This window comes from Dermacentor andersoni, chromosome 10, assembly GCF_023375885.2.
Source record: "Dermacentor andersoni chromosome 10, qqDerAnde1_hic_scaffold, whole genome shotgun sequence".
Taxonomy (NCBI): domain Eukaryota; kingdom Metazoa; phylum Arthropoda; class Arachnida; order Ixodida; family Ixodidae; genus Dermacentor; species Dermacentor andersoni.
Window position 1 is genome coordinate 90,918,993 of NC_092823.1, and position 144,179 is coordinate 91,063,171.

Here is a 144,179-nt window from a genome sequence, read left to right on the forward strand (position 1 = left end):
CCAATCTAGTAGTCAAACCGGTGTGCAAGCCAAGTGGAGATGCTAAGTTGTCAAAGCTACATTAGGGGTTCTGAATATATATGCAAGTGGGAGGGGGGGGGGGTCCTTTTTCGTGTTAAGCACTGATACCACCTCCGCCGAAGACTACTACTATTGTTACGATGTTCATCGTTCGAAATCAAGCAGCATCAAATATATTCGAAAAAGGGCAGAGAGGTCGGCCAGAGCTAACGCATTCTAGCCTGCTATTCTACACAGGGGGAGGAGGAACGGGACCATGAAGGTGTGATGATGGATGACGATGACCTAGAAATGCAACAGTGCTTGTGTGCCTAAATTACGGTGCAAATTAAAGAGCCCAAGCTTATCGAAATTATCTCGGAACCTTCGACTTCTGTCTCTCGTATAATTAAAATGTTTCTTTCGTACGTTAAATTCAACGAATTAATTTATAAAACGGCGCCAACTACACATTTAACGACTTGTGCTAACAAATGCGGCTATAGAGCGACATAAATTACAAGAAATGTCTTTTGCGAAGAACCCAGGTATCATCCGTATGAGCGTCGTTGACTGCTGTTGCAAGCACAAATCACGAAGATTTCGTGCTTGCATTTACCGTAGTTGCGTTTTTCAGTAGCGACTGCATGATTACGGTCGAAGTGCCTTTATATATAGGATAATACGCATGCTTCTGCTTTACAAGGCTATAAAGTTTTCCATAAAATCATCACTCCCTCATTTTCTTGTTTTTTATAGATCAAGATTGCAGTTGAAATGCGTTAAGGTGGTTTTAAGAATGCTAACAAAGGTGCATGGACGTACAATCACAATCGGTCGCTGTCACCGCATACCGTCACCACACAGCACAGTAGCACTTGCAGGACTGTAAACATCTGTTCAGGCTACAGCCACTTGCCCAATTTTGTTGCCCTTAAGAACTTTAACAGTGACCTTGTCGCCCTCCACTGCGATGGCTTGTGATGTGGGCATGCTAACATAATTTCCTCTGTTAGAAGTCTTTGGTCAAAGCGCGCTACCTAGATTGCGAGCGAATGTCTGTAAAATGTTACAGGAACCAAGTTTCCATTGTATTATTAGGTTAAATAACTCAAAATTATGCACAGTAGGCTGCAACAAATATATCTTAGGAATTATGCACCTACAAAACTACTTCATGATGCCTGATGATTGGCATCAGGCGTTATATGATTGCGCAGAAGTCTTGTAAAGCACTTGACAAGGAAGGAGCAAATATTTTTTTTTATTCAGAACATCTGCAGTTTGTGGATACCAAGCTCGACATCCCAAATCCAAGGCATTCGTAATTTTTCTTACTTGCATTTTCCTTTAATGCATTTCTGCAATAAAAAAAGATAAGATGTACAGTAGTACCACGCATGCCTCAAATGTCACAAGGGAAACAAATTCTCTAGCTCGCTCTAAAATTATTGTTGTAATATTCTATAAATTCAGTCGCTGACTTCTGCTAAAATGGTAAACCTAAAATTTTGCTTAAAGGATCTAATTACGGATGCTTCCGCATCCGTAATTAGATCCTTTATTTTTACAGAACCAAGATGCGCACGATATCCTTTGCTTGATTCGTAGGCAGTTTCTTGTTTTTGTTTTAAGGAAAGCTGTATGGCTCCATCTGGCTCCATCTGGCTCCATCTGTATGGGCCGGTAGCACTTCAAAAATATGGTATGTTAATCTCATGGGGATCATCGAGTCGGTGTGTGTGAAATGGCGCTGGTAGGATGAACAAGCATCAAAGAGCTGGGGTTGCGGTAGTACATTTTGTGGAAAAGGCAATTGTGTGACTGCATTCTACGGCTGGCTAGCAAAGGAAGACCAGGAGTAGCTTTCATTTCCGTGACGCTGGCACTGGGAACATAGCTGAAATAAAGCGAGTGCTGAGATGTTGCACTGCCTCAATGCCTTGTATCAAAGTATATTGAAAGTAAGTTCTATAGAGTAACAGTTTGAGTCACAGCGGGGCAATACAAAAGTTTCTTTTCAGGTAACCTAAAGTTTCGTTCGCTTTTGCTATTAGACAATCAACATGATGTTACCATGATAGGTCGCTGCATATTATTGCACCAATATCGGGATAGGAAGCTGTGGTTCACAGGGAGTGGTTGTTAAGAAGGTACTATAGGGAGATAATGTCACACCTAGTTACGTGCATGCGTTCCCATTTAGCAACGTTTAATTCCACGTGACACGTGTGTCACCACTCTGTTGCGATATTAAGATCATGCTGAATTTATGTTTCGCCGGAATCGTTGGCTATTTTCCGGTAAAGGACACAGTCGTCGGCGAATAAACAAGCTTAGGAAGAAACCTTAGAAGTTAAATTGTTGATTTAAATGAGAAATAAAAGGGGCCAAGTACTGACCCTTAAGGTACGCCGGAAGCGACTGGAGCCATGAAGAAACGTTGCCGTTAGCTGTAACATACTGGACATGGCAGGAAATAAGTTTGCGAATGCAATTTAATAGTTGCGGGTCAATATTTAACGTTTTAGTTTTTGTAACAATATGCAGTGATTAACTTTATCATAAGGCTTGGCGAAATCTGCAATAGTACAGTCTACAATAAAGCCAGAGTCAATATACGCATCTAAGATATTTTTGAAGGTGATAAGTTGGGTCTCACAAGAGATGAACTTGCGGAAACCATGGTGCGAAGTCGAGAAAAACTATTTTCCTCGACATAGTTGACAAGACGTGGCCAAATGATATGTTCACAAATTTTGCATGGAATTGACGTCACTCAAATCGGTCGAAAGGTTAACGGAATATTCCGTTTACATGATTGAAAAATTGGCCCAATTTTACCTATTAGCCAGTTTTCTGGTAAGGTACAGAGTCATACAACTGCGAAAAAAGGCACTCGAGAATGTTTGAACAACTTTCTTTCGTGTTTTTCAAGAATTTCGTGTTAATCCAATCTGTTCCACACGTGTAACTTTGTTCTACCTTGTTGGTTATTTTGGCAATTTGAACAGGATCAAAAACTATCGGATCCATGGGGAGGTAATTGAATCGTGAGAGGTTAGGCGCCATAAGCAATTTCGGAGATAATAATTGAATGAAGGCAACATTCTATAGAGAGGGCAGTCAGAGATAGCGCCACGGGATCACCACATGGGCTGGATAATGCTAACTTGCGGTCATTGTAGTTCTTTAACGTACTTCTAAAGCATTCCTGGTTAGTTTTCGGCATGTTTGGAAGAGCATTGTTGAAAAATGAAAGTTTGCTACATATCAAAGCAGGAAGGTACGTTGAATGGACTGTGTTGTAAGACAGCCGATGAGAAGTCTTTTGACAAATTTTTGCTCTTCGAAAGAAACGCTTCTTTTTGTTAGAAGTCGGGTTAAGTATCTGTTGTACCAACGTACGCTATTACTGGGGATTGTACGTCGAATGGGTGCGCATTTCTTAAGTAGATATGAAACTAACTCAGTAGCATTCAAGACTACGTTGCTCTCAATGGGCGCTACATATATTGCGAAAATATTGGATGCTTTAATGGATCTATTTTTATATTCTCAACACACCAAGGCCCTACGATGATTTGCGGGTGTAGTTGGTAACTGTTCCTTTGAATCGCGTGTAGCCTCTCACGTGACAACGATGAAGGAGGAAGGTGGCTGCATTCGTTAGCTGTTTGTGCGATTACGTAAGTAATAATCTAATATACTAATATTAATGTAATAATGTATTAATAATTAAGTAATAATGGGGAGTGGTAGGTGATCTGCCTCATAAAAGCATTTTTCGCTATTTTGTCATCAACCATTTGATATCAGTTTTTTCTTGTGAACTATATAATTTTGATTTATTTTGCCACCAAACTCAGTTGAACGGATGCATCGAATCCAGACTTTTTTCAATAAGAAGTGACCTCCCGTTACAATGAACCTATCGAACTAGCATACTTTCGTCGCGCAGCCAGCTTACAGGGTTAGCTAGAAAAACGCTTCTTGAATTTGGCGAAAGCTAGCCTAACTAGCCTGACCATGTCCTCGTGTTGACTTTTGCACACGGTATTTTTGAGGCACCTGTTTTATATAACGCAAGAAGGCAGCTGCAAGATCGCAAGGATGTCAAAAAAGCCAGCCCAGCGCGAGTCCACGTAGTGCAGAGGAGCGCACGCCGAAGAATCAAAATACATTGCCAGGCAATTTGGACGACAAAACTAGAATGTGGGTATATCGGGTGTACCATTCGACTAAAGAAAACTTTCAAAATACAGTATGTCACACCAAGATGAATATCCTCACGTGCTCTAGGCAGTCATCTTATTCTGGTATATTTTTGTAACGGTGTCTGATGAGAAAGTCAAAATCAAGTATGCTCTCTGGAGACAAACACATAGGAGCAAGTGTGATTGAAAAGCTAGAAATGTGTTTAAGATAGCTGATTAGTTTTCTGATAAGTGACTGCAATTTGTCTTGCCTCTCAACAGATATATCCATGTGATAAAAAATAGTGGTACAATCCGATTGCATATTTGCTTTGTGACATGATACATACTTGCAATGAGCATGGTGCCTGTGTTCACTATAAAAACAACAGCTCATGTGTAGTGAGGTGCTTACATACATTTAACAGCTTTTATAGCTTACAGTTAACAGTACGTGAATGCAAGGGTGCAAATACAAACCACTGTTATTATGTATTTTAAATGCTTTCATGAAGCAGACAGATTTTCATACCTTCCCTTTTATTTATTTTTACGCTTATTTTAGGATTATGGCTTCCTTTTCGGTCCCAGAAAGGCAAAGCATTGGGGGAAGATATTTCTATGTTTAAGAAGCCATTATCATTTACATGCATGCTCTTGAAACCACTTCATTAGAACTGCTTGTGCCTCCCGAAGTGAAATCAAGGAGCAATTAGGGCTTTAACTGTACACCGTGGTGCACACCTTACGTCTTAGAAGCTGGAGAGTCACTCTGAATTGAAAATTATTTTAAAAAAGTAAAATTGTGGTTTCCCCTTCTGTGAAATAGCGAGAGAATAGCTTCTGGCAGGTATTTGATATTTTGATTAGAGTGACTCCATCTACTTGCCAACAAAGTATGCTAGTGGAGGTAGAGATGTGTTCAATGAAAAGAACTGAGAGCATCTGAGTAGAACATTTCTTCATCAATTGGTGGATGTGAACATATCATCATCATCATCATCATCATCATCATCATCATCATCATCATCATCATCATCATCATCATCATCATCATCATCATCAGCCTAGTTACGCCCACTGCAGGGCAAAGGCCTCTCCCATACATCTCCAACTGCCCTGGTCATGTACTAATTGTGGCCATGTTGTCCCTGCAAACGTCTTAATGGCATCCACCCACATAACTTTCTGCCACCCCCTGCTACGCTTCCCTTCCCTAGGAATCCAGTCCGTAACCCTTAATGACCATCGGTTATCTTCCCTCCTCATTACATGTCCCACCCATGCCCATTTCTTTTTCTTGATTTCAACTAAGATATCCTTTACCCGCGTTTGTTCCCTCACTTAATCTGCTCTTTTCTTATCCCTTAACGTTACACCCATCATTCTTCTTTCCATAGCTCGTTGCGTCGTCCTCAATTTCAACAGAACCCTTTTCGTAAGCCTCTAGCTTTCTGCCCCATACGTGAGTACTGGTAACACACAGCTGTTATACACTTTCCTCTTGAGGGATAGTGGCAACCTGCTGTTAATGATTATAGAATGCCTGCCAAACGCACCGCAGCCCATTCTTATTCTTCTGGTTATTTCAGTCTCATGATCCGGATCCGTGGTCACTACCTGCCCTAAGTAGATTCCCTTACCACTTCCAGTGCCTCGCTACGTATTGTAAACTGCTGTTCTCTTCCGAGACTGTTAAACATTACTTTAGTTTTCTGCAGATTAATTTTCAGACCTACCCTTCTGCTTTGCCTCTCCAGGTCAGTGAGCGTGCATTGCAATTCGTCTCCTGAGTTACTAAGCAAGGGATTATCATCAGCGAATTGCAAGTTGCTAAGGTATTCTCCATCAACTTTTATCCCCAATTGTTCCCACTCCAGGTCTCTGAATACCTCCTGTAAACATGCCGTGAATAGCATTGGAGAGATCGTATCTCCCTGTCTGACGCCTTTCTTTATTGGGAATTTGTTGCTTTCTTTGTGGAGGACTACGGTGGTTGTGGACCCGTTATAGATATCTTCCAGTATTTTTACATATGGCTGCACCTACACCCTGATTCCGTAATGCCTTCATGACTGTTGAGGTTTCGATTGAATCAAATGCTCTTTCGTAATCAATGAAGGCTATATATAAGGGTTGGTTATATTCCGCACATTTCTCTATCACCTGATTGATAGTGTGAATATGGTCTATTGTTGAGTAGCCTTTACGGAATCCTGCCTGGTCCTTTGGTTGACAGAAGTCTAAGGTATTCCTGATTCCATTTGCGATTACCTTAGTAAATACTCTGTAGGCAACGGACAGTAAGCTGATCGGTCTATAATTTTTCAAGTCTTTGGCGTCCCCTTTCTTATGGATTAGGATTATGTTAGCGTTCTTCCAAGATTCCGGTACGTTCGAGGTCATGAGGCATTGTGTATATAGGGTGGCCAGTCTTTCTAGGACAGTGTTCCCACCATCCTTCAACAAATCTGTTTCCTGATCCTCCCCAGCTGCCTTTCCCCTTTGCATAGCTCCCAAGGCGTTCTTTACCTCTTCCGGCGTTACTTGTGGGATTTCAAGTTCCTCTAGACTATTCTCTCCCACCTTATCCTCGTGGGTGTTACTGGTGCTGTATAAATCTCTATAGAACTCCTCAGCCACTTGAACTATCTCATCCATATTAGTAACGATATTGCCGGCTTTGTCTCTTAACGCATACATCCGATTCTTGCCTATTCCTAGTTTCTTCTTCACTGCTTTTAGGCTTCCTCCGTTCCTGAGAGCCTGTTTAATTCTATCCATAATATAGTTCCTTATGTCAGCTGTCTTACGCTTGTTGATTAACTTAGAAAGTTGTGCCAGTTCTATTCTAGCTGTAGGGTTAGAGACTTTCATACACTGGCGTTTCTTGATCAGATTTTTCGTCTCCTGCGTCAGCTTACTGGTCTCCTGTCTACCGGCGTTACCACCGACTTCTATTGCGCACTCCTTAATGATGCCCATAAGATTGCCGTTCATTTCTTCAACACTAAGGTCCTCTTCCTGAGTTAAACCCGAATACCTGTTCTGTAGCTTGATCCGGAATTCCTCTAGTTTCCCTCTTGCCGCTAACTCATTGATTGGCTTCGTATGTACCAGTTTCTTCCGTTCGCTCCTCAAGTCAAGGCTAATTCGAGATCTTACCATCCTATGGTCACTGCAGCGTACCTTGCCGAGCACGTCTGCATCTTGTATGATGCCAGGGTTCGCGCAGAGTATGAAGTCGATTTCATTTCTAGTCTCACCATTCGGGCTCCTCCACGTCCACTTTCGGCTAACCCGCTTGCGGAAAAAGGTATTCATTATCCGCGTATTATTCTGTTCTGCAAACTCTACTAATAACTCTCCTCGGCTATTCCTAGTGCGTATGCCATATTCCCCCACTGACTTGTCTCCAGCCTGCTTCTTGCCTACCCTGGCATTAACGTCGCCCATTAGTATAGTGTATTTTGTTTTGACTTTACCCATCGCCGATTCCACGTCTTCATTAAAGTTTTCGACTTCCTGGTCATCATCACTGGGTGTAGGGGCGTAGACTTGTACTACCTTCAATTTGTACGTCTTATTAAGCTTCACAACAAGACCGGCCACCCTCTCGTTTATGCTATAGAATTCCTGTTTGTTACCAGCTATATCCTTATTAATCAGGAATCCGACTACTAGTTCTCGTCTCTCCGCAAAGCCCCGGTAGCACAGTACCTGCCCGCTTTTTAGCACTGTATATGATTCTTTTGTCCTCCTAACCTCACTGAGCCCTATTATATCCCATTTACTACCCTCTAATTCCTTCAATAACACTGCTAGACTCGCCTCACTAGATAACGTTCTATCGTTAAACGTTGCCAGGTTCAGATTCCACCGGCGGCCTGTCCGGAGCCAGGTATTCTTAGCACCCTCTGCTGCGTCACAGATCTGACCACCGCCGTGGTCAGTTGCTACGCGGCTGCTGGAGACTGAGGGCCGCGGTTTGATTGTTGTATTCATATAGGAGGTTGTGGCCAAGTACTCCACCAGGGTGGCCAATGTTGCTCTGGTGAGAGACTGCGTTACCAGTTCTGGTCACCGGGATCAGGCCGCACTCCAGGCCTCTTTGTTCAATTTTCTCAACACATGGTTTTTTTTGGTATTTTCAGGTGGAGAATTGCACGGTACCGGGATTTGAACCACGGTCCTCTTGCACGGGAGGCGGACACTCTACCGCCACCGCAGGAGTTAAATTAAAAATCAAATTATGGGGTTTTACGTGCCAAAACCACTTTCTTATTATGAGGCACGCCGTAGCGGAGGACTCCGGAAATTTCGACTACCTGGGGTTCTTTAACGTGCACCTAAATTTAAGTACACGGGTGTTTTCGCATTTCACCCTCATCGAAATACGGCCGCCATTGCCGGGGTTCGATCCCGCGACCTCCTGCTCAGCAGTGTAACACCATAGCCACTGAGCAACCACGGCGGGTCCCGCAGAAGTTGTACGCCTCATTTAACCTACAGTGGTGCCTTATTTGATCAGTCAAGGTGGACCAATCTGAGCTCGGTTATTCCGCACGGATGGCACTCGTTTAGAGAACCTGGTATTTATGACCTGCACATGTGTGGCCATACATAATGGAGGATATATATATATATATATATATATATATATATAAGTAAGGACATTAAAAAGGGGGAAGAGAAAAGAAAGAAAGGTAAGGGAAAAAAAAGGAAGAGAAAAGGCGAATGGAACTCGTGACCCTTGGATGTTGGCCGGAAAGATAGCTCAGTCGGTTGGTTCAACAGACCCCAAGTTACTTTGAAGCGCCATAGCTCCTGCTCCGAGCCTCATACTTACGTGAAAAGGGACTGTTGTTGTCCGCGATGGTCTATTTTCCAACAACAAATACTGTATCGAATAGCGAATAAAAGTTCACTGGCATCGAAATGGGGTGCTTATAAGGAGGCATACAATACTTACACGGAAGCTATAATACTTGCCAAGAAGGTGTTCCAAGTACTAACTTTGCCTACAATGCTTGCGAATGACCCTAACAAGTTTAGGCGCGTTATTAACCCTTCCAAAGATGGTTCGGTCACGCTAATCGATTCTAGTTGTTTCCCGGTACCCGTTCATGTTTGTCCCCATGTCCGGGCAGGTGGACCCACCTTACAAGTCCGGTAGCGAAAATTGGCCCCTCAACTACCACCCCATTTTCGTCACCAGCATTCCTTGCAAGGTTCTTGAACATATTTTTCACTCACATTTAGCAAAGTACTTAGCCAATAATTCATTTTTCCCAAAATCGTAACATGTTTTCCGAAAAAGCTTCTTTTACTGAAATCAAATTCTTCCATTTACTCACAGCCTTCATCGCGTTCTCGACAAAGGCTCTTTCGTAGACTGTCTTTTCTTTGACTTCGACAAGGCCTCCGACAAAGTCTGTCATAAATAGCTTCTATTTAAACTTTGTAAATTTTACCTTGATCCAAACCTCCTTGCAACAATTGAACATTTTATCCTTAATCTCTCAAAGTATGTTGTACCAAATAATCATATGTCTTCATTCAATCCTGTACACTCTGGTGTGCCCCAAAGATTAGTTATTGGCCCTCGTCTTTTCTTAACTTTGATTAACGATTTACCCAATGATGTTTTTTCTAATCTTTACGTTTCCGCAGATGACTGCCCAATACTCCGGGAAATCTCAGACAAATGTGATAACAAATTCTTACAAGACAATGTAAACGCTGCCTCTAACTGGTGTGATGTGTGGTTAATGCAACTTCATGTTCCAAAATGTAAATGTATGCTTGTGACTCACACCAATATCCTTCCGCCTAACTATTACTTCATTGATAGTCCCCTATAAGTCTTTACCTCCTATATATACCTAGGCGTCCACATAACCTCGTCCTTTTCCTGGTCCTTGCACATGGATAAGGTAATTAACAATACTAACCGCAAGCTAGGTTATCTTCGCAGAAATTTTTCTTTTGCTCGCAGATCATAAAATGAATGTTATACAAAACGCGTACTAGGAGTAAAATGGATACGCCTCATCCATCTGGGACCCGCATCTCGAAACCTTTATTCAATCATTGAACTACTCCAAAGCAACGCTGCGCGTTTCATTATAGCAATTATAGCCGCACATGAAGCGTAACTGCCATGAAAAGCTCTTTGCTACTTGCTCCTCTCTTTCCCGACGTAAGTGCTTTCGCCTTGCTTTATTTCATCAACTATATTTCCACAATTCCTACTGGTTCGCGATAGACTTATATCATCTCCTACTTGCATTTCTTATCACATTGATCATAACCATCAGGTTCGAATAATTAAATGCAAACCTGAACCTGTTACGAATCATTTATTCCTAGTACCTTTTAGGAATAGAGCCACCTTCCGGGGGCCCAGTTGTCGCAATCAAGGACAACTCCAAGTTTCGTTCGAGCTCATCAAAAATCATCACTTCCGGATACATTCTGCTGTATTAGCTTTTGCTACTTCCTTATTTACTTATGTATATGTTTGTTACCCACTCCCCTTTGTAGAACTTCGGTCTTGAAGGCACAATACAATAAAAACAAATAAAATAAATAACAGATACTTCCTGTCATAACGAATATCTACTCTTAATAGCCTGCCAAAACAAGGAATATAAATGTTTCAAAAGTGCAAGTTTCATCCCGCCTATAAAATTTGGTTTGGCTTCACAGGAATTTTACGCATTTGCTTCTTCAGCGCGCTGGACACTTGTAAAAAGCTCTTTTTGCTTTTGAGATTGAAGATGTGGCTTAATAAATTACTTTAGTTCATCAGAATTTTGAATATTCGCCGAAAAATGGCATCGCTGACGTTTACGTCGGCTCCATTGTTTGCAAGGCAGCAATTGCGTTTATCGTAATCGACATACTCAAGATTTTCCCAAACTAAAAAAGTGCGCGTATTCATACAGAATAATAGAAAAGCAGGAATGTTGCGTTTTTCTTCAAGCAAGCAAAAAGGGCACATTTTGGGAAAATTGATAAGCTATCTCGTGTCCATATTGGGAAGCCTTGCTCGTGACAAGGGCCCCATGATGGCCCTCAGTGCCTCGCTCAAATGCTAAAAGCAAGCCAAACAGCAAAACCAGAGTACCGACATGGAAGGAGTATTCGAGGGAAGCCGGGATACATTATGCTGAAAATGATGTCCTGGAGCGTTTTTGGCTTGATGCTTCAGAAATGAACATCTAAAGGACATTTCTTGAATGGACTGCTTATTGCTTTAAAAAATAACATTGTCTTCTACGTGGAAATACTTTGCCGTGAAACATTTTCAGCAATTTTATTGCGCGGAATGCATCTACTGAACTAAAACAGTAATGTTACCTGATTTAGGCTCTCTTAAATAAACATATCTCTTAGCATATTGCCCTAATTATGGGATGTCAATGTTGAAAAGGCTATGCCAAAGCACGCTGCATGTTTTATATATTTACCGCTTGTTACTTTTTAAAATGAGACTTGGTATGGTTGTCAAGATATGTCATTGCTAATTAGCGCAAGTTTTTAAAACGTTCGTTTCGCAAGAAGAAAAAAAAATTGACATATTGTTTACGTTCTACAAGTGCCCATCATGCTACTCAAATATCTGGAATTAACCTTCAAAGCAACATGTGACAAGGCATAAGCACGTTCAGCGAACACGAGACCCATCGCTTTGAGTATTTCAGCAAGCGTATGCTCTCTTGAATGAAGTCTACAACAAACTGCAACGTAAACGCGCGCAAATAATTTGTGCTGCCGATGAGTCATTGCTCCATTGCCTCTCTTTGGCGACTTCTTGCCCTTGCACCTATAAACCCGAATCATCATCAATCGCTACGCTTCCGTGTTATTTTATCGTTCAAATGTGGAACTTACTTTTAAGGGACTCGCATTGTTACATGGCGTATAGTCTTCATCACGCATGTGAAATTCACCTTTAACTGATTTTATGTCCTTGTAATAAACGCTGCATATAAATTTGCAAGGTGTCTTGCTCTGAATGACGAAAAAGAAAAGGCAAAATTATACAAATGTAGAATAAGGGGTAGTGCGGCACTATTCACCTATGCGTATAGACAGCGACCAAATGTTTTTAAGAAAACTACTTTAATATTGTGTGCCCATTCGGCACCACAGCAAAATAAATTATGGTTATGGACTATTGGTAACTTTCAACGGTAATTCATTAAAATTGAACCAATAAAACGATACACTGTATTGCCACCTTCGAAACGAGGTATGAATAAGGCGTGTACTGCAGCTGGACAAGTCTTTCGCGCTAACCTAAAGTCACAAATTCTAGAATTAAGGCACACGCCGAAAGTAAAGCACTGAAAAAATATAAGACATCCAACGCTCCATGTACTCTTCTCATGAGAGGGGTGACATCATAGAATGCTGTGCGCAGTACGGCATTCTGCGCAGTTTCTTATTGAAACTCCACGTTGTTCCTGCAGGTATGTGTGCTCTATAAATGTGGGCCGATCCCTAAGATAGTGAAGTCCAAAAACTTAAGCTGTCTGATGCTTCTCCTACTCTCCTAACGTGAGGGTTAACTCGATTGACTGCTGCTTGCAATCCTGCTGCCCCATTTTCACCCCAAACTATAGCCGAGAACGACATTGACCTTTCGTTGACGCCAATATGAGCTGGAATTATCACAGGACATTTTATTTTAATTTTCAGAATCTCAGAAATTTAACACACTGCACGACTAACAGAATCAGGGCCAAGGCCACACCATTCAAGCGTCTCGCTGCAGTTCGAGTAGACGAGTTTCGTTAGTTCATATGCACAGCCTATTTGGAGTACTATATTAAAACTTCTACATAATGATTCAACGTACCTCAATGCTCCCGAGTACCTGCCCTTCACTCGTGCGTTTTTCACATGCTTTACTCCTTTGATACCTAAGTTGTGGATTGTTCTCAAGTCTTGTGCTCAATTCAGGAAAGTTGATGTCTACGTCTCCAAACAAGCAGATAGCTTGGGGTGTCCTGCGCAAGTAGGAAATGCGAGAGGTGCACAAATAAGCAGTTGCAAAATTAGGAGATCTGTACATAGACTATAAGGAGATTGAAGGGAAATTTCGGCGAAAAACTAAAAAAGAACTTTTATAAAAGTAAAAGTACGCCTTATACGGGACGACATGAAGCACATATGAATTTCATTTCACATAGATGCTAGTGTCTACAAGTCAACGATGATTACGAAGCCTATAAACTGTTGCTTTACCAAATCCACAATATCGGGCAAGCGCTTGTACTGTCCTTGCGTGGGTAGCAGAGATCACAAATGTAACCTTTCCCAACCGTTCGTGTTATACAACCCTAATAATAAAGGAACCAGTAAGAAGCGCGATGAGAAAAACAAACTTACATCAAAAATTTATTGATGGCTCTTAGGCTGCAGCGTGAGTACGTTCTAGTGTTGTCTAGATTATAGGGGTACATTAGGTGAACATCACTCTCTGGACACCCTTTGGATGTTTCTGCTCCATCGTGAGGAGATCCGAGCCTGAAAGTACATAGTTGTTAATGTGCATGCAGTGTGCATGATGTTATATATAATCAGATTATCGGCCACTGTAGACCACAGCTATGATCCACCTTCATATGCGGACAGACGTTTTGAGACTCGCACTAAGAGAAATTAGCATAAACTGCCGCTTCAAGACAAAAACACGCAAAATTCTACTCAACCCAGCTCACACGAACACAATCAGGAGAGTCGTTCCCAAATAGGTGCACTTACACTACGCTTTTCCTACGCGAGTGCTGCTCGTTATTTGATCGCATAAAATGTTAGAAGACCTTGAACCTCCATGCGAGACTTATATCAAGCAAGTGCAGGGTGTTACTACGCCGGTTCCTCAAACTTCACGGTTGGCGTCAGACGTTAGCATGATGACTGGCCATGGGCGTACGAACTTGATACAGCAAGCATGGAAATGAATAAAACCGCCAAGCTGTTTAAGAAGGAAGAACACAGTGCTAAACAGGGCCAAATCAGCACCATTTAGTTCGCTTTAGGCACTTTGGCCTTTTCTTGCGTTGTCTCGCCGCTCTGTATCACGCCCGTAATGCATTACCAATTAGCCCAATTTTCAGCACAAGTGGCCATGGGTGTCAGTACACAAGGCGGCAAGCCAAGGACATAAGGTACCTTCTGCTAGACCTAAGGTTTATTTCCACGTTCAGCAAGTTAACTATGAAAGAGAAGACAGCTCAAAAGATAGGCCTATAGGGGCCTTGACGATTACAATACGCGACCGGACGCGCTCTTTCCGCCGGTGCAAGCAAAGTCTTTCCTCTGGGCGACGACGTTAGTCCACCTTGTATTGACTGACTATTCTTGTCAGACACTTAACATGCGCCACAAACGTGCGGCACTTGCCGACTGCAGGCAGCATGTTACACCACTTCCGACCACTGGCCTCTCAGAGATTACCCTCCTGTCGGTAGCCGCAAGTCTCTTTTGTAGGAGAAGCCGAAGGCAATGGAAACGCGCCTAAACGTTTCGCAATGGACGCCAGTGTGTTGGCATCATGCACAGCGGACACAACGAACGTGAGGTTACGCACACTACCTTGCTTTCATAGAAGTAGAACCAAATTAGCGAAATAAAGCTTCTTCCTCTTCTTCAACGTAGCAGGTCGTACAGCATCCCAAGCTGGAAAGTGAGAGCAGGAGGTGAGGTGGCCAGCAGCTACTGTGCAGAGAGATCGGCAATTCACCTCAGATGTTCAGCCTCTTGTAGGCGGACGCTTGGTCCACGTTAAGTTGATACCAAAGGGTGCAAAGGTGTAGCCAACAAGCCAAGATGTATTGGTGTTCTCTCGGCTGCATCTCTCCTTTGTAAATACTCGTTGACCGTGCCCTTGCTGGCCGCATTGGCAACTTATTTTTACTCGTCTGCTGCAAGCACTTTGTCATGAAGGACGCGGAAACCACAAGCACGAAGCGCAGGACCACAAGGCCACTTCCTGTTGAGTTATATGAATGACAAGATAGGTTGCTACTGTCATCCTGCCTTTTTATAACGTGGCTATGAGACACCCGTTTCTGCGGCGAGTGCCGGCGCCCCTCGTAACCAAGTGAACGAGCACAACGAAGGACAAAAGAACAAACACAAAGCGTAGCGGGGCAGCGAAGAGAGCGCGAGGAAGAAAACGGAGGAGGATGCTGCAGCGGAACCAGTTCGCCGCGGTGGGCGAAATCACAGCTGCTGGTCCCATGCCGCCGGTTCCCCAAGCGGTGGAATACCATTTGAATAACCTGGAGGAGGGGAGCGCAGTGTGATTCTCAGCAAAGCGGACAACAAAGATCCCCTTTATGAGAAACTTTTATTATGGGCATCTTCCGAAGCTAAATTAAAAGTTGGGGCAGCCTTTAAGGCAAAGTTTTCGTGCAGTCAAATCACCTGTGTATAAATAACATGAAAATGTTTGGATGAGTCTTTATAGAATCGGTTATACGCTGTGCACACTGCACGCACAACGAAAAGGCCACTTTAAAGCAGTTGCTTTTTTCAAGACACCCACGTGTTTCTGGAACAAAGTTCTAATAAAGCTACGTGATTGTCTTCCAGACACGGTCTCCAAGAAGCGTGAAATGTCTATAATTGCGTTTTAAATTTAAATATATATTCCCGACCCATAGAGCGGAAGCAACCTGGCGCACCAAAGTTTTGTTTGTAACTACGAAGAAAAGGGCAGTTTGTCGAAATCAAATACACGTTTTCGTGCAACAGGTTGAGAGGTATCTGCTTGAGGCTTAGTGCAAATGAACGCAACGCACCGAGTACGACACTTGTACAGTTTCGTAGTTCGTCCAACAAGGCTGCTTACTCATTCATTAAACTAAGCAAGCTATCTTGTGACTGCTTGAAGGAGGGCGCGTTAAACGGCAAATACAAAAAAGGAAGAGAAAGTAAGAGCCAGTAAAGTTTCGCTTTAATACAAACTATTTCTTTTGTCGCTCGAGGAACTTACGACAGGGTCGGTGAGAGTAGCTGGCATGCAATGGAGAGCGATTGGGGTGTCTAACGCAGTAAAAGGCGGATTGGTATTGTTCCGCTACGCCTATAGAAATGTATACTACAGAAGTATATAGTGTAGTATAGAAAAGACCTATACAAAGTGAAATTCTTGCTGATGAAATATGATTGGTACACTCTCACAGCTATATAGCGGAAAACTACATATGCAGGCACGTTGACACCTTCAGGGCTTGCGCCACTACAAGCCTATATGACGTCGAAGACGTAATGAAAATAATGTGATTATGACTATGCGACGGCAATTGCATGACGACGGCTGCAATACGAGAGTGAGGTGACGATGTTAGAACGACATCCCGACGACTGTCTGACTACGTAGGCAAGACGATGAAATGAGGACAGTCCTATAATGTGGACTGCGTGAGGATGATGCATGATTACGACGGCATGTCGAGAGTCGGGTGAGGATGACGGCATGACAACAATATAAAGATAAGAGGATTACATCGAGTGTATGACGGCAATGGCGAGACGAAGACAGTGTCAAGAATGTTGCATCTCATGACGTTCGCAGGACGAGAGCCGGATGACGAAAACGCAGTGACGGTGACGGCATGAGGAGAGTTGGATTACGAAGCTGAAGTCAGGGCAATGGAACGAGTACGACGGTGGCGTGACAGCAAATGTAGTACGGCTGCATAATCGAGGTGACCTGGAGACGATGGCATGAGGAAAATTGGATCGCAAAGCTGGATGTGCCTTGATGCAACGACCGTTATGGCATCACGACCATGAGCACGCATCTAGTTGAGCAAGCTATTAAAAAACTTGGGCCAATGGATCAACTAAAAGGCGTGACGACGACGACATAACGAGAGCAAAATCACGAAGTTGGAATTCCAATGATTGAACTAATGCGACGGCATCCCGACCACGAAGACATGCCTCGGTCCAAGCAGGTAGACAACTTGGGCCCTTTGATCAGAGGAAGATAGCCAGCTAGACAGAAAGACGGACGGAGTGAGAGAGACGGAGAGACAGAGAGACAGATAGATATATAGATGACAGACAGACAGACAGACAGACAGACAGACAGACAGACAGACAGACAGACAGACAGACAGACAGACAGACAGACAGACAGACAGACAGACAGACAGATAGACAGACAGACAGACAGACACGGTTTGAAGGATGTGGGTGGATCACTTCTTGTAGTAGAGCCATGAACTGCTGACTCTCCAGACTGATATTCCTGAGATATTCGGGCACGTCTCTCTTGATGCATCGCATTGGACCAGGCACTCCTTCAAAAACATCGTTGATATTCAATCACTGGCGAGACGATGGTCGTACCGACTTGCATTGCAGAGAAAGCAGTTGCTTAACAGTTTTCTAGCCCCCTGGTGGGGGCGGATATTAGAGAAGGGCTGTAGAATTTGGGCCAGCGTGGTTTATACTTTCTCATGTGGTACACGACAGTGCGCTTCCATAATCACTTGTTTTGTGAATATATGATTCTGAAATAAATCGCTGGATAATTTGCTATATCTCAATGTAACCATTGCTTTGGACGTCTACCCGATTTGCCACTTGTCATATGTACATAATAAATGACCCGCAGGGGCACCTGCGTCAGCAGGCGTTTGGTGTGTTGCGACACCACGTACACGAGCACACGAGGGTTGGACCCTCCCGCGTGTAGCCGTGCGCTGCCTAGCCGTGTCGAGGGAAAGTGGCATCCTGGGAGTTGAGCCGATCCAGGGCGTTCGGATCTTCAAGGCCCCGTGGTGGAGGCAACGCACCTTTTTGGTCTGTGCTTTATGTAGACGGCACTTCGGAAATGACCCACCTGGGGGACATCGGCAGTCGCCTTTTCCTGCTTCACCCTCCTCAAATCTTCGTCCTTCCCTCTCACTTTCTGGCCTTTCCTGTCTTCTTCCCTCTTCCATTTACTTCCTTTCTCCTTGGCGGCAAGGGTTAACCATGTGTGGCTATCGTAGCTTGTGTAAACCATATCTGGTTATAGCGACAGCGTATGGCTGGCGTCGTGCAGACCTGTAACAAGATCTGCCGCTTGCCGGCGTTGGGCTCCATGATGGGAGGTTGGCGCCGTTGCCGAACAAACACATTTTATTATGGCAGTGGAAATTGCTGTTGTCTATGCGGCACCTGAAAAGATGCCGCACCGAAGCACCGTTCCAGTTGTCCTTTCGGAGCAACGCCCCATCATTTCCCAAATACTATGTCGTCAACATTGAACATAACATACCAGTAAGAAAGGTCTCTCCATTTCTGGTGGCCAAGTGTCTGAAAGACAAAATCGGACCGACATATAAAGGTTCAAAAATGTCTAGCGGGGACCTCCTCCTAGAACTAAATGACAAAGATCAAGCGCAAAAGCTCTTGGAACTTGCTAGTATTGGCGACGCGACAGGGACAATTTCACCACATAGAACCCTAAATACAAGCCGGGGTTGTGATATCAGACGAAGACTTTATTGGCCTGAGCGGTGAGGAACTCCTTGAGGGTTTCCAGGAGCAAAAGGTGACAAAAGTACAAAAAATTGTCATCCACAGAAATGACCTAGAAATCCCAACAAAACATGTCATACGTACATTTGGAACAAGCGTAATGCCTTCCTCTCTGGATGCAGGGTACGTAAAAGTAAATGCCAGACCGTGTATCCCGAACCCAAGACGGTATTTCAAGTGCGAAAGGTTCGCCCATGCTTCACATGCATGCCGAGGCCAAACAACTTGTGCTAAATGCAGCTCCAATAATCATCCTTGTGGCAACTGCACTTCTTCCGGACATTGTATTAACTGAAAAGGAGACCATCCAGCTTACTCGCGGTCTAGCCCATGCTGGGAAAAGGAAAAGGAAGTAATTGCACTAAGTGTCAAAGAAAAAAATTCTTTGAAGCGAGAAAGCGACTATCGTACGTTCCGCAGAGAAGTTATGCCTATGGGACGCAGGTGGGGGCAGTGTTACAGAGGCCTTAGGATTTCTCCTAGTCCACGGGCAGTGGTGCCACAGTGACCCCTCCCGCCGCCGCGGTGGAAGCAGCCAATGCTGCTCCATCCTTTCGAAGGGCCTGCAGACACCAGCTCCAAAGGGTCCTAAAGTCAGACGAACCCCAAGGCCCAAGACAGGTGTCTCGGTGCCCAGCTCTCGGTCCTGCAGTGTTTCAGAGAGAGCAATGGAGGTCGACCCAAAAACCCCGGTGTCAGCGACGCCGAAAGACAAGCGCTCTCTCGAGCGCGGAAAGAGGGACAAAGTCCCAATACCAAACTTAAATAAGAAATCGATAACCTAAAGGTTATCGCTTCTTTCTGTTAGCCTTCTTTAGATCTCTCTCACGTAACATCTTTCTAATCTCCCATTCACTCGTTAATGACACTTTTTACCTTTCAGTTTCATAATGCCGTTTATTATGAACTCGAATTGTAGAGGTCTCTTACACAATGTGGGCGACATCAAAGACATGTTAATTAACTTCTCTCCTGTGGCCCTGTGCTTAAGAAAATAAACTTAGGCGAAAGAGACAAAAATATTTCAAAAGGTTTCACTGTTGCACGGCGCGACCTTACCCAGGTGAATCAGCATTGGGGTGGTGTAGCCAATGTTCTGCAGGGTGGTATTGCATCTAGAGAAGTTCCCATATACATTCATATAGAAGCCGTTGCTGACACCGTTTTAGCTCACAAAACCATCACTATTTGGTCAATATACATCCCAGCGTATTCACACTTGCTGTAAGAGATGTAGACTTAATTTCAAACCAGCTACCTGAATTTTTGTATAGGGAGTGATTTTAACACACATAACACGTTATGCGGCAGTAAAACAACTGACACCAGGCGTCACACACTTGAATAGTTTAACCTCTTAAACGACATGTTGATCTTAAAGACCGGTGCGGCAATCTACTGCCCCCAAGCACAGGAGCTACGAGTTGCCTAGATTCGGCACTGTGTTCTCCACCTCTCTTTGGCGATTTTCAATGGAGTATTATTGACAACCCCTATGGTAGTGACCGTACGCCTGCTATCATTAAAAAACATCTCCTTTTCCTACCATACTATTAAGATCACCCCGTTGGAAATTCCATCTAGCAGACTGGCCTGCCTTCACTGAGAAGGCCACTCTGAATAACATATCAGATGAGTTAACCATAGACGAAATGAATGATAACATTACCACCCGTATACTTGCTGTAGCAGAACAGACAATCACACAACTCTGATTTCCTAAGAAAAAACCTAAATCCCTGGCGGGCGAAGGAATGTAGACAAACAAAAAACTACACTACAGAGCGTGGTGTGTCTTTCGACGATACCTAACACAATGTGATATACTCTCTTTCAAAAAAGAGAAAGCGAAAGCCAGGTACACACGCAGGCAAGCCGAAAGACAGTCCTGGAAAATTATCTCTCGTCCATAAATAGCTCGAGAACACCCAACAGAATGTGGGGTCAGCTTCCTAAGTGTAGAGGCGACTACGGTTCTTACACTATCCCCGTACTCTCACCTCCAGGCAAGCAAACAAATTTAGAAAATGAAGCAGACGTATTAGGGCGGCATTTGCATGATATATCAAGCTCAGTAAATTATTCTGCTACATTTGTAAAACATGAGCAATCAGCAGAAATACTAAAGCTTCAGACCACAGAAACTTCAGAGAGATGGTACAACGCCCTCTTGACATTCCGTGAAATCAAAAGAGTACTCACCACTTAAAAAAATTACAGCACGCAGTGCGGACAAGGGTACATTATGGAATGCTAGCTCACCTATTTCCTAAAACAGTTGAGGTCTTGCTTCCTTCCTTCAACATAATCTGGGAAATGGGAAAATGCCAAATGAGTTGAAGAAAGCCATCGTAATCCCTTTCTTGAAAGGTGGGAATCTTCCCACGGCAGCAACCAGCTATAAAACTATAGCACTCACAAGTTGTCTTGCAAAGCCTTATGAAGCCATCATAAACAGAAAATTGAGATGCGTCCGTGAAACCGAGAAACTGCTAGATAACCATCAGTGTCGGTACAAGAAAGGTTGCTCAACAACGGATCACCTAGTCCGGCTAGAACACGAGATACGTGTGTCCTTTCTGCGCAAGCAATACTGTCTCATGGTTTTCTTTGACCTAGAAAAGGCGTACGACAAAACATGGAGGTTTGGTATTTAAGGGACTGAGCGGATTTAGGGATCCACGGCAGAGTGCTCAAATGTCTTGCCGATTTCATATCCGACCGAACATTTCAAGTTCGTTTAGGAATGATGCTGTCACGCGTATTCATCCAAGAAAATGGTGTACCACATGGATGTGTATTAAGCACGACACTGTTTGTGGTGAAAATGAACTCAGTCAGCGATGTAATTCTCTCCCCTGTAATGCACTCATTATATTTTGATGAAGTACAAATCGCGTGTCGTGCATCGAACTTGGCAAACTGCGAACGGCAAATTCAAATTACGGTAAACAAACTCAGTCGGCATCTGAAAACGGTTTTCGCTTCTCAACTGAAAAAAACTACTAGCGTTGTCTTTTCACAAAAAAGAGGCTTACAACCAGATCCCATCCTTACGGTGCAGGAAGCCACACTACCGCTAAAACAAGAACGCATGTTTCTGGGTGTTCTCTTTTATACAAACTTGAACTTTCTCGCACACGTAAATAGCCTTAAAATTAAAGCGAACAATGCACTTATTCATCTCAAAGTCCTGCCCCGTAATTGCTGCGACTCTTACCGTAAATGCCTGCTACGCATCTACCTATCTTTGGTGCTTAGCATATTAGAATATGGTAGCATCATATATTGTTCAGCCAGACAATCTTACGTCCGATGACTTTAACCAGTTATTTACCTAGGACTACGACTGGCATGTGGTGCTTACAGAACATGACCTTTGCAGAGCATACACGTTGAATGTAATGAGCCTCCTTTACAGCATCGCAGAGCGCTGCTAACGTTTTCCTACATACTCAGAATTCAGTCGTCACCACCACACATAGGCTACAATATCGTCACAGAATGCAACTCACGATTGCACTAATTAAATAAACCGAACTGGATTAGACCTCTTCTTCTACGATATGAGCAACACTGTCGTGATTACGACATTCCTGATGAGCTCCTTCAGGTTACTAAATGGCCCCAACGACTACCCCCGTGGGGCGAATTTAAACAGTTGTGCGATTTTTCATTGGTACCTCTAAAGAAAAATGACACCCTGCATGAACTCACCAGACGAAAATTCCGCGCTCTTCTAGACAAATATCAAAAATACACGGAATATTACACTGATGGCTCTAAAACCAAATAATTCTTGTGTGTAGGGACCGTGACAAAAAACTGGAAAACAAGTATTCGTTTGCCCCAACAAGGCCCAGTCTACACAGCTGAAGTGTACGCAAAATGGACTGTGGTTAAAAGCAGCATCGCTGATAAACACGAAAACACAATCATATACATTGAGTCAATAATCACACTGAATGCACTTCATTTGCGATATTTTGAACATGGTGACATCAAACAAATCGGAAGATCAATGAGGTTTTGCTGGGTATCAAGCCATGTGGTACACCGGGTGGCGAAGCAGCGGATAGAGGCGCATCAATGGCAGTGCACAAACACCTAAAAACCACTACACTGCCATATAAGGATAGTACCTCTGCGATTACGAAGGCCCTGATGTCAAAATGGCAACAACAGTGAGACCATTGTATAAGCAACAAGCATTATCTTACTAAACTCGTAATTGGCGAGTCGAAGTCGTGCACTCACCAACAACGGTTACATGAGGTGATCCTGTGTCGACTTCGGATTGGACACACACATTTACCGCACAATTTTTTCCTCCAGCAATAATCGTCGCCGACTTAAGAAACATGCAATGAACCTCTTACAGTAATAGTTATCCTTATTACATGTCAACACTTTCAAACACAGAAACGGAAGGTTTTACACAACATATGTAATTTAAATATACCTTTACACCTTGCCATATTCTTGACACAAAGCTGTTTACAAAGCTGTTTGACTTTTTAGAGAATACTGGTTATTTACATGAACTATAATGCAAGGCAGGCTTACCTATTTTAATTAAACCCATTAAACCCCAATTAAGCAACCAACCATAATAGATGACGGAATCCTTAGTAAACATGGAAACCTCAGTTTGCAGAAATATTGTAAATATATAAACGATGATGAAATCGACGAATTGAAACTTAACCATGCATGACCAAACAATGGCACAGAATAACAAAATTCAGAATGCTGCTCATGAACTTTGGGTTTATTACCAGCTCACGGAGTTATTGAAGCTTATTATCAATATACTTGCGTAAGTATTTTCTTGTACGGGGGAATGTCACAGAGAAAGCTACTGAATAATTGTACATGGTACAACGAGCAGCTGCTAAGAAACTAGTCTTGAACTAGGAATATTATGCTGAAGTTTTATGCAGAGATAAAGTTCGATTTCAGTTGGCTTGCATCATTACGAAGCGAGAGTGCTAAGGCAAGAATGTCAAAGCATTACATCTGATGCTGCAAGAGCGCCCAGGTACATGCCATATAACAAGGATTGCATCGAGGATGCCACAAATGTGCAAAATGAATAATCGACTAAAACTCAGAAACAACATTATTAGGCTGTAGTACAAAAGAAAGAACTGCACAGTGAAGTGAATTGATATAGGAGGATAATGTAGCTACTGCATGGAAAATATTTCTCGGAGGAGGAGTTCTGAAATACTAGGTATGCTTCATTTTTTATATCCAAATATTTAGGAAAACTTGTTTTCTTAGTAAAGTTCTTCGATGGTTACGATACTCCCTAATGCGAAATTTGAGTGCAGCTCAATATGTGTTTCATTTCGCAATATATTGAGGCAAATGATTTGAGTTCAAGATCACCGCACCAACTGGTACAGGGCCCATGCCATCAGCCCCTTCGTAGATGGAGGGGCAGAGGGGAACGCTTGCATGAGGAGTAGCACCGGAGGCAGCTGTGGAAGAAGATGACGGCGTTGGCGCGAGAAGTGGCACGAGCGCGAGGGGCAGTATGGCAACGCTAGCATGACGTGAATCCTCCAAGCGAGCTGTGGAATAAGACGCCGACAAACGCGCGAGCAGTGCACGAATGCGATCGCCCAGTTACTTCCAGGTACACCCACGCTCAACCCAGGAACAGGCGGTTAAGTGCTGCGCTTATATACCATCTGCATGACGTAGACGTGTTCAGTTAGAGAAAACTGCACGCGCCAAGTGCTGGTCACGTGCGTGCTCAACCCAAGAACGGGCAGTTAAGAGCTGTGCTCTGAAAAACACAAGGCACACGTAGAACGCTTAACGTAGAATCTGTCATCCATGTGCAGTTAAAGAAAACTGCACGCGCCACAACTTGTACTGATCACGGGTGCATAGCAACCGCATTGTTATTTCATGCATTCTCCTTTCTTACTATTACCCGCAACGATCACTAGCCGCATTTCCCTGAATGCAACAAGTGGCGCATCACATCCCTGTAAATGGGGCTAATGCGCCGGGCCAGTGCGTCACATTAATGCGGCGGACAGTGGTTGGTTGACTCGACTTTCGCAGTGCATGCAGACGTGCTCGCATCACATTAGGGATTCCTGGAAATTGAGTTCGCTGCGGATCTCCTGCGCACTCGGAGCTACGGCGTGGCGTGGCCCCTGGAGGTCCTGGAAACACTGCTTAGCCTTCGTTATGCGAAACCGTGTGTCACTGCCACCATCGCACAAGGGATGATACGCTACGCGTGAACGCTAGCGCATTGCATTACATGTGATGCGCAAGAAAATGTGATGCCCGCGCTACTGCCGCATTCTGTCGCATTCCTGTAGGCCTGGCTAAAGGCGTCTACACATGGATGCGACAGTAGTGCATCAGATGACTTTATGCATTCCTCTTTTGCATCCTAATTCACACAAACGTTTATTACGAAAGACAGGTGACGAATGTAAAGTGCGTCAAGTAGCGTCGTATCAGCCAATATATTTAACTGATGTGCATTACAACAATATTATGTTACTATTGTAGAAATATTAGGCGGTAGATTACGGACACCAAATAAGAAAATAGTAGCCCCCCGCCAAACATGTAGGAATAAACGTAGAAGCACTATGTCACAGATTCGCAAAAAATCTAAGTGTGTCAGAATTATTTAATGTAATGCACGGTCACGTCGATATGTTACATAAAAGGCATTTTGTAAGGTTGCTCACGATGTGTTGATGTCGGTTTTAGAACAAGTCAACGCTGGATCAAATATATTCTAAGGATTATGCATAGCGTACAGGCAGTGCACTACAAGAATATTTATTTGTAAATGGGTCGGATAACCCATTCAAATCAAGTGGTCCGTCCGCCAGGGATGTGCCTTATAGCCACTGGTGTTTGCACTCTAAATATATGGAATGCTTTTGCTTCAGTATACTAAAAAGCAAGATCATAACAGGTTTTGTACTCAACTCACATGAAGTACGTGTCCTAGCGTATGTGGACGATATTATTGTCCTTTGTAGTAATCAAGAATATATATTCGAAGAAGGAAAGGGTTCCGTATTTTTCATATTGAGAACTGAACTGGATGTCTGCTCCTACGGAGCTTAAGTGGCTGAGTATTTTGGTGAATTGCGGCGCATTTGCAACGCAGAAACAATCTTGTTAAGTCTTCAAAGTCTATAGAACCCGTCATTCGGCTCCCTTGTGAACGCGAGAAAGAAGGATAGCTTCCATTCCTCGATATAAAGATTAACCGGACAGGAGACTCTGTACGTTTCTCAGTGTGCCGGAAACCGACAAATACAGGCTACTATCCAAAGCGTAATTCTCATAATCCTGCCAGGCGGCGGCAGTGGCAGCACCCTCCACGCGAGGGAAAGAAAAAAAGACCCCGCAAGCTCGTCTTCGCGCATAGCGTTCGCCACAAGAGTTTGACGGCAATGATTACGAATACGCTGCAGTTCACTGGAAGCAGTAACTGCAGCATACGAAGCCGGGATCATTGGTCTATCGGATCAGATGATATCACAGCTTCGCTTGCCAACCACCTTCACAGCTAGAATTGGAGCCCGTATTATTGCCCTTGACGTCCATGTACTACACAGTACACTTGTCCTGGCACTTCTCTACGCAAGAAGCAGGGTACAAATGCACACAACACCAGCAAATATACTTGAAAAGAACGTCGCGACAGGCCATGGCTGCGCCTTTTGAATTATAGGTAACTGGATGCAGGGTGTACAGGAAGGTTCTCTGACGGCCCACCGCTGCAATGGGAAGAGGACGTTGAATAAACGTTCACCGATAAATGTTCGGATATTTCGCAGCTGCATGCATAAAATAGGCTCACTTAAAAGAGTTATTTATTCCACTTTTATTTTCACTTAACAGGTAATTTATTTATATTGCATCTTGTTTCTAGCAGCTTTTACAGAGAAAAAAGGATGTGTCGCTCCCTGGCTCTCAGCCCACTGTCGTCAACATGCATGAATCAGTCCTATTTCTTCCCACTCGTGGCATTTCCTGCAATGTAAAGCGTCAATAAACTGTAATGCTTAATTTTATGGGCGAGGTCTATTACGGTCATAACGGCGACATAACATCTAGCAAAGGTAGCTATGTGGAGATTATCTTCAACGCCTTTAGAATAAATATGAGCCATCGCTAGCCTAGACCATTTGCTCTGGCGTTGCCCCTCGTTACGAGGCACAGAACAAATCAATGAGGACAAGTGGCTCTCCGCTATCAAGAGCCCCGATGCCGGGGCGCAACTATGGGCTGTCCAGAGGGCCCACGATGCGGCGGTCGGGCATGGCCTCACTGTCCCAACGTGGGAGCGGCCCGCAGCGCGCTGAGTCGCGTACCTCAGGACCTTCATTAAAGTTTTGCATCCATCCATCCATTACAAGTTTACCTACTAAAATGCAGTCAAACATGCATTGCTCATTGTAGTCAAGCATGCAGTGTTGATTACATATAAGTTGGATGTATTGACTATAATGGTCATACAGGCATCTTTCTTCGTCTTTACGGCGGTAGGTGCTCTTAAGCAGAAATATTACAGGTGGGACATTTTCACGAAGAGTCGCCGAGCCTGCTTTTTAAAGTCTGTTTTGCGGAAAGTATACGAATGATTCACAATTATGTGATTTGAAGTCGCTCGACCTCTGTTTATTACCACGCTGAGCGGTCTTACGCCTCATGTGGATAAATTCATGGTACTTGGGCTCCACTCTCATAGCATGTCTATTTTGCAGTCAGAATATTATCTTGAGGATATTGTCACACTAGAACAGCTGAGTGAGCAATTGGTGTACTAGCAGAAGCCGTTCTACTTGTGACACAGAAACCTTTGCAAAGGGGAAAGCGAATATGGAGTTTAGCTTTTCAAATAAACTTGTGTTTCACGTACCAATGATTTTGTACACATGAGAATTATTTTTCTATTCAATGGTACCTCGCCATTGCAACCCTCACTCTTGACACATGTAATTATCACGATCGGCATATAAAAAACTAAATGCAGGTTTAATTTGGTGCAAATACTATTTATTCAATAAATATGAAAGGCGCGTTTCTCCACAACAACTTTCGCTTAGTTTGTGCATGCCTGCATGTATGACTACCATAAGATCGTCATACCAGCCTGTCTAGTAAATGAGGACATTAGCGAATTCTCACAGAGCCCTATCGAGGACTGTGCGTTCTGTTCGTCAAACGCTTAAGCTAACTGCTTGTATTTTAACATTTTGTAAGGGAAGAACATGTTTGTACTCCGAAATTTTGTATAGACTTGCATAGAAGGTGGTTTTGATATAAAGGTTAGGGACACATTTGGTACTTATCTTGAGTTGTTTATTCAGAATGAATTGATTCAAGCAAACACAAACCACATGTACAGAATAATACTCCTACTCTAGTTCTAAAAAGAAACAATGGTCGCTGTATTGCCAATTCGTATTTTTTTCAGCGCACTCTTGATTTTTCAATGCTGACAGACAAACTGCCATTTAGACAAGTACCTATATTCGTGAACGTTGGACGATTTTATCTGCAGCCATAAATATTGTTATCAATAGCAAAGTAAAGCGACATTCATTCCGTATACGTCTCTTCACAGCGGTCTCGTGAATCAGTGCCCTACATTAGTGGCATGTCTGAGACATCCACCTGGACTCGGGAAAGCTATTGAAGACGAAAAGGTTGCGAGCAATGTTGACGCATTTGCATGCCTGTAACAGTGTGCTTTACTTTGAAGATTTAGTCGCTTACAAAATTTGCAACAGTAACGTTACATATTTCAGCAATTAAAATTAAGTACAGGATAAGGTGTCCCAAGGTTAAAACTGTCCGGGGTACATGCTATTAAAATTGAAACAATCCAAAAGTTTAACATGTAGCATCTAGTCACCTGCTTATAGACATTATCCTTAATTTAAACAGAACATATTGAAGAAGGAATTATAGAAATATGCAGAAAAACATTTGGAAAATTCAAAGGTAATAAATAAACAAATACTAAAAAATGGAAGTACACTAAGGTAACATTAGAATAGGAGGACAATAAGAGGCGCGCTCACAATCACCCAGTTATATTTTCAAACAATAGGTATTTTCAAGGAAAAAAATGAGTGCAACGAGGAACGCAAACTTATTTCACGTGAAGTACTATTCAAATTTGCTATCGTGCCAAAAGAGGCGGTGTGCCTCCCCCGGTTAGTTCTAGCTTTTGGGAATAGTAGGTGTTGCCGCTCTGCAAATGTGCTCTTGTTACGGTTGATGAGAGATTAAACCGTGAAACTTTCAACAATTACCTTCATGTGTCAAAGGAGAAAAATGAAGATTTACAGCTGGTGAGAAAACACCTGATAGACATAAAATATATTGGAATTTTCATAAACGGGAGCAAAATTACACATAAGCGCACTGAATGGCACGGCTCTTAGAAAACTATTTTTTTAAGTGTTCAGAGGAGATGAGCTGGGTGTTATATGTGTTTCTCCAGGATGATACTCGATAGGAAATATTAGTGTGAACAGAAGCACAGAATAGTGGTAAATAGTGCGGAGCTAGACTTAGAACACGTAAGAATATTTACATGAGTTCCGAAAGAGACTTTACGAAGAAGAAACTTCAAGAACTTTAATTGTAACTTCAAGATCACGTTCTCTCAGAAATGGGTTATAAGGTTTCCCAAGACAGACCGTCGAGGGGTGAATTTCTTGTTTAGACTTTTTGTATTATTTCTTCCTGACACAGTCGAACCCGAACTCATTGAACCCACATATAATACAATATTGCATACACCGAATAGCTGTAAAATATTCTTGATAACGCTTGTATAAATTTTTTACTTTGATATATCGAATTACATATATGGAAGTTCTCTTGCGATCCCCTTCGCATTCGATATATCGGGGTTCGACGAAAGCTTCGACTGCATTTAAAGCTATAAAATATTCACCAACATAGATGTTTCTGACACGCGGTCGATTAGCGGGTCTGTTTCGACGCTGCTCATCACTTACTCGATCTGGAAAATTTCACAAATATATTGTTACGCGAGAAGGAGACCGTTTATAACCCTTACGGATGAAGGGGACCATTTACTTTAGGTCGCGAAGGTGAGCGCAAGAGCGGCCAGCTGGTTAATCAACTGAGCGTCGTCCTCTTCTTCCTTCCTCCACTCGGGACCGCAAGCACGTTCACTGGTCTTCGTTTTCTTCATGCGTAACATTCCTCTCGTCGCAGACGAAGCCCGCCGGGCGAGTCAATGTATGTGTCTTGACGTGAACAATTTCAAGCGGGCGACATGGACCACTTGTGTCTTGGCAGCTCTTCTACCACTCGCCGTGAGGCGAGCTATGGTATAGGTGACTTCCGTGAGTCTGGTAATAATAACAAACGGTCCATCGTAGGTGGCCAAAAGCTTTTGGCATAACCTGCGTTTCCGTACTGGAGTCCACAGCCAGACTAAATCACCAGGGCGATAGGTTACCCGGACGGTGGCGAATGTCGTAGCGTGCTTTTGATCTGTCCTGCGATGCGAAAGTGCGCAAACGAGCAATACGACGAGCTTCTTCGGCGAGGCAGAGAGTCTCAGCGACAGTGGCATTTTCGTGACTGCAGAAGGGAAAAATAGTGTCGATTGTGTACCCGAGTGGCCGTGCGTACAGCAGGAAGAAAGGGCTACATCCGGTGGTCTCGTGCTTGGCGGTGTTGAACGCGTACGTGATAACAGGCAGTACGTCATCCCAGTTCTTGTGGTCGGATGAAACATACATAGATAGCATGTTTACAATTGTTCGGTTGGTGCGCTCCGTAAGCCCATTCGTTTGTGGATGGTATGGTGTCGAGTGACGCAAGTTGGATTCACACAAACGAAGCAACTCCTCTACAACGACCGCTGTGAATTGTCGCCCACGGTCGCTGATGATCACGCCAGGCGGACCATGTCGCAAGATCACATATTGCAGCAGGAATGTTGAAACGTCAGTGGCAGTTGCGGAGGGCACTGCCGCCGTCTCACAGTAGCGTGTGAGGTAGTCGACGCAAACAACTATCCAACGGTTTCCCTTGGCTGATTTTGGAAATGGGCCTATGAAGTCAATGCCCACTTGTTATGAAGGCGTGCTTGGAGGCGAGATCGGCTGCAGGAGACCAGCTGAAGTAGTAGATGGCCGTTTGTGGCGCTGACACTGCATGCAGTTGGCCACATACGTCTCAACAGAGTGTCGCATTCCAGGCCAAAAAAAGCGTTCCTGAATCCAGTAGAGCGTCCTCGCCGAACCTAAATGGCCAGACGTAGGCTCGTCGTGCATAGCACTCAGAATCGCTGTGCGAAGGCTCTCCGGTACCACTAGGAGAAAACGTGCGCCAGTGCCGGAAAACTTCTTATACAGGAGTCCATCACGTATACAGAAATGGTTTGCTGTCGTCGAAGCGAAGAGCGGTGTTAATTTATCGTCTTTTCGCTGTTCGGCTTTGAAGCAGTCGAAGTCTGGAAAACGCGGCGACACAAAAGCCACGAGGTGATCGAAGTCGTCGGCGTCAAAGTCCGTAGTGCTAAGTGGCATGCGCGAGAGGCAGTCCGCATCAGCGTGTCGTCGACTGCTCTTATAAGAGACGGTGAAGCTGTATTCTTGCAGTCGGAGCGCCCAACGCGCAAGGCGGCCACAAGGGTCAAGAAGGTTCACAAGCCAACACAATGAGTGGTGGTCGGTGACCACGGTAAAGGGGCGTCCATACAGGTAAGAACGAAACCGCTGAACCGCAAATATTAACGCGAGGCATTCTTGTTCCGTGACAGTGTAATTCTGCTCGGGCCTACTTAATGAGTGGCTTGCATATGCGATCACGTGTTCGCGGTCACCGTAGCGTTGAACTAGGACGGCACCAATACCTATGCCACTGGCATTCGTATGGAGTTCCGTCGGAGCTGAAGGACTGAAGTGCTGAAGAACCGGTCGTGACGTCAGCAGGAACTTCAACTGACGAAAAGATGAGTGGCACTCCGGAGTCCACTCAAAGGCGGCGTCCTTTCGTAGCAGGCATGTCAGCGGATACGCGACGTCGGCGAATTTAGGAATAAATCGGCGGAAATAGGAACAAAGCCCCAGAAAACTGCGGAGCTCCTTAACAGAGCGCGGTGCACTGAACGCTTCAACGGCTGCTGTTTTCTGGGGATCAGGGCGGATGCCATCCTTGTCGACGAGGTGCCCAAGCACAAGGGTTTGGCGTTCACCGAAGTGGCATTTCTTAGAGTTTAAAACTAGACCAGCGTTTCTGATGCAGTTCAGGACAATATCCAGACGCGAGTTGTGTTCGCTGAAGGTGCGGCCAAAGATGACGACGTCGTCGAGGTAGCACATGCAGATGTTCCACTTCAAGCCGCGCAGAAGTGTCCATAAATCTCTCGAAAGTTGCCGGAGGGTTGCACAATCCAAATGGCAACACATTAAATTCAAAGAGCTCGTCAGGGGTTACAAAGGCAGTCTTCTCGTTGTCGTCAGGATGCATCGGAATTTGCCAATAGCCGGATCGTAAATCTACTGAGGAAAAGTAAGAGGCGGAATGAAGGCAGTCTATTGCGTCATCAATACGTGGGAGTGGGTACACGTCCTTTTTTGTTACAGCATTCAAACGGCGATAGTCGACGCGAAGTCTCCAAAATCCATCTTTTTTTAAAGAAGAATCACTGGAGCTGCCCACGGACTCGCTCACTCTTGTACGACTCCCTTTTTCATCATTTCGTGCACCTGTTCGTTGATAATCTGGCGCTCTGATGGCGAAACACGATATGACTTTTGTCTAATTGGATTTGCCGAACCCGTGTTGATGGTATGGCGCGTTCGAGACGCAGGGATTGAAGGTATTTTGTCCTGCGCAAAGTCGAAAACCGAAATGTCCTTCGAAAGCACACCCACTAACGTTCCGCGCTCACTCGTGCTGAGCGATTTGTTTACCATCGACAAAAGGGCCGTTTCCGAACTGTGGACATCAGGTTCTTCCGGCACATCTGTAAGTTCAGCCACTGATAAGGATGCGTGTTCCCAGGCGAAGGCTAATTTCATGCCGTCTGGTAGTATAACAGGCTCCTTAGAACAGTTTACGGTCCATAAGCCAGTGCGTCCGCCTTTGATCGACACCACACAATGTGACACCAACCCACACGGTTAAAGTGTATTGGTTCTACGGTAGCTTCGAAGCTGTCGGAATCGGCGCCGCAACAGACAACGGGAACGCAAACGGTAGATGATGAAGGCATGACCGTATCACCACAAACACACAGTGTAGCTTCGCGATCTACAGGGTTCTCCAGGAGTCCTGATGGAATCCTACCACTTATAAATACCTTCCCTGTGCGGCAGTCGACAGTAGCACCACACCCCCGCAAGATGTCCATGCGAAGAATAACATCATGGGTCGACCGAGGAATAATTACAAACTCTGTCGTAATAATATGGCCTCCCAAAAACACGTCAGCACTACACACACCGATAGGTCGCAACGGCTCGCCACTCACTCCACAGAACTTTGAATCTTCGTCCCATTTAAACAAAATCTTTTGCCCTAACACGTGTTTAAAAGAGACACGCATGACCGAAATTTTTGCGCCTGTGTCCACCAGAGCCATCACAGGGACATTATCTACAAGAACGCGCACTTTGTTTTTCAGCATCAACACAGGAGGTATTTCTGTCAGTAGCACGTCTCCAGCGACCTCACCTCCATCGTCCGCGCTAGCTAGTTTTCCGGTGACGAAGGGGACGTGGTGCGACGCAGCGGTGAGGGAGAACGGGGAGCACGACGCTGCGGTGGGGGTGTCAAACTCCTGTCAGATGCCGGGAAGCGATTCCGGGAGCTTCTCGGCCAATACTCGTCGCCAGACGATACGTGTGCTGGCCACGGGGCACCGTGTGGCTGTTCGGAGGGCCGATAAAACTCTGAGGGCTGGCCATATCACGTGGTCATACGCTGGTTACAAAACCGCGATATCTGACCCGGGACGCCGCAGAAATAACACACCGGGAGAGGTCGAAACCTTGGCTGTTCGTCGATGAAGTGGATATTATCATTTTCTCGCGTGTAGTGGGTTGGTTCGTGGCGTCGGTCACGACGATACATCGGGCGTCGAGAAGGCGTGCGCTGAGCGTGTTGGTCATAGCGCGGAGTCGGAGGGCGTGTTGTCATCCTCGACTGTGGGGCTGCGCTGTACTCTACGGCCGCTGCGGTAACCATCGGTTGCCAAGGGGCCGAATGTGGCGCCGTCATAGCCTCACGTGAGGTGTACACATCATGGTGGTCAGCAGTTGAATGCAACAACTCTTCGCGGCGGGAAAGTTCCTCGCAGACAATCTGTCGGATCGTCCAAGGAAGGTCGAGGCAAGGACTCGTGTCCACACTGGAAACCGTCGTAACGTTTGCCAACTGACCAAGCTTTGGCGCAATCCGACGCATCTTGAGCGTTTCAAAAGTTCTGCAGTGCCGGATGACGTCGGACACAGAAATGAGGCTCTCCTTTCCAATTAGAACGTTGTACACATTCTCAGCCACTCCTTTCAGCAAATGTCCAACTTTATCTTCTTCCGATGAGCGAGCACTGACCACCTTGCACAGCTTTAACACTTCTTCGATGTATGTTGTGCATGTCTCACCTGGTAGCTTCGCCCGTTGCGACAGTGTCTGCTCCGCACGCTTCTTTTTGGCGACTGAGTCCCCAAAACACGCCTTTGCCTCGTCAACAAAATGTTCCCACGTCGTAAGCGCGTCCTCGTGGTTCTCGTACCACACGAGGGCTGTATCGGTCAGGGAGAATACCACATTGGTGAGCTGAGTGGTTGCATCCCACCCGTTGGACTTGCTCACTCGTTTGTAGTGGACGAGCCACTCGTCGGCATCTTCCCCCGCTTTGCCTCCGAAGGTGGGTGGAACTCGGTAGTATGGCAGTGGACTGCTAGGCGCTGCCCTCGGAGCGGCCACTTCTTCTGGCATCTCGAAGATGGTCACGGCTGATGGCGGGAGGCCGGCAAGTCGACGGCTTCGACGAAGCTGCGGCAGTGACTGTTCCGTTGTTGTGAGCGCTACCCCGCACCTCCACCCCTTTGTTACGCGAGAAGGAGACCGTTTATAACCCTTACGGCTGAAGGCGACCGTTTACTTTAGGTCGCGAAGGTGATTGCAAGAGCGGCCAGCTGGTTAATCAACTGGGCGTCGTCCTCTTCTTCCTTCCTCCACTCGGGACCGCAAGCACATTCACTGGTCTTCGTTTTCTTCATGCGTAACAATATGTCCTCAACATCGGATTACATTCAGTCGAATCTTGACAAGCAGTGTGCACAGGCATTGTCTATCAAATGTCTACGGCAATGAGAATCAGAATTCTTCCATTTTCCGAACTATATCTACTGAGCAGACCAGTCTATGAGTGCACGCTGCAGTTTCTTTGAGTAGACGCTGCATATATTCCTTGAACAAAGCGAATAGCAGTACACACAATGCACGTCTGGGTAACGGACGCTCGCTAGGTTGCCTTACTCATTGTGTGTGTTTTTACTATTGGCACGTTGGCATCGTGCAACACTAAAATTACATTATTACAGGCTCTACTTCGATAGTGCACTTGCTGATAACTCCCCTGACAGTGTGTACGGCTCGTCAAAGGACGCAGGTGAATAATACCATTGCTGCGAGTGGATGCAGTGGCCTATCGCGATTTAGTGTATTTTGTAAATGTTCTACCCAGGATGCAGCTGTTGGTTTGACACAGAGTAACGCTGTGACAGTTCTCCATTTTAGTTCCCTTAGCGTGAGAGCGAGTCAGGTTGTTCACCAGGAAGCCACTTTCCTCCTCAAGTCGCCCGCTGGCTAGTGCAAGTACCTTGCCTAGATATGTGTGCCATCGGCCGGCACTGGTAGGCTCCGCCACGCTCATCCTTTACCGAAAAGATGACGGCTATGTACGGTCGTCGCATCTGTACAAACTACGGAGCTGGTTGACCCGCGACTCATCCGCGCCGTCAGTCAGGCGAGGCAAGTTCACAAAAAGATGTTTCGTGAGTACGTGCTGCTTGCTCAGGAACATTATGTAAGCAACGAGAAGGTAAAATGGCGAGGAAGCCCAGGGCACTGGCAATCTTTTGCTCTGTTCTATCTTTAAGGTTGTAGCATAACACTGCGTTCTTTGTTATTATCTTCTTTAACAAGGAAGTGGCGTGTTCCAATCTCTAGATATTGTCGTGTAGGCAGTTGCTTTCAACGTTGCGGTATTTTTGATGTGCGGTCTTGCTTGCTACAATCCTACAGACATCACTTTATTTACATGGTACGACACCACGTACCCGAGCACACAAGGGTCGGACCCTCCCGCGTGTAGCCGTGCGCGGCTTAGCCGTGTCTGGGGAAAGGGGGATCCTGGGGGTTGAGCTGATGCTGGGTGTTTGGACCTTTAAGGCCCCCCGGCGGAGGAAACACACCCCTTTGGCCTCTGCTTCACATAGACGGCACCCCCGGACTGACCCACCCGGGCGAAATCGGCAGTCGCCTTTTCCTGTCCTCCTCTCCAATCTTCGTCTTTCTCTCCCACATTTACATCTTTCCTGTCCTCTTTTCACTTCTTTTACTTCCGTATTTCCTGGCGGCAAGGGTTAACCTGGAGTAATTATCCAACCTTGGGTATTTTATAGTAGGTTATAGTGGCGATGCATGGTTGGCGTCTTCAGGCTTCGAATCCTGTAGCGTCCCCTTGTTGGGCTCCGTGGTGGGTGGCCACCATCGCCGCCGAATTTTCCAATTTTTTATGGAAGAAGCTTTTCCCCCATTACCTGATCGCTCCCTGAAGAGGGGGCGCACCGATGAACAGTTCAACTTTTTCATGCAACCGAAAGTGTCCTTTCCTAAATTCCACGTTGTCCACAGTCAGCACGAAACAAAGACAGTCAGAATGATATCACCATTTCTTGTAGCCAAATCTATCACTGACGCAATAAGCCCAGGTTATAAAGTGACGAAGATGGGAAGTGGCGATCTTCTACTCGAAGTTCGCGACAAGCCACAATACGACAAACTCTCGAAACTTGTTGCATTTGGAGACATTCCCGTTTCTGTCGGCCCGCACAGGTCGATGAACACAGTGCGCGGTGTCATCTCGGAAGAAGACCTTATCGAACTTACCGAAGAATAATTGCTAGAAGGATGGCAAGAACAGAACGTCGTCAAGGTACAAAGAATAAAAATAAGGCGCGATAACAAAGAAATACCAACCAGGCATATATTCATCACTTTTGGAACTAGCAACTTACCAGACTCAATAGAAACAGGATACTGCAAACTCCGTGTAAGGCCATACATTCCTAACCCACGCCGATGCTTCAAGTGTCAGCGGTTCGGGCACGGTTCTCAAAGTTGCCGAGGGCGCACTACTTGTGCAAAATGTGCATCAAATGAGCACTCGTCCGACACTTGCAATTCCACCATCCGTTGCGCTAACTGTGAAGGGGATCACCCCGCATACTCTCGTTCTTGTCCATCCTGGAAAAAAGAAAAACAAATCATCGAAATTAAAGTAAAAATGAACCTTTCCTTCCAAGAGGCACGCAAGCGCTTCTCGATGAACCAATTTAGTCCGTCCTACACCGATGTGGCGCGCCGGGGGGCAGCGCTACATCCTTCGGCGGCCGCCCAAGTCACACGGAGTGTGACGGCAGTCACGCCATCAGCCCCCCCGGCTGGAACAGCCAGCGCTGTACCGGCCCCCACAAAGGAGAACCAGCAGACCCTCGGGCCTGTTGGACCCAAGGCCACTGCGCGCGCAGATAGGCCCACCACCCCTGCGAACGTGCCCGCTGCGCAGGCACTATCCACCGCCTCAGATGAGGTGATGGATACAAATACAAATATGGCGTCTCAGACGCCGAAGGAACGGCGCAGCTCCCTCGAGCGCGCCCGGAAGATAGAGAGATCTCGTTTCACGGGGCCTGGAAAGGTCTCGTGAGATAATCTAATCCATATTTCTTAGACACACAGCACAAAACACATACATCATGGATACACAAATAATACAGTGGAACGTCAGGGGTTTACTCCACAACCTAGACGACATAAAGGAACTCTTACATAAGTACAGTCCAAAAGTGCTGTGTGTCCAAGAAGCACATCTTAATCCTTCACGCACGAACTTTCTCCGGCAGTATACCGTTTATCGAAAAGACCGCAACGACGCCCTCACCTCGTCTGGCGGCGTGGCAATAATAGTAGATAAAGGTGTTGCTTGCCGGCAACTACAGCTTAAAACAACTCTAGAGGCAGTTGCAGTCCGTGCGGTACTGTTTGATAAGCTGATCACAATTACCTCTGTATACATCCCCCCGAACTACCAACTTTCAATAACAGAATTTCACACCTTTATCTATGAACTGCCCGAACCCTACATTGTCGTTGGTAATTTTAATGCACACAAAACCCTTTGGGGAAGCCGTCGTTGTGATGCCAGAGGACGCTTAGTTGAAAACTTCCTCCTCACTACAGATGCTTGCTTGCTTAATGGGAAAGAACCTACATTTTACAGTGTCGCAAACAAAACATTCTCATCTATCGATTTAAGCATCGCATCGAGTTTACTCTTGCCGCATCTGGAGTGGAACGTAATTAAGAATCCTTACGGGAGCGATCATTTCCCCATTGTCATAAAACTAACAAAAGGTGACGAGTGCTCTCCACATGTCTCCCGGTGGAAAGTCGATTGTGCCGATTGGACACGATACAGGGAGCTGACACATTTGACTTGGAACGACATCTGTAATCTATCTATCGAAGATGCAGTGACATATTTCACGGCGTTCATAGTTGATACAGCGTCAGTATGTATCCCCGTAACAATTGGATCGTCCTGTAAGCGACGTGTTCCATGGTGGAACGATGACTGCAAGAAAGCGCGTAGAAATCAAAATAAAGCTTGGAACAACCTTCGAGACACTCCAACTACGGAGAATTTGATCATATTCAAGAAAATAAAGTCTGAGGGTAGAAGAACGCGGCGCCGTGCCAAAAGGGAGAGCTGGCAAAGATATATTTCTAGCATCAACTCTTATACTGACGAACGAAAAGCCTGGAATAGGGTGAATAAAATCAAAGGTCGGCAAACTCATCCTCTACCATTAGTAAACACGCAAGGAAATACCCTTCAGGACTAAGCTGACACTCTTGGGGCACTTTTTGAAAACATTTCTAGCCCATTCCATTACTCCGATGCATTCCTTAGATACCAGAAACAAGCTGAGAGACGGCCTCTGGACGTAAAAGGAAAGAGCAATGAATCGTACAACCGTCCTTTCAATATGGCTGAATTTCAGGCTGCACTACATAGTTTTAATAAATCAGCTCCGGGCACCGATCGAATAATTTACGAGATGATTCAACACCTGCATCCCGAAGCACACAAAACGCTCCTCTCCCTTTTTAACGCCATATTCTCTGCCAGCTACATCCCGTCAGCCTGGAAGCAAGCACTCATAATCCCGATTCTGAAAGAGGGCAAGGACCCGTCTTTGACCAGCAGCTATAGGCCTATAGCCCTAACAAGCTGCCTGTGTAAGTTTTTTGAGAAAATTACTAACCGTCGCTTGGTGCATTTTCTTGAAAGTAACAAGATACTAGATCCCTGGCAGTGCGGCTTCAGGGAACATAGATCCACAACAGATCAACTTGTCCGTATCGAGACAAATATCCGGGATGCCTTTGTGCACAAACAGTTTTTCCTATCGGTATTTTTAGACATGGAGAAAGCATACGATACAACTTGGCGTTTCGGAATTCTTCGTGATCTAGCTGGAATGGGCGTCCGAGGCAACTTTCTGAAGGTGATTCAAAGTTATCTGTGCAACCGCACATTTCATGTTCGTGTTGGTAATGTCCTGTCTCGTCTATTTACTCAGGAAACAGGTGTGCCACAAGGTGGAGTGCTGAGCTGTACTTTATTCCTTGTAAAAATGAATTCGCTCCATACTATCATACCACGTACAATGTTTTATTCCGTATACGTGGATGATATCCAAATAGGTTACAAGTCATGTAATCTTAGTATCTGCGAGCGACAAGTGCAGCTTGGCCTGAATAAGTTGTCTAAGTGGGCAGACGAGAACGGCTTTAAACTAAACCCTGAAAAAAGTACATGCATTCTTTTCGCCAATAAGAGAGGGGTAATACCGGAGCCCGCTATTGATCTTAATGGAGAACGGCTATCTGTTAGTCATGAACATAAATTTCTAGGTCTCATTTTAGACTCCAAACTAACTTTTATCCCACACTTAAAATATCTGAAAATGAAATGCTTCAGGACAATGAATCTACTGAAGCTCTTGTCCCGCACATCTTGGGGAAGTGACAGAAGATGCCTCTTGAGCTTGTACAAAAGCCTAATACGGTCACGCCTTGACTACGGAGCCATTGTGTATAACTCTGCGACGCCTAGTGCTTTGAAGATGCTCGATTCCGTTCACCGCTTGGGTATCCGTCTCGCTACTGGTGCGTTCAGGACTAGCCCCGTAGAAAGCCTGTATGCAGAGTCTAACGAATGATCCCTACATCTTCAAAGAACATATTTAAGTCTCTCATACGCCCTCAAAGCGAAATCAGATTTCCATCATCCATGCCATTCAGTTATTTACGACCTGTCTACGGCTAGGCTTTTCCTTAACCGCCCAGGCACTAGACCTCCTCTGTCCCTTCGGTTGGAAACATTGTCCGAAGAAACAGGCGCGCCGATTTTAGAGAATGTCATAATGGCAACTACGCGGCTTCCACCGCCTTGGGAGTGGAAGACTATCGAGTGTGACGTGTCGTTTGCAGAAATATCAAAAGGAGCACCTGAGGCACACATACGGTCACATTTTCTTGAGCTTCAGGAGAAATATTCTTGTGCTGAATTCTACACAGATGCCTCTAAGTCTTCTTCTGGGGTTGCTTACACAGCACTAGGACCAGCATTCTTAATATCCGGTACATTGAACCCACATACATGTATCTTTACAGCGAAAGCATATGCAATACTCTCTGCAGTGAAGCACATCAGGGAAACGAATCTTACTAGGGCTATAGTATTCACAGACTCACTGAGTGTAGTGCGAGCCCTTATGAACGTATGTAAACATAAAAACACTGTCTTTAACGAACTGTATACATTGCTATGCTCAGCTTATAGTGCTAAACAAACGATCATCCTATGCTGGGTACCTGGCCATTGTGGCATAAAGGGCAACGAAGCTGCTGACGAGAAAGCTACTTCAGTAGCTTTTAGTGACACGGATATAAACATTTCCATCCCAGCCACAGATCTTAAAGCATACCTGCGTCACAAGCTCAAATTCCATTGGCAGCAACAGTGGAATGCTGAGATATCAAATAAACTGCACTTGATAAAACCCAAATTAGGATATTGGGTATCGGAGAGAACATCACGATATAACGAAGTGCTCCTTTGCCGATTAAGAATAGGGCACACCTACGGCACTCACTCTTACCTCTTGACTGGGGGGCATCCGCCCTCTTGTAGTAAGTGCGGCCGAAGTCTCACAGTCGTGCACGTTCTTATTGAATGCCCTGCAATAGAAGCACAGAGGAAAAAGTATTTCATTTCCGCATATCGCGAAAATATTCCTCTTCACCCGAAATTTTTTCTCAGCAATGAACCGCTTTTTAATCCGAAACTAGTTTTAGAGTTTTTAGCTGAAACAGACTCTCTCGAAATAATTTGGCCAGGGAATTTTTAGCGCACTATAACAGCCCCTGTACTCAAAGAAATTCTTGAAGCTAAAGTGTCAACGTTATGTTTTATCGCATCATGCCTCTAACGTATCAACGTTTTATCGCATCGTGCCTTTAACGTATCAACATTTTATCGCATCGTGCCTTTAACGTATCAACGTTTTATCGCATCATGCCTTTAACGTATCAACGTTTTATCGCATCATGCCTTTAATCATTGCCATAGCCCACAGCACTACTACGTGTAATTATTTTAGCAACAATACATTTTACGCCATTCACAGCAACAGATTTTAGGCCTCTTTACAGCCATCTTAGATATATCATGAGGAATTCATTGTCTACACCATTCACAATGCACTTTAAACATTACATTTGTCATGGCGCTCTTTGGCCATAACTGGCCCTTGCGCCATAAAACGCCACACATCATCATTATTTACATGGTAGTTAACTCAGGCAAACACGTTCATATTTGCTTCTAACAGGTCGACCGGCACGTTTGCCAAGCATGTTAACTTGTACCTGGCGCTGCGCCTCCTGCAGTTGCCTGTACGATAATCTTTGTCATGCGGCAGACGCCGGGGACGGTCGAAGTACGACGAGTGTTTGTAATGGACAGCGGCCGGTGAAGTCATTTTGGAGAGAATGTGAAGGCTATCTTTTCCTTCTTCCGTAGTCATCTTGCCGAGCCGACCACAGCTACACTCTATATTTTGTGAATACATCGATGTCATCTGAATAGTGTTAGGATGTAAGAGCATCACTCATCCCAATCTAATGCCAAGATTTTACAGTTATAGAAAAATACGAGGTTCCTTGGATCCACAATTGTAGCTATAATGTCTTTCATTCCCTTTGTTTGACCGCAGAGATCAATAGCGGATACTGATGGATACTTAATATTTAACGCTTTCGGCAGATAGGATACTATCACTCGCGCTTTTAGTCAGTCCAAAAGCACACATACATGTTCGAGGACAATGACAATGCTGTGTAGAAACATTTTTTGATACGCAGAGATACATATTGTTAGAAATAGGCAAGTTATCATACACTTGCCTTGAATTTTATATGCGAGACAAAAGGTTTTAATTTTCGCCTTATGCATATGAATAAAAGCTGTGTTAATTTCCTACGGATCTGGCGTGCTGCCAATACCAGTTATATTTAGGAGCTAAAGATAGAGTTATTGGCTAAAGGAAATCTAGAAAGCAATCACTAGCTTTTACCCTTTTCACCAGCAGCTAAAAAGCAAAGGAAAGAAATAATTGTGGGCTAAAATATTACCATAAGTTGAAGTATTCACAAATACGAAGATGCAGAAAGCCATTAGGTGGAGGCGGTACATCAGAGGCACGTATAAGAAGCCTCCAGCTTGTGGCCCTGTGTATCTAGATATAACCTTTTGCTTGAGTTCACATATGCTTTAAAAGCGTTCGCTGGCAATAAAGTGTTCGAATGTCAGCGAAGATTTTCCAACTTGAGGCATTCAACCATACTCAGCTGTCAGGCAAACTCAAAAAATAAGTAGGAAAGGCGCTCCTGATATGACAGCTAAGTTAAATCAGAGATTTAGGACAGCTTTAAATGTCTATAAAGTACTCATGGCCACCTGACCACAATAAGATTTGTTTTCAAAAAACTGTCTGAAATAATTTTTAACGTCCACATGCGTCCATTTTGCTTAAAGTAAGAAAAAAAAGTTCATCATCACAAGACTTGTTTCAGAAAATTTGAGATAGAAACACACTTTCTGCCATGTCAGCCGACGTGATAGTTAAAATCTAAAAAAAGTCTCAAGGCGCTGCATGTCTTACTAGCATGCTGCTGCTTTAGTGCCAAGAAATAAGCAATTACCTTGCTTCTTTTTTCGCATTACTTCAAGGGAAATGATGTCGCAGGCAATAACGTATGCAGATGGCATCTGACAAATAAACTAGCTTTACTTTCTGGCAATTGTACTTGTATGAGGCGGAAGTGTTCACGGCGTTGCCCTTGGTGAAAATTACTGCAAAAAAGGAGATTTGTTTAGCCCTCAGCTGAAATACATTTATGAGCGATTCCACTTTCTGCATCTCGATGACTACGAATATATGGCGCAGCAAAGAGGGTTAGACAAGGATACAAGTATTTATTTGCATCGTTTGTTAATTGTAGGGACGATAGCTTTGTGATTACTCTGATATAGACTGATTGGTACGCTTACATGCTTGGACAAGTCCTCGGCCAAAGTACCTATACACGGGCGTAGCTGATTATTTGTAGGACTTGGATTCATGTGCAACTTGAAGCAGAACTCGTTTAGCATAAACTGAGTGAACCATTTCTTGTGTGGTTTTCAAATGTCCACATTGAAATCCGGATTGATAACTAGGTGTCTTTACGGCTATACCATGCAAAGTGCGGGGCTATAAAATTCTCGATATCAATCTTTTGTGTGCCTGTAGATATTTATACAATGGTTAACACAATTCCGCCTTTCGTTTGTACGGCACAGCAATTCCCGCTGTTGGCAGCATTGTTCTCTTGCGAGCCAGGATGTACCGTTGCGCACACATTTTGTCCTTAGCTTATGTGGCGAAGCCTCCTCCTCGTGGATTCATGTGCTGTTCATTGACGATGTCAGTATACCCATCGACTTGAAACAATGCATTTTGATTTATTTATTTCTTATATTCATGTTTACTATTTTTATTGTTATTAGAGGGGTACAGCTTGAAGTTTTTTCAGCATCCACTGAGGATCCGCCTGGGCCAATGTTTTCACTGTTGACGCACAAACACAGACCAGACATGGAACCCTAGCCATACACAGCCTCTCTGTAAATCATGCACGTTGCCGAAAATCAGACTATGAAAGTTGTGATTTTTCATGTCAATAAATATTATCACGAGCCTGGCCCCAAAATGGTAATATCGGTACGCGATCTAGCACGAGGTGCAATCGAGCTCACTTTGAACCCGGTTCATTTTCGTGGTTCGGCATTTCATCATTCTGCTTCTGAGCGCAAAAGAGAAGCTAGATCCTTATTCAATCTAGTCGACCATTACATCTCGCGCCCTGTTTTAAGCGGCTTGCAAGTCGGTGTGGCATCCCCAAGACTTGGGGTTAGGAGGCCACGATGTGGCCGTGGTTTAGTGGGTTGACTAACGTAGGGTCCGTGTTAAGGAGCTTCTGTTCTTCCAGGTGCCGGAGAGACATGTTCTTGTGCACCTTGATGGCGTCAACGTCCTTCAATTGATTATGAAAGGAGATTATTTACTTTTATCGTCATCTTTGGACTGATAAAATCGTTAAATGAAACGAAATTAGTAGTCTTGTGCACCGGGCATAAGTACCAAGACTAGCAACGTTTCCCAGATATCCTTACCACAATAGTCTTCAAAGTTTGAAGGGCCCTAACCCTCGCAGAGATAGAAATTTACTTGCCGTGTTGCAGTTGTGTACAAGTTTGTAACGAACACGTAGCCGCGAAAATTTTTCGGAATGGTGCCGTAATAGCGATGTAACACGCGTTTGATGATCGAAACGCGGTCCCCGCTGGTTACGTTGTTTTCTGCTTTCCGTTCGTCGACTGGTGTCCTCCTCGCCGAGTATTCATCTAAATGTCACGTAATCTAATTCCTCGCCAACGCGCTTTTCTAATCGCTGTCCGCTTCCGGTTAACAGGACTCAGCGTTTCTCGGCTACCCGCTGCTGCTGCCGTGTCGGCCCGTGCTCATGCGAAGCGTGCCACTAGGAACCCTGTATGGCCTGCACGTCTAGAAAGGCTCGCTATTATAAGGGTCCCTATGGTGACACGGAATGCCGAAGCATCTCCGCTGGAGATGAACAGCTGCCTCCACCGTCGCCTTCCCCCGATCGTGGGAACAATTCTGGGTGTATTTCCTAATGCAGGAAAGACACCCAGAAAGTGTCATATATATTTAAAAAAGTTGTTGAAATAAAAAAAAACAATATTCAGATTCGACTGAATCGATTCCTTATCTATTGCTTTATTTACTGTTTGCGCAATATTTTGTAAACATTGATGTTTCTGCTTTCCTATAGCAAATATGTGCCTCTCCACAGTATCAGTTTCCTGCTGCAGTAGGTTCCGTGTCTTCCTTTTTCAAGCACATCCTGCAACACAGAAGTGTTACGTCTCAAGTCAGTGTGGTGAAAAGTGCTAGCAGCTTTTATCCATTTTAAATAATATTTATCACAACTTTTGTCTACGTTGAAATATTCCATTTCAATAAACGTTTTGAGTTTATCTCTATGATAACAAGGTTAATGAGAAAATGGGCCTATTCTGGAGGAGTAAACTAACATTTCACATGTGGCGTACTGCAAGTTGGTGCTCGTAAAATGCTACAATGCAATATCTAACAGTTGAATAAATTGTTTCATTACGTCTGCACTGATATAAAATTCCTTTTAAAGTGAAACTTTCGTTGCTCCTTCTCCCAAATTTACGGGCTCCGCGCCTGTGGTGAGATTCCCGCACGTGCCGCTGGATTTCTTGCAACACCATCAGGTGGCGCTATCCTCCTGGTCTTCCTAAAATCTAAATTAGCAAGGGGCTTTAGGTCTTTCTTGCACACGCACTGCTGCGTTTCATGCAGCACTCCCAGTTGTCGCTCACATCTACGCATCCCGGCAGGCACAACCACGCCAGCGTGTAACAGTTTTTGCTTTGCTTTCCTAGGTGACAAAAAGGCTGGCGCTGGACTCTGATAGTGTGAGCATTACAATCGTCCATAGCCTGAATGGAGCGCTTGGAGCTGCCGTCGCAACTGTATGCTGTCTACGTATGCAGAAGGCGCACGTAAACGCGCGCCAGTGAAATGGCTCAGCGTTGAGGACAACCATGGCCAAAACTAGCGACGGCAGGTACAGTAGCGTCTCCGCTATGCAACAAAACGTGGTGCAGACCGCGTATGCATGCATACAATGTACACATCCACGTACAATAATTGAATTACGTGCAGCCGCATAATTCAAAGGTTAACACTCCTGCCACGATTTGTTGTGCCATGTGAGGCAATAATAATCCTCAGCCTTTTTAGTTATTATGCACAGTGACGCCCCAAGCCTCAAGAAAACATGCCTTCTTGTGTTTTCTTTGGAATATGGAGAGAAATAGCAGTGGTGCTAGCAAAGTAACGTCTATCATCAGCTACCCTCTCTCGTATTGGACTAAACGCTGAAGGAACTGCACCGTCACCGCCAACATTGCCACTAATTATCGTCAGTCAAAACACTCAGCAATCAAAGCTTCACTAACATCGGTTCACACAGTGTGTGGGATCCGCCGATATTGCTTTCCACACAAATTATTGCCATTTATATCCGTAGATGTTGAAATGTGTAATAAACTCAGTGAACATCTATTGTTTCCTCTTTCTCAGGTACTTGCCAATTTGCTCTACAAGGTTTATCACGGAGAACCATTGACATCCTCCAGCTTGGTGAATTTTTTCGTCAATTTGTTGCATTTGGAAAGGAAACAAATCTGTCGCTTGAAAAGCCGCTAATCTGTGCACAAGGTTAAAATCCGTTTTCTTTCGGTACTACGATAACGACTGACGCAAACGGAGAGGGCGAAGGTTTGATGATAGGAGAATCCAACATTCATTGTAGCTCCTGCTTGAGCCCCAGTTTATTTCATTGCTGAACTCGTAATCTTCCCTCCTAACAACATACTTTTTTCTAAGGTTAAAAGGCTTTCCGATTCCAATCTTTGCAGAGGAATAAGTGCCGACACGCAACATTCCGCAAATTTCAACGAAACTTTGGTTTCGGAACTTGCGATTACAGTATATTGGGGTTGGAGGAGGTTGGAATTCTCGGTGGTGATAATGATATTCCAAGGAATCTTCATCTTGAACAGCTTCATGTGAGGAGGGGATATGAGAAAATCGAACAGCACCCTTACATGACAAGGTTTCTCACGGTGTGCTCTAGATCTCGGAATTTCACTTTTGCGTCCATCCATTTTGTTAGCTCTCAATAGTTCCCCTCGCAACCTCGCAACCTTGAATTTTGAGAGCTCTTCACGCAAGCATTTCAGCTTTGTTAACTCTTTTCTCAATAATCAGACTAACAGGGGCACCTGTATCGATGACCGCGGGCATCTCAATATCATATATAGTGATCGCGACAAACACGCTGATTTATTTCACAAGGAATATTGGCAGCTGCTTCTCAGATGTCCTGACGTTGCCATTTGTCAACATGTTCTCAACAGATTTTCCTTGACTAGGGATTTGACAACAAATGTTGGCCGCTTAATCTGCTTTTTTTTTTTCACTGTACATTCCCTTTTCGATTTGTGTTGATCCTCTCGTATTGGCGGATGTTGAGGCTGGTAATCCAACGACACATGTCATAAGCTGTAGGGAGGATCCTTGGAAGGGGACCGTGCTTTAACCTTTACTTGTCCCTGGTAACGTTTTATCACACCGTGTATCACTAGCAGCACGACAAAGGAATCTGGAAGCGCGGGATCCGCCACTCGCAGTAGGTGTACCTTCTCAAAGTATTATTCCAGCAAATTGCTGTCTCTCTGCTTGTAAAGAACTGCTTTGTCTTAAAGGCGGACTGGGTTGTATTGAAATGCGTGAATAAAAAATTTTAGGACGCAGCCCTAAAGCGGCGACGTTGGAGGCGGCGGTGGCGTAATTGAGCGAACCGGCACAATGAACGATGAAATCGATCGCTGCGCGCAGCGGGGGCCAAAGATGCGAGGAGCAAAGCAGAAAGCAGGGTGCAGCGGTGTATCGACTTGAGCGCCACAATGATTTGTGATTTCGTTCCGCATACATTCAAGTTCTGCCACTTTAATGTTGACTTTCACTGTAGCACTTTCCATGACATTGCTGACTGGTGCCTTGGATTTGTTGGTGATGGTCTCGCGTTGGCCAGGTGTAGGCAGTTCTTCAGGCGCCGCAACGAATTCTCACCTTTCAATGCACACCCGGTTAGGAAGGGGTGGCCGACCGCTCTTGTTAGGCGGAATGTCACCCACTTTGCTTGCTGTCATCGGCTGTGCCAATTATCAAGTTCTAACACCTTGTAAATGCCTTCAAGACATTAATCATACTAATCAGCTGCCATTAGGGTCCTCCATGTTTACATTCTCTTCTCCACCTTTGTCGTTTTCGTTATCTGTTCAACCATGAGGAGTCCAAGGGCGACAAAGACGTCATCGTGCCATATGTGTGCTAATGAAAGCATGTGAGGGTGAGCCGATGGTGGAGCCTTTATCGGATACGGGGTGGGGTGTGTTCTACTCCAGTGGCTACTGCGATGGCACGGCATCGTGCGCACTGGTATGAAAGCGATCCGCGATAAGCACAGTGTCTAGGTGCACCGTGAGCTCAAAGCTTGGTGGGCGCAATGTGCCGGCAGCTTAGTTAACACTGTAGCGAGCGGCAGCACAAATGACGATTCGCTTGCTATTGCTGCCGCACCTTCTCAGTCCAGCTTTTCGACAGTTAGTTGCCGTGGACATCGAGAGGGATTCGTTCATGTTTGCTTGTGCGCACGTGCATGATCGTTAATTTAGTTGCTAAGTGAATGTTTACAAATATATACAGCCGATAAAACTACTATCGTTACTTTGTATAGCTGTCCACAAATTTGCTTTCGCTATCGATTCTTACTGCTACTTCGACAATTTTTCATAATTTGCACTTTCGAGATGGTTTCTCATAAATTAGCGTTCGGTCCAGGAAAGATCTCATAAAAGCTTTGCAAGAAATATGTTTGTATTTTTACGTTTATAAAGTACCTGTCAACCTAGTCTGCCACAAAATATTTAAATAATACTATTAATATGGCGAGACTGCTTCTTTAGGTAAATCTCATCCCTTCGTCGGATGTAGACATTTACCATAAGAAATTTCTGACAATATAAAATACATGCAAGTTCTTGTTCCTATATTTGCGTCAACCTAACGCGCCACTGAATAAATCACTTTATGGTACTTTCTGCAAAGTCAAAAACGTTTAGCTAAAAATATCCGGCACGTGGTCGAGTAGCGTTAGCGAGGTGCGTGAAATTTGGCAGGTGAGGTAGCTGAAGTCGATATTTAGCTCTTTCTTTTAGGTATGATGTCATTTACCCTTGCATGGTAGTTGAATACCACCGTCTTCCTAAATTACTTTTGCCTTTCATTGCGGTTGCTTGTTTGTTCTCAATATCCTATATTGTAATCGAAGTTTAGCCGCACAAGTTTGTATGTTGCAACGTGCTGATTGTTGATTATTTTTATAATATTTTTAATGGTTAATTTGGCGTGAGCCAAAATGTTCGACTGCCGATGCTGTGTACTATACGCGAACTTCCGTTTTTGCTTTGAATGCGTCTAATAAATAGTTGAGCATAATTTTCCCAAGAGAAAAATTTATTCACATGATAAGGGCACACTTTCACTATATAGCCTCAATGATTCAGGAAGCTGAGTAAAGAGGAACAGACAAAACACTACCAACAGCTCAGCGCCTCACTCAGTTACTCAGATAAATGGGAGAACGCTTAGATATAATCCTAAATACCAACATATCTAACCGATAAAGTTCGTGAAACTTCCGACGAGCTCTAACGATTTAAAACCGATAAACATTGAATGTTACGTACTGGAAGGTCTCATTCAGTTTTTTGTAATCGTCATCCGTCGGATTTGGCGTGTGAGTAGAACCGAGCCTGCGTTAAAAACATCAAAGAAGAACAATTAGTAAAAAAAGAAATGTTTGCACAATTTATCTAAGTGCGGTTTATGACTTAATTTCTTGTTTCTGTATCACGTGAGGAAAATTTGTTTAGTGTTCCTCCTAATCTTGTTAGTTTACACATGGTTTTTACACTATGTCAAAAAAAGTTACTAAAACACGCTCTTTCTTAAACTGTGGCGTCTGCCACCATAATGTGTGTCATCACAGCTAAGAGATAAATGAGAATAGGACGACGAATGCGTTACCTGTGAGTGGACGATACTGGCGAAAATTATAGGCCCAATGGCCAAAATTTTTCCAGCAGTAGGTATTTCCTAAAAAAAGCTGTTTACATTATAATAACGTACATAAAAAGTTTTTCTTCCTATATTTATCTCAACCTTACGTGCCACTTAACGAATGGCTTGGTACTTCCTGCAAGTTAAAAGAAATCTTTAACTAAGAATGTCCGGCGAGTCGCTGAGTAGCGTTAGCAAAATGCATGAAATTTGGCAGGAATGGCCAGCATAGCATTCGCACGAGGACAAAAGAAAAGATACGAACGTGAACATTGCAAATTTTTGGCTTTTCTTTGTTGTAGGCTGTGAGTGCTCCCAGGTACTCAGCACAGCAAAATTTCAACATAATTTTTGTAATCAAGTTCTGTATATTTCAGAACATAGACCATTCCCAGCCATGCTCTTCTATTCCTTCGTTTTAAGTAGATTTGAATACGTGCCTGCACTCTTTCTAATGTCTCCATACCCTCTACTCATGTGCCACTGTCGGCAGCCTCTCAATCTCTTGACAATCAACAATGTACCTGAAGTACAGGCACTTTGGCTTTTGTATATGGGTATCCGAAGTCTATATTTAGAACAATGTAGCCTTGGGGCTACACTGTTCCCAACTCTGATATTCAACGTGCAGCCCTGGTGGCTTGTGAGCATGGACCATGGCTGCGCGGGAGGCCATATCTCCCGTTTCCAAGCAAGAAGCAACTTCTGCTCGACGCACAGGAGGATCTCCGCAGCAGTGCGTGCTGCACTTTTGACTGGTGACGACAATGAGCACTTCTCTTCTGCCTGCTTTTCTTCAGTCACTGTGATTGGGCCACACGAAGCATGACTCGCACATGCGCCTTCTACCTACCATGTGCCCGGAACTGCCAATGGACCAGGCCAGACAGGCTACCAATGTGATTGAGGACCCCAATTTCCCGAGCATCTGCGTCCCACTGAGGTGTAGTATGTAGGCTCCCACGCGAATGAGTTGAGGTATCGTGAATATCTTTGTGAGTAGTGTGAAGTGTTCAGACCATGTCGAGTTCTCGCAGCGGAAAATACAGTTTTAGTGGCATCGTTGGCAGAGGCGTGGAGATATAACTTTTAACGTGGCTGTTGTCTCACGCCGTACGCTGACCGTATCACTACAAGGAACCGCAGCATTCGAGAGCCATGCGAGCTTTGGGAGGCTCGACTCCGCAAATGTCGTCTGCTGATTGGCCTTTTGTTAACTCCACACCTGAGATGGCTGGTCGCTCTCTTTGGAATGACATAGAAGCGAGTACCTTCCGACTGCCTGCTATGTGCACTTATCCAACTAAAGCTGGGAATTAGATCATTTGTGTATCCCGGAAACCAGGCACGTTCAGGAACTTCGGCTTTCAGTAGGACACTGGGATCGCGAAGGCGGCAAGAATTAGTTTTTGGAATATACGCTTTGTGTAGACCTTAAAGTTAGCCAGAGACTGGACCTTCGTACTCCTGAGAGGCCTCAGTGACTATAATGATGTCTGTTCCGCCTTATCTATTTTCGGTACATCAATATGGATTATTCCCTCGCTGTTCGGGTGGGGTAGCAACGCTCCAGATCACCGTGGGCCGGTGCAAACGCTTTCGCGGAAGGGGGGCCAGTGTTTAACCTGCCACGTGATCACCGACGTCGCAGCTCGTGGTGAAGGGAGAGGAGGAAGAGGATAGTACGAGCCGTGGCTGGGCGCAGCTGGCTCGGACTTGGGAATTTTGGCTAGGACTCCGTAGCCACAACGCCCAGAATGCGCGGTCACACAGCTGCCGAATGGGCAGCCTCGAATAGTGTCAGGACGATTCTTCGCATCCCTTGGTGCAATACGGTTGCGCATCCACAGGGTTCATGACAATAAACACTAGAGTGTAATGGGTTGGGCGGAGCTTGAGGTACCTAGATACATTTAATGGGCACGAAACGGCGCGAACCATCTGCTACACTGACCATGGATCATTTGATGAATCCGGTTTAATGGTTCACAAAAGCATGGTTATTGTCATTGGGCTTTTCCTGGTTAAAATGAAGTTTTAGCAGGTGGCCTACTCCGATGTCGCCTATTCAAAAACGTGTAAAACGCAAAAACGCTTTTTGATAGAACCCAGCGTAGTCGATTTTATTGAAGTTTGTTGCATTTGATACAAACGTTTCAATTCTATTGACGGTTGTAACTGAAAATATGATTCCAGGATTTAATTAAAAATATTCAGAAATTGCTAAGATTGAAAATATTCGGAGCAAGAAGTTTACAAACTTGAAGCTCTCCACCACAGGCAGCTATTGCATTTCTGGAAAGTGCATCCCTTAGAACATTGAAGGCGGACAAATTGAATATGTATATTGATGTGGCAGTCAAATTTCTTACGTGTTTTACAAAAGCTTTACAAAAGTCTTTCTCCCATATCAGTGGTGTATATGAGTGCTATGTAGAACACAGGATTTTTTATGCGCTTTAGATGCACCATTAGCTCTAGCTTAAAAAATTGGGATATCTTTCTCAATTTCTAAGTTGCAAATTTGTAAACATCATATTTTTGTTTTTCTGTGCGTAATAAACAAGTTTATTTGAAATTGGACGACCTAATAAAGTTTTCCTACCGAAAGTCACTAGTTTTTTACTTCTACGTTTTAATGCAACCAACCGCATCAAATTTGCTGCAGCGGTTACCGAGAAAAGAGATTTCTCGTTTCCTAGGTATTTAGACAGAAGCCCCCGAGCTGAAGCTTCCTCTGAAGGAGCAGACACAGCGATGACTGAGTGGTCATCGTCCACTTCACCTAGAGGTAACTTCTAGATCAAGTTTGTGCACTGAGCACGACGAGCCGCGCAGGAGGTCTTTTAAGTTAACCTGTTCGTTTTCCGGTAAAGGAGCGACATGGTGAAAGAGGAGAGACGACCTTGTGGTCGGCGGTCCTCTGTCACCAGCTCCTTGTTGTGGTACTAGGTCGTAATGTCTTTCCGATCCTCGAGGAGTGTGCGGTGGGAGCCAGACAGGCTAAGGGCCCCGGTGGCTTTGTAAGACCTCTACCTCCTGTGGACTGCTAGTGACGCAGCTTTGTCTGACTGCACCAGTGAGAGAGGACCTCCAAGCTCGTCATGTCTGGGCTAATCGTTCCCTGAAGCCAGCAGCGTCTACACGGAGAGCGTGGCAGCGAAGGGACATGTACTCATTCCGTACGCTCACAGATCAAGAGCTGCGACATTCTGATGCAAGGAGAGAACCGCCGAAGTAAAAGAGCAATCTATTTTTGGCTTTGAACTTGGTATGTGGTCCTCGAACCTAGGAAGTAGTCATATTTTAGAAGAAATTGTACTCACTCATGCCAAGGCTTCCAAAAAGTAGTTAACAATACACATTACATAAAATTAATGAAGGCGGGTGAGTGAATATCATGGTGACATGTTTATCATTACAGTTGAGTAGATATTGATGAAATGATAAAAGAAAGTTAACGCTGCGCTTTCAAGATTTCATGAAGCACTGCTTGAAAATATTGGTCACACTAGACAAGTAATATTTAAACACGGTAAAAATATGAAAAACCATGTAGCATCGCGCTTCAATGGTGACTTCTCGATCCCTTCTTCGTACGATTTCGTTACTTTATTGTCTGGTGGCAGAAAACAATTTTTTTTTCGTGAGAGCACACATACTCACACTTCCAGTCAATATTCTCCCGCTCCCGTATCTCGGTTTTCGAAACCAATGTTTAGGTGCGAGGAGAATGCAGCCGAATACGCGACGTACTACGCGTCGTAGTCGAAGACGCGAAGTAGCCAAATACGTGACGTAGCCGAATGCGCGACCATACTTTTCGGCTGTCCTTTGAAAGCTTCCTTTACATTTATGTGTCGCGTAACTTGGCAGGTACGTGAAGCATCGGTGTATGGGAAGCATCCAAAGGCCAGCCGGAGTATGGTGCCTTATTGCATGCTGTCTTGGAACGCGTCCAAGCGTGGAGTGCCCTTGATCGAGCTTTCGCTGCTCCACCTTCTGGGAAAAACGAATAGAATATCTCTCATCTTATAGCGTGTTCTTGGTGACTCAGAAGCCGCCTTCTCAGCGCACCGTATCTTGATGATTAGCTGGGAGTGCCATGGTTAATGATGAGCCAAATTGCTGATGGCTTCATGCGCTGTGGGTTCCTGCGGGCGTACTTTTATACGTAGGGTAATATCTGTTCTGGAGAGGCGGAAGTGTGGAGCACACAGTGCGATTCTTGTGACAGCCAGTGTTCACGTTCATCTTGAGATTTCTGGCTACTGTGTATGCTTGTCGCCTTCTTTTAGTTAGTAAGGGAATAACTACTGAAGATAACACCAGCTCACACAGTGATTGCTTTGATTCGCTCATTTGTCTGATACATTGCAACACCCAACAATGTTTCGCCTTTCTGGTGGAATTCGTAATTTCTTTTCATTCAGTGATTTTCTGCATGGTCATTTAACATTCCGTGGCGCAAATCCGTAGAAATAGGAAGCAAATTGTGCGCCCAATGTAAGATTTTGAAAACGTAATAATACCTAAGTGAATTTAGAGCTTTTGGAACTCATAACATGATATTTTCACTCAGCCTTTTTCACAAATCTCTTGTATGACGAGAGAAGCTATTTAAAAATTAACAAGGCTCTTTTTGTAGGCAAGGTATCATCTTCTATCACCTAAAGCATGGCAATAACAGGCAGCTTTACTCACATGAATAAGGTCATTTTGTAAGCAGTCAGATGAAAGCCTGGTTGTGGTAATGTCATGAACACCGCCGCAGTAGGATCCGTGGTACAAAATGTATTGTTGGTATGGAGATCTGGAAGAGAATAATCCTTCGAGCTAGAGTGTAAGCTTTCAATGTTATTCGAAAGAATATGTTTCAAGAGATAAAATTGCCATTAGAAATATTTAGATGAGATGGTGATAGTGGCTTATGCTGGCCTTAACATCCTGTATTTGAGTACAATAGAACACACCCTTAAAGCTATCTTGTTAATGTTAAAACTATTTGAAACGTGTTCAAGTTGTTTACATGAGGAGTAAGAACAAGAAAAAACCGTACGCTCTGAATTTTCACTTTTGAGAAAAGACCCATCGACCAAATTCAGTAGGACATGTCATTAAATATAGTCGTTCACCCTAAAGAATCCCAAAAAATTATATTCGTTCATGCATAATATGCATTCCAATATCCTTTGTGCTACACAATTTGCAAAGTATGGTGCATTTTCAAAGCTCTTGGTGTTATGAAGCACATTATGCCCACTTATCTTTTCGAACAGTAAGCCAAAGACGCGCGATCAGCGTGGGCCACGTAGATCGAGCATATGATTTTGTCTAGTAGTTTTCCCGTTGAGATGGGTCACTGTGTAGACCATGGTCAAATTGTCACAGCATCAGGCAGCTGTGCTTAGGTAACAGAACTCGAAATCAATTGTAGTACCAACTTCAGTCACTGAGCATGGGGTAATGCGTATACATGTGGTGCTCAGCAATATACCTTTGATGCCAATTTGGGCCACTGGGCATGTGCCAGTAGGTATGTGCTGCTCATCAATGAACGTTTTCGGCACCAGCTTGTGCAGCTAGATAAGTGCCGCTGAGAATGTGCCACTCTACAGTGACGTAATAGTGCATTTATATTTGCTCTCATGCTCAGCACAATTGAACCTACGTCCCAACTGTTCTTGAAGGTCAGAAACTCGATGCATTAGCAGGTTTCACCACAAATACACTAGGCCTGTCAGAAGGTTTTCAGTGGACCCCTCTCCAACTTGTGTCCCTGAACATGTGCCGCCGAGTTTGCGGCAAAGGACGGAAGCATTCTCAGTGTTCACAGGCACTGGCACACCATTCTTCTCGACTGAGACACCATGCGCAGACTTCACGGCAGTACCACTAGACGGCCCACCGTGTCCAGAAAGAATCACAATAGGGCAGCCTCGATGCGTCAGGAACGCGCTTCACTTCACTTCACTTTATTTCCTTAAAAACCCTACGAGGGGGTATTACATAAGCGGTGGGCTGTACAGAGATGTTACAAATGCCACAGGTTGCTAACAAGAGAGGAACATGGATACATTTTGAATAAAACGTGATGGACCCGCCGTGGTTGCTCAGTGGCTATGGTGTTGGGCTGCTGAGCCTGCGGTCGCGGGATTGAATCCCGGCCATGGCGGCCACATTTCGAGGGGGGCGAAATGCGCAAACACCCGTGTGCTTAGATTCAGGTGCACGTTAAAGAACTCCAGGTGGTCAAAATATCCGGAGTCCTCCACTACGACGTGCTTCATAATCAGAAAGTGGTTTTGGCACGTAAAACCCCATAACTTGAATTAAAACGTGATGGACAGTTGATTGAAACAATGTTGTGGGGAAGGCCATTCCATTCTGAAGCTGTGCGGGAAAAAATGATGCAGAAAAAGTTGTGGTGCCAGAACGGGGTCGGGTGACTTCAAGTGGATAGCCCGTGCGGGGGGAACTGCGCGCGGCGGGAGCGATGTAAAGTGGATGGCTGAAAGAACTTTAGCGCATTTTAACCACTTCAGTAGGAAAAAAGCTTTGGTTTCAGGTAGTCGGTTCATTGTGCAAGTATATGCATAGTCGCATGCAAAATCCACATGCATAGAAGGGACATGTGAAATAGGATGGTGCCACTCTCAATTCATGTTCTGCTCTCTTGTTTGTCTGTTTCATGCGCATCCCTGGCTGTACTTATGCTTATGTACCCTTTGGTACATCATATTCCTCACATCTGATTTTTGGTTCCCATCTTAAGCCATGCCATACTTTAGTTAGATTTCATGATCGAGTCACAACAATTCATCATGTAATTAAGCAAGCTGCTCCTCAGAAGTATAGCATTCTTACCGTAGTGGGAATGAAAAGCTATGACATATGACAAGAAATGTGATGCACAAGATTTTAATGCCAATGGTCCTTGGAGTTTTATACTCATTTGCTAAGCACTAGATAATATTGTAAATTTTATTAATTTGTGAGAAAGTGTAACAGATGAATCCAACAGCACCAGGAAACTACTTTTCTGAGGAGACCAAGCGAATAGGAAGTATAATAAGCCTCTGCACCTGTTTGGGAGACCGGCCTAGGATATTGCTGCAGAACCACTACAAGACACAGTTAGAAACAATGGGGTGCAGCCCATACATGAATGACTTTATGTGAAATATAAGCAACGCAAGTTAGACCTGCGGCATTACTTGAGAATATACAACACATTTCTAAGTGAACTGTACTCTCATTCAGGAACGTCCATACGCTCGACAAGACGTTATCAAACGAACTGCAATCTTAGAATATGGCACACAAAAAAGTTTCTTGCACAATTTATCTACATTACCAGCTCAGTGCTTAGCAGCTCATTTGGTAACCTCTGCCATATAAGTGCACGTGTTTTGTGCCAGAAGTGCGTTTGCTGGCCAGTAATGTGTCGCATATTTCTCAACGATCATAGTGTGAATACTTTGTAAGTTGGTACACTTTTTTTCTATGTTTAACTTTCCATTGTATTTTTTGAAAAGAAGGAGCCAATTGAAATTAAAGGATCTTTCTACACTGTAACACTGATGAAACTTTAGAGAATATGCTTATATTTTATTATCAAGAAGTGTCCTAAAGTTCATGGGCATCATTCTAGTCTGATTTTATGTGTTTGTCAGTATGTTTCTGAAATTACTATTCAGTTTGTCTTGTGACTGATCAATAAAGATTGTGAGCTCTTAAGTGAGAAAATTCTTAATTTGAGTAACTCGGCGGCGACAGATTACATCCCATTCATGAAGCATAGGTGCAGAAGCTGCTTATGAAGGAATCAAATATTCTCCAGTTGTAAGTATTGCGAATCCCTTCAAACGTGACCATGGATCTAGTTCGTACTTTCACACTATTGGGAAGAGTCCTAGCACTCTGTTCTGAAGGAGTACAAGCACTCTGGGGAGTAGAAACGCTCGGCTTGGAGCAGTAGGAGTACTCGGTTCGGAGGGGTAGAAACACTATGTCTGGGGGAGTACTATTACCCGTGCGGTTAGAGGACTAGCACTCCCTGTGGGGAGAGTATTAGCACTCTGCGGAAGGGTACTAACACTCCCTTGCGGTGGAGCAGCAAAACTCTGTTAGGAGGAGTTGACCTACTCTGTCCCAAAGAGGGTCGATCTACTCTCTAAAAGAGAGTGAAATATGGGACAAGCAGGTACTCCCTCAAAAGGAGTGCCTGTGTGCTTCCAAGCCTCCAAATATGCGCAGCTCACATCACTAACGCTCATCAGTGAAACACTCATTTTCCTATGAGTGCCATTCCTGGAAATTTCCGAAGTTCGCATTGTATAATTACCACAACTCTTTCATATACCCCGCAGCAAAACTAGAACAGGTCAGCGGTGTTCAATTGGACAATAATGGTTTCGAATTCAGAACTCATAAGTGCTTAGCCGTCCTCAGTTTTTTTCTTAATTCAAACTCCGCTCTGCCTCACTACTCTTTATATAAACCACAATTTATGGCTACCCTGAGTTAGCCTTTCAATTTCCTGCTTTGCCTACTAAACATTCTTATCCATTTGAGTCCAATTCATGGGTGCGTAATTTTTTTGCTGCACTTCCTAACCCCACAGAACTAGAAATCAACCCAAGTATACATACAGGTAAGCAGTTTACTGTCTCGACAAATCTATTGTGGCAATACATCTCACGCCCTTGCAATTTTAATTACATAAATCCCGGACTAATGTTCTCTACATCCAAAACTGTGTCTGCTCCCATTGTTGCGCCGATGACCATGCTGCCATTTCATGCCGTGAGGAGATCACAACATACTTCTGTTAAATTGGTTGAATCACATAAAAAAAATTAGGGATCACAAGATACCTGGCGAGCATCAGTTGAGCGTTTAGGTCTTGAAAAAATCGCACCGAAATGAAATAGTGTTCTAACAAGTAAATGACATTTTCCTGAATATCGGATAGCAGCTTCTGAATTATATCTCGCACGCTGTTTCTCGGAAAACCACTGCGTGCATACAATGTAGATATTTTTAATAGTTTGCATTATGAACTTTTAAAAACTTCTTTATGTATATATTACTCGTCCCTCAATGAATGACGATTGCAGTGGAGCTGGGATGGGCTTTCAAATCTGTAGTCTTACATTTAATTGCGCATAGTGTGCGTGAATAAAATTATTTAAAAATAATATTTTAGTGTTCATTCTATGCACAAGATCTCTAGGGGCTGTAAAATGTCGTTTCTGTAATTAGTGCTAATATACATAGGGTTCTAATTTAAAGAGCGCACACTACGGACTAATACCGAATAATATCACCATGCACCGGACTCTAAGAGCCAAATTGTCACAGCGAATTGTTTGGAAAAGGCTCTCCTATTAATCGACATATGTCCGTGTTGTTGGAAAAATCTCTGCAGTGCCAACACTATAAAGAAAGAAGCACGCAAGCTACATTTCTCATGAAAGCTTAGCGTGGCTGTGACTTTTGTGACTTGTCAAAACATTATTAAAAATGGTACACGTTTTCGCAATGCTGAAATAAATATTTGATGAACGCATTAAAAGAACACTTTAAAATAGGAATTTCTACATAAGATGAGATATCATACCGTCAGAATGATATGTAGCGTTTTCGAAGATTTGGTACCTGCAAAAATATGAAGAAGAAACAGATTTTTAAATTTCTGTCAATTATAATATTTTGGATATGTTCGAGCACACCCACTTAATTAGGTCTTTGAAAAGAATTAGATATTGGCCTGCTTGTACTTCCTGAACCTACTATACACACTACCACGCAAGTTACACGACAAAAGAAAGGCTTTTATTCGTTTCCTTGTATTTGTGCTCTTCCGGGTGCTCGGGCTTTAATAAGTCCAAAAAGTATGTCACGCAATGATGTAATAGATAGTAAAAATACCCTGTTCCCCAGCCTAATCAATGTAGAAACTGGGCATTTTATAAACTTCCCCAAATGAGTCATGCCGAATAGGTATTTTAAGGTACACTCCATAGGAAGGAAATTACTAAGAGCGCTAGCGCAGCAACTGCGCTTTCAGTTTTATTCCTTAAAGGCCCCCTTTTTGCGGGGGAGAGGGCATTACAAAAGGGGAAGGATTTCATATAAATTTGCTACTGTTTTGGACAACCAGCATCGACACCATATATGAAGGATAATTTAAATAAATTCTCGTTTACCCATCTCCACCTCTCCAGAAATATTTATAATTCTGTTATGGCTACAAATATGCTGTTTAAATACACCTTCATAAACGAACCAGCATCAATTTGTTTGCTGCTCTCTGCTTAGAATCTCAGTCATCCACGAAAACACCACGATTACTTTAGTGATTGCGCTGCTCTAAAACCATGAACCATAATTAATGAGAGCCTTATAGGAAAGAGTTTGAGAATATCTCATTATCTCTTACGATTGCTTGACGTTCCAGGCACATTGTTTATTTTATTAAATAGCGTGCGAATTCACCACATTTTCTCGGATAACGATGGGTTGACGACGCCATGACGACGCTAAGTGATGAAGATCGCGCAGTTAGAAAGGCGTGACGGTGACTCTGTGAGATAGGATGCATGGTGTCGACTGTGTGACGACGACAAAATTACGACGGTGACCTGACTTCGGCCGCATATTCATGAATAAATGACGACACCGTAAATGCAATTTATGGCGACAAATAGTTGACTTCGACGGGATAACTAGAGAGGTATGACGGCGATAGGAGGATAATGAGGTGACGTTACTGAAGGGATAACTATGGCAAAACGACAGCGAAGCGGCAATTCTATGCGAACAACAACATGAAAACGAATGTGTGGCGATGCCATGGCGAAGTTAGAATGAGGATGCTGAACTAGCCGCGAGGAAGTTCAGACTACATTATCGCAACGTACGAATAACAAGTACTGTACAAGCACGACAAAATGACGACGAATGGCGTGACCATGGTTTGTTGGCTCTGTAATAACGACGACTGTATGACGGCATTATTGTGACAACGTCTGCGTAACGAAATATGTATGGCAACGATGGTGAGGTGATGACGGCATAACTACATTGGATGGCAAAGCGGAAATCACGAAGATCCAATCACAACGACGACATCAAGACTATGAACGCAAACCCTTGGGTCCAAGATATTAGACAACTAGAGCTACTGGTCGCGCGTATAAGGCACGATGACTACTGCATTACGAGAGTGAGATCAGGAAGCTGCAACAATGATGATGGAAGAACTTCGAGGGCATCACGAAGATATACTACCATAAAACACACCTGGGGACCAAAGCTGTCTTAGAGCTTGGCCAAATGGGATAATGTAAGCGTTTAGACGGAAATGTGGATTTATTAAAATGATTAAAACGGCTGAAGTAGGCAAATAATGCTAATCGCATTGTTAGTATGTACATACTACTATTCACTTGAAGAAGTTTTACTCTGACATATGCTAACAGGCCCTAGAACCGTCTGTGATGAACACTAAAGGAAGGCGCTTCATCAAAATAAAAATAAATAAACGCGAGATGAGCTGTACTTCCTTTACAACCTAGAACTCACCCCTCTACACGATTATATTGTTTCATATGAAGACGCAGACGAAAAGCTATATACAAGTATTATATTTACAAGGAAATACGCCGCACGTGGCCAAGAAGCAAGAGCCCACGCTGGCTTCCAATCGTCGTCGTCGTCTTCATACTGCTCACCTCTTCGTCATCGCAAATACTGTTCTGTAGCATACGCACTTATACAGTGGTATCCATCGAATGGCACAGAATGAAATTCGCCAGTTGAGTTTTGCTATGTTTGTTTGCGCACTTCCAGGAGGTACGGCTATTAAAGAAGACGCACTCCTGAGGTCAAGACCGTTCGCGGAGAGTTATTGCCGTACGAGGCGCCATAAGGGTGCTCAAGTGGATGACATCACGGGTGAACTTTGTGTCGTGGTTTGTTGAAGAAAGGTTGCCGATTTGAAGCTTGGAACGTCACCCACCTGCGATAAAAACCTTCCACGAAACCCGCAGACTTCGCAATGAGCGCCCTGTTATCTTTGCTCGCAAAATGCGTCTCTCCAGCAGCTCAAATATGGGGCTGGCAGTGCAGAAGCGATTTCGTATGGAGATCTTATTAAGAATGTCTCTTCAGGCATTTTTTTATTAGAGCCCCTTGTGTGTACACTGCCCGTTACTGTGTCTGATTGGATAATTATGGGGCAAACGTAATGCCTTCGAAGCTTCAGGCACATGGCCAGGCCTTGGATAAGAATGTCTGGATAAAAACCTGCAGTGGTACAGCAGACGTCGAGGGCGCGAAAACGGCTTAGCTCCACGCAGTATAAGTCAGACAGCCTGACAAAAATACAGCAGCGCAGAATACGCGGACTTCAATGTGGTTTAATAATTGAGTCAGCTAGCTTGAAAGAATGAACTATGGTAAAGCATTAGATGACGATGGTTACACAGTGGGTTATCGCTTCAAAGATGAAGACAGCAAACATGACAGAATAGCTGCATAAACGCGGAAGACGTCAAGGGATGCAGGGTAACGTAGTGCCACAGATTTTTTTAGCGAGTCTGACAAAATGAACGAAGTAGCGCAAATTACGTCGGGGGTGCACGTTGGCGTAGCACTTCAGCATTATAGTAAGTGATCTTTCCAAAAATTGCATTAGTGCAGAAAACGCCAATACAGTCTCATAGAATGAGCCGAGTGGCGTAGACACCTCTGGATTAAAAGGAGGGATCTTGAGTTAATAAAGTACCTTAGCCTAGAAGATGTTAGTGGATACGTACTGCCAGTGCGCAAAATATTTTTAGCGAGCAAGCCTAAAAGACTGGCCGTGGTAGACCTCAAGACATCGAAGGTTGCACAGTGGCGTAGATCCTCAGGGTTGCCATCAGCGATCTGGGTGGAATGAACTGCATTGTCTCAGAAAATGCCGTGGTATGCGAATAGTAACAGCGTCGAAAATTTTTACTTAGCGAGCCTGAAAGAATGAGCACAATAGCGCAGAAGACGTCGATGCCCACACGTTGGCATAGCGACTGAGGGTAAGGATCAGTGATCTACGATTATGAATACACAGTGGCACGGCGTCTTAGGGTGAGGGGTCAGCGAGCATGACAGAATGGACCTGTAACGCGTTGCGAGATGCACAGTACGATGTCGCAGCAGATTTTGAGTCAGCAAACTTGACAGAATGAACCGAATAGCACAGATGCCAATATCTACACAGTGACATGGTGCCTCAAGTTCAGACTATGCAAGCCTGATAGATTGAAATGCACAAGAGTACAAGACAGCGATGAATGTGCAGCGCCCGAATATTGTTTACTTTGTAACACGGAGCCTGACGCAATAAATTAGGTAACGCAGAATGCGAAGAGAGTTTCAGAGTGGCGTATTGCCTCAGATTGGGAGATGTCAAAAGTCTGAACAAATTTACCTTCATTAGCACATCAGACCTAAAGGGATGCAAAACGCCATAGTGCTATAGATTTCGAGTCAGCGAGCCTGCAAGATTAAGGCACAGTGGCGCAGAAGCATTCGAAGACTGAAGAGAGGCATAACGCCACAGAGATTCAGTTTGCTAGCGTGACAAAATGAAGTGCATTAGTGCAGAAGGCGTTCAAGGCTCCGCAATGGCAGGGTGTGTAAGGTTTGGAGTGCGCGAGCCAACCAGAACTTACTGCAGTAACGCAAAATACACCGATGGATCCTCATCGGCATAGAACCGCAGGTTTCGCATCAGCAAGCCTGCAAGAATGAACCAAGCTGCGCTGAAGGCATAGTGTTCTGCACAATGCGATAACGCGTAAAGGTGTGAATAAGTAATGTAGAGATATTTTAAAGCAACAGGACAGAAGACGTCAAAAGAAGCGCACCGTCATAGTGCTACAGATTTTAGGGTTCGGGAGCATGCCACAATTACGCGAGTAGCGCGGAATACAGCAAAGGCTGCCTTGTAGTTCAGCGTCGGAGTGTCCGATTTCGATCGTAGAAACTGCAGTAGCACAAAACCGGCTAATTGCTTGGGCATGTGTACACTTACCTAGGGCACTGGCCATTGCACACATCACTTGTCCCGGGCACACCGTCATGTAGAATAATGTGCGACTCTGGCGATTCACGCTAACTTTGCCTTGAGAAACCATCGGCACGAATAGGGCATAGCATTTTTTCAATAGAATTGTTTCTCCTGCTGACAAAAGCTTATTGTCGAAAGCTTGGCCTCATACCAGACGAAAATGAGGCTTCAGGGCGAGCCTGGCATGGCATTTGGGATCATCATTCCAATGAATGGATCACAAAGGAAATTCCCTCGTTGACACTGTTTGCAAACTTTCTTCCTTGCGTAAATGAGCAATGCGACTTAATGGAACGACCTGTGGGATACTACAACTTCTCCTTTATCTGCATTGTGTTCATTGCCGTTGTATATTTATTCGGGTAAATTTAGCGCACAATACAATTCTTCTGAACGCGCAAAATTGATTTGAATCTATGAAAACCTTGCTGCCAGTTGATTTGGATGATTGCTCTAATTCAATCGGCGCACAGTATTACTTAGATTTGGTATGCGTAGCCAAAAGTAATGTCGCTATTATTTTTTCGAATGGTTATTTGTGGATTATTATAGCTACGACATGCTTTATAATAACTATTAACAATATAAAGGACGGCGTTTAGGTGATGTAAGCTAAAGAATGGTAAATGAAAGAATGTTAAAGTTGATTAGTATCCATAAAAATATCACACGCCTGCGCGTAAGGAACATGAAGCACAAATTATTCAAGGCAACGTACTTAAAAGCTAAGCAAAGCTCAAGGCACTGTTGAGGTTACAGTTCTGCAAACGACAGAAGATTGCTTTGTCAGCTAGAATTGTAATGTAGTGCTGTAAACTCAGCATATAATTAAAAATATCTGCAAATTAAGTTGAGCGCGGCGAAATAGAGAGTTTGGTGCAGAAAATCGAACAGTACTACGATAGGCCCAGCCCCAGACTTTTACAAAACAAGAATTTGGTAGTGCCCGTGAAGGTGAAGTAAATATAGCACGGAATTAGACTTGTTTTATTGATAATTGCAGGAGTGACCATCTCATGAGCGTATGTACGTACGGCACATGGAGGTTCTAGATCTACAGAAACTGTTAACCCCGTTGATTCGTTAAAGACCAGGGCTTCTTGACAAAAGATTCGAAAGTAGCACAAAATTAGTTGTGATGCTTGTTGAAACGAGGAACTATGAAGAAAGCAACCCATTGGCCCTTTATTTTTCGGCAAAACAATAGGACGCCAACAAATAATGAAGACTAAGAAATCAAACGTCAAATATTTGTCGTTTTAATTGTAGATTTAAAAATTTGAAGGGAAATTATTGTGAATGAAAAAAAAACACCAGCTACAACTATCAGTTAACTCATAACCCCCGCGTAACGCGTGCGTTGCTCCACCCAATAAGCAATGACGGCGAATGTTCCCACGCGCACACATTCGTGTTTTTTATGCATATGCAAAATATGGAACTGGAGCAATGCTACCCAGCTTCACTCATGACGGTGGCGGCGGATTTGAAACACCGTTTTTTTGCCGATTGTGTAACGCACAATTTGAACGATTAGGAAAGGCCTAATTCTAATAAACTGTTGTGTGCTACCAAAAGGCGTCAAACTTGGCGGAGTCGAGACCCTCGGTATGCAATAAAGAAATAAACGGGGAATCGTGAGATCCAATGTTGTCATCGTTACGACTATATGTACCCAAAAGATAGTAAGGTCAATTAAATATTACGGAGAAGTATTCGTAGTTCATACAAGTAGAGAATTGATAACCTGAAGTGAAACAAAAGTGCCCAAAAGGCTACATGCCACGGGTGGATACAAAATAAATGAAGTCCGCATGCCTTGCTTTAACAATTAAGATGTGGTGGCAACTGTTCCCACGTGTGGATTTTTGGTACTTTGCATATGTAAAAGATTCGATCCAAGGAGATTTAGCGATGACAACTGATGGCCATAATGCTGGATGTGAAACATCTTTTTCTATCGATGAGGTCACGTAGGCTGTGGATATCCAGCAAGGGGCAGCAGGCGTATAAAATCTCGCATGCAAAATGAGAGTATAAAAACCTGCCGCAGTTCACACCCTTTGCTATGAATCGAACGAGAAGAAAGGCAACGGAGGGACCCTAACTTGATTAGTAACAACCATGTAAAACCAACAGTTATTGAAGACAAAGGAAGTGTAAGGGAAAACGATTGGTTGTTTTTTTTGAGGTGTAGAACTGATCGGCTACATGGATATGGAAGTGTACGGAGAAGACTGTGCCGCTTGTGAGACGTGAACTCACGTGATCTGTGTAACGCGTGCGTTTCTCGATCAATTGAATCTCAGTGACGGCTGTCATCACATGCACCATGTTTGGTATTATTGCATGTGTAGAAGAGGTAGCCTAGCTTGTGTTAACCGAAAGCACTCGTGCCCACGGAGAAAGATGTGGAACACACTTTTTGACCATTAATGCCCAGCTTACTGCTTGTAAATGCTCTTTTGCTACGTTGGATAAGCTGGATGAGAAAAGAAGCTCCACAATCGTCGTCATGGCCATGACGGATATGCCTAACGCTCCCCAAATTAGATTTTGTTCTAAAGCATTATTATCCTAGAAAGTGGACGTGGGAGCTGCCGTCGCCACAGGTTAACTGAGAGAGCAATAGACGCGTAATGCGATAGCTTTGGGTTTGGCCCCCATCAGCAGCAAACCTTCTCTTTGTGCACGTTGATTGACCTTTAGCTTATCATTTTTACAACTGAATTGATAAAGAAATAACGGTCCCTGAGCTCTCGCTGGCTTCACCTTTTGGAGATCTAGTCTGAAACTGGAGATCTAGTCTGAAATTTACGAAACAAACAGAGACCTAAATGACGCACCTATAAGTTGTCATTCTGCGGGACTGTTAGTCAACTGAATGTGGCGGTCATCGCTCTTCGCCCGAGTTGACCGCTCAAATTGACCTACACACGAAATCAGCAAACGTCTGACTTTGCTCCCATTAGGCCTTGCTGGTTCAAAGAAGTGCACTGGAGCCCCTTTCCTAAGCACTGAGCACTTTATTCTCCGCTTTCAATGTAAACTCCAGTGTTCATTGTTTTATGCTCTTTGTATGCGCTCATTTGAACGCGAAAATGGCGCTATGAAACATTTTGCAGTTGGCAAGGATGAACAAAAGCAAGGTTGAGTTTAGCGACCAAATAAATTGAACCTTGCATGCACGGTGTGTGTGATAAGCATGTCACGGTGGTTAAAGATAATATGTGCGATGGCCTTCCAGGTAGCATGTGGGCTGGAGTAAGTTTCACGTGGTTACCAATTCGCCTGCCAGGTTCGCTGGTTCTCTGCAGTTTAGGCCACTGCCTCACCGGTAGGCCATTCGTCCATTGGCATAGACGAATATACGTGATACAGGTTGGCGATTCAGCCTCCGTGTACGAGTTTGACGTGCTTTCGTGTTCACGGTCGACAATTCCCATGGGCCAAATATTTAAACAAGTTATAGACACATTGACTGCTAAGGTCACCAGATTTTGGTGTCTGTCTGTAAGCATTTGTGGTTTCGACTGAGAGCTGTACACTTTCTACTATACCTGGTAGAGCGCTGCTTTCTCCTGTGCTATGCGTCTTGTCACTGTTGGCTTCATATAGATATATATATATATATATATATATATAGGGATAGTATTGCCAATGACGAAGAGCCGAGCATTAAGAAGACGACGATTAGAGGCTAGAGCGGGCTGTTGCCTCTTGGCCAAGCGGAGTGTATTTTCGTGTAAATAAACTTGTACATAGCTTTTCGTCTGCGTCTTCCTCCGTAACATATCTGGTGGAGGTGGACGTTCCCTGTACCTTGTCACGGAGCTTCGCAGGTGCTTGTACGTCGAGCCTTCCTTCATGGCTCCCGGCCACGACAGCCCGACTCCGCCGGCTCCGACACTTTCTGCCACCTCGACGACCTACATCACTCTCCCCGCTCCCCGTGATCCTGGCGTATTCTCGGGCAAAGATGGGGAAGACGTCGATGACTGGATCAGCCTGTATGAACACGTCAGCCGCAATAACCGGTGGGACCCTACTATTATGCTCGCCAACGTAGTTTTTTACCTCGGTGGCACACCTAGAGTTTGGTATGGCACGCACGAAGATGACCTCACCAGTTGGGATTCACTTAAGACACAGCTTCGAGACTTGATCGGCAACCCCTACGGTCACCAACTTTCCGCGCAGAAGGCGCTTTCCGGCCGTGTGCAGACTTCAACAGAGCCCTATGTCACGTAGATTCAGAACGTCTTGGCTCTGTGCCGCAAAGTTGACACCCACATGACCGAGTCCGACAAGGTTGCCCACATCCTCAAAGGCATTGCCGATGACGCCTTCAACTTGCTCGTTTGCAACAACGTAGCGGTGTTGGATGCTGTTATAGAAGAGTGCCGCCGCCTGGAACTCGCTAAAAGCCGATGTATTGACCAGCAGTTTGCCCGTCTGCCCAACACCCCAGCGACATCTTCCTGTGCCGACACTCCTCGTCCCAAAAACACTGCTGATGTTACCAGGATCATCCGGCGTGAGATCGAGGCCGCCTATCCGGCTGCCTTCGACTCCAGTCCCACCATCACATCTGCAGTCACGGTCTCACTGATCCAAGCAGTTTTCCGCCAAGAGTTCGAAAACACGGGTATTCACACCATCTGATCGGCCCATCGTCCTGATACCCACCGGGCTTCTTCGATTCCGCCCCGTCCCGCATCTTCTTACCCACCACGTTTCCGCAACCCATCTGAATGGCGCACTGCTGACGACAAGCCCATTTGTTTCCACTGCCATCTAATCGGGCACATTTCTCGACACTGTCGCAGTCGCTAGAGTTCCCCGACCCGGCCTACTTATACTGCCCACTCTCGCCCCCCAGGTGGCCCTTCTCGTCCCTAAACCGCATGCTCCGATAACGCCGCCGCTGATTCTCCTGCACCGAACCCCTCCTATTCTAGTTCGCCTTCGCCCCAACGACAACAATCTCGCTCTCCCCAGCCCCATTGCTCTTATTCGCCGACTCCCTTCGGACGCGGCTCCCAGCCGGAAAACTAGACGATGCAGCGGCTCGAGGTGACGCTGCATTGCTCCCTACGCCACCAAAACCTCTACTGACGTTGCCCACTCATATGAACCTTCTTGACGTGCAAGTCGACGGTGTTTCTGTGTCTGCTCTTATAGATACTGGGGCGCATTTCTCGATAATGAGCGCTGACCTTCGTAACCGGCTCAAGAAAATAATTACACCCACCACGACGCCTGTTGTCTGTGTCGCCGATAGCGGAACAGCCCCCGTAATTGGTATGTGTACCGCCCGCGTCTCCTTCGCCGATCGCTCCACTGTCGTGCTACTCACAGTCATTCCCCACTGTCCCCACGACATCATCCTCGCCTTAGACTTCCTCTCCGCACATTCTGCTCTCATCGATTGCTCCGCCAGTACTCTCCGCCTCGACCTGCCTGTTCTGGATCGCGCTGAACAACACCCTACTCGCCTCAGTTCCGTCGACTTCGTTCGCTTGCCACCTTCGGCACTGACTTACGTTGACTTCGTCTCATCCCCACCAGTCCCCGATGGTCAGTACATCGCGGCTCCTATGCAAGACGTCCTCCTTACACACGGGATCACAGTACCTCATACAGTTTTATCTATTACGGCGAATTGCGTCTGCCTTCCAGTGGTAAATTTTGGCTTGCCGCACATGTGCTGCCATGCGGGATGTCTCTGGCCCAACTTTGCTCATTCGAGGATCACTCTGTAGCATCGATTTCAAAAGACGACCATTCAACTGATCCTCTTCTACCGTCGCAATCAGCAAGTTGTACCATCTCCAACGTACAGAAAATGATTGCACCCGACATTCCTTCCGAGCACGCTCGTGCGCTCTACCGCGTTCTGATTTCCTAGCAAGATATTTTTTTTACTTTAACGACCGTCCTTTGGCCCAAACAACAGCTGTCAAACATCACATTAATACCGGCGATGCCCTTCCTATTCATCGCCGCCCGTATTGAGTATTACCGGCAGAGCGTCAAGTTATTCACACCGAAGTTCGCAAAATGCTTGCCAAGAACATTATTGAACCGTCATGTAGTCTATGGGCGTCACCTGTTATGCTGGTAAACAAGAAGGATGGCTCATGGCGCTTTTGCGGGGATTATCGGCACCTTAACAGGGTTACCAAAAAGGAAGTGTATCCCCTACCTCGGATTGATGACGCTCTTGACTGCCTCCACGGTGCTCGCTATTTCTCCTCTATAGACCTTCGCTCCGGCTATTGGCAGATTGCCGTGGACGATCTCCACCGCGAGAAGACTGCCTTTGTAACACCCGACGGTCTTTATCAATACAACGTGATGCCGTTCGGTCTATGTAAGGCTCCTGCCACTTTTGAACGCATGATGGACTCCCTTCTTCACGGTTTCAAATAGTCCCCGTGGCTGTGCTACTTGGACGACGTTTTAGTATTCTCCCCAACATTCGCTACGCACCTCGAGCGCCTCTCAGCAGTCCTGGACATTTTTCGGCAACCCGGTCTGCAACTCAACGCATCGAAGTGCCAATTCGGCTGTCGCCAGATTACCGTCCTATTGCATCTCGTTGACGCGAACAGAGTGCAACCGGATCCAGGCACGATCCATGCTGTTACGCACTTCCCTGTGCCAAAGTGTGTCAAGGATGTGCGCAGCTTCATCGGCCTTTGCTCGTACTTCCGCCGTTTCGTGAAAAATTTCACGGCCATAGCACGACCACTAACCGAGCTTTTGAAAAAAGACGCTCCTTTCCAGTGGGGCGACAACGAGGCCTCTGCATTCTCGCTTCTAATCGACCTTCTCACAACGCCTCCCGTTCTGGCCCATTTCGATCCTTCTGCACCAACCGAAGTCCGTACTGATGCCAGCGGTCACGGAATTGGCGCAGTACTGGCACAACTCCAGCGTGGCCACGACCGTGTTGTCGCTTACGCCAGCAGGTTCCTCTCGCCCGCGGAGCGCAACTATTCTATCACAAAGCGTGAGTGTCTGGCCCTAGTTTCGTGTAAATATATTTGTACATAGCTTTTCGTCTTCGTCTTCCTCCGTAACAATATATCATATATATACATAAACGCGAGAAGAGGGAAGCCGAGGGGCTCGAAATTTGTTAATGATCCTGTACAGCCAACAGCCACTGAATGCATCGTATACGTATCTGTGGACCTTATTTGGGAATTATTTATATCATCATCAGCCTGGTTACGCCCACTGCAGGGCAAATACATGTCCCATACTTCTCCAACTACCCGGTCATGTGCTAATTTTGGCCAAGTTGTCCCTGCAAACTTCTTAATCTCATCCGCCCACCTAACTTTCTGCCGCCCTCTGCTACACTTCTCTTCCCTTGGAATCCATTCCGTAACTCTTAATGACCATCGGTTATCTTCCCTCCTCATTACGTGTCCTGCCCACGCCCATTTCTTTTTCTTGATTTCAACTAAGATATCATTAACTCGCGTTTGTTCCCTCACCCAATCTGCTCTTTTCTGATCCCTTAACGTTACACCTATCATTCTTCTTTCCATAGCTCGTTGCGCCGTCCTCAATTTAAGTAGAACTCCTTTCGTAAGCCTCCAGGCTTCTGCACCGCAGGTGACTACTGGTAAGACACAGCTATTATAAACTTTTCTCTTGAGGGATAATGGCAACCTGCTGTTCATGAGCTGAGAATGCCTGCCAAACGCACCCCAGCCCATTCTTATTCTTCTGATTATTTCCGTCTCATGATCCGGATCCGCCGTCACTACCTGCCCTAAGTAGATGTATTCCCTTACCACTTCCAGTGCCTCGCTACCTATTGTAAACTGCTGTTCCCTTCCGAGAGTGTTAAACATTACTTTAGTTTTCTGCAGATTAATTTTAGACCCACCCTTCGGCTTTGCCTCTCCAGGTCAGTGAGCATGCATTGCAGTTGGTCCCCTGAGTTACTCAGCAAGGCAATATCATCAGCGAATCGCAAGTTACTAAGGTATTCTCCATTAACTCTTATCCCCAATTCTTCCCTATCCAGGTCTCTGAATACCTCCTGTAAACACGCTGTGAATAGCATCGGAGAGATCGTATCTCCCTGCCTGACGCCTTTCTTTATGGGGATTTTGTTGCTTTCTTTATGGAGGACTACGGTGGCTGTGGAGCCGCTATAGATATCTTTCAGTATTTTTACATACGGCTCGTCTACACCCTCATGACGCAATGCCTCCATGACTGCTGAGGTTTCGACTGAATCAAACGCTTTCTCGTAATCAATAAAAGCTATATATAAAGGTTGGTTATATTTTGCACATTTTTCTATCACCTGATTGATAGTGTGAATATGGTCTATTGCTGAGTAGCCTTTACGGAAACCTGCCTGGTCCTTTGGTTGACAGAAGTCTAAGGTATTCCTGATTCTATTTGCTATTACCTTAGTAAATACTTTGTAGGCAACGGACAGTAAGCTGATCGGTCAATAATTTTTCAAGTCGGTGGAGTCCCCTTTCTTATGGATTAGGATTATGTTAGCGTTCTTCCAAGATTCCGGTACGTTCGAGGTCATGAGGCATTGTGTATATAGGGCGGCCAATCTTTCTAAGACAGTGTTCCCACCATCCTTCAACAAATCTGCTGTTACCTGATCCTCCCCAGCTGCCTTCCCCCTTCGCATAGCTCCCAAGGCGTTATTTACCTCTTCCGGTGTTACTTGTGGGATTTGAAGTTCCTCTAGACTATTCTCTCTCACCTTATCGTCGTGGGTGCCACTGGTACTGTATAAATCTCTATAGAACTCCTCAGCCACTTGAACTATCTCATCCATATTAGTAATGATATTGCCGGCTTTGTCTCTTAACGCATACATCTGATTCTTGCCAATTCCTAGTTTCTTCTTCACTGCTTTTAGACTTCCTCCGTTCCTGAGAGCATATTCAATTCTATCGATATTATACTTCCTTATGTCAGCTGTCTTACGCTTGTTGATTAACTTCAAAAGTTCTGCCAGTTATATTCTACCTGTAGGGTTAGAGGCTTTCATACATTGGTGTTTCTTGAGCAGATCTTTCGTCTCCTGCGATAGTTTGCTGGTATCCTGCCTAACGGAGTTACCACCGACTTCCGTTGCACACTCCTTAAGGATGCCCACAAAATTGTCGTTCATTGCTTCAACACTAAGTTCCTCTTCCTGAGTTAAAGCCGAATACCTGTTCTGCAGCTTACTCTGGATTTTCTCTATTTTCCCTCTTACCGCTAACTCATTGGTCGGCTTCTTATGTACCAGTTTCTTTCATTCCCTCCTCAGGTCTAGGCCGATTCGAGTTCTTACCATCCTATGGTCACTGCAGCGCACCTTGCTGAGCACGTCCACATCTTGTATGATGCCAGGGTTCGCGCAGAGTATAAAGTCGATTTCATTTCTAGTCTTACCATTCGGGCTCCTCCACGTCCACTTTCGGCTAACCCGCTTGCGGAAAAAGGTATTCATTATCCGCATATTATTCTGTTCTGCAAACTCTACTAATAACTCTCCTCTGCTATTCCTAGAGCCTATGCCATATTCCCCCACTGACTTGTCTCCGGCCTGCTTCTTGCCTACCCTGGCATTGAAATCGCCCATCAGTATACTGTATTTTGTTTTGACTTTACCCATCGCCGAATCCACGTCTTCGTAGAAGCTTTCGACTTCCTGGTCATCATGACTAGATGTAGGGGCGTAGACCTGTACAACCTTCATTTTGTACCTCTTATTAAGTTTCACAACAAGACATGCCACCCTCTCGTTAATGCTATAGAATTCCTGTATGTTACCAGCTATGTTCTTATTAATCAGGAATCCGACTCTTAGTTCTCGTCTCTCTGCTAAACCCCGGTATCACAGGAGGTGCCCGCTTTTTAGCACTGTATATGCTTCTTTTGGCCTTCTAACTTCACTGAGCCCTATTATATCCCATTTACTGCCCTCTAATTCCTCCAATAGCACTGCTAGACTCGCCTCACTAGATAACGTTCTAGCGTTAAACGTTGCCAGGTTCATATTCCAATGGCGGCCTGTCCGGAGCCAGGGATTCTTAGCACCCTCGGCAGCGTCGCAGGCCTGACCGCCGCCGTGGTCAGTTGCTTCGCAGCTGCTGGGGACTGAGGGCCGGGGTTTGATTGTTGTGTTCATATAGGAGGTTGTGGCCAAGTACTGCACCAGGGTGGCCAATCCTGCTCTGGTGAGAGAGTGCGTTACCGGTTCTGGTCACCGGGATCAGGCCGCACTCCAGGCCTGTTTGTGCAATTTTCTCAACACACGGTTGTTTTTTTTTCTGGTATTTTCCGGTGGAGAATTGTGCGGCCCGGGATTTGAATCACGGTCCTCTTGCACGGGAGGCGGATACTCTACCGTCCCTGCAGGAGTTAACTTTAAAAATTAAATTGTGGGATTTTACGTGACAAAACCACTTTCTGATTATGAGGCACGCCGTAGTGGAGGACTCCGGAAATTTCGACCACCTGGGGTTCTTTAACGTGCACCTAAATCTAAGTACACGGGTGTTTTCGCATTTCGCCCCCATCGAAATGCGGCTGCCGTGGCCGGGATCCGATCCCGCGACTTCGTGCTCAGCAGTCTGACACCATAGCTACTGAGTAACCACGGCGGGTCCCGCAGGAGTTATACGCCTCATTTAATATACAGTGGTGCCCTATTTGATCAGTCAAGGTGGACCAATCTGAGCTCGGTTATACCGCACGGATGGCACTCGGCTAGAGAGCCTGGTGTTTATGACCTGCGCATGTGAGGCCATACATAATTGAAGATATATATCTTTCTTTCTTTTATTAGGAGGGTTCCCGTACAGTGATAAAATAAAGGAAAAGACATTAAAAAGAAAGAAAAAAGAAAGAAAAAGGGGGAAGAAAAGGAACATAACAGGTGATTTCAACTCATGACCCTTCGATGTTGCCCGGAAAGATAGCTCAGTCGGTTGGTTCGTCAGGCCCCAGGCCATTTTCAAGCGCCACAGCTCCTGTGCCGAGCCTCACACTTACGTGGAAAGGGACTCATGTTGTCCGCGATAGTCGGTTTTTGCTGATTCCGCGTGGTTGGAAGGCATACTTTCTTGGAAAAATGGCTGCCCGAGGAGAACAGCGAACTCGAGCGGCTTTAGAGACTAAGAAAACTGCCTTAAAATATTTAGACTTGAGGGAAAGCTTCGTTAACAAACTATAGCACGGCAATCAGCACTCGAATACGACGAGAGAAATTATTGAGACGTGGAAAATTTCCTTGAAATAAATATGGTTTGCGAGACAAATGCTTGTAAGTATTGAACCTCTTAAATTTTAGGGGAAATTTGCGCTCACCGAGAGGGCATCGTCCGTATGAGACCACCACCAGGCAGCTTACTGTGACGTGGAGGGCTTTGCGGCCGGAACAAAGCCTCCCGTCCCCGCCGGCCAAGAGGGGAGAACGCGCTTTCCGATCGCTCAAGGTTGCGCGGACATAGTATAACTCTAGCGTCTAGGAGAAGCTTAACCAGGTGCGAAGGCGGCACGCATAGCGTGGGAAGCTAGCCGCCAGAATCACTATCTCAAGGACTGCTGCTGACGAGGGCGAAATACCTTCGTGTAATTATATTAACCCTAATAGGACTACTTTCGAAAGAAAAAAAAGGAAACGGCCCAGAGGGCTATACTACGAGAGCTATGACTCATAGTTTTCTATACATATATATATATATATATATATATATATATATATATATATATATATATATATATATATATATATATATATATATATATATATATATATATATATATATATATAAATATATATATATATATATCCATCTCATCTATGGGATCGCATGCGCGCGCTGTTGCTTTGTCTCTGCGTGTAGTAGTTAAGAGAGCCAGTTTAAGGGCGGAGAAGAAGGAAGGAAAGGAAAGCAAAAACTACAGCGCCGTGGTTTTAAAGCGCACCCGTGGTAGAGAAACGGAAGGCGATATAAGCGTGCGTGGCCATGATACGCACTTGACAAACTGCCTTAAAATATTTAGACTTGAGGGAAAGCTTCGGTAACAAACGATAGCACAGCAATCAGCACTCGAATATAATTATAACCCTAATAATATTGTAAATAATCATCTCATCTATGGGATCTAATGCGCGCGCTGTTGCTTTGTCTCTGCGTGTAGTAGTTAAGAGAGCCAGTTTAAGGGCGGAGAAGAAGGAAGGAAAGGAAAGTCTCTGAAGCAAAATTGCAGTGCCGTGATTTTAAAGCGCATCCATTGTAGAGAAACGGAAGGCGATATAAGCGTGCGTGGCCATGATACGCACCCGGCAAACTGCCTAAAATATTTAGACTTGAGGGAAAGCTTCGTTAACAAACTATAACACGGCAATCAGCACTCGAATACGACGAGAGAAATTATTGAGACGTGAAAAATTTCCTTGAAATAAATATGGTTTGCGAGACAAATGCTTGTAAGTATTGAACCTCTTAAAAGATGAGGGGAAATTTGCGCTCACCGAGAGGGCATCGTCCGTACGAGACCACCACCAGGCACCCTACTGAGACGTGGAGGGCTTTGCGGCCGGAACAAAGCCTCCCGTCCCCACCGGCCAAGAGGGGAAAACGCGCTTTCCGATCGCTCAAGGTTGCGCGGACATAGTATAACTCTAGCGTCTAGGAGAAGCTTAACCAGGTGCGATGGCGGCACGCATAGCGTGGGAAGCTAGCCGCCAGAATACCTATCTTAAGGACTGCTGCTAACGAGGGCGAAATACCTTCGTGTAATAATAATATCCCTAATAGGACTACTTTCGAAAGAAAAAAAAGGAAACGGCCCACAGGGCCATACTACGATGGCTATGACTGATAGTTTTCTATATAAATATATATATATATATTCATATCATCTATGGGATCGCATGCGCGCGCCGTTGCTTTGTCTCTGCGTGTAGTAGTTAAGAGAGCTAGTTTAAGGGCGGAGAAAAAGGAAGGAAAGGAAAGTCTCTGAAGCAAAATTGCAGCTCCGTGGTTTTAAAGCGCAACCGTGGTAGAGAAACGGAAGGCGATATAAGAGTGCGTGACCATGATACCCACACGACAAACCGCCTTAAAATATTTAGACTTGAGGGAAAGCTTCGTTAGCAAACGATAGCACGGCAATCAGCACTCGAATATAATTATAACCCTAATAATAATTGTAAATATTCATCTCATCTATGGGATCTGATGCGCGCGCTGTTGCTTTGTCTCTGCGTGTAGTAGTTAAGAGAGCCAGTTTAAGGGCGGAGAAGAAGGAAGGAAAGGAAAGTCTCTGAGGCAAAATTGCAGCGCCGTGGTTTTAAAGCGCAACCATGGTAGAGAAACGGAAGGCGATATAAGCGTGCGTGGCCATGATACGCACACGCCACACTGCCTTATAATATTTAGACTTGAGGGAAAGCTTCGTTAACAAACGATAGCACGGCAATCAGCACTCGAATATAATTATACTATACTCCGAGGGCTATGACGTATAGTTTTCTCTCTCTATATATATATATATATATATATATATATATATATATATATATATATATATATATATATATATATATATATATATATATTCATCCAGCCATGTTCAGCCAGTCCTAAAGTTTTACCTGTTATACCTGCGGTAGCACAGAAAGCATCGAGGGCCACATAGGGGCTTAGTGTCGCAAATTTTCTTTCAGTAACCATGAAAGATTTACTGAAAAAGTTTACAGCACACATCGGTGACTGCAAAGGGCATAAGGCCGCAGGGTTGAGCCAACGTGAAAGAACTAACAGTAGCACAAAAGACGTGGAGGTTTGCAAAGAGGTCTAGTGTCGTATAGGTTCAGTTCTTCAGGCGCGGAGAAATACTTGCAATGGCACAGGAGACATCGAGGGCGTACGAACGGCTTAGCACCATGCAGTATAAATCACACAGCCTTACAAAAATACAATAGTCCGAAACACGTGGACTTCAAAGTGGTTTAATAATCGACACAGCTAGCTTGAAATAATTTATTGTGGTAAAGATAACATGTCGTCGGCTACACAGTGGCTTATCGCCTCAAAGATAGAGATAGCAAACATGAGAAAATAGCTTTTAAACGCAGAAGACGTCCAGGGATGCAGAGTACCATAGCGCCACATATCTTTTTATTTAGCGAGTCTGACAAAATGAACCGAGTCGCGCAATATACGTCGAGGGTTGCACGTTGGCGTAGCCCCTTAGCGTTACAGTTAGCTATCTTTAACAGAACTGCATTACAGCAGAAGACGCAAATGCAGTGTCATAGAATGAATCGCGTACCGTAGACGTTCAGAGCTTCCGAGTGCCTTAACACCTCAGAATTAAAAGGACAAATCTTGAGTTAATAAAGTACTTTAGCCTAGAAGATGTCAGTGGATGTAAAGTGCCAATGCGCAAAATATTTTGAGTAAACAAGCCTGAAAGAGTGGGCCGAGTACAGCACAAGACGTCAAAGACGGCACAGTGGCCATGGGCATCAGGGTTGCCATCAGCGATCTCGATGGAATGAACTGCATTGTCTCAGACAATGCCGAGGGTTGGAAACAGTCATAGCGCTGATAATTTTCACTTAGCGAGCTTGATATAATGAGCACAATAGTGCAGAAGACGTCGAGGGCCGTACGTTGTGCATGTCATAACGCCTAATGGTTGAAATAAGTAAAGCAAGAGAACAGAAGACGTCAAAAGATGGACACCATCGTAGCGCTACAGATTTTAGGGTCGGGGAGTATTCCACAATGAAGCGAGTACCGTGGAATTCACTGAGGGCTGCCTTGTAGTTCAGCGTCAGTGTGTCCGATTTCCATATTAGGAACTAAAGTTGCACAGAACCAGCTAATTGCTCGGGCTTGTATACACTTTCCAGGGGCACTGGCCATTGCACTCATCACTTGTCCCCGGCACAACTTCACGTAGAATGAAGCGTGACTCTGGCGATTCACACTAAACATAATGCAGTCTTCCTTCGGCACAACTAGGGCATAGTTTTTTCAATAGATTGTTTCTGCTGATGACAATCACTTATTGTCAAAACCTTAGCCTCATAACAAAAGAAAATAAGGCTTCAGGGTGCACCTAATACGGCATTTGGAATCATCCTTCTAATGACTGCATCACGAAGGAAATTTCTACGTAGACACTGTCTGTAAACTTTCTGCTTTGCACAAATGAGCTGAATGGAACTGATGTCGCATAGTAAAACTTCTCACTTATCTGCATTGTGTTTAATGACATTATATATTTATTCGGTTAAATTTAGCACACAATAAAACTTTTCTGAACGCACAAGATTGATTTCAATCTACGAAAATCTTCCTGCCATTTGGCTTGGATGATTGCTATAATTCAAGCGACGCAGAGCATTAGTTTACTTAGATTTCGGTACGCGTATCCCAACTTAACGTCCCTATTATGTTTTACAACGGTTATTTGTGTAATAATATAACTACTACATGCTTTATAGTAACTATTAAAAAATTGAAAGAGTGACCTTTAGGTGATATAAACTGAAGAATGCTAAATGAAAGAATGTTAAAGTTTATTAGTATCCATAAAAAAATCACAGGCCTGCGCATAAGGAACATGACGCATAAATTATTCAAGGAAACGTACTTAACAGCTCATGAAAGCTCAAGGCACTGTCGCGGTGACGGTCGTGCAAACGACGGAAGACAGCGTTTTCGGGTAAAATTGTAATGCAGCGCGTTAAACTCTTCATATATTTAAAACTATCTAGAAATTTAGTTGAGTCCGGTGAAATAATGTGTTTGTTGCAGAAAATCAAAGAGTGCGACCAGAGGCCCAGTCAGAGACTTCCACAAAACAAGAATTTTGTAATGCTCGTAAAGGCCAAGGGAATGTAGCACGCAATTAGACTTCATTTATTTGTAATTGCTGGAGTGACCAGCTCCATAGCGTATGTGCGTACAGCACATGCAGGTTCTAGAACTACGAAAACTGATGAACCTCATCGATTTGCTAAGGACCGGGGCTTCTGGACAAAAGACGTGAAAGTTACACAAAATTCCCTTTGATGCTTGTTCAAACGAGGAACGCTAAAGAAAAGAATCCATTGGTCCTTTTTTGTTATTCAAAAGAACATGAAGCCAACAAATAATGAAGACTAGGAAACTATGCGTCAAATATTAGTCGTTTTATTTAATTGCAGATTTGAGACTTTGAATTGAAATGATTGTGAATATAAAAGAAAACACCGGCTACAAGTGCAAGTCAGCTCAGAACCTCCGCGTAACGCGTGCGTTGCTCCACTCAGTAAGCAATGGCGACGAATCTTCACACACACACACAGATTCGTGTTTTTTTATGGATATGTAAAAGATGAAACTCCAGTAATGCTACCCAGCTTCACTCATGACGGTGGCGGTGGATTTGCAACACCTCCTTTTTGCCGAAGGTAAACGCACAATTTGAAAAATTAGGAGAGGCAGCCGACAAATAAATGGTTGCATGCTACCTAAAGGTATCACACCTGGCGGAGTCTAGACCATCGGTATGCAGTAAAGAAATTTAAGCGGTATCCCGAGACCCGATCTTTTCATAGTTACAACCATATGCAGCCAAGTGATAATAAAGCCAATGAAATATTATGGAGAAGTATTCGTATTTCCTTCAAGTTCAGAAATGATAATCTGAAGTGAAATAAAGGTGTCTGAAAACGCAACTTGCTACCGGTGGAGGCTAAATACACGCCGTCCGCATAACGCATGCGTTGCTTTAACAATTGAGATATGGTGACGACTGTTCCCACGTGAACATTCTTGGTATTTATGCACATGTAAACGATTTGATCCAGGGAGCTTTAGCCATGACAACTCATGGGCATGGTGCTGGAGTTGGAGCATCTTTTTCCACCAATGAGGTCACGTAGGGTGGGAATATTTAGTAGCAGGCACCTGACCAAAGAAATCTCGTAGGCTACCTGAAAGCATAAAAACTTGCCGCACTTCAAACCCTGGCTATCAGTTGAACGAGAAGAAAGGGAACCCAGGGTCCCAACCTTGACTACTCACAACCATATAAAACGAACAGGTATTTAAGACAACGCAAACATAGGGGAAATGATCGGTTGTTGTATTTGAGGTGTAGAAATCATAGGCCTAATGGAAATGGAAGTGTATGGAAAAAAGTGTGCCACTTGTGACGGGCGAACTCACGTCATCCCTATAACGATTGCATTTCTCTACCTATTGAATACCAGTGCCGGCTTTCACCACACACACATTCGGGGGTATTAATGCATGTGTAGAAGAGATAGCCTGGCTAGTGTTAACCAAGGAAACTCGTAGCCATGGTTACGGATGTGGAACATTCGTTTTGACCATTATTGTCCAGCTCACTGCTTAAAAATGCTTTTTTGCTAAGTTGGACAACCTGGAGCAGAAAACAAGCTCCACAATTATTGTCATGACCATGACCGGCATGCCTAACACTCTCCAAGTTAAATCTTGTTCTAAACCATAAATATCCCAGAAAGTAGATGTGGGAGGAGCCGTCGCCACAGCTTAACTGGTAATGCAATGGACGCGTAATGCGAAAGGTTCGGGTTCGGTCCCTATCAATGGCAAACCCTCTCTTTGCGCACTTTGATTGACCTTCACCTTATCATTTTTACAGCTGAATTGATAAAGAAATAACTGTCCCTGAGCTGTCGCTGGCTTCACTTCTTCTTTTTCCGTCTTATCGGTGCCAAAACTAGAGATTCAGTCTGAAATTTACAAAACAAGCCGAGACCTAAACACTGACCTATATATAGCCATTCTGCGGGACTGGTAGTCGACTAAATGGGCCTGTCATCGCTCTTAGACAAAACTGGCCAGTAAAATAGACCTACGCATGAAATCGGGAAACTTCTGCCTTCGCTCCCATTAGACCTTGCTGGTTCAAAGAATTTTACTAGAGCCCCCTTCCTTACGGACTAAGCACTTTTTCTCCGCTTTCAAAGCAAAATCTAGTCTTTGTTGTTTTATGATCTTTGTGTGCCCTCATTTAGACACAACAATGGCGCTATGAAACACAACGCAGTTGGCAATTATGAACAAAGGCAAGGTTGAGTTCAACGGCCAAACAAATCGAACCTTGCATGTACAATTAGTGTGATAAGCATGACACAGTGGTTGAAAGATAACATGTGCGATGGCGTAGCAGATAGCATGTGCCATCACATGGTTACTAATTCGCATGCCAGCTTTGCTGGTGCTCTGCAGTTTAGGCCACTCTTTCACCACTCGGGCATTCGTCTATCGGTATAGGAGAATTTACGTGATTTATACTCAATACTGGTTGGCCATTCAGCCTCAGTGGAAGAGTTTAACCTCCTTCCAAGTTCACGGTAAACAATTCCCCCAGACCAAATATTTAAAGACGTTCCAGACGCATTAATCTCCAAGTTTTTCTCCATATATTGGTGAGTGTTTGTAAATATTTGTAATTTCCACGAAGTGCTTTACACTTTGTACTAAACTAGTAGAACACTGCATTTGTTAGTTCAAGGGGACAGACAAAATTACCTGGCAAAGTGTATCCGACAACGGCGCCACGGTAGCTCGACTGGTAGGAGCCTCGCGTGCGTATTGGGAAAACGTAGGTTTGTATCCCGCCGGCGCTGACTTGTTTTTGCATTTACTTTCAATACCCTTTATTTATTGTTTTAAATATTAAGAACTACGAATAATTTCTCGTATGCTATTCAGCGTGTGAAGATTGGCTTCTGCTACGTATATATTGTCATTCAGCCTCCGTCAAAACGTTTAACATACTTCCAAGCTCAAGATGCACGATTCGTACTTCTAGGTCCTTATAAGTTGTTTTCCATACAATGTTGTTGTATAGTATATCAAGTTGTTTTCCACCTCCACTAGATATGTTACGTAGGAAGACGTAGACGAAAAGCTATATACAAGTATATTCACGATGGAATACGCCGCACTCGGCCAAGAGGCAACAGCCCGCGCTAGCCTCTAAACGTCGTCGTCGTCTTCTCACTGCTCGCCTCGTCGTCACTGTTGCGTAGCAATATATATATAAATATATATATACATATATATTGACACGTGTACTTATCTTTATCGGGCGACCACGTTTCGCCGCTTAACAATCTGTAATCGCACAGCGCGGGACGCCCCTGCATGTATCCGACGTTTCTGGAAAGTTATCGATGCTTCTACCCGGCTGTCTGTTGTCGCCGAACCTCGCGTTATCTGATTTCATCGCTTGACGCGAATTGTGTAGAACTTTGTAGAAGGCATGCGGGTCCCAACGATTAGTCTGGAACATTCGATGACTGCTGTATAAAAGCCGACGCGCTTGACCCGCTGATCAGATTTTCGACGATCGCCGACAGTGTTCGCCGCTATCGTTGTGCTATAAGTGTAGCCTGTTTTTGTGGGCACAGGTTCGCCCAATAAAAGTTAGTTTTGTTCTTCACAGCATTGCTACTGTGTTCTTGAACGTCACCACCACGTGACATCTGGTGGAGGTGCTTTTCTTTCATGTACCGGACGCCCCCGACAAGCCGTGATCCAAGCCCGGACCGCAAAGAGAACACCAACATAGTACCGGAGCATCGAGCAAGCCGCCGTCTTCAACAGCTGCCCCCGGAGCACGGACTTCTACCTGAGAAGACCAAGAAGATTGTGGACAAGGCAACCCCAATGGCAGCCCCAGCGTCCCCCATCGTGCTGAAGCAGCCCAGGGAACCTCCGACGTTCCGCGGTTCAACATTTGAGGACCCGGAAACCTGGCTAGAGACGTATGAGAGGGTCGCTACGCTTAACAGTTGGGACAGCGACGACAAGCTGCGGCATGTCTATTTCGCACTGGAAGACGCCGCCAGGACCTGGTTCGAGAATCGAGAAGCCACCTTAACGACGTGGGACCTGTTCCGAAGCGGCTTCTTGCAAACGTTTACAAGCGTCGTGCGAAAAGAGCGAGCCCAAGCACTACTAGAAACCAGAGTGCAGCTGCCAAACGAGACGATCGCGATCTTCACGGAAGAGATGGCCCGTCTTTTCCGGCAGGCCGACCCGGAAATGTCAGAAGAGAAAAAAGTCCGCTTCCTGATGCGGGGCGTCAAGCAAGAACTTTTCGCAGGACTTATTCGTAACCCGCCGAAGACCGTAGCTGAGTTTTCGGCAGAGGCTTCGACGATTGAGAAAACTCTGGAGATGCGCACCCGGCAATATAACCGCCAGGGGCTCACGCCGCAGTACGCCATCCAAGGACTAGATTCCGGCGACCTTCAGGAGACCATCAGGGCCATTGTGCGCGAAGAACTGCGCAAGGTCCTGCCTTCGTCGCAGCCCCAAGTGGCTTCGATCGCCGACATCGTCAAAGAAGAGGTGCACCGATCGCTTGGAGTTCCCGAGCTGCAACCACAATTACCGCAGCCCCAGCCAGAAACGATTACCTACGCCGCCGTCGCACGCCGTCAAGGTCCCCCGCCGCGACCGCGCCAGGGCCCTGTCACGCCGCAGTTCCGTCGTCCGCCGCCGCCGCCGCCAGCACGCCCACCCGTCACCCAGCGTACCTACGCGAGGAAGACGGACATTTGGCGAGCCCCCGACCACCGCCCGCTCTGCTATCACTGCGGAGAAGCCGGCCATGTGTATCGCCGATGCCCCTACCGGGAGATGGGACTGCGAGGCTTCGCCGTCAACGCACAGCGCCCGAGGGAAGGTGAACGCCCTCGTGACATCGCCGACTACCTCGCCGCTACTAAGTGGAGCCCTCGACGACCATCCCGTTCGCCGTCACCAGGCCGCTACCTGTCGCCGCAGCGCCGACCATACACTGGCCCAGCCCGAGGCCGGTCCGTCAGCCCATATCCGGAAAACTAAAAGCAGCAACCGATGGAGGTGCGGTTGCTGTTCGTCGAACTGACGAAGATCCTCCGCTGCCGACGAAGACGCCGAAAAGACTATCTCCACGACATAACAACGACGACACACCACCGTCCCGACGAAGTCTGGCAGGAAAGAACACGCTGACGAAAGACCACCTGACGGCGCCACGTACCAACCACAGGTCAACGCGACACAGCCGTGATCCGACGCCAAGGCCTAACTGTAACGCAAGACAAAGAACCACCGATCTCGACGTGCTTCTCGACGGCCACGCAGTCACCGCGTTAGTAGACACAGGAGCCGATTACTCCGTCATGAGTGGACCCATCGCAGCCCAATTGAAGAAAGTTAAGACTGCATGGGAAGGCCCGTTAATTCGGACCGCTGGAGGACACCTCATCACGCCGAGTGGAATCTGCACGGCAAGAATTACCATTCATGACCGGACTTTCCCTGCCGCCTTCGTTATCCTGCAACAGTGTTCACGAGACGTCATTCTCGGCATGGACTTCCTGAACCAACACGGCGCAATCATCGACCTGAAGTCGAAGTCAATAACGCTGTCGGAAGATCAAGCGATACCGCCGGAGAGCCCTCGTAGTCACCACGCCTTGAGTGTGCTCGAAGATCAAGTGAGCATCCCGCCTCGCTCCAGCATTGTTATTTCGGTCGGCACCGAAACACCCGCTGACGTAGAAGGCGTCATCGAAGGCGACCAACGTCTACTGCTCGACCGTGAAATTTGCGTCGCAAGAGGGATCGCTCGACTGCACGGAGGAAGCACGAAAGTGTTGCTGACAAACTTCAGCCAGGAGTTCAAGCACATCAACAAGGGCACGACGATCGAATACATCGAGGACATTCAGGAAACCAGCGATGCGTTTGTCCTCTCCGATTCTGTCGCATCTACCCCTACGACCGTAGTTCCCGAGCCAGACTTCGACATAAATCCAAGTCTCCCCGTGATTAAGCAGCAACAGCTCAGAAGTCTGCTTCGACGATACAAAGACTGCTTTTCGACGTCGTCGAGGATTCGACAAACACCAGTCGCAAAGCATCGCATAATAACCAAAGAGTGCGCTCGACCACTCCGCCAGAGCCCTTACCGAGTTTCGACGCGAGAACGCGAAGCTATAAGACAACAAGTCGACGAAATGCTGCGCGACGACATCATCCAGCCGTCGAAAAGCCCGTGGGCGTCTCCAGTTGTTTTAGTGAAGAAAAAGGACGGAACTCTACGTTTCTGCGTCGATTATCGTCGACTGAACAAAATCACGAAGAAAGACGTATACCCCCTCCCACGGATAGACGACGCATTAGATCGGCTCTGCAATGCTAAATACTTCTCGTCAATGGACCTCAAGTCTGGCTACTGGCAAATAGAAGTCGACGAAAGAGATCGCGAAAAGACCGCCTTCATCACGCCAGACGGCCTCTATGAGTTCAAGGTTATGCCATTTGGACTGTGCTCGGCGCCTGCAACGTTCCAGCGCGTTATGGACACGGTTTTAGCAGGATTGAAGTGGCAGACCTGTCTTGTTTACTTGGATGACGTCGTCGTCTTCGCCGGAAATTTCGACGATCACCTTAAGCGGCTTGGGACGGTATTAGAGGTCATCAAGTCATCAGGGCTCACTCTGAAGCCGGAAAAGTGTCGCTTCGCTTATGATGAGCTTCTATTCCTAGGCCACGTCATCAGCAAATCTGGAGTACGCCCCGACCCGCAGAAGACAGCTGCCATCGCAAAGTTCCCGCAGCCAATCGACAAGAAGGCAGTGCGCAGATTCCTTGGCATGTGTGCCTACTATAGGCGCTTTGTCAAGGATTTTTCACGCATCGCGGAGCCGCTAACACATCTAACGAAATGTGGTGTGGAGTTCAAGTGGGAAACGCCGCAGGCCGACGCATTTCAAGAACTGAAACGACGCATGCAGTCGCCGCCGGTACTTGCACACTTCGACGAAGACGCCGATACTGAAATCCACACTGACGCCAGTAGCCTAGGCCTCGGTGCCGTCCTAGTCCAGAGAAAAGATGGACATGAACACGTGATAGCTTACGCTAGCCGGTCGCTGTCAAAAGCGGAAGGCAATTATTCTACAACCGAAAAGGAATGCCTCGCCATCATTTGGGCTACAGCGAAATTTCGCCCTTACCTCTATGGCAGGCCATTCAAAGTGGTCAGCGACCATCACGCGTTGTGTTGGCTAGCTAACTTAAAGGACCCTTCAGGTCGGCTGGCGCGGTGGAGCCTCAGACTACAAGAATACGACATCACTGTAACATACAAGTCCGGAAGAAAACACTCAGATGCCGATTGCCTATCCCGCGCCCCCATTGACCCACCGCCGCAAGATGACGAGGATGACGACGCCTTCCTTGGCATAATAAGCGCGGAAGACTTCGCCGAACAACAACGAGGGGACCCGGAGCTAAAAGCCCTAGTCGAGTATTTGGAAGGGCACACCGACGTTGTCCCTAGGGCATTTAAGCGTGGATTATCTTCGTTCACGCTACAAAACAACCTGCTCGTGAAGAAGAATTTCTCACCAGTCCGCGCCAGCTACCTTCTTGTTGTACCGTCAGCGCTGCGCCCAGAAGTACTGCACGCCCTACACGACGATCCAACCGCTGGGCACCTTGGATTCTCCCGGACGCTGTCGAGGATACAGGAAAGGTATTACTGGCCGCATCTGACCGCCGACGTCGCTCGTTACGTCAAGACATGCCGAGATTGTCAACGACGCAAGACACCATCGACAAGGCCAGCTGGATTACTACAGCCGATCGAACCTCCTCGCCGACCATTCCAGCAGATTGGGATGGATTTGTTGGGGCCGTTTCCGATGTCAACATCCGGGAATAAATGGATCGTCGTGGCGACGGACTATCTCACCCGCTTTGCTGAAACTAAAGCTCTACCAAAAGGCAGCGCAGCCGAAGTGGCGAAATTTTTCGTCGAAAACATCCTGCTGCGACATGGTGCCCCAGAAGTCCTCATCACCGACAGAGGAACGGCTTTTACAGCAGAGCTCACCCAAGCCATTCTGCAGTACAGCCAGACAAGCCACAGGAGGACAACTGCCTACCATCCGCAGACGAATGGTCTCACGGAGCGCCTGAACAAGACCCTCGCCGACATGCTAGCAATGTACGTCGACGTTGAACACAAGACGTGGGACGCGGTCCTGCCTTACGTAACCTTTGCGTACAACACGGCGGTGCAAGAAACAACACAGATCACGCCGTTCAAGCTGGTCTACGGCAGGAACCCGACGACGACGCTTGACGCCATGCTGCCGCACGTAACTGACGAAGAGAATGTTGACGTCGCTAGCTATCTCCAGCGCGCCGAAGAAGCCCGACAGCTCGCCCGCCTGCGAATCAAGAGCCAGCAGAGGACCGACAGCCGACACTACAACCTCCGACGACGCGTCGTCGAGTACCAGCCTGGCGACCGTGTTTGGGTCTGGACCCCGATACGCCGACGAGGACTCAGTGAGAAGCTACTCCGACGCTATTTCGGACCCTACAAGGTCATCCGACGTATTGGCGCTCTGGACTATGAGGTCGTGCCAGACGGCATTTCGCATTCACAGCGGCGCCGCGCACGATCTGAAGTGGTCCACGTGGTGCGCCTTAAACCCTTTTACGGACGCTGACGAACTTCATTTTTGTTCTTTTCTTTGCTACGAGTGCTTTTGTTTAATACTTTCGTTTGTTTGCAGCATCGGGTCGATGCTTTTTAAGAGGGGGGTATTGACACGTGTACTTATCTTTATCGGGCGACCACGTTTCGCCGCTTAACAATCTGTAATCGCACAGCGCGGGACGCCCCTGCATGTATCCGACGTTTCTGGAAAGTTATCGATGCTTCTACCCGGCTGTCTGTTGTCGCCGAACCTCGCGTTATCTGATTTCATCGCTTGACGCGAATTGTGTAGAACTTTGTAGAAGGCATGCGGGTCCCAACGATTAGTCTGGAACATTCGATGACTGCTGTATAAAAGCCGACGCGCTTGACCCGCTGATCAGATTTTCGACGATCGCCGACAGTGTTCGCCGCTATCGTTGTGCTATAAGTGTAGCCTGTTTTTGTGGGCACAGGTTCGCCCAATAAAAGTTAGTTTTGTTCTTCACAGCATTGCTACTGTGTTCTTGAACGTCACCGCCACGTGACAATATATATAAACGCTACAAGAAGGGAGAAAGCCGAGGGCCTACATTTTTTGTAAACCCGGCTAAGGACTTGTTAGGCAGCCGTAACTGCAGAAATTATATACTTGTCCTGTTTACTTTGTTGCATCGCTTAGGTTCTTTTGAAATGTAGCCTGCATACTTTATGTTTATCATAATTTATGTTTATATTTATCAAACGCCTATAATGGAAAACCACACTGCGCTGTGTTTACTGCTGCAATCATGAGCACCTGCTGCAATCAGTTTCTTCTGAATACAACATTCATTTATATCTTATATACTAGCCTATCTCTATATCTGACGTCCTTCCTATGCATTGCAATTAGTATTGAAAGCTAGCTTGCGCTCGAAGGTTCAAAAGTAGCGAGCATCTTAGAATCTAGAGACATAGTGAGTGATGCTATTTCGGTAATGTGGCGTATAACGAATTTTAACCAGGCGTATGCAAAAAAGACGACATTTTGTATTATACAGATGAGCAGACCAGCAAGTTGCACCACCTCCCTTGTCGCGCATTTAAACAAAATTAAGATATTTAACGTCATTTCAGTAAACCGCAACCGGTAAAGCATCTAATCGCCTTCTTTGCTTTAGGCTTCCGAGTTTCTTAGAGCGCGATATTAGTGAAAGTGGAATTTCTGACATCGCGGCAATATGTGTGTAGTATTACAGGACAAGTCATACCCTTTGCACATTTACATGTTCTACTACCAATTTTGCTCCTGGATGCAAAGCATTATTTCTTTGCATTAGGAAACACATGATCTGGTAAACTATGTCTGTAGGCTTACACCAAGCGGTACCGGAGTGCACTGTAGCGCAGGAACGGTCTCGTGTTTGTTGGACCACGAGATGTTGTAGCTGGCACTCGCACTCTGAAAACCTGATCCTACACTTTCCTCCTGGCATCTGCCATCTTTTCGTTATCGCGAAATTTGCTTCATTTCATGCGCCTCATCAATATAATGAAAAGAAGTTAAATGGAATGGTATCGAAGAATCAAGCACCAAGGAGGAGAAATTAGTTGCTTTATATGTGAGGATGAGTATTGCCGATGACAAATTTCGCTTCGGACGAGAGCGTGGCGAAAAGGCATGCCTTTCAATGAGGCAACAGTCATCTTCGCTTCGATATGTTGCATTTTTTTTACTCATCGCATTATTGCATATGCAGTTGCGTCAATCTTATAACATCTAACCACATCTCGTCGCTTTTTTGTCATAAATGCGTTGTTTATGTATAGGGTCCAATTTCACAATAAAATATTACTTGAGAAAAAAATGATGAGTACTCACCCACTAAAGTAATAACCCATCGATTCACGGGATAGATTCTTGTAACTCATCAACTCTTCCAGGGCTTGCAGTGTGGCACTTCCATTTACTAGCTTTCTTTTTGTGTCCAAAAACACAGGTAGACTGTCATTCTGAAAAGACGCAACCCAGCTGCACACGCGCTTTATGCCGCAGACAAAGCATTTTGTTTGTTTGCGTTTTATGTGGCCCACACCGCAATCTTGCGTCACACACTGCAAGGGATCATACGCAGATGATGCTGTCTTCTTTCTTACGATACTCAATGTAAGGACTTGTCAGAGGCTACTGTTGCTTCGGAAAATATTTTGAGTGTACTGAACTCTTTTTTTTCGGCTCCCCTTCGTCATAATGTAGTCGAATTGATAATTAATCTATCCAGGCATGAATGCTAGATTCTTTCTGATTTTGTAATATCTGAATTTTTCTTCTTGGTTTATGTCAAAATTGCAAAGCTTTACCCGAAAATGCAATCTCTGCTTGAACATTAGTGGGAAATGTGGAGCAGTTTGCGAAAAAATATGTTGCGTATCACTGTCTCAATAAAACAGCTGCACACTGACGGCAAACGACACCCAACCTCAAACACAAGGCTACCACGACTGCGCGAGAACATCAGAGTGGTCGCATTGGAGGAGCTTAAGAAGCTATTTCTTTGTCGTAGCCTTAACTGCGCTATTGGCTGATACCATCCGTGAAGCGATCTAACAGTCACAGCAAATTTTAATGCGAGAGCGTTATATCTCCCATATACGCGAAGATCCGTTGTTGTAGTTGGCTGCGCGACCGAATGATATTACCAAATATGGCCGACACCGAAGAGTAAAAGCACAACAAAAATACTATATTAGACGTCAAATTTGCCAGGGAACTTCGTGTAAACAAAGTAAATTATTTCCTGTGAAAATAATGTTGGGTAAATTTGGGTTTGAGTTGGAATCGGACCTGGGCCTCTGAGATGCGAGACGTGGATTCTTCCCCGCTATCACGGTGGCTCCGAGGTGCAGGATGACTGTGGGCCTAGTGCGCGCATCATTGCGGACGTCTCGTCGCAGCAGCCTGGCTTACTAAACGTTGGCCTAGTGCGTATGTCGTTGGGCACGTGACGGCGCAGGCATAGTATTGGACGTGGGGCACGTCATGAGTGAATAAAATGGGTGTACAAATAAAAAGCAACAGAAATTCTGAGAATTGTCTACTGACAAGCAATAAAACTTTGGCTCGCTGTAATTTTGTTTTTGCATATTTTTCTTACTTGCTTGTACAAGCTGATGCTCATCCACCTGTGGTCTTTTTGGCGCCAAGAATGCTTAGGCTTTAGTAGCCAATCTTCATAATTTATGGCCGCAGCAGGTGCCTTCAATATAATCATATAAATCGCATTGATACTCACAGTCACCGCTATTTGATATGAGTTGGCCCGCTATAGAAAGCGCCTCACGAATAAGTGATTTGCATACGTCACGCAAGAATGTTCGACGCTGGACGTTTCGCGGTTAGCTAGAAGCTTGGCTAGGTACGAATTATATTTTTTCGTGTAAGCGGCAACAAAACTTTAAAGAAATTACGATGTTTTAAGCTTGGAGTGCGCAGAAAAAGATCGAGCGCTAGTCGCATATTGGGATAAATTACGTAGCAAGCAATTCAGTGCCATTCCACTCTTTGAATGTGGATGGCCAGCGAAGCTGTATATATGGGCCTCTTAATTATGTGCATGCGTCAAACGCGGTATGCACATAAATGTAGGGCGAGGGGCAACTAGTCGCTCCTCTGCAATGCTCAGCCTCAGAAGGTGATAAGGCACCTGCGGTCACACATACTCATGTATTGTTGCAAAACGCTACAGGACACGTGTTACTAAAGAAAGCTGGCACGCAAAACAGACACGCACTTCACGGCTCTGCGATGGCACACAGTGCTTCACCGTAGCCAAGGCGCTCGTGTGCTGGTTCACGTCACGCAGGGCCTTAATGGTTATAAAATCACTCAAATAACTTTAGCGGTTCCACACAACACAGGCCACACAAAATTCGTGCGCCACAAACTCCCTCTGAAGCCTGGCCGTTGCTCCGGTAAAACGTTCCAAGTTTGCGAGATCGCGGCCACATGGACGGTTTGCATTTCTTTCCGTCTCGCGGTCAAGGCAGGCAGCGTGCTTACGGCATCGCCACCACGGGCGAACGGATGGAAATAAAAGGAGACGCACAAACGCTTGGAATGCCGACAAAGAGAGGGTGGTTCAAAGTGCACTATCTGTTCTGATCAGCTTAATATTATCAGATACGCTCTATATTTGGGTCTAACATATTAAACTCATTTTTGCAAGTTGGCGGTTTGCGTAAAAGCCTGCTTCTCCTCCGTCGCTGGTCCGTCTGCTAATGAACTATCTTCAATATCGACCCACGTATCGGGAATAATTATCGATTTACGCGGGTCAATAAATGAACGCAATTGTTTTCAGAAACTAGCCATATACAGCTTCGCTGTAAAGATTTGCAATGGTATTAAACCGTAAGACGTTAAGGAGCCAAACACGTGAGTGGCGGTGGTTTCTAAATGAAACCATTGCTAGTAAGAACAAGTAACAATGAGCAAATTACTGTAATGCTGGCATAATAGAGTGGCTAAAAGTACGCACCACTTTGTCATTGAAAATAATTTGTAGCCGTCTCTTTTAGCTCGCGAATCATGGAGCAGTGAAGATGCAATTGGGCCAGGAGTAACGGGATCGCAAGGAGAAATACGCGTCTTTAAGATGCCTTACGAAACATTGACGAAATATTCGTGCCTTAATGCAGTTATTCTCAGGGACAAATGCCTAAACACCACTGCACTGCAGCCCTCCATCGTGGTGCACCTCCCTTGTAAACAGGAGCAGTGAAGGTCCGTTGAGGCAAGCAATAGTTGTGTCAAACGGTGATCAAGAATAATGGTATCCATTGTGGAGCACTGAATAGCGCCTATAAGATTTGCTTTTCACTTGTGATATATTTACCTTTATAGTCTCCGTCAGGTTAAAGTTCAGCATGATGGATCGATTGTTTAACATTTCCTGAATCTGAAAGCAAGGTAGAAATAAATTGTATATTTGTTGTAACAAATATTGTATCGGATATTAAGACATGAGATATTTACATCAGGACGTCATAAGTAGTAAAAGCCGCGCGTTTAGTGACGTTTGGTGACATGTGAAAGAGAAAGGTTTAATTTCTGTTCTGAATTCAGCGTTCTGAGTTCTGAACTACCGCTTGAAAGAGCGAGGCAATGGTAACTCGCATAACCACGCAGTCAAACGGCGAAGGCTCACGCGCTTCATGCCTTTTACGGCGGGTCATGAGTCATCAACTGGGCGTCTTATGAAGCGTAGCGAGGCGTGAAGCAAAACCGCCTATAAAAATCTCATTTGCAGTTTATTTTACTACCTAAAGGCAAGGTAGACTTATGTTCTAATCTTAGAACTTGATATTTGCACTCATTAATCAAGTCCTGTACTATGCGGCCGCTCTGACAGCACATGATCATGTCAACGTCCATGAGCAGTTTTTTTTTTTCTCGCAACTGTGACACATGTCCTCCTCCACTCCGAGAATCAAAACTATATGGGCGAATACGTTTATGGTAGAAATACGCGTGCGTAAAGTATTCGCTTGCTTTCAAGACAAGAAAAAAATTGGAACTTGCTCTTCCACGTTCCGCAACCACATTGATAATGATAACCAATTGATAACCACAATGATGTAGGTGCACCACTTTCATATTGCAAGCCTATTATTTATATGGTACAACATAAGGAAAACTGAAGTAAATGAGGACAAGATATTTTTATTGCGCATGACAAAAAAGAAACTGTACGCCTAAAAATGTTTACACATAGGTACTTCCTACTGAGGTACTTCCCACAGTTCACACATTTACTTAATTTGAGATAAATATAACAAAAATATAACATGGAAACAGCACATAATAGAAGACTGCAGTAAGGTGTCAAAGTAGCACTCGTTTCTGCGGAGGAAACTTCAATCTTAGTCGTGGTCAACCAAACTGACGGTATATCTGAGATATGCGAGGTTAACGCTTGAATATGCAACCATTGATTGTATCGCACGGTGGACAGTCTGGACTGATTGATAACGTGTAAGGGGTGCAACGCACAGCATCCAGATATAAACTCTCAAGGTACACGTGAATGCACTCTGTTTTCGCAATGGTAAACCAGCTAAAGTTGCCGAAGCTAGCCAAAAGGCGGCGTGCGGCTAAACTTTTTCGTCATGCTTACAAGAACTACTTTACTACGACAGTAAACCGCGACTAAAACCACAAAAGGGTAGACCGTTACAGAGAAATCTGGTTGGTCCTCTTACACGTTACACATCTTGCAACTTATGCCTGCTCATTCGTTCCAAACACAATTAAAGAATGAAACAATTTGCCTGCGTCTGGACGCAAAAGCCTTAACACAACATTATTTAAATCTAAAAGGAATGTACCGTGAACGCATTCTACATCACGTGTCTGATGCCGCTCAATCCTTTGCTTTTACTCTCGCCTTTAATCTCTCAAGTTTATCGTGTATATTTTTGAATGCATGGATATCACACCCGTCTCATTTTTATGGGCTTGCTGCCCATTCTTTCTTCTTTATTCTAATCCTGTCAAGGTATTTTATTGGGATAGCAAACTATGAATATTCCAGGTGTACATCTGCCCTCGTCATCGCCGTTGCCATCGGCGTCGTTGTGGTGTTTCGCATAAAGTCCAAATCCATTAACATCGTAGCCGCGCACCAAACTATGTTTGTGTGAGTGAAAGCGTGGGTGTGCAAGGGAGAAAGGCAGGGTGAAGGCGCTCCGTCTTCGACGGAGATGCAGTGGCGTTTCACTGCGGCGGGTGCTTTGTGTGGCGCGGCCACGCTGGCCCCACCTTGAAAGCGATCTGCCATGGCATGGGGACAGTTAGCCGTGTGTTGATAGCTTCGTCTGCGTTTTGTTTTCACCGGTGAGTTTGCTTTAAAGCGCGAGGTAGTACGAAGATCAATTCGGTCGATGCTGCTGCCGCGCGTCGTCACTCCAGCGTTTTCACAGCGACTTTCTGCTGTCACCAACTCAGATGAGTTCATGTTTGTCTGTGCGCGCATGAGGTCATGCTTGTTATTTAGTTAGTGAATGTTTGCAAGCGTATTCGGCCGATAAGACTACTATGCTTACTTCGTATAGACGTCCGCTAATTTGCTGTCGCAATCGATGCTTCACCTTTCGAGCGAAGCTGTGACATTATTAATTGTTTGTAGTAGTTTATGATAGTATTGCATAGCAGCTCTTTTATTAATATGTGTGCAATCAAGTGCACAAGTGCAAACACGTGCAATTGAGATCAATCCTGCAAATAAGTAGTTCGTCAGGAGGTTTACGCTCCTGATGAGGCATTTTTTTTTTGTCTGGAGGAATAAGATGTTTCTGTAGCCTATGGCTAAAGCCGCCGGCAGCCTGTCGTCGTTTCCTTGCAGGAATAATCAGCGAACCTACAAGCAACATCATCAAGTTGAAGGCAATCTCTTCAACCTGCACCTGCACCTCGGGACAAGAACCTTTGCTTAAAACCAAGCGGCTCACGCTGCCGCCCGATCACATGTACGCCGGGCAACTTCATCAGGACATCGTGTAGCGCCAGACCGCAAGGAATGGGGGCGATCAAATATTCGGAAATTTTAGAACGTTAAGAGAACAACAGGTGGGGATACCCGGCCCCAGATTGCAAGCTTAAGAGAGAACAAGCCATCACATTACGCCGACTTCGAATAGGCAATTACTTTCGCTGTTCTGTACTACACGCGACGTATTGCTCAACGCATGGAAGAGACAGCAAATTCTACAATACGCCAAACACTTTCTACCACATGGTCTGGGGAATGTAACATGCACCTGTAGACAGCGCCCACCCGAACACCAACAGAGAACCGCTGGGAGTACGAGAATACAAGCCCAAGTCCCAAGGACCAGGTGTGGCTGGTGAACAAGACCACGGATACTTAAAATAATGTTGCAGCCCACCTCTGGGCAATGCCAGATTGGTGTCTGAAATAAAGCTTTAGAGCGCAGCTGTTAGGCGCCTGTTCCTGTGTTCAGCGTTGTCGTCCTTCGGTGTAACCGGGCGAACACGCTCGTGCAACTGCACGCGCGTTCGTCGTCGTTTTCTTCCACAGCTGGCTCCGATCCTGCTCATCATGCCAGCGTCTTCATACTACAACTCCCTCTGTAAAGGCGCTGGCAGCACTGGCACATTGCCTATTCGTGCGGTAATTTGGGTCACATTCTTTGCCTCTGTATATCGCGTAAATGAATTACATCGACAGGCGCTCAAATTTCACAGTAAGCATTATTGGAATTGCCAAACTCTTTTATTCATACAAAAGAACATCTTCTTGGCCTAGTTGGTAGCTGTTCATCAGAAGATATAAAGACTCCAAATAAACGGAAATACACAAGAAAAGAGAACGGGACAGGGCGCCCGTTCACTCGTTAACATGGAATGATTAGAACAGAACGAATAATAAGGAATGTTTGTTTGCTGCGTCAGCATGCGGCGATACAAGCGGTTTTCTTACCTTCCCTCTTAGCAATAATGATATCACAATGATTTTGAAGTTCGTCTCCGTTCGTCACAAGCATTTATTTTTTTTTGTGTGTATGAAAGAACCGAATCTTTTCTCATTCAATATATTTTCGGGTTTATGCTATATTTGAATTATATACAAGCACAGAAAACCAATTCTGAAATAAGTTTCGTCTAAATATGCCAGTTGCTCATTGTGGTGAAGGTTTAGGCCGTGTTGCATGTTCTAAATTTAAGAACACTACGTTCTCTAAAGCGAACGAGCTAAGGTGCGTTCGCAAGCAAGAAAAGTTATTTTTAATACTATATTTCCCAGAAGAGAATATTGTATATTACCTTTTGAAATGTGTTGTTGAAGTATTTCTGGAGATCTGTAGATAAATTATTGAAACGATCGTCATAATATACATACGCCTGCACGGTGATTCCTTGGCCTATTGGTTCTCTTGGTGTTCCTGTAAAGAATGGGTTTAGTTGACGTGAGATTTTTATAGATAAAAGAAAACATTCAACCAAAATGTGTAGAAGATGGCGAACTACCTGCTTAGGTTTTTTTTCACAGGCTCAGGCTGGATTGTTGGAAATTCTCAGGAGTATTAACGAGCACTCATGAAAGCATTTTCTCGTTAGAAGGTAAATTTCTGTGTAAACATCATTTTGTTCGCTACACTCTCAAGTGTAATAAACCTAGTCTGCAGTTGTCTACTGTACAATTATTCGTGGTAATGACTATTATAAAAATAATTACCCATCTTTGAATGAATATGACGCACACACCGCCACGATGTAATCAATCACATAATCATTCTGTCGCAATAAGTGTTCTTTATTTAACACTTTTCTTTCTACATGTGCATAAAGTACACGATTCTCGAAGTAGACCTTCAAGATCCTTCAAGATTTGCCATCCATGCTGCATCACGTGCCAATACAGATTTATTAGAATACGCAGCCTGAAACAACTAACTGTTCAAAGCTTTTGCTGGAGCGTGCAGAAGCTCAAGGTAAAAGCGAGCATATTTTTATTAGCATTTTGTGCTTAACGACATCCAGAACAATACATCCGAATTGTGATATGAATTGTCGGCGTACAGGGGCACTATATTATGGGTACGATGTAGGGTAACGACTTGGCCGATTTTAATCACATTTGTGGAATTGGAGAGATAAATGTGATTTCTAGTGACAGGTGGAAGTCTGATTTTGTTTTCGGACTTACATCTTTTTAAAGGGACTTTCAAGGATTGGTAGGCTGCCGGTATTTTTTGAAAGGTATTTTCAAGAATTGGTAGGCTTGAACGAAGCACGAAGTTTAACAAATTTGTAGCTCTGCACTAACAACAGATTTCGCAGTTCTTTAACTTGCTTCTGATAGAGAATACGACACGAAAATTTCGATACAAAATATATATCTCACGTGAACTTGTTTGTTAAATTGTTTGCGAAGGGTTTGCGAAAGTTCAATCCACATATTGGCGGTCTGTTTTAAAGCCGTGTTTATTACAAATCAAACGAAGGTTACCCAAGTCGTTACTCTACCGCGTTCTGTTTTCCTACCACAATATTTTTGACTTTAACGATCGTCCTTTGGCCCAAACTACAGATGTCAAACATCGCATTAATACCGGCGATGCCCCTCGATGTTCATCGCCGCCCGTATCGAGTGTCACCAGCTGAGCGTCAAGTTATTCACGCAGAAGTTCGCAAAATCCCTGCCAAGAACATTATTGAAGCATCATATAGTCCATGGGCGTCACCTGTTGTACTGGTCAAAAAGAAGAATGGCTCATGGCGCTTTTGCGTGGACTATCGGCACCTTAACAGGGTAACCAAAAAGGACATGTATCCCCTACCTCGGATTGTTGACGCCCTTGACTGCCTCCACGGTGCTCGCTATTTCTCCTATATTGACCTTCGCTCCGGCTACTGGCAGATTGCCGTGGATGATCTCGACCGCCAGAAGACTGCTTTTGTAACACCCGACGGTCTTTATCAATTCAAAGTGATGCCGTTCGGTCTATGTAACGCCCCTGCCACTTTTGAACGCATGATGGACTCCCTTCTTCACGGTTTCAAATGGTCCACGTGCCTATGCTACTTGGACGACGTTATCGTATTCTCCCCAACGTTCGCTACGCACGTCGAGCGCCTCTCAGCAGTCCTGGACGTTTTTCGTCGAGCCGGTCTGCAACTCAATGCATCGAAGTGTCAATTCGGCCGTCGCCAGATTACCGTCCTTGGACATCTCGTTGACGCGAACGGAGTGCAACCGGACCCAGGCAAGATCCATGCTGTTGCGCACTTCCCTGTTCCGAAGTGTGTCAAGGATGTGCGCAGCTTCATCGGCCTTTGTTCGTACTTCCGCCGTTTCGTGAAAAATTTCGCCGCCATAGCACGACGACTAACCGAGCTTTTGAAAAAAAGACGCCCCTTTCCAGTGGGGCGATGACGACGCCTCTGCATTCTCACATCTAATCGACATTCTGACAACGCCTCCCGTTCTGGCCTATTTCGATCCTTCTGCGCCTACGGAAGTCCGTACTGATGCCAGCGGTCACGGAATTAGCGCAGTACTTGCACAACGCCAGCGTGGTCACGACCGTGTTATCGCTTACGCCAGCAGGCTCCTCTCACCCGCGGAGCGCAACTATTCCATCACTGAGCGTGAGTGTCTGGCCCTAGTTTGGACGGTTGCGAAATTCCGCCCATACTTATATGGCCGACCCTTTTCCGTTGTCACAGACCATCACGCGCTTTGCTGGTTATGCTCACTGAAAGATCCTACAGGAAGACTTGGTCGCTGGGCATTACGCCTCCAAGAATATTCATATACTGTCACCTACAAATCTGGCCGACTACACAAGGACGCTGACTGCCTGTCTCGCTACCCGGTCGACGAGCCTGACGCCGCCGACAGTAGTAGCGCCAACGGCATTTTCTCTGTGTCTGCCTTCGCCAACACCGCCGATGAGCAGTACCGAGACCTATCGCTGCGAGCACTTATAGAGCGTCTGCGCTCTACACCTACCGACGCATCCGTTCGCCGATATGTCCTCCAGGGCGGCATTTTGTATCGAATGAACTTCCTCCCTGACGGCTCTGATCTTCTTCTTGTGCCAAAACAGCTACGACAGACTGTGCTCTTTCACATGCATGACGCACCCACTGCAGGACATCTTGGGGTAACCCGCACGTACGACCGCGTCCGCTGCCGCTTCTATTGGCCTGGTCTCGCTCGCTGCGTCCTACGCTATGTTGCTGCCTGTGATCCCTGCCAGCGTCGGAAAACACCTCAGGTGCTACCTTCCGGTCATCTCCAGCCGATCACCGTGCCTGTGCAACCGTTCTTTCCTGTTGGATTAGACCTCCTCGGTCCATTTCCCGTGTCATCCTCTGGGAACAAATGTGTAGCCGTCGCAACTGATTACGCCACCCGATACGCTTACACTCGGGCTCTCCCTACCAGTTGCGCCACTGACGTCGCGGACTTTCTCTTGCGTGACATTATCTTGCTTCATGGCGCCCCGCGACAGCTGCTTACTGACCGTGGTCGAAACTTCCTCTCGAAAGTTATCGCTGACATTGTGCGTGCCTGCTCCATTCAACACAAACTGTCTACCCCATACCATCCTCAAACCAATGGCCTGACAGAGCGGTTAAACCGTACTCTTACCGATATGCTGTCCAAGTACGTTTCCAAGGACCACCACGACTGGGACATTGCCCTTCCTTACGTAACATATGCGTACAATTCTTCCCGGCACGACACCGCCGGATTTTCTCCATGTTATCTACTGTACGGTCGCGAACCTACTTTGCCCCTAGACACGGCACTTCCTTCTGCTGCGATCTCAACAAACGAGTATGCGCGCCACGCCATCGCCCTCGCCGACCATGCACGCCAGCTTGCCCGTGCTCGACTGACGGCCTCACAAACCACTCAGCAGTGTCAGTACAACGCCCGCCATCGTGACGTACAGTTTTCGCCTGGTGCGCTCGTGCTCCTGTGGTCGCCCTCTCGTCACGTCGGACTTTCCGAGAAGCTCCTTTCGCGATACACAGTGCCCTACCACGTGCTGCACCAGGTGACGCCTGTGGCTTACGAAATTGCTCCTGTGGGTTCAACCTCGTCCTCTCCTCTGGCATCTAGTGATGTCATGCATGTCAGTAGGCTCAAGGCCTACTACACTGCTTCCGAGTCCGATCTTTAGTCGCTCCGGGACGGCGCTTTTGCAGCCGGGGGTAGTGCTACGGAACAATATATGCGATCACGAAGAGGCGAGCAGTGTGAAGACGATGACGACGATTAGAAGCTAGCGCGGGCTGTTGCCTCTTGGCCAAGCGCAGCGTATCTTCTTGTAAATATACTTGTACATAGCTTTTCGTCTGCGTATTCCTACGTAACAATATGGCATAACATCTTCGGCGAAGTCTGTAACTTCAGAAAAGTCAGAACGACTCGTAAATAATTTTTCTCCCAAGAAGTTGTGGTTACGCATACGTTATTCAGGAGAGCACATCGCGCGGGCCACTTTTCGTCTGAGAAGAAGCGGCCAAGCATAGCTCGATGTTTTAATGAGAAGGTTTATGAACTGGTTCTGGGCCCAGCCTATAGGTTGAAAAACACTAATTTTGGCATCTCTCAAAGTTAGTTTAAAGCCATTCGCGAAAAGCAACGGAAGCTGCTCCAGTTCTTGAGAACAATGAATAAAAACAGGGGCGAGTACATCTTGTAATGAACAAACCGTTTCTTACAATGACGGTTACGAGTGGAACAGCAATGAAGGCAGGGCAGTTCCTGTTTCCCGGCGCAGGGATCAATGATATTCCTTCTTCGTTTTCTCAAGCTCTGCTTTACCTTCCAGCTCGCCAGTAAAAGCGCATTGTGGCGATGATAAAAATATGCACTAACACTAGAAGTGTTGTAGCTAATGCCTTTGCGCTCTCGTGGCTTACTGATGTATGACAGTCTTCTTTAGGGTTACCTAAGGTGGCCTGGCCTAATAATCCCATTCACAGTAATTATATCTTTACGCGTGCATCCATTTTCAAGTTCTTTCGCTGTGATAGACAACGTCGTAGAGGGGTCGGCATGCTCATCGCGATAAAGAAAGAATTCATTGCCGCACCGAAACATTATCGGCTGATTTCTTGATTGTGCTTGGATTTCCTTCCAGGGTGCGGCATTTGGTGTGGTCATTGGCGCTTCTCACCGTGTACCCGACATGCCTGGTGCATTTGCTAATGAGTATCATCAAGGGCTGAGCAAGATGTGCTCGATTTTTGTGAATTTGGTTATTGCAATATCTACGTATTTTAATTTATGAAATATTGATTGGTCAACGCTCTCCTTATCAGCCACGGATGCAGCCACACATTGTTTTCACAGCACGTGTCTGGAGTTTTTATTAACACAGGTCTTTAGTCAACCAAAAGCATCTACTGAAACTGCTGCCAATATACTAGACTTCATCTTAACTAACAATCTTGATATATTTCCCGATATAAGTCATGAAGAAGGCATCACTGACCATGATGTTATCACTGGATGCATTAACGTTCGCGCCAGGAACAGGAGAATTACCAAAATGAAAATGAGGTGTTGTGCCAAAGCCAATTTTGACGCAGTTAACACTGAATTACCAGCTTTCTGAGATCAATTTATGCACGAGTTTTATACGCGCTCCATTGAACAGATCTGGGTCCTCTTCAAGGTCACTTTCAGTAACCTTATAAGCAAGTTTATTCCTATGATCTATTTCCTGCAAAAGCAGTTCTCCTTGGTGTAACAACAAGCAACAAGGCAGATGAAACTGGTTGGTCTTGCGAGTGCACATGTTAAATATGAAACGTGTGAAAAGGATTATGAGGCATTGCGTGCACTGAACCCTGAACATTACCTCGCAGAAAAACAAGAACAACAACAAATAAATGATTTCCGCAACAAAATTCTGACTGATATACTTCAGTTGTAAGGAAAGTTTTTCAACACGTGAATAAGTATCGTGATGCGTCTCGTAGTTATTGAACATATGCAATTTTTGAGTATGTGATAAACCATCAGTGGAGCTAGGTTACTTTTAAATGTATCTTAAGGCGAACCAACATTGGACTGTGTAAAATTGGAGATATCTACCCCATTTATTAGACATTTGTGCACAACTCCTTGTATCGCATTTTTTTTTTCAGTCTGCTCCTTGAGACTTTCGTTAGTTCTCAAGAAGTACTACTTCGCACTTAGCTCCGACATATTCTTTTACTTCGTTACAGAAAAAAAAATAATGGAAACCATCATCATCACCTAACCTTCTGTCTTTAGCTTTCGTAATTAAATCACAGTACCTAAATACCTGAAGTCCAGAACTGCAATTCCCTTCTATTGACAAACATTCCTAACTCTAATAGTGAACCAATTACCTGTCGAGCTCACAATTCCCTGTTTACCACGTAATATCAACTATTGAATATCGGCTGCCGTTGTTCGCTTTGTAATACACACGTCTGCTTTCGTGTCTCTTGAGGTTAAGCCTTGCATTACCCTTACCATCGATTGTTGATTGTACTCTGTTTTGTTCAGCTTGCTGATTCAAACATCACAAGGTGGATACTAGTACTTACTTCTGTATCTGGCGGTTGCCCCAATGCACATACATGTGTATAGTAACAGAATGAGAGTGCCTGTTTTCTCCATGCTGACTAAGAAAAAGATTAGACCTTGGTGCTGCATAGAGTGTTCTCTGTACTCTCTCTATATATACTATCTCAGACTGCACAGAGTGTAATAAACTCTGCTGTTTAAAATGCTAATTACAGTGTCGAATAGACGTCACTGTTTTTAGGCGATGCTCATTTTACCATGAATTTCAAAATTGTTATAGATGACGCTGAAGATGAACTTCTTGGAAATGTTCATTGACTCCTTTTTCTCTTTCGGAAAGCATTTTTGTTGGCCTCCAAGAATTTACATTAAAGGGCAATTTCGGCGACGTTTAGGTTCAACGGTTCTGAATAAACGACCTCAGTCAATCATTACGATTGTTCGAGAGTTCCAGAGATGTTTCAAGATGAATTTCATAATTTCTCTCCTACCATATCCCTTGCTTTCTCCTCAGCTACTGGTGAAATTGTGTTATGACGTGTATGGCGGCATACGCAGAGCATGCTGAGACTGAATGGCACACGTCAGCGTTGAGAAGCCCGCGATCGTGAGCTATTCTTCCGCGTGAGAATTGACCTTCTGTGTGGACGGGCAAGTATCGAGTGCCGACTGGTGTTCGCTGTTGTCTGCACAAAGTTCGGTCCTCGCCAGCCACACGCAGAATTTTAGGTGACGTCAATCGCAGTCATCGAGTTTGTGCGTCTATTTGCGGCAGACCTCGGCCACTAACCTGAAGCTATTAGGCCATCGGGATAAAGAATACTGCTTTTGCAGCGTAGTTCAGTTTTGACCATACGTATTTAAAATAAATCATTATTTATTCTGTACAGTTCATAATGAGAAGGCGAAAACCGACGACACGACTTAATATCAACGTTGGTACGTTGCCGTTCACGTAGGCTACCAGTCCGTCTTTCCACCACTTTCCTAAATTAAATGCGACAACATACATTTTAGCTGCGCAGATTGACTGTTGTCTTCTTACTCTAAATAGGCAACTAGTGGAGGCATTTTTTTTCAGCTGTCATACACTCAAAGCTTAAGCAATATCAAATTTTGGGAACACAAAGATTGGGTGAGAATGAGAAGTCACAAGGATAACGGACTAGAGAATCCCGCTCGCTCTTTCGATGGTGCCTGGTGACTCATACCAGCGCGAAGAGTGATGGGATTGTGCTCTCATGAAAGGCGTCTGCAAGTTTTATTACTTTCTGAGGTTTTTATTGTCGCTGATGAAGGGTTCCTCTAACACGCCGATGTTGGTATTTAACTTTTCGCAGCTGTTGTCTCTTTTCGCTCTATATTAGATCTTCAATATATATTAGACACACACATGACCAAGTTGGTGTTTCCGAGACTCACTGGTGTCCTTCATGGAAACTTGTGCGCTCTTATACACATTGGGCAATCGGCGCTGCACCTCTTGTGGTGACTATGCGAAACACTCCTCTGAGGAGTAAAGTGCCTAAAATAACTAACAGCAGGCATTGACACACTGATTAGAGCTATACTTGGTCTTTATGTAGCGGTGGTATGCGTTATTTCGCCGGGTGCTGGTCCTTGTGGTGGGGGTGGAATGCGAGCGGTGATTCGTTGGTAGAGAATTCGAATGTATCACAGCTGTCACTGCCTAAGAGTAGCGCAGAGTTTTTGCAGCTGGCGCTGTCACCCGAAGACATTACGCCAAATGTCAGGTGCGGTCAAGGAGCTTCGTTTTTCATCTGCACTGGTGAAACGAGGATGGCTTGCTCGCCTGTTGCTCTCGCGTGTCACTATTTACGTCACACAAAAGGATTCGATTCCAAACACTCGCTCCATATTAGCTTCTGATAATTAGCGACAACTTGTTTAGCAGAGAGCGGAAAGTAGATGGTGTTTAAGCATCTCTGTTGCGAAATATTTGTTAGGTTTCGGTATTCTGAACCATCGAAGAGTTTGTTTTCCAATATGAATACATATGATACTTGTTAGCAGAAAAAAAAGGTAACGGTTTACTCTTCTCTTTGCAACTGGGACATAGTTGAAATAGAGCTAAGGCAAGTTTTGCGTACCTTTGACTTTTGAGGACAGCGTCGAAATGTCAACGCCTACGCATTCTATCTTTTAGTTCTACAAGCGTCGGTTTTGCTTTCAGCTGTGATAACGTCAGCAGGAATTTCTACACTGCGATTGGTTTCAACAACTTTCAACTAAACTTTGAGACGTGCTATTCGATCCCTATATATGCAGCTTGATAGAATGTCGTTACTTTGAATCCTAAAACTCCTATTCCAAAAGCAGTATAGGGCCAACAGGTAAGAACGTAAATAAATGTACTAGGACATTTTTTAGATATATATGTATAAGGACCTACGAGCGCATGTAGAATTACCAATAAACATCACATTCCTTATAGTACAATACACGTTACAGCAGAAATGAACCTGTCGCCGTCAGTCATAAGCTCAGCCACAAACTTCGCAGTACGCGCATAATGTTCCAACAAAGGGGCAATGGCATTGGCTGTCATTCTGCTCAGTTTATTGTGTATTCGTGAACAAATAGCAACCGAATCCTTCGATTTTCAGTCCGCCCGAGGCAGGATATTGACAGATAACGGGCTATGCAATTGTCAGCCGTGTATTTTAAAGAGGATAGCTTTCTACAATCTATAGAATACGCCGACCTCCAGCGCGCCATCCACTGCAAATGTCAGGGCGCTAATAGTAGATATAAACGAGTTGAAAAAGGCAGACTAACCACGTTTTATGGTTTCTTACAGGAAAGGATAGAAAACATCATTCATTTGTTGTAAACGGGAAGTCCGTTCATTTTAAACTGAAAAATTTTCTTAACTGTATACAATACGGCAACCTCCAACATGGCTGCCATTGTAAATTTCATGGCGGTCATAGTAAAATATAAAGGAGTTGAGAAAAGCAGACTAACCACCTTTTATTGTTTCTTTCAGATATCAATAATGACTTGGTTCTTCATGTGCGAGGCATGCGCTGAGCACACAGGCATCCCTCATTTACAAAAGGGACACGCAGGTGGGAGGATAAAGGTTCATTATTACATGGATACACTGGGTTGAACATCGTTGCGGGACGTAATGGTCACTTCTAAAGTTGAAGAGCATGGTGGCGTGGGGTTTTCGACAGCTGAAGGTGTTTCCCAAAAAGAAATTAGTCGCCATATCGCTGCCATGTACGTTAAACAATACATTTCATTGGCTACTGTGAAGCGTTGCAACAGATGGTTTAAAGAACACGTGAAAGTTGCAAGGACCATCCAAGACCGTTCCAAAGCCACCGTGCAATAACTCTCAACACAATTGCAAATGTTGATGAGCTGATTAGACAAGAACGGAGGATAAGCATCGATGAATTGGCAGGGTGTGTGAACATCAGTCTCTATTCTGGTCACACCATAATTAATTACCATCTCGGTTATCGGCACTTGTGTACGCAATGGATGCCGAAGATATTGAACCATCGCCAGAAGACGGAGAGGTTCAGCGCTGTCTTGACTCATCTAATCCTGTATCACAATGAGGGTGACGACTTCTTGTCTGCACTTGCGAACGGTGACGAATCATGGCGCCACTACTACAAGCCTGAAACACGACGGCAATGCTTACAGTGGAAACACTCGAAATTACCAGCCCAAAGAAGCGAAAGGCCGTCATCTCTGCCGAAAAGGAGTTGTGGAGCTTTTTTCGTTCCTCAGGGGCCATTAATGATCGAATTTCCTAAACCTGGAGAGACTATCAATTGTTTCCGATATGGTGAAACGTCGGATCGGCTGCGTGTCGCAATTAAGAACAAATGACGTGGAAAATACAGGAATGCGGTCATCGCGCTCTATTACAATGCTTGTTCCCACATCGGTGATGTGGTTAACACAAAAGTGGCAAAGTTCAAGTGGAAAATGCTGCGACATCAGGTATACAGCCCGAACCTGTGATCTCGCGACCTCAACATTTTGGAGCATTTAAAAAAAAACAGCTAAAGGGAACAAAATTCGTGTCCGATGATGACGTGATAGTTTCAGTTACTGAATTTTTGAAGCAGCAATGCAAGAAGTGTTATGAGACGGGAATCACGCTACTGGTTAGTCATTGGGACAAATGTCTAAATGCTCATGGAAACTACTTTTAAATAAAGTACCCCGTTTGTCATATATTCGCATTGGCTCACTTTTGTTTGACTCGCCCTCGTATATGTCGCAGAACTGCTGCTTTATATGTCTGGTCTCTGTTGCGGGTATAATTTCGGTGCAATTACTCACAATAGATGACCGGTGAGAGCTGCTCCTGCGCAATACATTGTAATAATGGATAGCGTCATTGAGACGGCGTCATTGAGAAACCATCCAAGTGAGCCTTGCAGCGTTCTTTGTACAGCCATGAGTTTGCGTCGATTGTCGATATGTGCCATGATGGGTCAGAAGATTGCTCAGCATAGCATGGATTGACTGCACGCCCACCAAGCGATTGATGTGCGATCACCGTCCAGGAAACACCGAAAACCTGCGGAAACAAAAGTGGCGTGAGCTGCATACGGCAAGCGAGCCGACTCTAAATCTTGAGATGTTTATTAATAATGGATTGATTCAAGCAAACGCAAACCACGTGTACAGAATAATACTCCTACACTACTGCTAAAAAGAAACAATGGTTGCTGTATGGCCAACAAGGGTAATATTCGTAGTGCACTGTTCACTTTCACTGTTAACAAACTGATCTTTAAACAAGTACCTATATTAGTGAACATTGGAATATTTTATCTACAGCCATATATGTTGTTATCAATACCAAATAAAAATTCATTTATTCCGTATACTTTTCTTCACAGCGGCTTCATGAATCAGTGCCCTACATTAGTGGCATGCGTGAGACAACCACCTGGACTCGAGAAAAACATCGAAGACGGAAAGATTGCTAGCAATATTGACGCATTTGCATGCCTCTCACAGTTTGCTTTACTTTAAAGATTTAGTCGCTTAGAAAATTTGTTATAGTAGTGTTAAACATTTCAGCAGTTGAATTTAAGTACAGGATAAGGTTTCCTAAAGTTAAAAACAGTCAGATGTACATCCTATTCAAAATATAAACAATCACAAATTTTAACATTTAGCATGCAGTCACCTGCTTATAGACATTATCCTTAATTTAAACGGAACATCTTGTAGAACTAATTGCAGAAATATGTAGAAAAAACATTACGAAATTTAAAACCACTAAATAAACAAAACTGAAAAAAGGAAGTTCACTAAAGTAACATTGTAATAGGAGGATAATAAGAGGCGCGCTCGCAATCACCCAGTTATATTTTCAAACAATAGTCATTTTCCACAAAAAATGAGTGCAACGAGGAACGCAATTTTATTTCCCATGAAGTGCTATTCCAATTTCGTATCCCGCCAAAACAGGAGCTTTGCCTCTCCCGGTTAGTACTAGCTTGTGGGAGTAGTAGGTGTTGCCGCTTTGCAAGTGTGCTGTTGTTACGGTTGATGAGATATTAAACCGTGAAACCTTCAACAATTAACTGCATGAGTCAAAGGTGAAAACTTAAGATTGGTAGCTGGTGAGAAAACACCTGATAGAAAATATATAGGAATTTTTATATACGGGAGCAAAATGACCCATAAACGCGCTGAATTGCATGGCTCTTACAACCTGATTTAAATGTTTAAAGGTGATTAGGTGGATGTTATATGTGTTTCCCCAGGATGAGACTCAATAGGAAAGATTAGCATGGATGAAAGCGCAGTATAGCGTTAAATAATGCGGAGCTAAAAGTAAGGACACGAAAAAATAATTACCTGAATTCCGCAAGAAACTTTACGAAGAAGAAACCTGAGTTCAAGAACACGTTCTCTCAGAAATAGGTTATAAGGTTTCCCAAGACAGACCTTCGATGGCTGAATTTTTCCTTTTTTACGTTTTGTATTATTTCCTTCTAACACAGTCGAAGCCGAACTTATTCAACCCACATTTAATGCAACATTTCGTATATCGAATAACTGCAAAATATTCTTGAATATGATTGCATAATTTTTTTTTGATATATAGAATTGTCTATATATTTTACCTATGCTTTTTTGAGATCCCCTTCGCATTCGATATATAGGGGTTCGACTAAAGCTTAGACTGCATTTAAAGCTATAAAATATTCATCAAGATCAATGTTTATGACAAGAAGTGCATTAGCGGGTCTGCTTCGACGCTGCTCACCACTTTCTCGACATGGAAATGTTCCCAAACATATGTCTTAAATATTGGATTGCATTCCGTTGAATGCAAACAAACAGTGCGCACACGCACTTTATAACAAATGTTTAAAGCAATGAGCATCGCAATTCTCCCATATTCCGAACTATATCTACTGAAGATATCAGTCTATGGGTACACGCTGCAGTTTCTATGAGTACACGCTGAATATATTACGTGAACAAAGTGAAAAGCAGTACACAAGGCATGTCTGGGTAACGAAAGCTCGCCAGGGTTGCCTTATTCAATGTGCATGCTTTTACTATTGGCACGTTTGCATCGGAAATCACCGTGCAGCGCTAAAATTACATTAACACAGGGTTCACATCGATGGTGCACTTGCCAGTAGCCATCCTGACAGAGTGCACAGCTCGTCGAATGACACAGGTGTATAAGACCATTGCCGAGAGTGGATGCCGTGGCCTATCTAGATTTAGTGCATATTGTAAATGTCCTACCCAGGATGCAGGTGTTGGTTAGACACGAAGTAACGCTGTGGCAGTTCTGAATGTTCGTGCACTTAGCGTGAGAGCGAGTCAGGTTGTTCACCAGGAAGTCATTGCCCTCCTCAAGTCGCTCGCTGGCTAGTGGCCGTAACTTCCCTATATATGGGTACCATCGGCCGGCAATGGTGGGCTCCACCACCCTCATCCTTTACCGAAAGGATCACGGCTATGAACGGTTGTCGCATATCTACACACTACGGAGGTGGCTGATCCGCGACTGATCCACGCCGACTGATCCGAGGCGCCTCTGAGGCCGTGTGATTTCACATAAAGATGCTACGTGAGTTCGTGGTGCTTGCTCAGGACTGTTATGATGAAGAAACCCAGGCCTCTCGCAATCCTTTGCTCTGTTCTTTCTTTAAGCTTGTAGGATAACACTGCGTTCTTTGTCATTATTTTTTTACCAAGGGAGTGGCGTGTTCCAATGTCTAGCTATTGTCCTTTAGGCATTTGCTTTCAACGTTGCAGTATTTTTGATTTGCGGTCTTGTCTGTGGCAATCCGACAGCGACACCACTTCATTTCACATGCTAGGTAACTCAGGCAAACACGTTCACATTTGTTTTATAACAGGTCGACCGGTAAGTTTGCCAAGCAAGTTAACTTGTACCTGGCGCTGCGCCTCCTGTAGTTGCCTGTACGATAATCTATGCTGTGCGGCACACGCCGTCGAGGGTCGAAGTCCGACGAGTGTTTGTAATGGACAGCAGCCGGTGAAACCATTTCGGAAATAATGTGAAGGCTAGCTTTTTTCTTATTCCGTAGTCATCTTGCCGCGCCGACCACAGCTACATTCTATATTATGTAAATACATCGATTTCATCTCCATTGTTTTAGGATGTAAGAGCCTCACTCATCCCAGTCTAATGCCAAGAGTTTACAGTAACAGAAGAATTGGAGGTTGCTTGGATCCACAATTGTAGCTATGACGTCTTCCCTTCCCTTTGTTTGACCGCAGAAGTCAATAGCGGATACTGATGGATACGTAATATTTCACGTTTTCGGCAAATAGGACGCTATCACTCCCGTTTTTAGTCAGTTCAAAAGCACACATACATGTTCGAAGACAATGACAATGCTGGGTAGAAACACTGTGTGTCTTTTTGATACGCAGAGATCCATATTATTAGAAATAGGCTAGTTGTACACATTGTCTTGAATTTTATATGTGAGTCAAAGTGTTTTAATTTGCACCTTATACACAAGAATACAAGCAGTGTTAATTACCTACGCACATCGTGTGCTATGTATGCCAATTATTTTTAGGAGCTAAAGATAGAATTATTGGCCAAAGGAAATCTACAAAGCAATCACTAGCTTTTACGCTTTGCACCCGCAGGTCAAAAGCAAAAGCAAATAAATAAATGTGGGCTAAAAATATTACCACCAGTTTAAGTATTCCCTAATACGAAGATGCAGAAAGGCATTAGGCAGAGGCGGTACATCGGAGGCACGTCAAAGAAGCCTCCAGCTTGTGGCCCATGTATCTAGATATCACCTTTTGCTTCAGTTCACATACGCTTTAAAAGCGTTCATTGGCAATAAAGTTTTCGAATGACAGCGAAGATTTTTGAACTTGAGGCTTTCACCCGCACCGAGCTGTCCGACAAACTCAATATAAGTAGGAAAGGGGCGTCGTATGTGGCAGCTAGGAAAGGTTAAAACAGAGATTGGTGGACAGCTTTAAATGTCTACTAAAAGTACTCAATTGCACTTCACCACAAGTAGATTTATTTTCCAAAAACTCTTTGAATAAGTGTTAACATTCACATGCGTTCATTCTGCATACAGTAAGAAAAGAAATCTTACCCCATCGTCACAACACTTGTTTCAGAAACTTTGAGATAGAAACACACTGTAGCCATGTCAGTCGACGTGAGAGTTGAAAGCTAAAAAAAAGTCACAATGTGCTGCAAGTCTCACTAACATGTAGCTCATTTAGTGCCAAGGAATAAGTAATTAACTTGCTTCTTCTTTCGCATTACTTCAAAGGAAATGATGCCGCAGGCAATAATGTATACTAATGGCGGCTGACAAATAAATTAGCTTTACTTTCTGGCACTTGTAATTGTATGAGGCGGAAGTGTTCATGGCGTCGGTGTTGGGGAAAATTTCTGGAAAAAGAACGTTTAGCCCTCTGGTAAAAAAAAAATAAAAGACATTTATGAGCCATTCCACTTTGTGCATCTAGATGACTACGAATATATGGCACAGCAAAGAGGGTTAGAAAACGTTACATGTATTTATTTGCATCATTTGTTCGTCGTAGGGACGATAGCCTTGTGATTACTCTTATATTGACTGATTGGTTCGCTTACATGCTTGGACAGATCCTTGGCCTAAGTACCTATACACGGGTGTAGCTGATTATTTGGAGGACATGGATTCATGTGCAACTTGAAGCAGAACTCTTTTAGCATAAATTGAGTGAACCATTTCTTGTGTGGTTTTCAAATGTCCACATTGAAATCCGGAACGATTACGAGGAGTAGTGTCATTATGGCTAAACCACACAAAGTGCGCGGTTATGAAATTCTAGTTATCACACTTTGGTGTGCCTGTAGATATTTATACAATGGTTAACACAATTCCGCCTTTAGTTTGTACAGCAGAGCATTTCCCGCTGTTGGTCGCATTGTTTTTTTTTTTTTTTTTTTGCGAGCCCAGGATGTACGGTTGCGCACACATTTTGCCCTTGGCGTGCTCCTCGTGGGTCCATGTGCTCTTCGCAGACGATATTAGTATACCCATCAATTTCAAACAATGCATTTGGATTTATTTTATTCATATAATATTTTTGTTACCGTTATTATTATTAGAGGGGTATTGCTTGAAGCCCTTTTTCTCCACTGCGGGTCGGCCGCCGCCGATATTTTTACTGTTGATGCACAAATACAAACAAGACGCGAAACCCTAGTCATACACTGCTTCGCTGTAAATCACGCACGTTGCCGAAAATCAGACTATGAAAGTCTTGATTTTCCGATGTCAATAAACATTATCACAAGCATGGCACCCACCATACTAATTACGCGATCTCGCACGGGGTGCAATAGAGCTTACTTTTGAACGCGGTTCTTTTTCGTGGTTTGGTATTTCATAATTCTCCTTCTCAAGTCAAAACACTACATACTTCCTTGTTCAATCTCGTCGCCCAACACATCTCGTGCCCGGTTTTAAACGGCTCTCATGGCGGCATGGCATCCCTAAGACTTGTGGTTAGGAGGCTGCGATGTGGAATTGGTTCAGTGAGTTGACTAACGTGCGGTCCGTGTTACGGAGATTCCGCACGTCCAGGTGCTAGAGACACATATTCGCGTGCACCTTGACCGTGTGCACGCAGTTCTCAAGCGTCTCGGGCGCAACTTGAAACAGCGTCCACCTCTCCTGACGACAGGGCTGGTACTCCTCGATCTCTGTGACGACGTCACAGGTCGTTATGTAATCATTTTGTAGACGCGCTCGGCGGTCCTGTCCATGAGGACCTTCCGGAATGGCAGAAGGGTGTCTTTTAGAAGGGCGCCAAAAGTCGGCGTTGAAATCCTTGGCCGCTGTGTCACGCAATTGAACCCATAGCAGAGCACATAACAGAGCACATGCCCTCCAGGAAGCCCCACTCACGGCCTTGCATCGCGTCGAATCAGGTCGCTAGGCTGGCCATCACCTATCCCACGCGACAATGTACAGCTGCCAAAGGCCTTCCAGGAGGACCAGCAATCACCGTGTGTCCCGATTTTCGTCAGCAGTCGACTTGCTGCAGAAACTTGCCAGCGTGGCTTGCGGATCTGCCTCTTGCTTTCTTAAACACATAGTGATGCGGAATTCGGTGTGCCAGCAAGAGACGAAACGTTCCTGGTGCGCGACTTGAGATGTGTCCCAGCTCTCTGCGGCGTCAGGCGGGGCTGCGGAGGTGTGGCGGCTGGAGGGGCGACGGGTTCCGGCCTGCACTCGGCCCCCCAGCACTAGGCTAAACGCGCGGCGCGCTCGGTTTTTCGCGTGCTTTCAACGTCGGCTGCAAACTGTGCCGGTGTGACTTCAGCGAAGCAAGTGTGAAAGTTCTTGTTTTTAAAATGCTATTGAAAATGTACCTCAGATGCTAACGATAGCCTGGTTTGCTACAGTACAGCATCCGTCAAATGCAAGTATAAATTCTCAGTGTTGCAAATAGTTGTGTTCACAGCGAACTATAATTTATCACAGTTTACAGACATAACAAAATAATATTCATCTTAATGGAGGGATGAGCGAATACTCATAGTTTTCAACACTAATCGTACAGTCTCTTCTATTTTATTGGTATTGGCTTCGAATATTTGCTTTACCTGTCGAATATTTCTTTAATGGTCAAATATTGTCGAATATTTCTTTCTTTTGAGCTTTTCAAGCATAGAAGCACTTATGGAAGTCTCAAAGGCAAAAGAACAATGAATGTGAAGACTCCTCCGAATTACTTTGCAGCCGTACAGCTGCGGTAGCAGCACAGCTTTTCGAACTTTCCGCAAAAAAAAAATATCACCGTTGGACATTTAGAACAGCGCATACCAGCAATGCGCAAAGAACAGACAGGAACGATGGAGAAAAGAAAGAGTAAGCGCGAGAGTTGACGACTGCGCAAATAACTTTGAATGTCGCCCTTTTAGAAACTTGTTTTATCTATGGGCCTTTGGCCGTGAAAGCTCACACTCTCGAAACGCCCATGGTTAGCAAAGCGTGATAGCCGGTTAACGTCATTCGACGGCGCCGATGCCGCACATGCATAGGAAGCTTGTTCTTTCTTGTTCAGCTTTTTTTCCCATTCACAGCCAAAAATTTGTCATCGGCGACAACGACGGCGACGAGAAAATCTGCGTCGTGCGTCAAATAATGTTCATTTGACGCACGACGCAGATTCTCTTGTCACCGACGATGTCGCCGACCACAAATTGTTGGCTTTGAACGGGGAGAAAATATGCGTCGTGCGTCAAATAAAGGTCATTACCCGCCCTGGTTGCTCAGTGGCTATGCTGTAGGGCTCCTGAGCACGAGGTAGCGGGATCGAATCCTGGCCACGGCGGCTGCATTTCGATGGGGGTGAAATGCGAAAACACCCGTGCACTTAGATTTAGGTGCACGTGAAAGAACCCCAGGTGGTCGAAATTTCCGGAGACCACCACTACGGCGTGCCTCATAATCAAAAGGTGGTTTTGGCACGTTAAGCCCGATAACTTATTTTTAAATAAAGGTAATTGTCACGCCAATCGGTCCAGGACAGACTTTCATCGCCGGAGAAACGGATCGCTTCTCCCAAGCCAATATAAATGCGGTATTACGCCAGCTCTGTTTTACACAGAAGTGTGCGAGTTGGGCCTTTTGGGACTGAATAAAATAAGATTGGTATTGTCCGAGAAGCGTATGGTTTGAAGCATCAATTAGTTCTGGAATTGTTCTAGTATATTGGACAGCTGTAATCACAGACATTATAAAAGGAACTGCAGATCCTAGGATTCTTAAAGGTAGCAAGTTTTAGTCATTATATAGAACATCAGGAAGTGTTGCTCAAGAAAAGACCAATTGGAGCATTAGGAGCAAGCAAGCAGTTTGTTCTCACGCAGGTAAACCTTCAGAGAGTGCGAATGATCAGTGTATAGCATAGAAATTCTGGGGATGTAAGCGGTGTAGCCGGCTGCACTACCCAAGTTCTCATCTTTTATCTCTGTTCGATTGCAACGGGTGAAATTTTACCGCATGTTTTACTTCAACATTCTGTTAAATAGGGCTTAGGTGACATTGTAAGATATTCTATTGATATTCTAACTACATCCGCAGTTACAAATAGCGATTTTTTTTATTTGAAGACCGAATACAATAGGACATGGTTGAATTCGTTATTCGTAAGTGTCGAATATTCGCACAGACCAACTTGTAAGCAAATTCTATAGTGTACTAACAAACGGTTGCTTTCTAAGGGGGGCCGATGCTCCGACGAGCGCGGGCGGCGCGTATACGAAATGTTTGGCTTCGCCAAGGTCCGCTGCAAGGGCCACGCACGAGTTTCGGTGGACTCTCCGTCGTTTTAAAGGAGGCACCAACGAAAGCAACCAAGCGACCGGCCACCAAGACATGTGCCCCTCCCTAGTGGCACCCAACATTCATCACGCACCCCCTCTCTATTCCGACGTCACTTCCTTTCTACAGTACACCCCTCATGCGGTTAGCTATATGCAAGTGGTGCAGTCAAGGTCTGGCACTTCGTTTTCTGCACATTAGCTGCAGTTTTCTGCATATCTACCGCGCATTCATATAGGGAAGCCTCGAGGACAAGTGTACTGTGTAGTGCATGGGCGTTCTACGTGCAAAACAGCTGCAGAATAAGTGTTCGTCGGTGTTTCCCACACACTTGGCTTTCCCTGTGAGTACGTAGCATTTTCATCTCCGTGTTTTCGCAGTGTAGAAAGTTAACGTGAACATGACAGCCCGTTGCAAAACTCATTGGTCTTTGAATAGGAAAGAAGTTTTTCCGCCGCTGTGTGTATGTAGATATGGTTCGGTGCAACTGGTCAGCACCAACGCAGTCCTGCAGTTTATTTATTTTATTCATACGTGCAAGGCCCGAGGGCATTATATGAGGGGCGAGCAGCGAACAGTTGAGACCGGCGGTGCAGTCATGTACGGGTTGCAGGTGTGAGCACGATCATCACGCCGTTGTGGCTAGCACGCCGTCGTCGCAGCTACACAGAGTATTTGTGATGCTAAAGTAGCACGTAACCAAACCAGGCCAGGGAGTTATTTGTAATTTTTACAGAAGCACGTTACCGTATTACAATGTCTGCGTTTCTGGTGCCTGCACTGTATTTCGTTTTTCAGACACCTATAATTGCTCTCGCACCACAACCATGAATTCAGAACAAACCTGCGAGAAGTGACGCGGTGAATTTTAGCGTCTCCCGTGAGAGTTGGGAGGCCTCTACAGTCTTTTCGTCATGCGCGACGAAAAACTCTCATCTTTTGTTGCTCGCGCTGACACATGAGGTCGGAACTGTCCCATTTTGACACCGAATATTGTGCGTGGAGCAGGCCGATAAACACTTTATCGGTGCGAACGCGTCATTAGGCCTAAACCTCTATTAGAAGCCGGATAAAATCACTGCGTATTTATTGGCTGTTTATTTTCATGCCTTTTAAAAAAATGTAAAAACAAATACACGGGTACTCTTGGCGCACTCAGGCCATGATTACCGTGAATGGCCTTTTGCTTTGCAGATAGACTGCACATGCACTGCATGCGCGCGGATGACTAATGAGCCCGCAGAGATGTAACTGTATTTGTTTGCAAAAATGGCAAAACGAAATTTACCCACTCTCCTGCTAAGCTCAATGGCCTTGGTGTTAATGTCAGTGCAGCGTTCTGCCTTGCGCTGCCGGCTTCACTACTGTGTGTATGCACAGCAGTCTATGTATACTTGTGTTCTCACAGGTATGAGCGGACGAAGTAGTAAATACTGCGGTAATATTGTGCAATAGTTCACTACACGCTAACACTGACGTCTAGCCGTCAGTATGACCTCTCTAAGAATTAGGTGAGACGCATGCAACGCCGCTGGCGATGCTCCTCTGCGGCAGAGCCGGCTAAGCGGAGCGGGAAGTAGTTTCCACTTCAATTCGTAGTTTTATTGCGAGAGCAATTATTTTGACGCTCATAGGGAAGCTTTACTGACGTGGGTAACGTCGGTGCCGCCCCTACATTCTTCACATATTTCGGTATTTGTATGCTATATGCCACGCCATACTATGCTAGATGTGATATTTTTGGCTTACGTTTCCACACCATTCTAAAGTTGCTCAAACCAGGTTTTATATTTTTGGAAAAACGATTCCACATAACTTTGAGAATGGCAGCCCACAAACAAATGTCGTGAAAAAAAACACCGACAGCGGACGACGTTCATATTCAATCTTCGAAGACCTAAATATTTGAAGTGCGAAACAACAACATAGGTCAAAGCATAAAAGTACTAACTTTTATTGGCGCGGCTGTACACAGCAATGGCGATCGTCTCAGGAAGGATGTTCGAAATGGGGGCGGCGTTCTACACCGGCTGGATCTGCGCATGTGACCAACGCGCGCGGTCACCCGGCTGTATCTTGCGAGCGATCTGCATTGGGGACAGAGCCTAGGTGTGTCGGAGGCTCGTAACTTTATGCGTGCTGTCTGTTCTAGGCACTCACTTCTCTTTGAAGCTACAGACAGCACAAATGCCACTTCGCTCGCTGATGCTGCCACGTTTCTTCACGCCAGCGATTTGACAGCGAGTTTGCGCAGTGATCGAGTAAGATCATTTTTGGAAAATCATATTTAGAGAGAGAGGTTAACAGGCAGCAATTCAGAAAAGACAGTAGACGCCCGAAAAACGACACACAAACAAGAACGCGAAACAATGTGTCTATGACAGCGCTCTACTCTAAGTGTGTCGTTAATTACTCCGCAGAAATACAGCAACACCTCGGAACATTTACAAACGAAACGGCGGCATGCTGCGAATTTCAAACTGATTCCCAGTCCTGAGACATCTATGCGGCCGCTGCGCAGATTGCTGTCCTCTCTCTTGAAAGCAACGTTGCTGAAACACGCCGTACATGACGCCGTACAAATCGCGTAACGTCGAAATACTACGCCGTCACCATCCATGCGTTCACCGGGGTAGCTTTGGTGCCGGTCCCTTGGAGGCGGCGTCGGTAGCGCTGGTAAAATAACAGATAATATTTCCTGGTCTCCAGCTATCGCGGGAATTTGCGTGCACACTGCATTGGGGCCGGTTGATCTGGTTGTTTAATCGTGTGTACGCTGTGCCGAGAGAAAACGTTGTGCATTTTATATGCATCGAGAATCCCAAAGCCCCTGGGACCGCCTAATGTAGCTCGCAGTACCTTTCATGTGGTGCGCCGATGTCGATTATTGCAGTTATGGCCCTTCGCGCTTTCTTTGTTCCCTGCCTGTGGCACTCTCGTATCGGACCACAGTGCGGGGAAGAATTTGGTGAAAGTTGTGCTATGATGTGCTGTGGTTTAGCCGCAATTCAACAGTGTTTACATGGGAAGGACCGTCGGTGAAGTCGATGCCATGGCACTTGGGACACGAAGGAGTGTTTGCTGAGTACGCCTGGAAAGGTAAGTCAGGCGCATGCACGAATTCTTGTAGTCTGTGGTTCGTGAAGTGCCCGTTGTTATACTAATCACCAAGATTATTAGCAAAGCAGCAAAAATGATAAACACGGTTTTGCAATGTTCGTTCATAATGTCGCAGCGCACATTTAGCAAAAAGTTGCATGGAAATTGCCCTAAAGCGTATTGATGTTGCCAAGAGCTTTATCTATCGTTTATTTGCTTTCTCCTGTGAAGCATTCTAGCGCAGATTTTGCTTTAAAGGAATGCTCAAGACTAAGTAATTTTAGATGGATTAAGCATATTCCCCGAGGAAGCTTTTTGTGCTAAATTTTGTATTAAGGGTTTAATTATAAGGAGAGAAAATAAAGGTCAAAATTTAATTTTTCTAATTTTGTGCCCGGATTTTACTGCCGGCATGTTAAGGGCACATCATGGAGTCCAGAGTATTTTTTTGTCTTTTGGCTATTGCGGTTTATTTCACTTGCTTAAAACTAAGTTCCGTTTCTGGCTCACTTAGAATGCAATGTTCTCAGTATATTCAAATGTAAAATTAATTAGCCCCCTAGCAGGCTGCATCGAAATTCAAGGCATCACGGCAAGCTGGTGCGGCAATTTGATTGTGGTTTCACTGTGCATCTTTCATTATGTCTTTTCTGGCATATGAAGCCTCCTCTCTCGGTAACTATAGTTTGTTTGGTATTGTTGTAGTGTAATTTGATAATGAAGTTCAAATAATAATTTTTTGTGTAGTGCCCTTTAAGGTTTTGTCAGAATCATGTGGCATGAGATGATACTGCCCGAAAGTTCAGTTGCATGTCAGAAGCTTGTAATGTTAATGACCAGCGCTTTCCTCAGGTGCTCAGAGATGTCACATCACTTGCTCCTCATTGTAATCATTCCCTGAAAATTCGTAAAGACGATAAATTTATTATGCTAATTTATTTATTAGTAAGCTCAATCATACTTGAGGAGCGACGAACTATTACACCAGAAAATCACTAAATATTAGCTTTTTAATATTTTTAATTCTGATATGCTCTCTTCCACAAAACCTGTTGAGTGGGTCGGGAACATTTCACGACTTGTTTTTACCTCCACAGTCGTGGAAAGACCACTTCACCATTTTGACTACTGCTTACTTATACCTAGCTTCATCTCTGGAGTTGACTGTATGATTATTATTTACACGAAAATTAAAGTGGTTTTCAATGATGCCATCTTTGCACAATACTGCATAAGCACCAGTTTGTGGAAATGATTGAACAAGTGCAATCTCCTGTAAAACAAAGTTTTCTTGCACAGCAAATCGAATAAGCCTTTTTCAGTGCAGTGGCAGGTATAGGATGTTGGTAGAAAACTGTTTCATCAAGATGCACTGCATCGGATGATATGTTTCTTGATCATTCTATCCAACGTTGTATTATCTTGTCTATTTGTTCCTTTCAGTTCTATTGACTGTGCATACACGCTGAAGATATAAGCTACAAGCAGGTGTGGTGTTCGCAGTGAACACATATTGAGGAAATAACAATCACCGAGAGATTCAATGAGCACAGCGCTCTGTCGCTTTTTATTGTGAGCACCGTCAAAATGAACCATTGCCATTTTTCCCAAGTTTCAGCTGTTGTGGTTGGTGTTTTCTGTCTACAAAATGTCCATATGCAAATCGTAGTACTGGTGATTTTTGTATGTACGTAAAAGGCTTATGCAATTCCAGAATAATTTCGCTTATTCAAAACATAGTACGGAACTCGCTACTGTTTGTTTTAAAGGCGTTATTGTATAGGAAGCTATTGTGGTATTCTTTATGGTGCCCTGGTGTATTAAGCTTGTGCAGATGCTTAAAGCTTGTACTATGTTGATAAAAATTAGCTTGAAGCGATAGAATGATCGTGATCGAAGAGTAATAATGGCCTCCGGGTACGCACGCTTAGTTCTGCTTCTGGGGACACTTATTAGTTAAACTTATCAGGTAGGTTAGTCTTATGAATGCTATAATGTTGCAGTGCCTGCAGGATGGTCAGCATTACAATACACATTAAAATTATTGTTCAAGTCATGCAACGGTATCCCGATTGGCCCACCAAGTCAGAACCTATCATTAAACTATATCTGGGAACAGCCCTGTTTATCCAGCCAGAAAGCCATTCATGCACAGAGGGAGGGGCATGGCAAAGAAAAAGAGCTTTCGATTATTTTTTCTCACATAGATAGCTCATGCATTACATTTTTCTTAACTTGGATTTTTTGTTGCTCAAAGTGAAGTTAGTTATGGGCATATGGTCTGCTTTTTATTCCTACTTATGCCTAACGGAAGTTGCTTTATTCAGAGTGTGACTTCTTATATTACTTGTCTTGTGACACTAAGCGCCATAGTTTTAATGCTGCTATAGGTATGGCGGGGCCTGGAGAGGAAGTGTAAGCAGACCGTGCTATGTTGCTGATCGGTGCCGATGTCCACATCCAAGTTGGTTCCGGGACAGTTGGGCACCCATGTGCTTTGCTTTCATTGAGAAGGTGCTATAATATGGTCAGCTTGTACCTGAATATTGGTATTGAGAAATAGGTTAAGGAAAAAAACAGGGGTTGGTCTTCGTGGTAGATAATCTCATGTTCTTTTTTTAAGGCGCTCTTTTGACAGTATAAGCGTATTTTGAGAGGTTGCTGACACTCCTTTATTACAAACGGCTATGGATCTATTTTGTGTTAAACTAGCACTCTTTTTCAAAAAAGCCTTATTTTGCATACACTTCACAAGGAAGGAAAGGAGGCAGAAGGACGGAGCGCAATTAACAGCTTAGTTTTATTACTTGACCATTAATATCGTGCGAAAGGTGAAAGGGGGAGAATAGATAAATCTGAATACATGCTACTGAGATAAAAATGAAAAGAACACATGCCATGGCTATCTTGACACTTGGTTTACAAAGATAATAAGCAATCTCACTATCTAGTAACCCTCTGGATGGGGAGCTAATGCACTGGTTCGAGGTGATACATATGAGAAAAACCTCAGATATCTCTCCAGCGCTTTTGTCTTTATATTTTTGCGACAATCAAGCAGTTTTCAAACGTAGGTGCATGTGCACCGAGAGCAGTACGCTACAACTGCTAACTGACCCACGCATCAAGTTTTCTTGGTCAAGCAGCCACTCATTTATACATTGACCGGTTTAGCCAACGTAGCATCTATTGCATAATAGTGGTATGGGATAGACACTGCAACTATGTACTGCACGTGCTTTTTTGCATGCTTTTTGTACAGATAGTGATGCAGGTCTTTTCATTATTTACGTGCCTGCACAACAAAGCAAGCGTTATCTTTGCTTAGAAAGAATTGTAGGAAAAGCCAGTATGAGGCAACTTTTCTCATAACGAAACCACCTTGATTCGTTGATTTTATTTCATTGGCTCGATGGGTTTTGGAGCCCATGCGGCTTCCTTGTTCACAGTAAGGAAGACACGCTTGTAGGCTGTACTTGTGCAATTTGTACAGCACACTGACGGCCCAGATGTAGGCCTCACCGTCGTGTAAGGGCTGTGTGAGGACACCTTCCACGGCGCAGATGACTTGTGTTGGCTGAGGAACCAGTGTTGGTTTGTTCCCTTGGCAAAACAGCAGTCTTAGGTTTGGAGTAGCTGTAGGAAGACAAGTCTGATATAACTTGCATGGCTTGAGTGGGCTCATTTCTGTTGGGGCACGTAGCTTTTTTTCTTGCAACTGCGCAGAGATGCTTCCCTAGAGTCCGCGTGAAGTTGGCATAGAATTGTGCATTCGGGAACTCATGAACAATGATATGCGGTAGTTAGTGCTTTGGGAAGAATGCACTGTCTACCCAGCAAGTGTTTTTCTGTTGACATGTTCGTACTCGCGCTGTGAGTAATTTATTGGCTTGGCGAATTGTCTTGAGGCGCCAGGCTCTTGCTACCGACGTCTTCATGTGCAGACTTTTCAGAATGAGGTTTTTCTCTTTGCAAGTATGGTTGAAATGTAGGCGGCTCTTACAGGTAGCTATTCTAGATATTAGTGAAGCGAACTGTTAAAGCTTCTTTACGTCTTGTCCATAGCTTTGTAGGAGTTAATCAGATCTAGAAAATTTATCTTGAGATCAAAGAATGCTTTATTGGTTGGTGTTACTAGCTTTACAACGAAACAGAAAAGGGTCACATCACTGGACTTGATAGCAAGAGTGCGACACGTGTAATCCGTCTTGCTTAGGCTATACATTAGCACGTGGGCTTAATAACGTTACATCACGCGTGCTTGACAACAATACATCCCTTCCCCCTAATCTGGAGTAAGGGAGACGATCTGGTGGCTTCCGTAGGCGAGTCGAACGACGTGGTGGCTATTGGTCTTTGGCTTGAGAGCTGACATGCCCGGCGCCCGAACCTTGATGAGCTGCTGGCTGCTCGGCGCTACACTGAGCTTCGTCGCCGGTCTGGACTTTGCTCGGCTTGCTAGGTGACGACCCTGTGCCGAGCCGTGGCCGGAGTTGGTCTACGTAGCGCCGGTGCGGTCCCTCCGGTTTTTCCAGTGTAACCATGCGTGCTCCGGTCGTGGACACGACTGTCGCCGGCATCCACTTCCGAGCAGACTGAAACGGGCTTTACAATACATGCCTGCCAGGTTGATACCGGGTTGGTGCTTTTGCTGCTCCTAGAAGAGGTTCGCAGGAACCATCATTTTCTGTCACCTTTTTGTCTCTAAGTGAAGCTGTCTGGCTGGTTCGGGGACGGAAGCCCAAGAGCAGTTCTGCGAGCAATTTTCCTCCTTCGAAAGGTGTCGCTCTATAACGAAATGAAAACTTGATTAGTCGATCCTGCAATGTACCTGTCGGATTCTTTCGAAGCCCTTCGTTTACTCTCCGTACAGCCCGTTCCGCCAAACCATTTGACTGAGGATGGTATGGGGCGATTCTGATGTGTTTCACTTGGCTTTTCTTCAAGAAACTGGACATAGTGTCATTTGAAAACTATGCTCCATTTTCAGATTACTAAGCAGCAGGGCAGGCCAAAACTTGCAAAAATACCTTGAAGTGTTTGAATGATCATCTCCACTGTGGCGGTATTCAAAGATATGGCCTCAATCTACTTCGTCTCGGCATCCACTAGCAGGAAAACTTGGCAGCCACTGATGGGGCCAGCGAAGTCCATATGCAACGTGTACCATGGTTTGTTGCTCGCCGGCCATGGAGACGGAACTTCAGCAGCCAGCATGAACGAACATTGTATACACTGAGGACAGCGTTTAAGCAACACTTCGATGTCCCTATCTAGTCAAGGATACAAAAAAAAAAACGCTCGCGTTGTGCGCTTCATGGCACTGATACCGGGGTGACTTTGGTGCAGTTCCTTTTGCATGCATTGTCGCGCCGCCTCTGGTAGTGCTGCTCGATCGCCCCAGTAAAGCAGACCGTCACAGGCCATGAGCTCGTTACAGCGAGAGAAGTACGGCATCGGGTGTTGCTGCGCTACCGATAACTGCCGCGGCCAGCCGCGTGTGATCCACCCCCTGATCTGATGCAGCGTATCATCCGATCGGCATAGGTCCGCTAATTGCTGAACGGAAAGGGTCATGAAATTTAGGCCCCGGGTATAAAGCACGTATTCGATGAGTCGTTGCGCTCCTCGGTCACCTAAGAACGGTAGTGGCAGGCGACTGAGAGCGTCTGCGTTAGCATTTAGCTGTGCTTGGCGGTACTCGAGGTCATAATGGTAAGCCGACAGTAGCAATGCCCATCATTGAATTCTCTCTGCGGCTATGTGCGGAATCGGCCTCGCTGGGTGAAACAGTCCTGTCAGTGGTTTGTGATCCCTCACCAGAGTAAAATGCTTCGCCAACAAGTAATCGCTTCTTTCGGGAATTGGGAATAATTTCGCTCTGCAGGTGTCAGTGCTCTCAAACAGAGCCATATGGGGTAGTCTGTGTTCCCAATTCGGTGTGGCAGCACCACGCCAACTCCAACTGGCCAGGCATTGAATTCAAGCCACAACGGCTTTTCGGGGTCGTAGTGCACGTAGTTTCGCTGCCACCATAGCGCGCTTGACTGCCTGGAAGGCTTTCTCGTGTTCGGCTTTCCATTGCCATCGAACTCCTTTAGCCAGCAGCATATAGAGTGGAACTAACGTGGTTGCAAGGTTCAGCGAAAACTTGGCGTAATAAGTTAACAATCCCCCCCCCCCCCCCCAAAAAAAAAAGATTTTAGCTGGCTCACCGTCTCCGGTCTTCGTGCGTCGATGACGGCTTCCATATTCTCAGGAGGGTGTAGGCCAGTTTCGTCGATCTTAGGGCGCAAGAACAAACTTGCTTCTCGCGGAACTTGCATTTGTCGTGGTTCAACTTGAGTCCATTGCCGCGCAGCCACTTGAGAACTTGCCAGAGAGTTCAGTTGTCGTTCTGCTGTTCGGCTATAATGATGTCCTCCCAGCACACATTGACACAAGGAAGGCCTTGCAGAGCGTATTCGAGATGGCGCTGGAACAAAGCCGGAGCCGATGCGATTCCGAACACTAGGTGCAAACGGTTGTCTGCAAACAACCGTTTGTGTGTGTTCAACACGGCCATTGCTCATGCCTCGTCGTCCAGTAGAAGTTGATTATGCGCATGCCGCAAATTCAAAGTGGTGAACAACTCGCCCTCGTACAAAGATGCGAAGATGTCCTCAATTTTCGGCAACGGGTGCTGTTCCAGATGTATCGACTGATTAACGGTTAGCGTGAAGGCGCCGCACACTCTAATATCGCCGTTTCGCTTCACTAAGGCACGACGGGTATATCCCACTTGCAAACTCTCACCGCTTAAAGCCCTCCATCCTGTATTAGCGGTCGATTGCTGCAGACACCTTTTCCCGAAGCACGTTCCACCACCAATAGCTCGGGAGTTTTACACGCAAGAGGGGGATAAACAAATCTATCCAGGACGACGAGACTCCGAAGAAATTGAGAAGACAGCAATACGTCACGAGGCTCCACTGTCATCATTGACCACTCCATCCGTTTGCTTGCGGTAGGCAGTGTGTCGTCAACAAAAGAAGCGTCACATCAGCAAGCGCGCTGGCATGGGAAACGGGGTTCGGAAAAACAGTCATACGGTGAAGCTTTAATTGGCGGAAGCGCAGTCACTTTGTTCCATACATTACGGTGCTGTGAGACCCGGGAAGGAGACTGCCGTACGTACAACCACTCATGAACCGTCAGCGCCACGTTATACTCACGGCCGCTATCCATGTCATCGCCACCATAACCGAAGCCTTGTAAGAAATCGAACCGACAAATACTGCCGTGCAAGTGTTGGCAACTGAGCTTGATAACAAAGACCGTTGCCAGCTGAAATCACCGGTAAAATCGAAGACCTCGTGACCGATGATGACGAATACAAAGCTGAATTCACCGAGGCGCTTGATTACCAGGAGATCCCTCACGCCATCAGCCGGGTTCGTTTTCGTCTTCAATCTCGCGAGACATTGGATCGCTATCGCCAACCGCAAGCCCTTCGGGAGTACAACAGCCGGTACATCCAATCCGTTGACTCGGTAAGCGGGCGAATGTCAGCGCAGATGACAGAACCCCGACTCCGCGCGTACATCAACCGAAGCTCCTTACTAAGGCAAGGGTACAGCGTGTGTTCATCCAGAACGAAGCGTAGCTGATCACCGTCACGAGCCCCCACATCACAAGTTCAACAGAGGACAATTTCAAGATACCGAAATTCAAAGTACATCAAAAATTATTGTAGAGGTCGAGAAAGAAAGCAGACGAAAGTACATTGATTTGCACGGGGCAGCCACATCAAGGCTCCCGAAGGTATGTACCAACATAAAGACATCCTGTGCCTGCAGCCAATATCTCCCGAATGACATGCACCGTTCATGCCGCGCAAATCGTTGAGCCTCGAGGAAGCACATAAACTACCAGCGATCCGAATCGCCATCACTCTCACCCTCCCGCCCTTATCTTTGAATGCAGTAAAATCAAGAGATAGTATGTGAAAGGGTACAATCGAGTATTCCATGCGTAACCATTTTGTTTCCGCGCAACCTCAACTTTCTAAAACTGTCAGTTGTGACATGTCATGTTTTTGAGTATTCAGCGACGTCTGTCTTCGTGCCCTTCCAGTGAATCTGCGTTTGCTTTCTGTGCGTTTTAGTGGATCCATCATGGCCTCCCTACTCCGGGCTGTCGAGGTAGAGTCGCACTATGGTGGGTATCGCTGTTTCCGGGAATTTTTTTTTCGTTTAGTCTCTTCAGGTTTTGTTTACCTCTCCCAATTAGCTTATATTCACTTCTTCACTGGTAAGTTCTCTTCGTACAGGAAGTCTAGATAGAGTATCTGCGTCATGGTGCTGTTGTCCTGGGCCATGCCCTACATCGAAAGTGTGTTATCAAGCTACACTCACCCATATTTCCACTCTACCTCTTGGCTTAATCATTTGCAAAAGTCCGTCAGGCACTGATTATCCGTAAACAATTTGAAGCTTCATCCCTGCAGTTGTCTCTAAAATACATGCAGGTTATAACTACAGCGAGTGCTTCCTTTCTTGTGGTAATGCAGTTTACTCTCGCCTTGATAAATGTTTTAGGAAAAATATTCTGTCACTTGTAGTTGTTTCCCAACGCGCTGCTTGACGTGTATTTGATAAAGAATAGTTCCTTTACCATATTGGGAGGGGACAGTGCACAGTTCAAATGGCAGGATTAATTCTGGGAGCGTCAGGAGGAAATATTTGCCACAAGTTCTACGTAACAGCGGTCGTAGACTTCAGACCACACAAATATGGCATTTTTTTGGAAGTGCAATGAGACACTTTGTCTTTGACCCTTAATACTTTATAAAGCCCCTGCAATGTCCTGCAAGACCTAAGAAGACTCTGAGAAAGCACAAATCAAAGTGTTTTGCAAGACTATTCATACCCTGAACACTTTCTACATTGGTACTCTTTTTCTTCCCATAGAATGCCGAGAAAGATAACCCTCTGGCAGAACCATTCCCATTTTCTGTCGTTCATCTTAAGATGTGGCCGGCTCGATTTTTCTAGAACCATTGTTTGTGGAATAATGGGGTCATCTGGTGTTCTTTAATGCACGGGTATGTCGTCCACTTACACACTAGAGAATTTGCCAATGAATTCTTCGAGCAAAGAGTTCATGATTTCCTGGAATCTTTAGAGCGCACTTTTTTGCCTCTTCTGCCGACTTTCAGGGTGGTGCTGCTGTGATGGTCTTGCCGCGCGTGCCACTGGGGTTCTTGCAACACCACATGGCGACGCTCGCCTCCGTGCATCCCTCCCGGCAGCACAGCAGAAGCGTGGCACAGTTTGTGCTTGGTTTACTATGGGACAAGTACTTTGCAAGGCTATTGATACGGTGAACACTTTCTACATTGGTACTCTTCTGCCTTCCCATAGAATGCCGAAAAAATAACCCTCAGAACCACGCAACAGCATACAAAACATCCCTTATATTGATTACCACAGTGCTTGGGATCCGTTGGTTTTTCTTACAATCTCCCGAGTTCATACTTACGTAACCGCCGATGTTGTTATCAAGCGGTGACCAGAAGAGCTCTTTGGGTGCACCAATCAATTTCGCTCCACGTTTGTAGTTAACGTTTGTTTGAATTCAAGATTAACAGCATTGTCTATTTTGACAGGTTTTTCTCATCTGATTGACTGAATATAGGTTAGCAGCACCCAAGTGTTATGTGGGGCTAAAAAAAATGCAGTGAATTAGATTACCGGATCAGGAGGGTGGTGCCGGCATCTGGGATTGACCCTCTTCCTCTTTCTTAGCTTGTGACGGATGGTGCTAAGTCGCCGCAGCACACAACGGAAGGTTAAAAATGTCGCCAGTACGGATCCTCAGCGAAGAATGGTTGGCACAGTGCGGTCGTTCACGTGTCGAAAGTGCTCGAAAACGTTGTACTGCCACGTAAAAATCTTTATTTTACGGGAATGAAGCTGTTCTTTGCCGCTCCGAACAGCCAGTGCCCGAGCGATCAAGGGGTAAACGTCTCTCTGTTCCTTGCCGAAAGGGCAGCCTTCGGCTGTACCAAAAACTTTAAGGTTTTGTCAACATTTAAGGCATCTGTAATACGTGCATGTCATTTTGACCTTGTCAGCTTTCGCGTGTTTGCGATTTGGCGTGACAGAATGGCAAATTGCGCGCAGGCGAAAAAGTTCTGACCAATAGAAAGGGTTTATGACAAAAAAAAAGAGCTTACAATCAAAAATAAATATTTTTCTCTTGTTTCATTCAGGTCCTGCGTAATCATTTTGCAGTCTTTTAATGTCGCGTGAGTGATCGGGGGTTGCCTGAATTTTTTTTACTTATCGTGAAGGGATGTTTGCATAAATGGAATGGACACAAGGACGCTTTAACGTAAAAACTAGGGCCGTATAACGGAAAAATATTCCAATATGTTTTGATTCCAATCTGCTGACGTCAAATTTGCGTAACCGCCGGCGCAAGCATCGCGTGGTCACTCGCAGGGTTGTCTGAAAAAAACCAATGAAATGCTCCCCTCTTTCAGAGGAGGGGAGCATTTCATTTCAACACCCTATTCTACTACACTACAGTAGAAAACTGCTCATCAGCTATTTACATTCATTGAAACACGGAAGACTACCAGTGATGTGAAATTACACCTGTCTTGGGCCGGCCAAGCGCGTTTTATGCCTGCAAATTTTCTAATTTTACACAGTGGCAAAATAACTGAACAACACGATTGCAATTCCCTTCTGTTGGAAAATATCCGAAACACCAATTATAAACCACCGCTTCAGTTTTAGCACGTAATGTTAACTACAGAATGTCGGCAAACGTTGCTTTTCTCTAATACACGTTTTCTTGTATTATTCTTTGGATCCTTCGTTGAATGTGTTCTGTGTTGGTCAGCCTGCAATTTCAAATATCATAAGATGTATACTCGTACTTGCCTTTCACCATGGCGATTGCGCCAATGCCCAGACATCCGTAAAGGAACAGAATGAGAATGCCAGTTTTCTTCATGTCGACTAAAAAATTTGTACCTTGTTGCTGTGTACCGTGCTCTCTGTACTCTGTATATATAAAGGGTCTCTGATTCCACAGCTTAATGAACTAAGTTGTTTATATGCCAGTGGCGGTGCTGAATAGTCGTCATTGTTTATAGGTGATGCTCACTATAGAAAACAGGTTCGCAAAAAAATTTAGAATTCGTTTTTCTTTTTCGTAAGAAATCTTGGTTTGCCTCCACGCATTTATTTTCAAGGGCAATTCCGGCGATGTTGGAAGTTCAGCGGACATCAATCATTCATTTCCACGTTCCGAGAGTTCCGCGGAGATTATTTCCAAATAAGTTTTTGTTAAGACGTAGAAGGCAACATAGACGTAACATAGACAACGTAAACACGACGTACAAGGCAACATTATTCAGTTGGCGAGTGTACATTTATTCAGCCATGTTCTTTCCTCACCAGACGAGTTTTCGTCAAACCCTAGACTTCATAGAGAGAGCATGCTGGGAATGAATTGCAGACGTTAGCGTTGAGAAGCCATCGATTGTGAGCTAGTGTCGGCGTGAGAGCTTACATCCTCTGTGAACGGGCAAGTATTCAGCGGGAAGTGGTGTTGCGTTGTTGGCTGCCCGAAGTTCAGCCCTCGCAAACCACACGGAGAGTTTTAGCCGATGTTGATCACAGTCGCAAAATTTGAGCGTCCACCTCCGGCGGACCTCAGCGACTGATGTGAAGCTAATTAGTCAAGTAGCATGAAGAATACTGATTCTATAGATTAATTAAATTTTGACCGTGCGTATTTGAAATCATTATTCATTTCGTACGGTGCACAAAGAAAAAGTCGTACACGGCGCCCCTACCCTAAATTAAGCGTCACTGCGTACATCTTGGCTTCCAAGGTGCACGGTTTCCTTCTTATTCCAAATGGGTAACACGCGGATGCCGTCTTGATAGAGCAGCGTTAACAACCACCTCGTTCAGTTGCAAACATTGTCAGATCTGGTACAGGCTCTTCCTCAAAAAAACTGCGCATTCTCTAAGTGAGGGCCGGCAGACGCATCCTACAAGAAGCAGGCATAAATGCAGAGGCAGAGTGCAACGTACGCAAAGTCGCGCTCCGCGCGGCGGTTATGGGTACTTTCAAGGTAGAAACGAGGGGCGCCGACAGGTGAGGGCCCGAGCACTGCTGAAATCTACCGCCAACTGCCCGGGACTGGCGGCATTTGTTGACGCGTCCCAGTACGGGCGCAGTGACCGGTACGCTGCCGTCACGATACGCTGGGATGGGACAATCGTTCATGAGGCATCGGTCAAGGGGGTAACGTCCGAAGTCGCCGAACAGGTGGCAATAGCTATGGCAATGAGTGACCCCGAACGTCCTTACGTGTAATCAGATTCGCGATCGGAGGCCAGAGCATTCGCCTCGGGCTCAATATCGTGGGAAACGGCGGCCGTCCTGGGCAACGAGGGAGCCGCAGGACATCACATCGTCAAATGGTTTCCGGCCCTCATGGAGGCCAACGTGCACCTCGACTTTCCCAACCCCAATGAGCTGTCGCACGACCGCGCGCGAGGACTCACGCACCGCGGTGATCGTGGCGAGCGAAATGGCGGGGAGGGAGGAAAGCTCCGAGACCCACTGCTCATCTTCAGCGAAATAACAACGCACTATCAGCTGTCGAGGAGGACCGTCCCATTCCCCCACGCTAAATTCAATAGACCACAGTCATCGCTATCCAGAATGCTTCAGACAGGGTCGTTCCCCTCGAGAGGCAGACTGAGCCTTTATTCAACAGAGGTAGAGCCACAATGTCCGGGAATTTCGCGAATCCTGCTGCTCGCTAGCACACATGCTCTGGCAATGCTGTACATTACGCGGCACCGTGTTTAGTAAAGAAGACGGGGTGGACGCCTTGCGAAGCGACGACCACCAGAGCCAGCTCAGGGCCGTCCACAGGGCTCACGAAAGGGCGGAGGCTCACGCGCTTCCTGTCCCAACGTGGGTGCTGCCCGCGACTCCTGCCAACCACTAAACCACGAGTGGGTGGGGAGGGGCTCCTCATGACTCAATAAAGTTATTTCTTCCTCGTCCTCTCAGTGAGTGTCATACGTTCAAACCTGAAGAGGAAGCTTTAGGTCGCTGTTCTTATCTAAATACATGTAAAAGGAGAATTCGTTTATCTCGGAAACGACTGCACCAAATTTGACGACGTTAGTTGCATTTAAAAGAAAAGCTTAAAATCTAGCAACTGTTTGTTTCGAATTCTCGAGTTAGGTCATGAATTTTAGATTAAACTTTGGCAAAAATTGAAAATTTTCAAGAACGAAACTATCAAGTGTACAACTCTAACTCAACAACGATAAATGATAATACATTTCTGTGAATTGTATCTGATAGTACATCTAAAGCAGACAAAATTGATATTGTACACATGCATATAAAGAAATTTAGTAATAGGGAAATGCAACTTTTGCACAACCCTTGTAACCGACTTAACGAATTCATCTAAGATGTAAAATAACATATCGAATCTGTCCGTTTTAATGGTCTAATGGATGCCGTTCACAGAACCATGATATCTGTTCTTGATGCAGAGCTATGAAGTTTTAAACCTCGTGCTTCCATTTTTTTTTCAAACTTCCAAAATTTTGAAAATCCTTTTAACAAATTCATGCCCTAAATCAATATTCCGCTTCCAAGTTACTAGAATTTAACTATCTCTCTCAAATGCAACAAATTTCAGTAAAGTGGGTTCAAGGTTTAAGAAAAACTGGTCGCCACTAAGAATGCAACCCTTTTCAAAGCTGCGGGTGATCACAGTGTTGACACTGACGGGCCCCGGTTGCGTCTTCCGCAGAAGTGAATAGCGGATACTGATGGATACGAAATATTTCACGTTTTCGGCAAATAGGACGCTATCACTCCCGTTTTTAGTCAGTTCAAAAGCACACATACATGTTCGAAGACAATGACAATGCTGTGTAGAAACACTGTGTGTGTTTTTGATACGCAGAGATCCATATTATTAGAAATAGGCTAGTTGTACACATTGTCTTGAATTTTATATGTGAGTCAAAGTGTTTTAATTTGCACCTTATACACTAGAATACAAGCAGTGTTAATTACCTACGCACATCGTGTGCTATGTATGCCAATTATTTTTAGGAGCTAAAGTTAGAAGTATTGGCCAAAGGAAATCCACAAACCAATCACTACCTTTTACGCTTTGCACCCGCAGATCAAAAGCAAAAGCCAATAAATAAATGTGGGCTAAAAATATTACCACCAGTTTAAGTATTCCCTAATACGAGGATGCCGAAAGGCAATTAGGCAGAGGCGGTACATCGGAGGCACGTCAAACAAGCCTCCAGCTTGTGGCCCGTGTATCTAGATATCACCTTTTGCTTGAGTTCACATATGCTTTAAAAGCGTTCATTGGCAAGAAAGTTTTCGAATGACAGCGAAGATTTTTGAACTTGAGGCATTCACCCGCACCCAGCTGTCCGACAAGCTCAATATAAGTAGGAAAGCCGCGTCGTATGTGGCAGCTAGGAAAGGTTAAAACAGAGATTGGTGGACAGCTTTAAATGTCTACTAAAGGTACTCAATTCCACTTCACCACAACTAGATTTATTTTCGAAAAACTCTTTGAATAAAGGTTAACATTCACATGCGTTCATTTTGCATACAGTAAGAAAAGAAATCTTACCCCATCGTCACAACACTTGTTTCAGAAACTTTGAGATAGAAACACACTGTAGCCATGTCAGTCGACGTGAGAGTTAAAAGCTAAAAAAAAGTCACAATGTGCTGCAAGTTTCACTAACATGTAGCTCATTTAGTGCCAAGGAATAAGTAATTAACTTGCTTCTTCTTTCGCATTACTTCAAAGGAAATGATGCCGCAGGCAATAATGTATACTAACGGCAGCTGACAAATAAATTAGCTTCACTTTCTGGCACTTGTAATTGTATGAGGCGGAAGTGTTCATGGCGTGGGTGTTGGGGAAAATTTCTGGAAAAAGTACGTTTAGCCCTCTGGTAAAAAGAAAAAGACATTTATGAGCCATTCCACTTTGTGCATCTAGATGACTACGAATATATGGCACAGCAAAGTGGGTTAGACAAAGTTACATGTATTTATTTGCATCATTTGTTCATCTTAGGGACGGTAGCTTTGTGATTACTCTTATATTGACTGATTGGTTCGCTTACATGCTTGGACAGATCCTTGGCCTAAGTACCTATACACGGGTGTAGCTGATTATTTGGAGGACATAGATTCATGTGCAACTTGAAACAGAAGCATTTTAGCATAAATTGAGTGAACCATTTCTTGTGTGGTTTTCAAATGTCCACATTGAAATCCGGAACGATTACGAGGAGTAGTGTCATCATGGCTAAACCACACAAAGTGCGTGGTTATGAAATTCTAGTTATCACACTTTGGTGTGCCTGTAGATGTTTATACAATGGTTAACACAATTCCGCCTTTCGTTTGTACAGCAGAGCATTTCCCGCGGTTGGCCGCATTGTTTTTTTTTGTTTTGTTTTTTTGCGAGCCCAGGATGTACGGTTGCGCATACACCTTGCCCTTGGCGTGCTCCTCGTGGGTCCATGTGCTGTTCGCAGACGATATTAGTATACCCATCAATTTCAAACAATGCATTTGGATTTATTTTATTCATGTAATATTTTTTCTTACCGTTATTATTATTAGAGGGGTATTGCTTGAAGCCCTTTTGCCTCCATTGCGGGTCGGCCGGCGCCGATATTTTTACTGTTGATGCACAAACACAAACAAGACGCGAAACCCTAGTCATACACTGCTTCGCTGTAAATCACGCACGTTGCCGAAAATCAGACTATGAAAGTCTTGATTTTTCAATGTCAATAAACATTATCACAAGCATGGCACCCACCATACTAATTACGCGATCTCGCACGGGGTGCAATAGAGCTTACTTTTGAACGCGGTTCTTTTTCGTAGTTTGGTATTTCATAATTCTCCTTCTCAAGTCAAAACACTACATACTTCCTTGTTCAATCTCGTCGCCCAACACATCTCGTGCCCGGTTTTAAACGCCTCTCATGGCGGCGTGGCATCCCTAAGACTTGTGGTTAGGAGGCTGCGATGTGGAATTGGTTCAGTGAGTTGACTAACGTGCGGTCCGTGTTACGGAGATTCCGCACGTCCAGGTGCTAGAGACACATATTCGTGTGCACCTTGACCGTGTGCACGCAGTTCTCAAGCGTCTCGGGCGCAACTTGAAACAGCGTCCACCTCTCCTGACGACAGGGCTGGTACTCCTCGATCTCTGTGACGACGTCACAGGTCGTTATGTAATCATTTTGTAGACGCGCTCGGCGGTCCTGTCCATGAGGACCTTCCGGAATGGCATAAGGGTGTCTTTTAGAAGGGCGCCAAAAGTCGGCGTTGAAGTCCTTGGCCGCTGTGTCACGCAATTGAACCCATAGCAGAGCACATAACAGAGCACATGCCCTCCAGGAAGCCCCACTCACGGCCTTGCATCGCGTCGAATCAGGTCGCTAGGCTGGCCATCACCTATCCCACGCGACAATGTACAGCTGCCAAAGGCCTTCGAGGAGGACCAGCAATCACCGCGTGTCCCGATTTTCGTCAGCAGTCGACTTGCTGCAGCAAACTTGCCAGCGTGGCTTGCGGATCTGCCTCTTGCTTTCTTAAACACATAGTGATGCGGAATTCGGTGTGCCAGCAAGAGACGAAACGTTCCTGGTGCGCGACTTGAGATGTGTCCCAGCTCTCTGCGGCGTCAGGCGGGGCTGCGGAGGTGTGGCGGCTGGAGGGGCGACAGGTTCCGGCCTGCACTCGGCCCCCCAGCACTCGGCTAAACGCGCGGCACGCTCGGTTTTTCGCGTGCTTTCAACGTCGGCTGCAAACTGTGCCGGTGTGACTTCAGCGAAGCAAGTGTGAACGTTCTTGTTTTTAAAATGCTATTGAAAATGTACCTCAGATGCTAACGATAGCCTGGATTGCTACAGTACAGCATCCGTCAAATGCAAGTATAAATTCTCAGTGTTGCAAATAGGTAACGGAGGGATGAGCGAATACTCATAGTTTTCAACACTAATTGTACAGTCTCTTCTATTTTATTGGTATTCGCTTCGAATATTTGCTTTACCTGTCGAATATTTCTTTAATGGTCAAATATTGTCGAATATTTCTTTCTTTTGAGCTTTTCAAGCATAGAAGCACTTATGAAAGTCTCAAAGGCAAAACAACAAAGAATGTGAAGACTCCTCCGAATTACTTTGCAGCCGTACAGCTGCGGTAGTAGCACAGCTTTTCGAACTTTCCGCAAAAAAATAAAAAATATCACCGTTGGACATTTAGAACAGCGCATACCAGCAATGCGCCAAGAACAGACAGGAACAATGGAGAAAAGAAAGAGTAAGCCGGAGAGTTGACGACTGCGCAAATAACTTTGAACGTCGCCCTTTTAGAAACTTGTTTTATCTAGGGGCCTTTGGCCGTGAAAGTTCACACTCTCGAAACGCCCATGGTTAGCAAAGCGTGATAGCCGGTTAACGTCATTCGACGGCGCCGATGCCGCACATGCATAGGAAGCTTGTTCTTTCTTGTTGAGCTTTTTGTCCCATTCACAGCCAAAAATTTGTGATCGGCGACAACGATGGCGACGAGAAAATCTGCGTCGTGCGTCAAATAATGTTCATTTGACGCACGACGCAGATTGTCATGTCACCGACGATGTCGCCGACCACAAATTGTTGGCTTTGAACGGGGAAAAAATATGCGTCGTGTGTCAAATAAAGGTCATTACCCGCCCTGGTTGCTCAGTGGCTATGCTGTAGGGCTCCTGGGCACGAGGTAGCGGGATCGAATCCTGGCCACGGCGGCTGCATTTCGATGGGGGCGAAATGCGAAAACACCCGTGCACTTAGATTTAGGGGGCACGTTAAAGAACCCGAGGTGGTCCAAATTTCCGGAGAGCACCACTACGGCGTGCCTCATAATCAAAAGGTGGTTTTGGCACGTTAAGCCCGATAACTTATTTTTAAATAAAGGTAATTGTTACGCCAATCGGTCCAGGACAGACTTTTATCGCCGGAGAAACGGATCGCTTCTCCTAAGCCAATATAAATGCGGTATTACGCCAGCTCTGTTTTACACAGAAGTGTGTGAGTTGGGCCTTTTGGGACTGAATAATATAAGATTGGTATTGTCCGAGAAGCGTATGGTTTGAAGCATCAATTAGTTCTGGAATTGTTCTAGTATATTGGACAGCTGTAATCACAGACATTATAAAAGGAACTGCAGATCGTAGGATTCTTAAAGGTAGCAAGTTTTAGTCATTATATAGAACATCAGGAAGTGTTGCTCTAAAAAAGACCAATTGGAGCATTAGGAGCAAGCAAGCAGTTTGTTCTCACGCAGGTAAACCTTCAGAGAGTGCGAATGATTAGTGTATAGCATACAAATTATGGGGATGTAAGCGGTGTAGCCGGCTGCACTACCCAAGTTCTCATCTTTTATCTCTGTTCGATTGCAACGGGTGAAATTTTACCGCATGTTTTACTTCAAGATTCCGTTAAATAGGGCTTAGGTGTCATTGTAAGATATTCTATTGATATTCTAACTACATCCGCAGTTACAAATAGCGATTTTTTTTTTATTTGAAGACCGAATAGAATAGCACATGGTTGAATTCGTTATTCGTAAGTGTCGAATATTCGCACAGACCTACTTGTAAGCAAATTCTATAGTGTACTAACAAACGGTTGCTTTCTAAGGGGCACAGATGCTCCGACGAGCGCGGGTGGCGCGTATACGAAATGTTTGGCTTTGCCAAGGTCCGCTGCAAGGGCCACGCACGTGTTTCAGTGGACTCTCCGTCGTTTTAAAGAAGGCACCAACGAAAGCAACCAAGCGACCGGCCACCAAGACATGTGCCCCTCCCTAGTGGCACCCAGCATTTATCACGCACCCCCTCTCTATTCCGACGTCACTTCCTTTCTACAGTACACCCCTCATGCGGTTAGCTATATGCAAGTGGTGCAGTCAAGGTCTGGCACTTCGTTTTCTGCACATTAGCTGCAGTTTTCTGCATATCTACCGCGCATTCATATAGAGAAGCCTCGAGGACAAGTGTACTGTGTAGTGCATGGGCGTTCTACGTGCAAAACAGCTGCAGAATAAGTGTTCGTCGGTGTTTCCCACACACTTGGCTTTCCCTGTGAGTACGTAGCATTTTCATCTCCGTGTTTTCGCAGTGGAGAAAGTTAACGTGAACATGACAGCCCGTTGCAAAACTCATTGGTCTTTGAAGTTTTGCCGCCGCTGTGTGTATGTAGATATGGTTCGGTGCAACTGGTCAGCACCAACGCAGTCCTGCAGTTTATTTATTTTATTCATACGTGCAAGGCCCGAGGGCATTATATAAGGGGCGAGCAGCGAACAGTTGAGACCGGCGGTGCAGTCATGTACGGGTTGCAGGTGTGAGCACGATCATCACGCCGTTGTGGCTAGCACGCCGTCGTCGCAGCTACACCGAGTATTTGTGATGCTAAAGTAGCACGTAACCAAACCAGGCCAGGGAGTTATTTGTAATTTTTACGGAAGCACGTTACCCTATTTGTCCACGTAGTACAATGTCTGCGTTTCTGGTGCCTGCACTGTATTTCCTTTTTCAGACAACTATAATTGCTCTCGCACCACAACCATGAATTCGGAACAAACCTGCGAGAAGTGACGCGGCGAATTTTAGCGTCTCCCGTGAAAGTTGGGAGGCCTCTACAGTCTTTTCGTCATGCGCGACGAAAAACTCTCATCTTTCGTTGCTCGCGCTGACACATGAGGTGGGTACTGTCCCATTTTGACACCGAATATCGTGCATGGAGCAGCCCGATAAACACTTTATCGGTGCGAACGCGTCATTCGGCCTAAACCTCTATTAGAAGCCGGATAATATCACTGCGTATTTATCGGCTGTTTATTTTCATGCCTTTTAAAAATTGTAAAAACAAATACACGGGTACTCTTGGCGCACTCAGGCCATGATTACCGTGAATGGCCTTTTGCTTTGCAGATAGACTGCACATGCACTGCATGCGCGCGGATGACTAATGAGCCCGCAGAGATGTAACTGTATTTGTTTGCAAAAATGGCCAAACGAAGTTTACCCACTCTCCTGCTAAGCTCAATGGCCTTGGTGTTAATGTCAGTGCAGCGTTCTGCCTTGCGCTGCCGGCTTCACTACTGTGTGTATGCACAGCAGTCTATGTATACTTGTGTTCTCACAGGTATGAGCGGACGAAGTAGTAAATACTGCGTTAATATTGTGCAATAGTTCACTACACGCTAACACTGACGTCTAGCCGTCAGTATGACCTCTCTAAGAATTAGGTGAGACGCATGCAACGCCGCTGGCGATGCTCCTCTGCGGCAGAGCCGGTTAAGCGGAGCGGGAAGTAGTTTTCACTTCAACATATTAGCGGTCTGTTTTAAAGCCGTGTACATTACGTTAATGTTCTACGCGTTAGATTTACTACTAGGCGCCGTTTGAGGAATAACTAATGTTTAACCATTGCGGACTTCCAGAGCTGTGAAGCTGACAGTTTCATTTTCAAAAAATTAGAAATTTTCAACAAATTTTACTAAATATTGACCGGCTCAATCGGATATTCGCTAGCAAGAATCACTATATTTTACATTTTTCTTTTAATCCAACAAAGCTCACCCAATTCGGGTCTGGTTGCCGATAAAAACGATTTCTCCTATCCTGTGATAGGAGCACCCTAGCTAATACTTCCTCTTAAAGCATTCCAAACTTTGCTGACCATTCTTGCTGAGGGTTGTGGGATAGATCACGTGAGTTGGAGGGCATGTCATAAATGCGCGCACGCATGGACTCGTTGAGAAAAAGTGAGACACGCGCGATTCAATGAAGATTTACTAGGCAGATTTGCAACTCTCCTTCGAGAGTAACATCTTTTGACTTACGACTTATCCCAGCATCCACCTCACTCACCGTTCATTCCTCGACAAACATAAGGAAACGCCATCGCGCTCGAGCCATATGAGCCTTCATCTCGCAGTATGCATTCGCATGAACTGCTCCTAGCACTTTGATAGTATGCAAGTGGCGTAGATACGCATTAAATAGTCGTAGCTCCGTTCGAAAGGCGAAGCGACGATTGTCATAGGAAATTTGTGCACAGCTATACGAAGTGAGGGTAGTAGTTTTATCGGCCGTATAAACTTGGAGACATTAGCTCACTAACTGACTGAACAAGCATGGTGTCAGAGCGCGCCAGGAAAAATGAATACATCCCACTCGGTATGCACGGCCACTCGGTAAGCCTGGCCGCACATGTTGATTGTGTGTAACTTGTGCTTCTTTCTAATTCGAAACTCGTCTTGCTTCCATATGCCCGCATGTGCACCTTCCTATTAAACGCCTTTTTTTCTCCTTTGAGAATTATTTGTTCGTTTTCAAGGGGAGGCATTATTGCGGTTCCAACTTCGACGCCGCCTGTTGAAGTACATGAACAATGCAGAAATGCCTTTTTTAAGGTAACCAAGTGACCAATTTTAATGCAATTGGCGTCGTTTGGGATAAAAATGCAAATTCCATTGAATCTTCGAAGCGGAATTTTGCTGGCAGAACAGAGTGTTTCATAGTAAGCATTAAAAAATAGGTGGGCTACACCGAAATGGAAGCACGAAGTTTACAAATGTGTTACTGTGCTCTAAAGTAAGGTATCGCACTTCTGTAAACTGAATCTGCTAGAGCATGGAAAGCGTACAAATTCGCTATATGAATTCTTGTTTTACCTGAATTAATTAATTTGTTTATTAGGCGTATGGAAGTTTAGCTCGGATATTTGTGGTCTATTTTAGAGCGATGTATAATACATCAGTTCTTTACGCTTTAGATACATTACTAGATGCAATTTACAGAGTAGTATCTATTTTATTATTTCCGATTTCGAAAAAGCTTGAATAAGAAATTTAGGTGTAAATTGGACACTCGCTACCAACAGTCACTATATTTCACATTTTTCTTGTACTCAAATAAATCCGATCAACTTGGTGTAGAGCTTGCCGAGAAACGCGATTTCTCTTTTTGCAAGCATTTAAATAGGAGCGCCCCAGCTAAAGCTTCCACTTACGGTCTGCCTAACTTTGCCGACTGTGCTTCTTGATGGTTGTGAGATAGATCACGTGAGATTGAGAAGTTGTCTTTGCAAATGCGTGCACGGACGCATCTGTATCCAGTAGGTGACACACGCACAATTCAAGGAAGGTTTAACAGGCACTCTTGCAACTGTGCTTCGAAAGCGACAGGGATGACTTTCTACTTATCACAGCATGCACTCCATTCAGCGTTCTTTCCGCACCAAATATCATGAAACGCCATCTCGCTCTAGGCATATGCGCCTCCGGCTCGCAGTCTGCATTTGCATAAAATGCTGCTCGCACTTTGATATAGTTTGCGAATGGTGTAGTTTTCACAAAAAAATAAGGCATGCGCTTTGCAATGCATAAACATAGGAATTGAAAGAGGGTGCACGTTTCCAAGGGCGACAATGGTGCACGTTTCCAAGGGCGCCTATAAGCATCGCATTTAGTTGCATCAAAAATAAATATCCACGTCACGAATACATTGCTTCACATTTATTTCAAGATAGGCGTTTGATCTGTCAAATTTTAAAAGCTAATTGGTCGGACGTAGATGCCATTTGGGTTTTACTGCACGTCGACCATCCCACATGGGTAGTATTTCCTTTTGAAAGACTAAATACCTACAGCAACATTTTCTACGCCTCTTGACATTGAACCTTTAGGTTGAAACGTTGGCAGGAGCCAACGTTTCGACAAGTGGACTTGACTTCTTCAAGGATTGAAGTAGGCAAGTCCACTTGTCGAAACGTCGGCTCCTACTTTCAGCTTTTTCTCGTTTTGCTCATCGTCTTGAATTTCCATCTCCCGCATTCCCCGTGTTTACCCTGGCAGCCAAATGGAAATTCAGTAAATTTGGCATATGTGGCTCCATCTATTCAGCCTACAAAAATTAAGGTGAAGTGAATAAGTTATGTTCAGAAAGCAATTGCTTTCGGTTATTTTATTTTTGGCATCCTGTGTCTTTATTAAGTCGCTTCATTTGTTGGGCCATTGGGCTGTGCCTTCACTCTTGTAACTTCGGCTGTCATTCTCTTCGTCTGCTCCTGCCGCATTATATGCACGTGCCCGTTTTTTCTCATGCTCTAAGAAAAAAAATTACTGTGCGCCAGAACATTCCAGACAGTGTCTAATAAACTGAGCAGGCGGCAAAAGGTGTGCTACGTGGCTGTCGGGTGTGGAAATCCGGGGAGTAATAGCAGGGATAATTTGTTCCGTTGTCTAGCGGTCGTGAGTTAGGTAACTTTTTCTGCAGTTGTTATGAAGAAACAAGCGCTATCCTTATCAGAACAGCCATAGGTCAAAACGAAAGATCTTCTGCAGTTGCTTTCGAGTGAACATCTGAATTTCGCTCTATACATTTTCCTGCGGTACTGAAAAAACTGAAGCTGCTTATTGACAGTTGCGCCTGAGCCCATAGATGCTAGCTGACGCGCAGACGGAAATTTCGCTTCAGTATATAGTACTGCTGCTCGTCATTTCTTCCAGGAGTAGAAAACTTTCAGTGTGAGTTTTCCGAAAGTATTTGAATGCCTGCTGCACAGACTGGTTGTGCGAGAGAGAATTGCAGTGATTAGCCTTTTTTTTTGTCATATTACCACCTTTGAATGTTTAGCAGGACGGCGGAATCCAGAAAACTCACTTATTTAGCATTTACCACTTGAGTTTTCAATTAAAAGAATTTGTAGTTATTTGCGCAATGGCCAAGCTGCACTGTACTTTTCAACTTGTGCCTAGGATGAAAGAAAGTTCTC

At 44.9% G+C, this 144,179-nt stretch overlaps 1 protein-coding gene and 1 non-coding gene across 3 annotated transcripts; one reads left to right on the forward strand and one right to left on the reverse strand.

Moving 5' to 3' along the window:
• Positions 1-45,484: 45,484 nt before the first annotated feature.
• LOC129380251 (uncharacterized) lies at positions 45,485-108,840 on the reverse strand. 2 transcript variants are annotated; one of them, XM_055061055.2, is made up of 8 exons: positions 108,614-108,840; positions 98,020-98,138; positions 94,070-94,132; positions 91,057-91,187; positions 60,150-60,187; positions 55,229-55,337; positions 50,152-50,217; positions 45,485-45,647 (listed from the first exon to the last, which is right to left on the reverse strand). In XM_055061055.2, the coding sequence occupies exons 3-8, from the start codon at positions 94,121-94,123 to the stop codon at positions 45,599-45,601; spliced, it is 447 nt and encodes a 148-aa protein (XP_054917030.1). In that variant the 5' UTR covers positions 94,124-94,132; positions 98,020-98,138; positions 108,614-108,840; the 3' UTR covers positions 45,485-45,598. The 2 variants fall into 2 exon arrangements, with proteins under 2 accessions (XP_054917030.1, XP_054917029.1); XM_055061054.2 differs by lacking the exon at positions 108,614-108,840 and adding an exon at positions 104,302-104,414.
• On the forward strand, positions 93,292-93,483 carry LOC126546449 (U2 spliceosomal RNA). The gene has a single exon (XR_007602595.1). It is a non-coding gene; the product is annotated as a U2 spliceosomal RNA (small nuclear RNA).
• Positions 108,841-144,179: the final 35,339 nt, after the last annotated feature.

What these genes read in the sequence shown, in the direction of transcription:
- LOC129380251 (XM_055061054.2), bottom strand. Translation starts at nt 104,410, where the DNA reads ATGCAGCACCAAGGTCTAATCTTTTTCTTAGTCAGCATGGAGAAAACA. An exon ending in CGCTACATATCATTCTGACG is followed by an intron (nt 55,338 to 60,149) that starts GTATGATATCTC and finishes ATTCTCTTCCAG; the next exon opens with ATCTCCATACCAACAATACA. An exon ending in AAACTGAATGAGACCTTCCA is followed by an intron (nt 45,648 to 50,151) that starts GTACGTAACATT and finishes TCTGTGTTGCAG; the next exon opens with GATGTGCTTGAAAAAGGAAG.